This window comes from Euleptes europaea, chromosome 2 (assembly GCF_029931775.1).
Source record: "Euleptes europaea isolate rEulEur1 chromosome 2, rEulEur1.hap1, whole genome shotgun sequence".
In the NCBI taxonomy this organism is placed as follows: Eukaryota; Metazoa; Chordata; class Lepidosauria; order Squamata; family Sphaerodactylidae; genus Euleptes; species Euleptes europaea.
In genome coordinates this window covers 131,547,553-131,691,731 of record NC_079313.1, presented here as the reverse complement: position 1 = coordinate 131,691,731, position 144,179 = coordinate 131,547,553, and the positions used below count along the sequence as shown (strand labels likewise).

Here is a 144,179-nt window from a genome sequence, read left to right as displayed (position 1 = left end):
GAAGAGTACATTCTCCCTGTGAGAATGGCTACTCGTGAGTAAGTGTAGTAACTGCTAGAGGAGTCTAGCAAGCCTAGGGAACTTAGCTATGTAGGAAGTTTATTGTTTAACCCATGTACCCTATCCCTTGAGATTAGTTAGTAAAGAATTGATTTGATTAAGAAAACGACTCTGTGGTGTTTTTGTGTGTGACTGACCTTTATTGTCAATAAGCCAAAAACCAAGATCCATCAATCTGAGCGGTAGCAGATTAATTAAGTGAGTTACAGAATATAACAAGTGGTAGCAGAGACGGTTGAGGTTATAAATTGTTCTAAAGCCAGTTTAGGTTTGGAGCAAGGAACCTTTCGCTCCCTCTCAATCTCATTACGAAGTCCGAAATGAGACTCTGCTTTCCCCAGGGGTAGGGGATTTGGGAGAAGTGATTTCAAGCGAAGAAGAAGAGTTGGTTTTTGTATGCCGACTTTCTCCACCACTTCAGGAAGAATCAAACCGGCTTACGATCACCTTCCCTCCCCCTTCCCACAACAGACACCCTGTGAGGTAGGTGGGGCTGAGAGAGCTCGAAGAGAGCTGTGACTAGCCCGAGGTCACCCAGCTGGCTTCATGTGCAGGAGTGGGGAAACCAACCCGGTTCACCAGTTTCCCGTCCATTGCTCCTGTGGAGGAGTGGGGAATCCAACCCAGTTCTCTAGATCAGAGGCCACCGCTCCAAACCACTGCTCTTAACCACTACACCATGCTGGGAAATACCAAGTTGGGAAATACCTGGAGGTTTTTGGGGTAGAGCCTGAGGAGTAGGGTTGCCAACCTCCAGGTGGTGGCTGGAGATCTCTGGCTATTCCCCTAACTGCAGGTGTTTCATAATAAATCGTCTGGCATGAAATTTAGGTTAGTGAATGTGAATTAACATTCCTCATCTAGAGGACCACAACTTTGAGGTAAGAACATCGGCAATGCAATATATACACAGAGAAAATAAAAGTAGACCATCTAGTGTTCAGTGTGTGAATTCTGGTAATAAAAGACTTCCTAACACTGTAAGACGATGGTTTTTTTCATTTTCCTTGCTGCCAATGAATATATTGTGTGAATTTTGCAATCTTCTGATCTCTGTGTGTGTTTTGTTTCTGTGTTTTAATCTGGAATTTTAAATGTATGTTGCCGTGATCGAAATCGTAGGCCTGTAGAGTAAGAAAGAGGGGATGAGTTAGGGTTGCCAGCTTCACGTTGGGAAATACCTGGAGATTTTTGGGGCAGAGCCTGAGGAGTAGGGTTGCCAACCTTCAGGTGGTGGCTGGCGATTACAACTGATCTGCAGCTGATAGAGATCAGTTCACCTGGAGAAAAGGGCCACTTTGGCAAATGGACTCCATGGCATTGAAGTCCCTCCCCTCTCCAAACCCCGCTCTCTTCAAGCTGCGTCCCAAAAATCTCCAGTTATTTCCCAACCCAAAGCTGGCAGCCCTACTCCTCTTCTCCAGACTAAATATTCCCACTCCCTCAGCCTTTTTTCAAAGGGCTTCCTCTCCAGGCCCCTGATCACCCTCGTTGTTCTCCTCTGCACCCGCTCCATTCTGTCCACATCTTCATTCTCTGTATCCATATATTGTGCACAAGATGCCTGCCAATGAAACTAACACATACTTTTGAGACGAAATAGTCTCTAGTCCACAAAAGTGTCTGCACAATACATCTGCTAGGCGTTTAAGATGCAGCTGAGACTTTTTGTTGCATTGTTTTTCTGCTGCAGATTGACACGGGAACTTTTGACAATAATTCTTTTTTTCCCTTTTGGTGTCTGAAAGACTGCAAGAACTCACAATTCTATATTCGGTCCTGGCCGACTTCCCCTGGACACTGTGCCAGTTAACAGTGTGAGTGTCATCTGGTGAGAAGAGAAGAAAGTCTCTAGAGAAGGAAGAGGTACCTTGTCACCAATTATTATTCAAGCTTCGCTGTTTTTAAGTTGTGACCTTGGTTACAGGAAAGTTGAAGGAATGCTATTCCTGATGGTTATAGTTTGGCACAAAAGAATCCTTAGGTCTTGTCTGCATAAGGATTTGTACAGGTACTGATGGCTATGTGCAAATTTCGAATAATTTCTGGCAGGGTGTGAGCTTTCATGAGCCACAGCTCACTTCTTCAGATACAGCTACAGTGTGAGTCCATCTATCCTTAAATAGAGAAAAGTGAATTAGACGCAAACTGGCAATGTAAATGTCAAAAGCAAGTACATGACATTGGCAGGAGTGATTGGTGTAGGTGTGATATTTGTGGAGAAATTAGCATTGGTAAGGAAACAGGAATCCCAGATCTCTATACAATCCAGGACAATGCATAGTCTTAAATTTCATTATTGTAATTCAGAAGTCTCTCTTTCTAATCTCCCTTTGAAATCGCGTTGTAAGAGAACTGCTACTCTTAAATCAGCAACTGAATGTCCTGGAAGGTTAAATTGTTCCTCCACTGGTTTTTGAATATCGTGGTTTCTGATATCAGACTTAAATGTCCATTTAATCTTTGTTGCAGGGACTGACCTGTTTGTCCAATGTGGAGGGTGGAAGGGCATTGCTGGCAGGTGATGGCATAAATCACATTAGAAGGTGAACAGGAATATGAACCTGAGATCATATGGCTGACATTGCTGGGCCCAATGATGGTGTTGCTAGGAACTATATGAAAGCAAAGTTGGCATCTTGGTTTCTTGCAGGCCTTGGTACCGGACTCCATGCTACTGTTAAGTAGTTTATCATTGTGGGTGAGAAGTTGTTTTAGGTCAACAGGCTGTCTGTAAGCAAGAAAGGTCCCCCCACCCACCAATGCCTTAGCAAGGGAAGGGATACAATCCAGCATTGGTTGTAGATCGTTAATAATACATTGGACTGGCTTGAGTTGTGAGATGTACGTGAAGAAGTGAGCTGTGAAAGCTCATGAAAGCTCATAACCTGCCAGAAATCTTGTTAGTCTTTAAAGTGCTGCTGGACTCTTGCTTTTTTCTACTGCTACAGACAAACACGGTTCCCCATCGTGATCTATTGCTAGAATGATAATTGCATTTTATTTCCAGGTGCTTCCTGAGTGGATGTAATTTATCCCTTGTCCTTTTTTGTATCTAGAAAGAATGTGCAAAACCAATTTCAAATACTTGCCATCTGTAAAAGGAAACTTGTGCAAACAGATCCTGGCAACCAGGAAGGATACTTTACATTTAATAAATTCAGAATTTGGAAGACTCAGAACTGGGTAAATATTCATATTGGGATTGCACAGAATATTTGATAATTAAAGAGGGTGTTTTTCAGAGAAAGATGGCAGCATGGTTCACAATCCAGTTTGGCAGCAAGTCACCCTTGTTAAGGATAACTGCCTGTGGGAACTCACAGTCCATTCCTATGTACTTGGGAATAAGTTCCACTTAATTCAACGTGCCTTACTGTCAGGTAAGCATTTTGGGGGATTATACTCATGCAGATCAATCCAATGCAAATTTACTGGGAAGTGAATCCAATGGATGTCAACGACACGTACGGTAGTTCTTTTGCAACCCTTATTTGGATGGAGTTTTCTGGTCCTCTTACTTCTCTGTTCAGCCATGTTTTCCTATGTTTCCATTATACTCTTTTCAACTTTTAGGCTTGATAGGAGAAGAGGGTATCTTATTTTTATGATATACAAAGCTGTATTTGTTGATGCATTTTAAATGATGAGACTTAGTACAGTTTGCAAATGGGCCAGTGTTAGCACAGTCATGATTAGAGTTGTCAACCTCCAGGTGGTGGCTGGAGATCTCCTGCTATTACAACTGATCTCCAGGCGATAGAAATCAGTTCCCCTGGAGATAATGGCTGCTTTGGCAGTTGGACTCTCCGGCATTGAAGTCCCTTCCCTCTCCGAACCCCGCCCTACTCAGGTTCCGCCCCCAAAATCTTCAGGTATTTCCCAACCCCAAGCTGGCAACCCTAACAACAGGCACCTTGTGAGGTAGGTGGGGCTGAGAAAGTTCAGAGAGCACTGTGACAAGCCCAATGTCACCCAGCAGGCTTCATGTGGAGGAGTGGGGGGGAAACCAACCCGGTTCACCAGATTAGAGTCCACCACTCCGCCACTCTGGCTCTCTAGGGTCGTGTCTCAGTGGTAGAGCAAGTTCTTTGCCTTTAGAAGGCCGCACCTTCAGTATCTGACATCTCCAGGTAGTGTCTAAGTAAGCAAATGTTAGGATGTCCATGTGACACTCATATGTAGAGTCCATATGGAGCTCTTGCTCCACTTTCCCTTTCCAAACTGCAAAGTTTTGTTTTGACAGCAAGGCTGATTCTGTGAATTTAGGCAGATCGTTGTAAGGCTCCTGTCCTCTCCTCAGTTGAGACACCAGTTTGGTCCCTTTTCTTAGTCGTTCCTAAAGGGCACCCCCCCTTTGGAAAACCTAAAGGTGCAATGGGGATTTTCTTGACATAAGTTTCAGAGACCATTTATGTTTGGTAATTAGCAGCCCGTTCCAGGCTGAAGTGCCCCGCATATTTTTTTTTGAGAGAACCTTTAAAGTGACCTTTTTTATTTGCTCCCTCCCCGCCTTGAAGCATCCACTCAAGGAAGCATGAAGAATCACAGCAGAGGGTTAGCTATGCAAACTACGATTGCTAATGGCTATGCAAACGAAGGAGCAGGCGAGTGGGGGGTAGAATTTGTTTGACTTTCTCCTCTTGCATCGGGACCCTGAATAGGCATTTTAAAGATCGGATTTTAAAAAGGTGCTTTGAGCCAGCATCAAAATCAACTCTGCATAAATGGCCAAAAGTGCATCTGGCTGCCATATCCAGAGAACATTCCAGCACAAAGGCAGGATGGATGAGGCATTTACATACACCCCCCCAGCTCCAAGGCATACATAATACTCCAAGAGATACCTCATCATTACAATGTTAGCCATTTCCAGTCAAGCTATTGTTCAAACTGATACACTCAGGATCAAGAAGACAATTTAACCTTCATTTCAACCTCCAGTTTTTTAAAGATGCCCATCAATGATCTCACCTTGGAATGTCAGGTGTCCTTTCTACCCTTCCCGCTGAATTTTGGGGGTGGAGTGGTAAGCAGCAGTGCTGCAGTCAAATGCTCTGCTCACAACCTGAGTTCGATCCCAAGGGAAGTTGGTTTCAGGTAGCCGGCTCAAGGTTGACTCAGCCTTCCATCCTTCCGAGGTCGGTAAAATGAGTACCCAGCTTGCTGGGGGTAAAGTGTCGATGACTGGGGGAGGCAATGACAAACCACCCCATAAACATAGTCTGCCTAGTAAACGTCGGGATGTGACGCCAACCCATGGGTCAGGAATGTCTTGGTGCTTGCACAGGGGACTACCTTTAACCTTCAAACTGACGAGTCAAATTGAGACTTTATTTCTTGGACCAATCCTGATCCTGGGAAAGGCAGACCACAAACCAGACTACGGAATTACCCCTCCCCCATAAAGGGACTAGTTTAGGTCAGTGCAGTATGTGCTGGTATTCTTCAATTACCTGAACACCCCTGCAAGGGATTTGCATACTCTTCTCTATGGAATTTCTGCCTTATGGACTCCCTGCAATTCTCAGCTTATCACCCACCTTGGGTTAGAAATAGGGTTGCCGGCTCCGGGTTGGGAAATACCTGGAGACTTTTGGGGAGGAGCCTGAGGAGGGCAGGGTTTGGGAAGGGACTTCAATGCCATAGAGTCCAATTGCCAAAGCGGCCATTTTCTCCAGGGGAACTGATCTCTATAGGCTGGAGTACAAAATAAGCACTTCCTCTGGCAGATTATTTTGCGGACCGCAGGAATTCAATACGCCCAGCCAAGGCCTGGGAGAAGAAATCCATGTGGACAAGCCCCAAAACAGCCCTCTGTATCTGACCCGATGTGACTCTGGAATGCCATGCTGCTCTTGCACAAAATGTCTGTCATTGGATGGTGGCTGTGATTGGTAATGTCTTAGACTGCAATCCAGAGTGTGGGCATTCAAGTAAAAAGCTTATTTTGTACTCCCAGGTGCGTAGGAGGAAGCTTAGAAATGTGGCTGCAGTGTTCTCTAACGGATCAGAAAAAAAGACTGCTAATTGCTGAAATTAACTCCTACATAACCGTTCTTTTGCTTTCGTGCTTCTTAAATATGTAACCCAAATGTGGGCACTGCCTAAAAAAAAGAAAGGCACATCTACCACAGATTTCAAGTGGTTGAACAGTCTGTTTGCTCATGGTATTCTGATTGCAGTGGGGTAGCCATCTTGCAGCAAAACAAATGAAGGAGTCTTGAAGAGGACCTCGAAGGCCGCCACATTTATTGTAGCGCGAGTTTGATGCGCATGAGCTAGCAAAGCTTCCATTTTGGTGGGAATCTAGCCCCATCAACATTTCTTTGAGGCAATTTGTATGAAACTGGTATGAAAAGAACCATAACTATAGAAGTGGTTTGCCATTGCCTGGCTCTGCGTAGCAACCCTGGATTTCCTTGGTGGTCTCCCATCCAAATACTAACCAGGGCTGACCCTGTTTAGCTTCCAAATCTGATGAGATCAGTAGGGTTACCAGGTCCCTCTTCACCACAGGCGGGTGGTTTTTGGGGCGGAGCCTGAGGAGGGCAGAGTTTCAGGAGGGACTTTTCAGTAGAGTCCAATTGCCAAAGTATCCATTTTCTCCAGGTGAATTGATCTCTATTGGCTGGAGATCAGTTGTAATTGCAGGAGATCTCCAGCTAGTACCTGAAGGTTGGCAACCCTAGAGATCAGGTTTGTCTGGACTATCCAGGTCTGGGCGTTTTTATATTTAGTGGAGTAAAAAAATAAAAAAGGATGAGGGTCCAGTAGGCAGGGATAATGAAGCCCTCCATTCTTCTGGCTGGCAGTTTTATTATTATTATTGCTGTTATTTCACAGCTGACATATGGTGACCCTATAAGGTTTTCAAGGCAAGAGACATTCAGAGTTGGTTTGCCATTGCTTGCCTCTGTGTAGCAACCCCTGGGGCTTTCTTTGTGGTCTCCCAGCCAAATACTAACCAGGGATGACCGACCCTGCTTATCTCGTGGGGAGGGGCTGTGGCTCAGTGGTAGAGGATCTGCTCGGCATGCAGAAGGTCCCAGTTTCAATCCCCAGCATCTCCAGTTAAAGGGACCAAGCAAGTAGGTGATGTGAAAAACCCGTCTGAGACCCTGGAGAGCCGCTGCCGGTCTGAGTAGACAATACTCACTTTGATGGACCGGTGGTCTGAATCAGTATAAGGTAGCTTCATGTGTTCCTTTTGGGGAGGGGCTGTGGCTCAGTGGTTGAGCATCTGCTTGGCATGCAGAAGGTCCCAGGTTCAATCCCAACATCTCCAGTTAAAGGGACAAGGTGAGTAGGTGATGTGAAGGACTTCTGCCTGAGACCCTGGAGAGCCACCTGCTGCTGGTCTGAGTAGACAATACTGACTTCTATGGACCAAGGGTCTGGGTTCAGTATAAAGCAGCTTCATGTGTTCATCTGCTGAGGAGGACATACGCGTCCTAACTCCGCATGTGAACTAGCTACAGTGCAGTCCATGTTGAATCCTCACGAAAGAGAAAATTGAAACAGGAGATTACCAGATCCCTGTTTAGCAAAGGATTCACAGGAACTACGTACAAGCGTCCATAGCTAAGAATCACAGCTCTGATGGGATCGGGACAAGAACTGCATCTGCTGATCTCAAGAAGCTGCAAGGAACGAGTTGTTTGGACTCTTAAGTCTGATTCTAACTTGGACATTTATGTGTTATCGTTATCTGCTTTCCGAATAAGATTTATCCGTATAATTGAATATGCATTGACGCTGTGGGATTTTGACACGTTGACGCTTACACACGTTATTGTCAATTACATGTTATAACAAATTCAAGAAACGTTGACGCTTACACACGTTATTGTCAATTACACGTTATAACAAATTCAAGAATCTGATTGATTGCACCTTGTCAGTCCAGACTGCTGTTACTTCGCTCGAGACCTGATCTCCGGCTAGCCCGGTGGTTCCCATCCTTTTTTCCACTTGCGTACCCATTGCTAGCTCATTTCTATAAATTGTGCCCTTCCTATTACCAAAATGCTTGTAGTGAATATAGTTGCTGTTGTTTCAAATTTATATTTCCGCCATTCATTATTTATTTGCGTACCCCCTAAATGTTCCAGTTCGTACCCCAGGGGGTACACGTACCCCCAGGTTGGGATTCACTGGGCTAGCCGATGGCTCCTTTCCAAGCCGGAGGGAAGGCGCTTCCTCCTCCCGTCCAGAGGGGGCGCGCTGAGGCCAGCCCTCCCTCCTCCTCCCTCTCCCCCCCGGCCCACGGGCGGCAGCTTGCATAGCAACAGCGCTTCTCGCCGCGCTCTCTCTCTCTCTCTCTCTCTCTGTCCCCCTCCCGCCGCGCCTGCGCGAGAAGGGGCAGCGTGCGCGCGCACGCGAGACACAGAGAGAAGGCTAATCCCAGTCTCGCGCGCGCTGCTTCCCCGCCGCCATTTTGACGACGGGGTTCTTCTGCCCAGCATCGAGGCGGGCGGAGGCGGCGAGTCCCCCCTCCCTCCCTCCGCTCCTCCCGCCCGCCCAGCGTTGCTGAGAGGAACCGTGAAGAGGAGGAGGAAATGGCGGCGAAGACTCGGCTCGGCTGAGGCGACGGCAGCGGGGCGGTCCCCTCCCCCCCCCTTAAGCCTTTCCCCTGCCGGCTCGGCGCCGCCTTGCCTCTTCTGCGGTGAGTGAGGAGGACGAAGAGGAGGGCCGGCTGGGGGGCGGGGGTTGCCAACCTCTCGGCGGGGCCTGGAGACCTCCCGGGGTTCCTTTCCTGGAGGAAACGGCTGCCTTTTTTTGGGAGCCGGAGGGGGACGACGGCTCTGTGGTATCCTTCCCCCCCTCATGGGGACCGTCCCCACGACCTACGCTCCTCGGGTCCCCACCCTGAGGGCGGGTTGCAGCCCGGCCGAGAAGCGGGGGGGGGGGAAGGGCCGGCGGCGGTTGTTATGAGCGGGGGTTGAGGAAGGGCACGCTTTCGACGCCCTCCCTACCCCAACGGTAATCGGATGACGTCGGGAGGCGTCGTGACGTCACCGCGGCGGCCATTTCCCTTCCCCTCGGGTAGGCCTGGATAGGGGGTGGGTTTTTTTTGTCGGGGGGGGGGGGCGCAACTCGCCAAACGGCGGCTCGCGCATGGAGGCGGGCCAGGCGTGGCCGTGCCGGGGGCTTCTGGCGGCCTTCCCTGGAGGCCCTGGCAAACGCCGGGCGCTGGTTTCCGGGTAGGTCGCCCTTCACGTCCCCGCCCGCCAAAGTGCAAAGTGCATCCCGCTCTGGTACAAGAACTTAGCAAGACCCGAGTGGGCATGTCTTTGTGGATCAGGTGGAATGGAAACCGTCAGATGTATTTTTTTTTTTTAATGAGGGAATTCGTCAGAATCTAATTCTGCCTCTTATTGACGTGATGGAGACCGGTTCCGAGGGAGAGAAAATTAAATTCCTCTTAGGGGAGGGAGACTCTCGGCGATCTTTGCAAGAAGCCAAGTATTGCTCTGTAGCTATTGAAATTCGTTCGGAGAAGGGTATTGGTGATTTTAATTGATTTTAATCGTTACATGCCTTGTGAATATGGTGATTTTAATTGATATATAACTATCTGTATTTTGTATAGAGAGGATTTTATTTAATTATGTAATCGATTTTAACTGATAAGGTTTGTAGTTTGTCTGGCTATCGCCGTAATAATAAAATTATCATCATCATCATCATCCCGCTCTGGGGAAAGGGGTGGATTAAAATGCAACCCCCCTTTCGCGCCCCTCCGCGCCAAGTCCCGCCGCCCTTGCGGAGGGGCGCGAAAGGGGGGTTGCGTTTTGATCCGCCCCTTTCCCCAGAGCGGGAATGCGCTTTGCAGCTGGCTTTTACTGTGCGAAACGGCAAAACCCACTTGTAAACGACCGTCAAAGTGGATTGAAAGTGCGTTATTCACCATGTGCGAGAGCGCCCTTGGTTTGTCGGGCCGCCACCTTGGAATCCCTTCTCTCTCTGATGCGGATCTGTTCCGTGGTAGATTTGGTTGCCTGCCGCCCTGGTTTGTCTCTCTGAAGGCGCGCCAGCTTGGGAGGCTTTAAGAGGGGAGTGGACATGTTCATGGAGGAGAGGGCTATTCATGGCTGCTAGTCAAAATGGATACAAGTCATGATGCACACCTATTCTCTCCAGGATCAGAGGAACATGCCTATTATATCAGCGTTTGAGGAACACAGGCAGGATGCTGCCGCTGCAATCATCTTTTTTGTGGGCTTCCTAGAGCCACCTGGTTTTCTGCTGTGTGAACAGACTGCTGGACTTGATGGGCCTTGGTCTGATCCTGCATGGCCATTATGTTCTTATGGAGGAGAGGGCTATCCATGGCTACTAGTCAAAATGGATACGAGTCATGATGCATACCCATTCTCTGGGGATCAAAGGAGCAGGACTGTTATCTTAGGTGCTGTGGAGCACAGGCAGAATGGTGCTGCTGCAGTCGTCTTGTTTGTGGGCTTCCTGGAGGTACCTGGTTGGGCCACAGTGTGAAAAGACGGCTGGACTTGATGGACCTTGGTCTGATCCAGCAGGGCCTTTCTTATGTTCTTATGTGGTGATGGCTGCCAACTTGGAAGGCTTTAAGAGGGGAGTGGACATGTTCATGAAGGAGAGGGCTATCCATGGCTACTAGTCAAAATGGATACTAGTCATGAAGCATACCTGTTCTCTACAGTGTCAGAGGAGCATTCCTATTATATTAGATGCTGTGGAACGCAGGCAGGAAAATAATGCTACAGTTGTCTTGTTTGTGGGTTTCTTAGAGGCACATGGTTGGCCACTGTGTGAACTGACGGCTGGATTTAATAGGCTGTGGTCTGATCCAGCAAGGCTTTCTTGTCAATAGATTCTTATTGTCATGGTTGTTCTTACTAGCTAAATATTAGTGTCAAGAGTAATTGGCCCTTCACCTAATTCATGAAAATTAGGTGCCCATGGGAAAAATCACATCAGGCTTCTGTGTTAAATCACGCCATTTTGTAGGGGCGGGTGAAGGTTAAAACTCATTTTGGCACAAAAGGTGAATGATTAAGTAACAGACGTGTTGTTGTGAAAGGCATTGGACGATTCTGTGCAGCTTGAGGAAATGAAGGTCTGTTGGATGCATAAACGTTGTGAAAAGGAATAGGTTTCATAGAAAATGTTTGGGTAAGATTAAAATACTTTTATCAAATACATTTGGACAGTTTTTTAAAACCAGAAATTCCTAGTGAAGTCTTCTTGTATTCACTAGTATACATACATCTGTAAGGTTCCCCACACACTGTTTGCTTAATAATAGAAAAAGTGCCATCAGTACTGAGCAATATTTTGTAAGCAAAGCAAAAAGACTTTTAATGACCTTAAAATCGGTTATGTTCATTCCTTTCAAAATGTATTTCACATTTTCTGCATAACAAACTACTGCCATGATTATTTTGGGAGATAGATTCTGGATTTATTCCTTTGCCTTTTGAAAGATTTCATAAGATTTGCCCCACTTTGTAAGTAGGTGTCAATCTGGGGTTGGTCTCCCCGCCTTTTTTCCGTATGAGATACATACAGTATTTAAAACAGCATCATAAATTAAATTACAAGCTGGTTTTTAAAGCAGTGACTTGTGTTTGGCTGACCTTTTTCAGGAGTTTTGGGTTTATACGGCAATACTTGAAAGTGAAAACAGAAAAATTGTGATATGATTTTCCTAAGTGGAGCACTTCAACCAAAAGTGATATTGCTAGTAATGTTTGCATGATTAAAAGTAAGTGTATTGTCCATGATAGATACATGGAGAATTGTGTTATGGTAGTTCCAGTAGCCATGAATTTCCAGAATTGGGGGTCATTGAATGAAAGCAACCAGAAATCGAGGTAATGTTAAATTTAAGATTGTAATAGTGGATAGTGTTATTTCGAATAATTGTCATCTTGTTTGATCTAGTTTCTAGCTAATTTCAGAAATCCATCATGGTGACAATTTAGCTTCAGTTTGGAAGGTTAAAGAACGTTTAACAGGTTTTCTGTGTTGAGAACAATCCTGCTTTATCTACATAGCTTGGAAGGGAGACTGAAGAGTTCAGAAACATTAAATTAGTAACAAAAAAGTATGTTTTTTTAAAAAATTGATGTTATTAGTGGTAGTAAACTTGGAATGCTTCACTGAAAAATGTGCTTTAGAAAGACTTTAGCCTGAAAAGCCTATTACATAATTTGAAAGAAATCAGCAAGTAGATAATTTCTTTCTTGATTATAGAAGTAATAGAACAAGATGAATGTCATGCTATATTGTGAAGTATGGATACGTATCTTGGTTAAACCTGGAACAGCTTTATCTCAAAAAAAAACAACACAGAAAAATTCAAAATATTATAGATATGAATTATACCAGTTGTACTCTATGGCGAGAGGTTTGGCTCAGTGGAGGAGCCTCTGCTTGGCATGCAGAAGGACCCAGCTTCGATCCCCACCAATTCCAGTAAAAAGAATCTATCGGTAGGTGGTGTGGAAGACCTCTGCCTGAGACCCCGGAGAGCCACTGCCAGTCTAAGTAGACAATACTGACCTCAATGGACAGATGGTCTGATTCATTAAAGGCAGCTTCACATGTTGCCTTCTGCTGATGCTACTTTCTTTGCTTTCTTTCCTTTGAAATTGACAAAATGTGCTGCAGTGTAGAATAGAATCACAGAGTTGGAAGGATCCATTCAGGCCATCTAGTCCAACCCCCTGCTTAATGCAGGATCAGCCTAGAGCCGTGTTGGCGAACCTATGGCACGCGTGCCATTTCTGGCACGCGTCGCTCTTTCCGCCGGCACACCCGGCTTACCGCGGCTCAGCTGCTCCTCGCCCCTCCCTCGCTGAGCTGAGGCCGTGCCTTAGCTCTTCCTGCAAGTCGCTGGCCTTTCCGGCTCTGCCCCGCCCACCTCCACTGTAGCCTCCCGGGTGCCTCGTGGTTCCCAGGAGTTTTTTTGGTTCGAGGTAGGAGCTGCCTGCCTGCCTGTCGCCTCCGGAGGCCCTCCCACGCCCAGCAGCAGCAGCTCGGCTGCCCTTGGTGCTCACCGGCTACCTACTCGTGAGTCGCCTCCCTACTCGTGAGTCGCCTGCCCCACGGAGCGTGCTTGCGCCTCCCCGAGCCCTCCCACCAGGGCGTCCGCCTGCCGAGAGAGAGAGAGAGAGAGAGCTGCCGCAACGGTTTGAGTGGTAAAGCTCAAATGGCGGGGGGGGGGGGGGAAATCAGCCTCCGTTTGCATAGTCTGGGTTTTGTGGGGGGTGTCGTTTGCAGGGGGAGAGGGGTCTGCTTCAGCCAGAGGGGGTGGGGGGGTTTCAGCCTCCGTTTGCATAGTCTGGGTTTGGGGGGGGGTCGTTTGCTGGTGGAGTTTGCAGGGGGGAGAGGGAAGGGTCTGCTTCAGCAGGTCTGGTGAGGTGGCAGTTTGCCTGGGGAGGGGCCTGGTAGAGCATCTGCTTGGCATGCAGAAGGTCCCAGGTTCAATCCCAGCATCTCCGGCTAAAGGGACTAGGCAAGGAGGTGATGTGAAAGACTTCTGCCTGAAACCCTGAAGAGCTGCTGCCAGTCTGAGTAGAGTAGACAATACTGACAATACTGACTTAGATTTTTATTGGGTGCTTCAAAATGCATTCCATGACCTGCGTGAAACACTTGAGAAGATAGAAGGGATGCCAAAGGATAGCACAGTTAGTTCTGAAAACGAAATCCTTAAAGTGTGGAATTCTCTGCCAAATAATTTTAAGTCAATGAAAGCACTTGGGATTGCTTTCCTTACTTTGTTTGGATCGTCTTATGCTTGTGAGCAGCTGTTTTCAGCTTTGAATTATATCAAATCTGACACCAGTAACAGACTAACAGATGACCTGAGTGCAGCATGTGTTGCTCTCAAACTTACAAACTATGAGCCAAGGGTGGACAAATTATCAGCAAGCACACAACAAAAATCACATTAATTGTTCAAAAGCATGCCAAATGAAAACTTTTACCTTTCAATAAAAAGTTGTTTGTATCATTGAAAGCTCTGTTATTGTGTTTTTCTTTTAAGGCAAAAGATGTTAATGTATGTGTTGTTTTTTCTAAACTAAAACCTCAGTATTCAGGTTAAATTGCCGCATTGGCACTCGGCGATAAATAAGTGGGTTTTGGGTTGCAGTTTGGGCACTCGGTCTCTAAAAGGTTCGCCATCACTGGCCTAGAGCATCCCTGACAAGTCTTTGTCCAGCCTCTGCTTAAAGACTGCCAGTGAGGGGGAGCTCACCACCTCTCTAGGTGGCTGATTCCACTGTCAAACAACTCTAACTGTAAAAAATATTTCCCTAATATCCAGCCGGAACTTTTCCACCCACAATTTGAACCCATTATTTCCAAGTCCTATCCTCTGCTGCCAACAGGTACATCTCCCTGCTCTCCTCTAAGTGACAGCCCTTCAAATACTTAAAGAGAGCAATCATGTCTCCCCTCAACCTCCTCTTCTCCAGACTAAACATTTCCAAGTCGCTCAGCCTTTCCTCATAAGGCTTGGTCTCCAAGCCCCTGATCATTATTTGTTATTTATTTGGTTTTATGCCAAGGCCAGGCTCAGGGCGGCTCACATCACAGTAATCGTGCAATAGTTAAAAATACAATAAAACATAATAAAATCACAAGTAACATAAAATAATAATTTCCAGCCACATTAATATCCAGACTCGGGGGTCACACCGGTCTTATGTTACATCAATGGCATCAGGGTTTTCTTTCTAATTATGAGAAACGTAGAGAATAATATAACAGTAGTTCAGAGGACACTGAAGCATAACACGTGAATAAAGTTTTTTGAGAGAGCCATTTCCCAGAAATATAGAGCTAGTGCAGGATGGAGAGGGACCATGATAAATTCCATGTTATGACCAGTTTATGTGAACCCACTTTACAAATGTAAAAGTTAAAAGGCAAAACATAGCAATTTGATTTTACTGTCTTTATCAATTAAAACTGAACTACTTGTTCCACTGCAGTTTTGTGTTGTGATGAGATAATCTTTGAAGTCCATATGTCCCTTACCCTTCGTGGTTTCTTCTGCAGTTGATGGTAGGTTTCTGTTTAACATGCTTACTGGGATCATATTATATTGCGTGATAGGTTAAGAATTTGGCAGCATAAAGCCTGAATTTTGCAATAGTGAAGCTGTAAGGTTTTTAATCTCTTTGGTGATGTTTCCGTGAGAAAAGCCTCAAAATATTTCTGAAGAGACACTTGCTAGCAATAGGGCCTTGATGTATCACCATGTGTTATCCTGGCAGTTGTGCAATTTACCAACTATCCTACCTTCAAGAAATTCATCGTTGCTCCTTCTCTGGTATGCTGTACTTATGTTTTTCGTCTCTCCTTACACTTGTAGTTTGTAAGGCCCCTCCCCTCCTCTGAAAATGTACAACAGGCCCAGACAATTCTGCTAGTGAATTTTAACTAACATTTGAAGGCTGTGATCTCAAAAAATAAGGTTTAATCTTAAGAGATTTTTCTGGATATAGTTGTAGTTTAGTAGCGATCTATTTGAATTGATGTTTTATTAACTGTCAGACTTGTTTAAGAGATACGTAAAAATGATCAAAAGGCATTTCAGAACTTGCGCCTTGAAAGTCTTCAGAAGCAGAATTACTTTTACATTGATGGCTGGGACTTTTAAATATTTTTCTAGCCTTGGCCAATGATGCTGTCATGTAAAATTGAAGGCTTGGATGTATCATATCTAAGTTGATAGTCCAACTATTTTTTTGATGTTGTACTGCTCCAGATTTTACAATAATGTAGCCTTCAAAGAGTGGCCAGCTCATGCATACTAAAATTACATGCTCCTTCTTACTGAAGATGGAGATAAGGAGTAATGTAACAGTTAAGTGACGTCTTTCGTACCAGATATTTCTTAAATGGCTGACTGAGGTTGGAGGCTGTGACTTCAGGGGAAACACCGGTCAGCCAAGTTGGAGCTGAATGTTTGAAAGGCAAAGAAATATATATGTCTGGGAGTTGTCATGTTGCTTGCAGGGGAGAGGGTTGGAGTTTTGTAGCAGAGTTGAAACTGAGGTTTAAGGCAGCGTTTCATAGGCTATTTCTTTATTGACTATTTATATCCCACCTTTCTCCCCAGCGGGGACCCAAGCAGCTTACATCATTTTCCTCTCCTCTGCAATATTCTCAACAATCCTGTGAGGTAGGTTTGGCTGAAAGTGTGTTACTGGCCCAAGGTCACCCAGCAAGGTCATGGCAGCATGGGGATTCAATCCCGAGTCTCCCAGATCCTAGTCCAACATTCTAATCAATGCACCATGCTGGCTCTTCAGTTAATGGTTCATTTCGGCATAGCATGGATAGTACTCTTTCTTGTCATTTAATCTGGCCATAGGTCTCAATCACAGATTCCTCACTTTCTCCTTACTCTTCAAACAAGCACCAGTTGCAGATTCATTTTCTTATATTCTCTACATTCCTTAACACCTATGCTGCTAATTAAATGAAACAGCAGTGGAGTCTGATGCTGTGGCATGCAAAAATTACTCATTGCTGAGTCAGCACCTTCACCAAGCTTAGCCCTGATAAGGAGCCTAATATTTGACAATCCTGATTCATGTTTACTTCATAGGTAGCCTGCCAGATAGTGCTAGCCTTTCTCCTCCTCCATGATCATTCTCTGTAAGTAGATTGCGTAACTCACAGAACAGAAACACCGCAGTGTTTTAAATGGGATGTCTGGTGCATACAGGTGAAACCATAAGAAATGCATGGTGGTTGCATAACCATGTCCTTCGGCCAGAGGAGTAAAGCAGTCCCCTAATGGCCACATCAAACTGCCACCATGGGCACATGCAGCCTCTGCACTTTAGTTCTGGTAGTTTATTTATTATATTTTCTTCAGTGCCATTGTTAGCAACAGTTGATTGGGTGGCTTTCTTCAAGCCATAAGTGAAGCAGTACAGCACTCTTCGATGGGGTTTACTTTTAAGTAAATTCAGCCAACCTCATTGACACTAGTAATTGCTTTAGTTCCATTTTGAAGTAGCCAATGGGAAATTCAAATTAGCATCAGTCAAGTTGGAGTTTAAAGTGTTGTGCTAGAGAAATTGAATAAAATCATAGGAGAACTAAATGTTTAATAGCAGAGCATCAGACTGTTTCCCTGGCTTATTCTCCCATTGCCTTATTAAGGTTTAGGCTGACTGAAAAATAATAATCATTCTACAATAGAGTAGGCAGAGGGGAAGAAAGAGCAAGAGGAACAAAAGATGTCTAAAACTTGCAGTGTTCTCAGGAGGTTAAGCATTTCTACATAAGCTACTTAATTTGCCAGTTTTATTTTTTTTAAATGCATTGAATTACAAGCAGTAGGCTAATCTTGTTTATACTGAAGGTAGTCAAGTTGGAAAATAACTTGTGCATATTGGTGTAAACAATGGGCAGGAAAGTTTCCATTACACTATTCATACAACACTTTCCATTTCAAACAAATTCATTGCTTTATAAAAATTTCCAATTTATAAGTACAAAACCTGTCAAAAATTTGTAATTGAAATCTGAACTTGTGAAACATATCAGTAGAAAACCGTGGTATATTATGCATAGTTCTTTGGGTTTGCCAAAATCAGCAGTTTTCAGCAACTTAACATATCAAAACAAACCATGTAAGCGACATGTATGCTATAGAGTTATATCTTAAAATATTTAAATTATTCCAGTAAAATAATTTCTAAGTGAATTTGTGTATTTGAACCATATTAAATGTGATTTATAGTTTTTTCCCTTAATCAAATATTTCAGCTCAATTACTTCTCTCTGTTGGGAAATACTTAGAAATATTGTTTATTTACTTTTTTTATACCCCAGCTTTCTCTCCAGTGGGAATCCAAAGCGGCTTACATTGTTCTCTTTCATTTTATCCTCATAACACTTTGAGGCAGGTTAGGTCGAGAGTGTAGAGATTCAAACTTGGGTCTCCCTAGTCTAAATCTCTAGCTACTACTCTGTATTGGCTCTCAATATTAATAAAGCACATACAGTTCACATACTAGCTAGTATTTAACATTTTGTGCATGAAATGGATTGGATATGCGAAAGTGTATCCTTGCCAATTTAATTAGTGAAAATTTTCCAGAAAACCCACTTTGGTAGTAAATTGAGATGGCAGATGGAACCCAGAGAGGCACTATTCACTAAGAAGGTGTACTGTGCTGATTAAAATGAATAAAAGATGTTGCATGCGCACTTACACTACAATGGATCCGGTGGAAGGGATCTACCAGGCTGATGGTGGCCAGCGTTTACAATACATTCTCAGTCTACCAGTTTTACCAAGATAATTTAAAAAAATGATTTAATTAAGCAACTCAGTGTCTTTATTCACATTGAAAGTAATGTTCATGTAGTCTATAAGGGAATTAGTTTGGTTTTCCATCATTGGCATAATTCCTGTGCTTGCTCTGAAGAACAGATGCATAACCAAAAGCTGCAAACGAACTGGTTTAGATCAAAGTAGTAACATCAAAACTTTCTGGTCCCCCCCCCCCAAATTATTTGTACTCTATATTATCAGCTAAAAGCTCAGGAGATGGTTTACAGAAATGAAAGCAATAACACAATGTTACAAGAGTAAAAGCTAACAGGATAATATAAATAAATAAATTATGGCAAAAGCCAGAATAAAACAACCAGATACAACCTGTGAGATTGGGATCTCTCTTGTTTAAACAGAATAATATCAGTGTAAAAATAAAAAGCCACAGCGTAAAACAATTATACAATAAAACCTGAACAAAATGGAGAGAGCAAAAATACCAGTGCAGTGGCATACTGAAAGCAGAAGCAAACATAAAACAAGGGCTACTCTTTAAAAAGCACTTGAATTAAATAAAGAGGGTGAGATAATTGTGTCTGGAAATTCTCAGTGTGATTCTGTTTGTGATGGAAAAGCCCAGTGAAGCTTACTGGCAATGTCCTATGAAAGCAACAACTTGAGCAGTCGCCATATATGAAAAGATGCATACTTGGTGGGTAGCTTTCAGAAATAGCTTCATATGCCAAATTAAAAGTGACAGTATGTTTAAAGAACTCATTGGCGTTTTTGAGAAGAAACTGTTGGAAGACCAGTTGCAAGTGGAATGCGAAATTGCCCAGTAAATGGACAGAATAATTCACTATCAATGCATGGTTTAAAATAAAGCTACAGCAAGCGGTATTGCTTAAGCAGTAGTGGATTTAGCTTAGGAAGGAGCCATACATGGTGACAAACACTTGTCTCCATCTTTGTGACACTTCATTCTCTATTGATGTCACACTGTGGGTTGGATTGTATTGGCTCATACTCCCTTCCACCTCTAGCTCTGTTAGTCCAAGGTTTGATGTCTGTCATGCACCTCATAGCAGCGTTGGACAGGCTTTGAAAAGTGGTATAAGGCTTTCTGCCAGCGAGGCTTAGTAGTACTAAGGTACTCAAACTGCTTTGTTCTGTTGTGGTTAGAGTGTCAGACTAAGATCTGGGAGACTCATGTTTAAATCTCCATTCTGATATGAAAGCTTGCTGGGTGACCTTGAGCTAGTCAACCTAACCTACCTCACTGGGTTGATGTGAGGAGAAATGGAGGACAGAAGAATGATGTGTGTCCTTCTGGGTTCCCAATGGGGAGAAAGGTGGGAAGGAAGGAAGTAAATAGCTTGGAAATCAAAACTTGCCTCTAGGCTTGTAGTCTCTCATTTATTTAAACCATCTGTCCAATTAAGACCCTCAAGTCAAAGAACAGTTAAACATTAAAATCTACTTTAAAACAATACTTATATAATCAGTAATTAAAACAAATAGGAAGGAGGAATCAGTAAGGGAAACCTAAACGAAACTGCCCCTTACTGTTGTAAACATCAGACTGCACTGCAAGTTTTAATAATAGCTTTTTGGAAAGTATTTTCCTTTTCATTTTGAGTAAAAGAAAAGTGAATGTGACTCATTGTTACTTCTTGCCATAAATAACCAGCTGTCTGGTATGGCATAGTGGTTAGAGTGTTGGACTTGGGTCGACTGGATTCAACTCCTGCCATGGAAGCCTGCTGGGTGACCTTGGGCCCATCACAATCTCTCAGCTTACCCTATTCCCCACAAGGTGGTTGTTGGGACTGGGGAGGGGGGACCACACATTACATGAAAAGCCACTTTGGGTCCACAATGTGTAAGAAAAATGGAATATAAATAGTAATCTCTCACTGCCTCATATAATATTGGCTCACTTTCTATAGGGGGTGTCTTTCCCCCCCCCTCTGGATGCCCTTTTGTGGGGGAGGGGGAGCATGTGCTGCCAAAGCAGGCATGCCTTTATTTGGGAGAAAGAGGTAGAACCTAAAGGTTATGTCTGAGAACTGCTGGAAGATGATCCTGAGGGTGATGCTGGATCCCCCTTGACCAGGGTGGTAAGCTTGACAAGGAGGGGAACTAGCATCAAAAGTGCACTCAAGTACTAATGAATGGGGGCCTATACAGGCGATGAATGGGGGCCTATACAGAGAGGGGTTTTCATGTAGCTTAATATGTGAACCAGGTGCAACATCTTTTGGGAAGACTTTTGGGGGAGGGGTTCCAGGAGCATTTTCCCTAGAACATGTTGGGAGTGCAAAGTCATTTAATTAAATACTGTGAGTATGACAACTCTTCTTGCAAAGGTTGAGGTTCCCATAATAAGCAACTGTAAGAAGGTTTATTGAGGAGATAAAACTCCTGAGTAGTCTGGTTTTGATACAAATTAGGTTGATATGTAAAAACTAAAGCTTATCTATGTGGAATTTTCATTTACTTATTTACAGCAGCTTACAGAAAGCTAGTGGTGGTCATAGTTGTTTGACATCCCTTTTCTGGTGAAATTGAATAAAAAAGCAGAGGTTGAGGTCGCTGGTTTCAGAGAATATGCTTCAGATTTTTGTTTGCCATTTTGAATGATGTTGTCCCTTAAAATGGATGTTTGCCATTTCCAGATACTTAAAGTAATGCTGTTCAGAATGTTCCAGTCAGTGCCCACTTAATCCCATAAATATAAAAATGATTGTTGGTTCCAAACTAGGTACATTTAGAAGAAAACAGAATGTCAGCCTAAATAGTGTTGGATTTTGCATAGGCTCCTGTTAAGAGAAGCCTATATGTGGAATTGTTGACTGACGTCTCTCCTCATTCAACTCTTGAAGAATGTTTCAAAGTGTAAAAGTAACAGCAGTAACACTTTTTTTTTTACTGTACCACTAGAGGTAGGGATAGCATATTCCCTGTACATTTCATGTATGTAGCAAGCTAACACACTAGGGAGGTAAGAAAAGGTAAAGGTCTCCTGTGCAAGCAACGGGTCATTCCTGACCCATGGGGTGATGTCACATCCCGATGTTTACTAGGCAGACTATGTTTACGGGGTGGTTTGCCAATGCCTTCCCCAGACATCTTCCCTTTACCCCCAGCAAGCTGGGTACTTATTTTACCAACCTCAGAAGGATGGAAGGCTGAGTCAACCTTGAGCCGGCTACCTGAAACCGACTTCCATTGGGATCGAACTCAGGTCGTGAGCAGAGCTTGGACTGCAGTACTGCAGCTTACACTCTGTGCCACGGGACTCCTACACTAGGGAGAAGGGTAGGCTAAAACCCTTGTATTTGCCATGCGTGTTTTCTGTGTGCAGATACTTTCTAACAGGTGGGAACAATCAGCTACAATTTGAAAAGATACATTTCTGAAAAAGTTGTGCTCTGTGCTGTTTCTTCCCGTTTGAACTGGCCCCAAGGATAATATGTTGTGTGATGGACGGTGTTCTCTGTGATTTGTTTACTTGGAATAAGAATCGTAAATTCTGGTAATGAAATAATTCTTTATTTGTAATAGTAGATAGTTGAAAATTCAGCATGCTTGTGGGGAGTAAGGGGCTCTTGACCCACCTTTCCCTGTGAAGCAAGAGGGATGCTTATCTTTTGGAGATTGTTCTGTAGAGAGAAAAAATGTAGTGACATATGTGACCCATGTTGGTAAGAAAATGACTGAACATTCTGGGCATCCTATTTTGGGTGCATTGCTGACAGTTGCTTCAGCATTTCTCAGAAGTTTGAGCATGAAAATGAACATTAAATGCATTGCATTAAAGTTTGTTGAAATTTTTAGGCATTTTTGTTAATATCAAGAGAAATGTACCAGTACCATTTTTGAATAAAAGTATTACATACAATGTAGCTTTTTAATGTGCAGTATTTGACAAAATATAGGTGTATCTTTTGAGTACATCAAGAATTTCTATATTCATCTTACCAGAACTTGTCAAAAACATTGTAAACTACTGGTTAATTATGATCAGAAAAACTTAATATGCATCCAGCACTCAGTATATGCGATCTGTATTGGACACGTAGAAGAGGGAAACGTATACCCCAGTAATTATGGCATCAAAGCTGGCTTGAATCTTCCCAGTGGTTTTGTCTGTGGTATATATTTCAGATTTTGGATCTAGACTCCCATGCAGAAAAAAATCTTTTGAGGTCATGCATCGTAATATTACATAAGAGGTTATGTTTTTAACTATTGTCTGCTTCCTAGTGGACCCAGACATGGTCGTCACAAGTGCTGGGGTCTAGGAGATTTTCCATTAGATGTAGTAGAAATTATTGGTGTTTGTAATAGAAATGTGATGGATAACTTGTATGTAGTAGCCTTAAACTTGCAGTTGTCAGAGAGAGTTAGGTGGAATTGTCTGCTTTAGCCTTTTAAAGTAATAGTTCTGTGTGCACATCTGGCAGTGCTGAAATTTGAAAGTTTCAGCATTCTGCTTTGTACAAATGTAAAGGGCTCCAGGAGAGCCTATGGTTTCTCTGTTGGGGAAATGTTCATCTAGACCCAGTGGGGCTAACAGTGGTTCCCCTGGGACTGTTTCGGGTTAGGGAAAGAGGATGTCTGTGTGTGTCTTGGTTCTGCTCTGAATTTGGTTGGTGAGCACCTGGGAATTAAATTCTGAACTTAGAACTCATAGCACACATCTGAATGACGGGCCCCATGGTAGACACAACAGATTGTAACCTATGGATTGGCCCTTAGACTAAAAGATTTGCTGTAGTATAGGCTTTCATGGCCCTGACCTGGATAGTCCGATTTTGTCAGACCACTGAGGATTGCCAGTGCCTTATGCAGAGGCAGACAATGGCAAACTACTTCTGGATGTCTCTTCCCTTGAAAACCCAAGGGAGTCGCCATAAGTTGGCTGCGACTTGACAGAAAAAAATAATAACAAAAAACAGGCTTTCATGGGGTAGACCCCATTTTGTCAAATTCATAAAATGAATTCTTTGTCATGGTTTGTATTCAGAAAGGGGAATCTTTGGGTTCCTGTTAGGTGAGAAAGGCGGGGCATAAATGAAATAGAATGAAATATAGAGAATGAGAAAGCCAGCAGACTTATTAAGCTCCCATCTAATGCGACCGAATGTATTGATTTGAATTCCATTGAAGTTTCTTTGCTGAAGAATGCACTTTCTTGTCAGAAACAGTGTCCTGGCAGATTGAAACGTTCTTTCACGTTTGTTGAATGTTGCCGCTCTGTATATCAGTGTTTTATCTTTTGGTAGATGATTGTGTATATCATGCCGTATGATGGCCAGGTGAATGAACCCCTGATGGCATAGCTGATATTAGATCCTGTAATGGTGTTGCTTGAAGTGATATAGGGATAAGAGTGGGTATTTGGATTGTTGCAGGATCTAGTAGTCCCTGTAGTGATCTCTTATGTGTTTCACTGTTGCTGGTGAGTAATTGAGATTAAGGGACTATCTTCAAGCATTGAAAAGCCTGCCATTCCAAGGCCTATGAGAAAAGTATCCTTGTCCAGAGTGGGTTGTAATAATTAATGATACATTGTTGCAACGGAATAGCATGGCTTCCCACTGGAAATAAACTATAGTTTAATATTGATTCCAGCCAGGACCTGTCTACAAATAATTATCATGGCTACCAGCTGGGAAAGAAACCCTCTCTCAGGTCATGAGAAATAAATTATATAATTTTCTAAAATACAGACATTGGTACATATTTGTGCAGCCTCCGGTTTTGAATAAAGGTTTCAGTTTTAAATGATTGTTTTTATCATAGCAACCATTTAGTGTGTACTTTTATTTAAGAAGTATCTAATAAATGAATGAGCTGGTGGGTGAGAAGGCTGCTAAGTTCTAAACTTGGAGAATGAAAAAACCTGGGTACTGAAAGGTCGATAACTTGGCATCATGAAAATTTCTGTGGGAAGGGGCAGTATAACAGAAAAGGATCTGACCCTGGTGTTTTCTTGCCTGACACACAGAGCAGCTCCTCTGATAGTGATGGGCTGATTCCTATGGGAAATATTGGGTAGTGTAGTATGAACCACAGCATTCTGTATCAGCTGGAGTTTCCAAGTTCTCCTCAAGAGCAGACCCATGAAGAATGCATTACTATTACAATAATAAGCATTGGTACACAGAAGCAAAAAGCTGCATGAGAGTAGATTGTTTACAACTAGTAAGAGAAGTTCTTGATCACTCATATCTGCCACCAGTCTCACAGCTTCATTTTGAACCTGGTAGAGCTTCTGAGCAGTCTTCAATGACAGCCCCACATAGAGTGCCTTAAAGTAGTCTTAACATGAATGCCATCAGGGCACTGATTGACCAGATCCTGTTTCTCAAGGATCAAAGCTGACACATCAGCTATTGTTTATTTGACTTTTATTTGGCTTTTTTCCTGCTCTTTCCCAACAGTGTTGGGCTCAGAGTGGCTACATTTGGCTAAAAGTGTTATGTGCCATAAATGTGAGTTGCACCCTCTGACTCCTCAAGTTGAAAACTTGTTCCTTCAGGTGGAACTCTCAGAACACAGTAAAATTGTAATCCCTGAGTGACTGTATTACCAACTAACATCTTCTCAATCTGATCGGGACTGAGCTATCAGTTTTGGCCGTCATCCGGCCCATTACTTCCCTTAGACTATATTTAGGACATAACTAATTCATCTGACAAGGAGAAGTGGGAGGCATATAATGTGTGCTAATAGAAGTGCCTTTATAATACCCACAGCACAGAAGCTAGTGGGAGAACTGGAAAGACTGCCATATTGTGGGACTCCTGCAAATTGTGCTTTGGCTTTGGCCAACTTGATTGAGTCCATTGTGCTTATATTATGCATTACTTTAGAGCAGTGGTTCTCAACCTTTTTACAATTGCCAAGTAACCTGTGACCCTCGTCACATTTGCATAAATTTGCATAAATGACATTTTTAATAGGATAAAGAAAACATTTGTTTTTTGGGCAGTCCAGGGTATCTATATATATAATTTAAATTTTAAAGTTTAAAACAAACAAGCAAACGGTACTACCAACTGTTTCGCAGCGGCTGTGACTGTGTGGCGCGGCAACCTTTCCTGGCACGGAGGAAAGAGTGCCTCTGAGCATGTACTGCGTTCCTTGTCCTCCCCTCTCCCCAAAAACTCTTCCAACCAGGCCGGGGCTCTCGCGAGGAAACCCCCTCTCTTGTGACTGGGACACTGCTTGTGCACAGGACTGCAGTTATCCCTCAAAGCGGAGCTCCGTTTAATCACCTCACGAGAGCTAAGGGCCAGGAAAGAGCCGAGGGCCGTTTATCCCGCTTGGACTTCTCGTGCCTTTTTCTCCCCTCCGCCAGTCACTGCTCCTTCTGCGCCTCACTGAACCTGCGCGCTCGAGGGGGAAATCCCGAACTGCACATGCACCTCGACTCTCTCCCCCTTGGCCTTGCCAGAGCGGAACTGATGACTCAGGGCAGAGCGGAACTGATGACTCAGGGCAGAAAAGCGAAGCCACATTACAGACATGCGCACTTGGATTCCAGGCTGAAGCTCTCGCCCCACCCGAGCACGGCTAAAAGTAAAAACAATGTGGCTGTAGCGGCCTCAAGGGGGACCGCCCTCTTCTCCTCCGAGACCTGAACTGTCCGAGCCAGGGGAGCTTCCTCGGCCTCCCACACATCCTGCCGCATCATCCGCCCGGCGCAGGTGCAACCGCGCCCAGGGCTGGCCCGCCCGCCTCTCAGCTGGGCTACAGCTGGTGTGCGGTGGCACGCCGCCGCGTCTCTGCAGCCCGGCTCCTTTTGGCTGTCGGTCGGCCAGTTCCTCACCTCTCTGCTTGGGGTCTTCCCTGCCCTCGCGGACGGATCAGGGTTATAGGACGTCTGGGTTAGTCCTGGACAGCCCGGGATGGGGGCTGTCCCAGAACAGTGGCGGTGACCCCCCAGAAAACACTCCGCGACCCCCTTGGGGGTCCTGACCCCCAGGTTGAGAACCACTGCTTTAGAGGTTTGTGTGTTCCATACATAAATATCCAAATTTTCTGATGCCTAGTTTTGATCATATAAATTTAATATGATTGTGTGTGTTTTTTAAAGTGCTGGCTGGCTTAGTTTTGGTTTAGAATTGAATATTTTTTAAAAATCAAATAAGTAGAGTTCAGCCAATGTTTTTCCCTCTTCCTTCTGGCAGATCTTTTAAAATTGCATGATGTGTGATGAGCTGGAGATTCTTAACAGGGAGATTGCGAGGTTATTACAGAGCAACAGCATGGAAGAAAGCTCTTTAAACTCAGAATCTCTTCACCCATCAACCTCTGATTCCTGGGATGTAGTCACTGCTTCAGGCAATGAATCACAAGGCAGTTTAGTGAAGGTATTCACGTACCTGAATGTTGTTGCAGGGCTCTCAAAATCACCCCCTTGTATTTTCATTGTTTGACTTCATCTGCATAGCATTTATTTAGAAGGCCATCCTGGATAAATGTGAACCTGCCCCTATCCATATGCAGAATTTTGATATAAAGACTGGTACAACTCATAGAGAATTAGTGACCACCAATTCTGCATTTTAGCCTGAGGATGCTGCTTAAATTGCTTTAATTATATATTTCCCCATTAATAGTGTAAGAGCCCCATGGCGCAGAGTGGTAAGCTGCAGTACTGCTGTCAAAAGCTCTGCTCACGACCTGGGTTCGATCCCGACAGAAGTCGGGTTCAGGTAGCCGGCTCAAGGTTGATTCAGCCTTCCATCCTTCCGAGGTCGGTAAAATGAGTACCCAGCTTGCTGGGGGTAAAGTGTCGATGGACTGGGGAAGGCATTGGCAAACCACCCCATAAACAAAGTCTGCCTAGTAAACGTCAGGATGTGATGTCACCCCATGAGTCAGGAATGACCCGGTGCTTGCAAAAGGGGGCTACCTTTACCTTTTAAAGACAAATGATAAGCAGAGGTGATTTGCCATTGCCTTCCTCTGCATAACAACCCCAGTCTTCCTTGGTGGTCCCCCATCCAAGTACTAACTGTGGCTGGACCTGCTTAACTTCCACTTACTGAGAAGATTAGGCTTGGCTGGCTCCTTTGAACCAGTTAGAGAGTAGCAGTGTTTTTTAATGTGGCAAAACATTTGAAGGCACAAATACATAAAAGATAAGGTTATATGTAAAAAAATATGTATTTCTGTAATTGTGTAATGACATTGTCAGTAATTTTTTATAGAGTAGCATAGTTTGAGTTAATGTTTTCAGCGCTTAGCAAAATAACACTGACGTTGTATTTCAGGTTGCTGGTATGAAAGATGATGTTAGAATCTTCAGGCTTTTGATTTGTGGCAGTTGGGATTCGTCGGTTAAAGAACCGACTGGAATGTGGGTTAGTGATAAATGGGGAAAGAAACCTGCAGGAATAGCAGGATAAGGAAAGCTCGCAAACTCAAGAACAAATTCTGTTCTTTAAGGTCTTAAAAAATTGTCTACTAAACGTGGTTTTTATGGTTCGCTGGGGTGTTAATGGTACATATTTGTTTAATAAATGGTGGTTCTGTGATCCGCATAAAGACCAAAAAATAAATAAATCCAAAGGATTTTCTAACTGTGGTTCTGCTTGGTTTTTACAGAGGTGCCTAGTCTGATTCTCTTAAAGAAAACTGGTGGAGGAAAGAAGTTGTCAAGTGTAGCATTTAGAAACAGATAATGTGTTATGGGTTCTTCCACATTTATAATGAAATGAAATTACATTTAAAATTTCCATTTTAAAAATACTTACATGGGGATTTTAATGCTCTGAAATTTCTAATAGTTCGGTAATAGCATCATACCTGTAAACTCATTTTCCTGTAACAGGCAGCCCTATCAAGCGGAGCATTGATGGTTTTGGAGTCTTCTGAACGGCGTCGTGAAGATCCTTGTGCTTCTGACTTCCCCAGGGCAGCGAGTGTTGTAGGGATTATGCTGAGTGATTCTTCCTTTGGCTTGAGACGAACCACTGAAAAAATCCCAGCAACCTCTAACGCTGTTCCAGGTAAAAGCATCTGAGAAGGTATTGGAGACTCTTCTGTTTCGCTAAACTTCTGGATTCCTCGACTGTCCTCTTAACCTTTCTTCACCTGCCAAGGTAAATAGCTGCATTGGCGTGTTCATTACTCTCCTGATACATTGTGATCTCTTTCACACTAGTTTCTTTTTTCAACAAAAACTCTGTTGTAATTGTTAAGCCAGCCAAATCTACACCTCCTCTTACATTGCTCTTTAACATCGTGCCACTTGATCTGTGGAGCTTGCTCAAGGTCCAGAGGGATGGAATGAGGCAGAAATGGCTGGTTATAGAAACTCAAACTGAGTTTGGAGAGAGTAGAAAAAAATAGTGAGTTTTCTTAGAGCAAAGTGTCATACTAGGACATCATGTAATGTCGTTCTTGGGCCCTTGGCAGGATGTATCTTGCACTGACATCCTTTGAGTGAGGTGTATAGGGCTTAAAAGTTGTAAGGTCTAGCCTTTCTTTTGTAATCGGAGATTCCTTAGCTAAAAATGCTATTTGGCCAAAAAAAAAAAAAAATCTTCCTGGCCCTGTGTGACAAAGGTTCTGCCCCTTTCTGAAAAAACATCATTCCCCTTTAGGCTTGTTTTGGTGTGTTAGCAGAGCAGCTAACAGCCAATCAGGATCCTTGGGATGAAGGAGCCAGATGGGAGGGGGAAGTGAGAGAAAAAGCCGTCAGGCAGATAGAGTCTGAACCTTCAGAGAAAGAGAAACTGGGAGGAACCTGTCTCATAATTTGCCTCATATGTAAGCAGGCTAAACCTGCGAATGTGTGGGGATAGGGTTGGCCTCTCCAGAGTTTTAGCTGGGAAGGAACTTGTCTCAGGAGACTTTGGAAGTCTCCAAATCTGTCTTTTGTGATAGAGCAGGTAAGCTTGAGGAAGCGACTGAAGCTGTTTCAAACTCTCAGTTTCTGAGGGAAACTAGTAAAAGATTTGAGGTTTCTGAGAGGAGCTCACATTTACACTGAGAATTCTGAGGTTGAGGGAAGGCTAGTATTAACCTCAAGAATAAACACTTGGCAAATAACTGCTGTCTGTGGTGGTGTTACGTGCCATCAAGTCCCAGCTGACTTGGCGACCCCGTAGGGTTTTCAAGGCAAGAGACATTCGGAGGTGGTTTGCCATTGCTTGCCTCTGTGTGGGCTAAGAAAGTTCTGAGAGAACTGTGACTGGCCCAAGGTCACCCAGCTGGCTTCATGTGGAGGAGTGGGGAGTTGAACCTAGTTCTCCACATTAGAGTCCAACACTCTTAACTACTACACCATGCTGGCTCTCAACTCTCCTAGATTATCAACTGTAAACAGTTTCTATCCTCTTCTGAACCAGCTTGTCCCCCTATCTTTGGAAGTAAATAAACGTTTCTGTTCTTTTTTCTGTTTTTTTCATGGATGCTGGAACTTATTTTATTGGGAAGCCACCCGGGCTAAGTCTTTCAGATGGAGGGCTGGGGTCAAGGCCACACTAGTCGAACTGTACATCAAGCGATCTTTGTTTAAATGGCATTCCTATGACCCTGACCATCACACCCTGCAAACCCAATCAAGCAATTGTCTGGATTGTCTTGATTTGGCCTGGTTTAGAAAGCCAGACTGGAATCATGATGATAATTCATCTTCAAAGTTTGTAGCAGTTACTGGTTCAAACCTAGGGCTGCGTATCAAGAAGTCTATGTTTACTGGTATATGTTGACCTGTTTCAAGCTATATTTACAGTAGCATTTATCTGATTCAGTGTAGGTGGAACCTAGTATGAAAATGCATTAATATGTAGAAACACCCTCTTTTGATATTCACAGTTTATTGGAGGCCTATTTTTTCACTTACCTTTAATTCTGAAAATAGAGCAAAGTTGATAAATTTGGGTTTTGTGTGTGTTTTTCAGAAGTGAAATCTGGAACAGAAGAAGGGAGTTTGAAATCTGTGGCCCTAGCCGCTGAGTCTAATATGGAAAACTCTTCTTTTGGTATGTTACTTTTTTTCTTCTACAGGAAGTAGATAATTTATTGAATGCTTGTAGCCTATAATAGACAATTTTCATAGGTAATTTGGTTTTTAAAAATCCAAATACTGCTTTTTTAGAAAATAAATAATGATGCTTTTTTTTGGGTGTAATCCTTATTCAGTTCATGTGAACAGGTATGCACGTAGCCCCCTACGAACCTTGTATGTGGGCGGCAGTTAGACGCCTTCTGCTCCAGTCGTCTTGATCATCGCTGCCTGCTGCCCGCCATGAGGACTGGCAGTTGCCATGGTGTTGCTGTGATTGGTACAAGACAGCTGTGATTACACTGCCAGTTCCCTCTTGGCTTTATGGCATTCAGCCAAAAAGAGAACAGACATAGCAGCTGACATACTGCTGAGCTAAAGGAAGCACAATATACCATTACAGGGGCTGTAGGTGTACTCTGTGTTCATCCTGCCCTTAAAGGGCTAGTGGCCATTCGATTCAGAACACTGGAGAAGAGATGAACTCCATGATCAGTTCCCAGAAGTAAGGTTGTGCTTTCAAGAAAATGCTATAGATGGTTTTTGAGATGTCCGAGAGAGAAGACCTAGTTAGCATCAGATAGGACAGGTGAACGTAAGCATTGCAATTAGGGTTGTTTGCACTATAATCAGGTTAGTAGATATTTCAAAAAAATCTTGTATACCACACTTTGCGTTCCTTCAAGTTTTGCTCACGGGAAGAAAATAGTGAAAACAAATACTTAAAGCATGCAAATAATATGATTTCGCTTCAGCAGCTTTGGATGACAAAGGCGAGCAAAGCAATGAAGATGATCAAAAGACAGTTAAGCCCACCAGTAAAGAGTTCAAGAAGACGTGGGGTTTTCGGAGGACCACAATTGCAAAGCGTGAAGGCTTAGGGGACGCAGACATGGACGTTGCTGAGCAGCAGCCCTCTCCGCAGCAACAAAGCCTGGCTCTTAGGCGTAGTGGGCGACAGCCCAAACGCACGGAACGGGTCGAAGAATTTCTCACAACGGTGAGGCGCAGAGGAAGGAAGAACCTCCCTTCGGCTCTTGAGGACTTGAGTGAGCCAACATCCTGCCACGTGACTGACATTGAGACGGCTTCTGAAGGCAGCGTGGAAAGTTTGTCAGAGATAAAAACTGCCTCTCAGAAGCGCCGCTCCAAGGACAGCAAGGGCCAGTCAGCTCAGAAAGGCAAAAGCACAAAAGAAGAGGAGGAGGAGGAGGAGGAGGAGGACACATCCGACAGTGACAGTGATGGGTTAACATTGAAAGAACTGCAGAACCGTCTGAGGAAGAAACATGTTGAGCAAAAAGCTACAGCGCTAACTTTAAAAGAGCTGCAGAATCGCCTCAGGAGAAAGCAGCCCCCGCAAAGTGCCACTGATCAGGTTGACATCCAGGCCGGCAATCAGGTTAAGCCTGAAACGGCTGTAAAGCAAGATCCGGAAACTGCAGAGAACATTCAGGCTGGAGATCAGGTAGTTGTTGCTGAGGAAGTGGCTGAAGAGGTGGAGGTGAAGAAAGAACCTCCTGTACAGTCTGGCGATGAAGCTGAAGAATCCGTAAAGAGCAAGTCAGAATCTGAGGTTTATGATCCGAGTACTCTGTACTGTATCTGTCAGCAGCCTCATAATAACAGGTATTTACAGACGATATTTTTGCAGTGGGGGGTGGGGAAGGGAGTACAAATCAGACAAAACATTTATTTAGAGAAAAGTGTGGCTCTTAACAGAATCTTGAATGCCAAAGCGTAGATGTGCATTTGCTATATAAAGGGGGCGATAGTAATTTTTTTGCACCAGTTGACAAGGAGCATCACGAAGTGCGCTAGAGGTATCAGGGTCTGTTTTCATTGTAAAAAAACAGATGGGAAATAATTTTAATATCTCTGCTTTTAGCCTTTCATAAAAAAGTTTTATATAAGCTTGAAATAGTAAGGGCCACATAGAGGGGAAGGAGGGGATTGGATAACTAGAATGAAAAAGAAAAGTATATGGAACTTTCAAACTGTATTCTGTTGATGTATGTTTGTATTAAAAATTTTTTTAAATGCTTCTGCTTTGATATCGGGGGGGGGGGTACTTTCAAGTGTTTCATATCCCCGTCTCTGCTGTGCCCCCAGTCTGTGAGGTACAGAAGGCTTAAGAGTGCAAGGTGAGTTTAAACTAGTAGCTGCTGAGTATGTGGTCCGGGAAAAAGTATTCATGTGAAGGTGACTTCCTGAGGCACTGTGGAATGAATGGATGAGCCAGGAAGGCTGTGGGGCTGCAAAGAAGAGCCTGACTCCATGACTACACGTGAATGGCTTCACACTGGAGCAGGGGTCAAACAGGGATGAGAATGACCTTGAATCGTGGCATTAATGAAGAAATTTTGGGCATAGGATTCTGTCAAAAGGAGAAGACTGGATATTAAGGAAGCAACAGTTTTAGTCTGATTTGTAGATACAGGAAACAGTGGTACAAAAAAGTGATAGAACTCATTTGCAGGCTGTGTTCGAAGGCATTCATGCATCATTTTATAGATGCTTGCGCTGCTGTTAATTTCAAAATGCTTTTGCCAACACTTCAACGTTTTACTTCTTTAGGTTTATGATTTGCTGCGATAGATGTGAGGAATGGTTTCACGGGGACTGCGTGGGAATTTCAGAGGCCCGCGGGCGACTGTTGGAAAGGAATGGGGAGGACTACATCTGCCCAAATTGCACCATTCTTCAGGTGCAAGATGACCCAGCCACTGAAACACAGTCGCAAGAAACTGTGTTGGGGCGGTTAACAGAACTCACAAGCATAGGGACGGTTGAGCAAAAGTCAAGCGAGGACCAAGGCATCAAGGGTCGGATTGAAAAGGCTGCAAATCCAAGTGGGAAGAAAAAACTGAAAATATTTCAGCCGGTGAGTATTTTCTCCGTTTAAGTGTACAGTGGTGTTAGGTTTCCAGTGGGGTACATAAGGATTCTGCCTCAAAATTGAACGAGTGAAGCCGGTATTGTAGGTATACCTTTGTCTTTTGGAGGATGTTGGGCATTACATTTTAACAAGGCTCGGATCTTGCCATTTCAGCAGAGGGAATGAGTTTTTCACTTTCCGTTTTGCTAAAAAAAAAGTTCCTGTGTGTTTTTCTGCTCTGTCATTCTGCCTTAGTCCCTTGTCTCTTTCCCTTCGCCTTCTAAGTGACACTGGCTGGGGGGATAGGCTTAGAATCTTTAATTTTACCTCCTTTTAAATTTTACCTGTAATTTCTCCCCTGCACAATATGCATTTTTATATTATAAGAATAAGAACGGGAAAAGGTAAAAAATATTGGATTTGAAGCATGGGCAGTGCCAACGGAAGGCATTTGCAGATGTCTTCTTCTCCCTTCTCTTAACATCCCCCAGCGAGAAGAGTGAATTTGCTCCCCCCCCCCCATACACACAATATTAGGGCTCTCCACTAATACTGCAAGAGGGCAGGGGAGCAATTTGGCCCAGTTCCCCACTTTCATGGCAGCCTCCTCTCCCCTTGCATCATCTTTTCTCCATAAGGATTTTGCCCAGGGGTGTTGAATTCAATTGTTACGAGGGCCGGATATGACGTAAATGTCACCTGGTCGGGCCGGGCCATGCCTCACCAGCCCAGATCGAGATGGGGGGATGGGTGGCTGCCTCACGGGCCAGATAAGAGCTCTGAAGGGGCCGTCTCTGGCCCACGGGCCTTATGTTTGACACCCTTGATTTAGCCCTTGGCATTGGCCTGATTTAGCCATTGGCATTGAAAAAGCTGATCGGAAGTAGATTCCTCTGAAATGTGGTGTTGGAGGAGAGTGTTACGGATACCATGGACTGCCAAACAAATCAGTGGATTATAGATAAAATCAAGCCTGAACTGACCCTAGAAGCTAAAATGACTAAACTGAGGCTATCGTATTTTGGTCACATTATGAGAAGACAAGAGTCACTGGAAAAGACAATCATCCTAGGAAAAGTTGAGGGCAGCAGGAAAAGAGGAAGACCCAACAAGAGATGGATTGACTCAATAAAGGTAGCCACAGCCCTCAATTTGCAAGATATGAGCAAGGCTGCCAAAGATAGGACATTGATTCGGAAGCGACTTGACGGCACTTAACACACACATTGGCTTTTCAGGGGTCATGGAGGATGCTTCAGGGGAAAGCGGGGAAGACGGATGTTGCAAACTCCACCCATAATATGCACAGTCCTCTATATAAATTTTGAAACTCTAGTTCTAACTAGTAGTTAAACACAGTGTATCCACTAGTGTAGTCTTTATTAGTGTTAGCCAATAAGACAAATAACTTTTACACTTCTCTAATGCTTCATCTATTTTTTAGAAAGCCGGTCTTTTAATTATTTGCTCATCTCTACCCAGGCTTCTGTATGCAGAAGTCTGTTTCTTACAGAGCCCATTAGATATTAACAGGAAGTTCTGGCATTTATATTAAAGTAACTAATAGAACGTCAAAATCTAAACCCGAATGTTTTACAATTTACCTTGCATCTTATAAAACGAGTGAAAACTGACCAATAAGGAAGCTGGAGATATACAGATTTTTTCTCCCGTATTTGATTGGTAAACAGGTAACAGCTCCATATTCTAAAGCAGTGGTTCTCAACCTTTTTTGCTCTATCCCCCCCTTTCACCATTGTTCAGAATATAATTCCCCCCTTCCCAAGATAGTCTAACTCAAAAAAACAAACTACAATTTTACAGATTGTACATAATCTACAGGAAATAACACTTTGCTGCATAGTGATCCCAATCTCCCCCCCCCCCGCGGAACCCTAACCCCCCCGGGGAGAATTCCCCCCTTGTTGAGAACCCATGTTCTAAAGGAAAATTCTTTTGTAATAATAAATAAATAAATTTTATTTGTGGCTAGTATGCCAGGTAAAACAGAAACTGACCATACAGAGTAGATGTTTACAACCAAGGCCAACAAAATTAGGAATTGCCCAATTTTACAATTCCACAGATTAAGGATGTACATTAAGGTGATGTAGCTTCAGTGCTACTGCACAATATTTTGCAACCTGGATGGTAATTGGAAAGGTGTCTCCCAGCAGAAACCTTTTGGTCCATTCACCCTCATCACCAGAGCCCATTTCCTTAATCAAAGGGTCAAATAATATTGAAGTGGACTGACTTGTAGAGGGGACATCTAAAAAATACATGCACAATGGTTTCCAGCTGCCCTGTGTTACACGGGCAAAGTCTCTCCATCCTGGGGATCTTCTTAAATCACTCTTCTAATATGGCAGATGGTAGGGCTGCACATATGGCCAGTGTATAGGCTCTCCTATGTGTGTTCCTTTCCAGGGAGTATAAATATGCAGCTGGTGCTAGAATATACCTGGAATGTTCTTTTGTAGTAGATAAATAACAATAGTCTCAATTGCACTTTATCCTCTCACACTTCCTGTTCTTAATCTTGCTTGTACATAGTTCTTCCTTCCCCATTTTATTTTCATAACTAGATGTGTTGAGCAGGTTAGACTGAGAGTGACTGGCCTAATGTCACCACTGAACTTCATGGCAGAGCAGGCATTAGAACCTGAATCTCTCAGGCCTTAGTCCAACACTCACCACTACACCACATAATGACTTGAGTCCTATGAATGAGCTTTGTGTTTGGTAGTTCCTGCCGCAGAGAGCATTTCCTCTTCCTCTGAAACTTGCGTTTGCATAAGGTCAGTGGTTTTCAACGGGCCCTTATGAGACAATCTAGTGTGCGCAGAACTTGTTGCCTGCATTTTTTGACCGTCAGAGGTCGCCTCGCTCTCCCCATGCATTTTGCCTGTATTTTCTGGATTAGTGTTAAGCTAGCAACCAGAAAACGCGGGGGTGGGGGGGAGGCGACCTCTGATGGTGGGAAAATGCAAGCATGATCAAAGCCAAATACCTGAAGTAGTTAGCGGGTTGACCGCGAGGAAACAGCCATGCATAAATGGCCCAAGAGTAAAAGTAATCAGGAACTAATTTGAAATTTGCTAGACACAGCAAACATTTCAGTTGCTAATCCAGACACAAATGCAAACCTTGATCTAAGGGCTCGTAGCCCTTTTATTTTATTTAAAACATTTGTATCCCGCCTCTCCAACCATTGTATCAGTGGGACTGTCTCTCCTGGTATGCCCCGCAGAGAGAGTTACCTTCTGCAAACACCAACTTGCTGGTGGTCCCCGGCCTGAAGAGTGTCTGGCAGTCTTCAACCAGGGCCAGGGGTTTTTTGGCCCTAGCCCCGGCCTGGTGGAACTGTCTCTGCAATGGGACCAGGGCCCTGCGGGATATAACACAGTTCCGCAGGGTCTGTAAGACTGAGATGTTCCGCCAGGCCTACTGTTGAGGACAGCAATGGTTTTCCGACATAGCTGGCTTCCCTTCCTGTTCCCCTTTTTGCTTATTCTGGAAGATCTTAATAGCTATTCCAGGCCGTCAGGGGCCCCAGTGTGCTGGAAATAGAGTGCCATCTGTTTTCAAGTTAGAGATTGCTTGATTTTAACTGGGGTAATTTTGTTTTTATTGTATTTTATGGTGTTCTGTTGATGTTACCCGCCCTGAGTCTGGCTTCGGCTGGGAGTAAGGGCAGGATATAAGTCTAATAATAAATAAGTGAAATTACATTAGGCCCCTCAGTAATTTAAAAGGGATTAAAAGCAAACTTTAAAAATAGTGTACATATATATGTAAAGCAGCAATTGAAAACAAACAAGGAGGTTTGGTAAGGGAATGCCAGACAAAGCAGAGATGTTTTCACCCACTGGTGGAAGACAGTCTTTAGGAAGCAGGTGAAGGTGGTTTTATTTAGGACGGCATTTGGTTAAGTTTAGTTATCAGTTCTGGGTAGTGATTTTAAATTTTAGTTTTATGTTTCAATTTATTTTATTCTATATTTTTAATCTATATTTGTAAAACTGCCTTGAGCTCTATACGGGAAAAAAGGCTAATAAATGTATTAAATAAATGAACAAAAGGAATGGATGAATCTCCCTGGGGAAGGTATTCTATAATTTTGTTGCCTTGACTGAGAAGGTCTGTCTTGGGTTACTACCCATCGAGCCTCAGATAGCAGGAGCACCCAAAGCAGGGCCTTTGAAGATTGGGTAGGTTCATATAGAAGTAGGTGGTTCTTAAGGTATTCAGGTCCCAGGCCATATAGATCAGTACCAGAACCTTGAATTGGGGCCTGGAAACAGACTGGAAGCCAGTGCAGTTGGAACAAGACTGGAGCAATATAGTCCCTACGACCAGCTCGAGACAGGATTGAATTGTTACCTGAAGTAGTCGCTCCAATTTTTTTCTTTCTCAAAGAATTGTAATTTGCAGGGCATAGCTCTTTTCCTTTGTCTACACCAGAAGCTAGTTTAAAGCTAATCTGTGTGTGATGAACCCATGCTGATTTGTGGAATAACATTTCATGCGGGCAGTAATTTCATGTAAGGTTTTTGAACTATGCAGAAAGAGTTGTTACAGATGATGCACGAGGTCCCTATTGGTAGGTACCTCTCTGTCTTCTTGGAGGCCTTGTGTCATATATTACCTTATTTAGCCATGTAGATTACTTGCTTGAATACATGTTAATGTTGGTTTATGATCAGTTTATAACAAACCCATGAATTGGTTCTTTCAGAGAATCATTTGTTTGGTTTCTGTTATCACATCTACTACAAGAGCTTTTGAATCTCTGGAAAACATGCTGGCTTTTGGTTTCCTTACAGGTTTTACTATAATGGTGGAAGAAACATTGGGTTGCACCCCCCAAATCCCGACTTTCAGTGGTGGTGATTTCTTTTAGCACAAAGAACCTCAGGGGATACCTTCTTGCTCCTGAAGGTAGCCAGCCACTGCATTAAAAAATTTTTAACTTCTAGTTGAAGTTTCTTTAGAAGATTCGGGTGCGGGGAACAGAAAAGAGAGCAATGCAGAGCATGGTGTTACTGAGTTGCAGATGGAAATCTTGTGACAAATCTTGGAAATTCAAGCATGTGGAATCTGCTGGGTGTAATCACTTTGGATTCTGCATGTGCTTTGACTCTCCCTTCCCTCCTTAATATACTCCATAAAAATGTTCTAAAGCGCTTGGGCACAACCACTTTTTTTTAAGCGCCAAAGTGGGAGCAAGCTGTTAAGAGACAACATTTTTCAAAACATGACCGAATCTTGCCAGGTGGCCAAAATAACAAAGCTTGGTGTTCAGCACAGCCGTTTACACTTTCCCAGCATTGTAGAGTTTAAAATGATTTTCAACATTGAGACAACAAGGTAGACTTCCCCTGAATATGGAAGATCCACTGATTTAGCAATTGGTAATAATCTCTTTTCCTTTCTGTAAATGTATTAGGACAGCAAGGGAATAGCTTGTTGCTGGGCAGGATATCTCTGTGTGTCTGTGAGCTAGTAACTGGGGCAAGAGTCACAGAGGGTTACAGTAAACCATAACAAGAACTGGGTGAAACTGTTACTCTACTGCCGCCTCTATGTCTGTAGTGCTTATCAGCTTTACCCTGAATGTTGATGGGTTGTCACATCTTGAATTTGGATAAATATCTCTCCCTCAGTACAATCGGGACTCAGAGATTTCTGCCCATTAGGGCCTCTGAGTCAGCAGCTGCAAATAAACTGTTTTCTTGAAATAGCGATCTCAGGTCTCTCTCTCCCCCCACGAACCCCCGTTTACCACATCAACATCTCTGTCAACTTCTTGTGTTGTCTTTCAGGTAGTTGAAGAGCCTGAAGCAGCCAGTTGCATTGGGCCTGGCTGTTCTAACGTGGCTCAGCCAGGTTCTGTGTATTGTGGACACGAGTGCATTATCAAACACGCCACAGCCACCATGAAGTTAATGAGCGAAAGCAAAGAGCAGAAACCAAAAGAGAAGACAAGAGTGAAAGTCGAACGATTTGTTGCCCCGAAGCCTCAGCCTCTGGTAAGTCTACATGAGTTTGGAAGCAAATAGCTTTCTTCGTGCATAGAAGATGTTTTGGAAAAGTAAATTGTGCAATATGCTGGCACCCCGAAAGTTTCAAATCATTCTTCAAACTGGTCTGCAAACATTCTTGAAGAATGTCTCATATATGTACACTCACATGATTCATAGTAAGTAGCCACATTTCTCTAGTAACATTCTTAACCTTAATCCAAGCTTAATGCAGAAATGGTCATATCGATATCTGCCCTTCTTTACAAAACTAAATGTATACCATTTTACCAATATATTTGTTTGCTTAGCATTCTTATGAGCTGCAAGATTGCAGCCAGAAATAACTACACAGTCTGATGAAGCAAACCTCAATGCAAAACAAGAAATAACCGGAATCTTGTAACATCAATTAGTGTTTTCTGTGTTTTGATATCATATGGCAACACACAGCATCATTGGCAAGTGGTTATGCTCGCTTTTCTTGTAGTAACGAGATTCTAGCAACCTGATTGGTCAGCAGCGATCAGCTGACCCGGTACTGTGTGCACTCAACTACATACCGGCAGACCGCGGCATTGAGAGCATCTTCTATTGCAATCCTAAGCTTCTACCATTGCAATTATATTTACTGCCGGACGCATAGACACTTTCCTGGGGGATTCTAGTAATTAATGAATGTTGAACTATTGTTTAAGCACACATTTGTATTGAAAATCTTGCTAAACAAGTTCTATATTTATGCAGAATTGTAACTACCAAGTTCTTCTGTATATGTTGATGGTTATATGGTATTGCTAAGCAAACAAATATATTGGTAAAATAGTATACATTTAGTGTGTAGTGGCTGTGTACTGAGAGTTTTCCTTTGGATTTTAACTACCTGGTATCAGTACACCTCTTGATAATAGCTTCTTTACAAAACGGCAGAACTTCCCAAATAAGTGTCCATATCTTTGAGTACCAAGTACTGCCCCTTCTAGTAAGTAATGCAAAAATGGAACATTCTATTAAACCTCAGTATCTGAACTTAGAAAATAACCATATTCAGACTTTGGTAAATACAAAGATTCACTGTGTTCCATACACGGGACATAATGAAGCTGCCTTATACTGAATCAGTTCCTTGGTTCATCAAAGTCAGTATTGTCTACTCAGACTGGCAGTGGCTCTCCAGGGTCTCAGGCAGAGGTATTTCCCATCACCTACTTGCCTAGTCCCTTTAACTGGAGATGCCAGGGATTGGACCTGGCACCTTCTGCATGCCAAGCAGATGCTCTACCACTGAGCCACAGCCCCTCCCCCTAACTCCATGTTGGTGCACAGTGCCAGTGTGTCCAGAGTTCCATCTCTTGCATGAAGGCTCTAGCCCTGCTGTCACTGTGGTCATGAATAATGCACATTTGAATTTCAGGTGTCCTGCAGAGAGCCTCCAACTGAAACTCTGGCATATCTTGTGGGCAGTTAACGCTGAACCAGACAATTGCCTTCTTGTAGCATCGCAGTAACTGGAAGAAAACTCTTGGCTCTTCGGCAGGCTTTAGTGGACTTGTATTTTCCACGGAGCAAGCTTGAGTCGAATTTATAATAATAGTATTATTTAGCAATTTGGAATGTTCAAAGCTCTTCATATAAAAACAAACAAAAAGAGTGGTCCTTCTGGGTCCAGCCAGGGGTCCCTCTAATCCAGTGTCATGTTTCTAACATCGGACACCCAGAAGGAAGCTCACAAGCTGGACATGAAGATTGCAGCCCATCCTTGCCATTTCTTCCCCCTCCCCCAACCTGGTGTTCAGAAGTATACTGCCGTAGAATCATAAAGTTGGAAGGGACTACCAGGGTCATCTAGTCCAACCTCCTGCACAATGCAGGAAATTCACAACTTCCTCCCACACCCCCAGTGACCCCTACTCCATGCCCAGAAGATGGCAACCAAAAGCCTTCCAGAATCCCTGGCCAATCTGGTCTAGAGGAAAAATGCTTCCTGACCCCAAAGTGGCGATTGGTATTACTCTGGGCATGTAAGAAACGGCCACAAGAGCCAAGCACTGACACAACCCTTCCTGCTCTCCCTCTCATGATCTGCCTAAGTTCACAGAATCAGCATTGCTGACAGATGGCCATCTAGCATCTGCTTTAAAACCTCCAAAGGAGGAGAGCCCACCACCTCCCGAGGAAGCCTATTCCACTGAGGAACCTCTCTGTCAGAAAGCTTTTTCCTGATGTTTAGCTGGAAACCCTTTTGATTTAATTTCAACCCTTTGAACATGAAAGCTCGTTTTCGGTGATGGTACAGCCATTGCTATGGTTTGACTTTTAAAGAACTTTAGCCATTTCAGTAATCTTTAAATGAACATTGTAAGGTAGATCTGTATTATTCCCACATTGCTGGGGGCAGGTGGGTGGAACTGAGGCTAGGAGGTGGCAGCTGACCCAAGGCTACCTGTTCAGTTCATGGCAGAGGAGAGGTTTGGCCCAAGAACTTTGTGGTTCATAACTCATTCTCAGCTGCTGTTTAGTTCTCTCTGACCGGGATAGTTCTCTCTGACCGGGATATTTCATCTTGCATTTATGGGAAGTATTTGTCTATCCCTGCTGCACTGTAAATGGCAAACACACACATCTGAATGGAAAAGTCCTTAGGATTGTAGCTGAGTCATCGCACACAAATTCAGTTGAAATAGCTTTCTCTGATGGTGAGTCTTTTAAAAAAATAGCAAGAACAGGTCCTGTGTTTTTAGATGGCACAATGGTATTGTTATGGGCAGCATTAGTGTGCTGTTGGTCTTGGGATTCTAGACCAGCCCAGAAACGGGCATAATCAAGGTGCTGGTTTTTGCTCAGAGTGTGGAGGTTGGGCACTTGGTTCCCATTTTCAGAAATGCAGATCAATCATGGCTTCAAATCTAAACCCTGCTTTTGATGGATAAAAAGTCCCCAATTTCCCTTTCCCTTTTTATATGTAACAATACATTTTTAGTGTTCAGCTCTGTACTTTTGGTCCAGAGCAGTAAAACTTTGTTTCGTTGCATGAGATGTTTGTAGTACTTTGTAAATACTTGACCCAACATTATAATTGCAATGCTTAGTGATTCAGGTTCTGCTGATTACACAGGCAGGCACCAAACCTCCCTCCATGCTGAAGAGACCAGTTCCTGAAAAAAGAGAGATGGCCACAAAGAAGATGTTGGTGACTGCCTTTAAGACCGAAGCAAATACTCAGACAGTTGCTAAAGAGCCAGCCTCAGAAAGCAGCACTCCGTCCTGGGCAAGCGATCATAATTATAATGCAGTAAAGCCAGAAAGGACTCCTGCCATTTCATCATCACTGTTGTTCAAATGTATGTATCTCCTAGGGATCTTCCTCTGCAGTCATTTACCTTTTCCTTGGTCACCTTTCCCGCTTTTTGACTCTTGCAAAGTTAGAAGGGGCTTTTAAATATTCCCTCACCTCCTCCCCATCTTCAAAGATTGCACATGCTACCTCTCAAGCATTTTGAGGCTCATACATTTTATTGGCAACTTGGGATTTATTCACAGGTTGTGTATACAAATGACTTTTACAGGTGTATAAGAGCAGGCTAACTCATAGAATACGCTCCATAGTTAATATCTATATAGGTAAGTACTGTAGGTAATGATATCTACTCGTTTCCTAAGGTTATGTAATGTACAAAGTAACTGTTACACTCACTTTAATTTTGATCCCTTTCCACCTTTGCATTTGGGATTGGGGAGCGCCAACACACAAAGGTTTCCAGATGATTTTGAATAATTTACAAACACGCACAAACACACAGGGTTTAAAAAAGTTAAGGTAGTCCCCCTGTGCAAGCACTAGGTCATTACTGACCCATGGGGTGACGTCACATCCCGACGTTTCCTAGGCAGACTATGTTTATGGGGTGGTTTGCCATTGCCTTTCTCAGTCATCTACACTTTACCCCCCAGCAAGCTGGGTACTCATTTTACCGATCTCAGAAGGATGGAAGGCTGAGCCAACCTTGAGCCGGCTACCTGAAACTGACTCCCGTCGGGATCGAACTCAGGTAGTGAACAGAGCTGTTGACTGTAGTACTGCAGCTTACCACTCCGCGCCACGGGGCTCTTCCACAGGGTTTAGCTGTCAATTTTAGGGAATATATCCTCTTTCCAAGCAACTGGCTTAAGTATGAGGATGCTTGTTTTCTCTCTTTTTAAAAAATATGTTATAAGTTGTATGCCATGTAGGCAGTCATGGAGGCATATCACCTTATAATATTATAATTTTGCAGTATTTGAAGAAAAATCCTTGGCATCTTGTTAGCTTACAAAGGTAAGTAAATGCTTTGCAGTTTCAAAAGTCTTCGTTCTTGTAGGACTTTTTCACCGTTTCCACTTAAACAGTGTTCTAGTTTGTAAGATTTGCTTTTCCATATATTGCACAGTGGAAGGTAATTGATTTCTTGAACCTAATTTTAATTTTCTATCTGCAAGGCCTGATATAAGGCTCTGGGCAGGCATCCTTTAGAAAAGGTAAAACTCTTCTTACCACTAAAGTAACTTCACCAACTGTCCACAAAATTGCAAATGCTTATAACGATGAATACATCTTACATGACTGCGAGAAGATGGCTTTGGTGAACGTCTGGAGGAGTGGAGTTGCAAGGCTGATGAGAAACTACTGAGAACCCTTTTCTGCCCGCCTTCATTTTTTGGGTGTGGCACGCACACAAATGGATCTTGCAGGAGTGGGGGATGGGTGATTTATGGGGGGGGGGTCAGAACCTCCTCTGAAACATGTTAAAGGTCCAAATGCTTTGATTTAAAACCAGTGATAGTTTTCGCTGTCTGTTTCATTCACTCTCTGTCATCCATGCAAACATGATTAACAGTTATCTACCTATACATTTATTTCATTTATATCTCACTTTCGCCCCCAGAGGAGCTTACAACGTTGTTTTGCCCTCTGTTTTATCCTCACAACAACCCAGTGAGGTTTTTTTTAAAAAATGATATCTCGCTTCTGAGATGGCCCAGTGTATCAAAGCAACGTAATGCTTTCTTGATAAAAATGTTGGTAATTCTGTTTACACAGTAAGATCAAAAATACAACTGAATTAACTCGAGAAGAGTACATTTACTTACAAAACACATCAGTCGTATGATATCAGTTGTATGACCTGAAAAAAATGAACCAGGTAACTTATAGTTTACTTGGCAGGAAAAGAGACTGTCGAGAGAGTTGATTTCAACAATGTAATTTTCATATAAGCTGTATGTTAGCAGGTTTAACACCAAAACTAAGTGAACATTTTTCTAAAATACCCTAATTGGATAGGAGAGTGTTAAGATTGTTTTTGTTGCTTCTGCTGTTGTGCTTAAAAATGGACAATACTCAGTTCACTTTGCATTTAGTGAAGAGGTTTCAGCTTCTCAAGAAGGCACCGCCATCAAGGTAAGTCTTACGGATGTCTTGAATTTTTTTTGTATTGCTGCTAAAACTACTAAATATAAATTCTTAGATCTCCTATTTGAGTTCAGATCTGTGTTACTAAATTAACGGCTTAGTCCTGGTGCTCTGTGGGCCGTTGTGAGCGATCATCGTCTGAAGGCGTAGCGCTGGATCTGACACGTCCGTGGGATTCTCTTGTTCATGCCCCCTCTCTGACAGACCCAACAATATTGTAGAGTGGGGTAAACTCTACTGCCAAGGTGTTCTTATTTTGGATTAGACACATAGTACTATATTCTGAACCCCAATTGATTTTTGTATCTCTTTGATTTCTTCACAAGCGTCTAAAATGACTCCTTTCTTGGCTCGCTACCAGGGGTGGGTACCGACGGTGCAGAGCTGATGCAATAGTCCCTGCACTCTAGTTGCCTCCGTATCGTTGTTCATTTTCCTGAGAAATCTTTAGCTCCACTGTCATGTCAATGAGACGTTAGACTTATGGGCTGCACCAGGTCTCCCTTTCAAAAAGCATTTAAGTTATTCTAGAACGGCGCACAGTCTGATCCGCTCAGTTCTGCTGAGTTACTACAGGCTGCATCCTGTAGAATGCTTTGCGCTTGAAACCAACGCCAAGGATAATCCTATGCCCCTGGGAGACACTGAAATGGAAGAGAACAGGAGAATCTTGGGAGTGATGTGTAGTGCTCCGGGCAGAGCAGACTGTGGGAGGAGAATAAGCATAAAGACGGTTGTCCACAGACATCCAGTAAACAATGCGTAGGACTAGGGTTACAGAATTGGGAACAATGCAAAGAAACAAAAAAAACAAAAACATGAAGCCCCCTGTGTGATCAGCATAGGTGGCTGATCAGCTGGCTCTAAAAAGAGAAGCGGTAGCTTAGCACTATACCCTTTTGGAGTGGCCAACGACCTTGCTGTTCACTTCCCAATGTTATTTAATCACGAACTTAATTCTTTTTTTAAAAAGACGGCTTTAGGACAAGCTGGGCAATTGACAGGTCCGGATCTGGATCACCAATTTGCGGGGGCAGTATCTGTGTACATAAGAAAAGCAACTCGGTTCTGGTTTCCCCACCACTGCCAAGTGTTCCGGTCACTTCTTGTAATGGACCGGTGACTGCTCAACCATTCGAGTTTACATTTCTCTTTGAGATTGTATCCCACGGACTAGGGTTACAGAATTGGAAACAATGCAAAAAAAAAACCTGAGACATGACATACCATGACATAGAGGACAGTGTAGCGAAGGCAAAGTGACAGAGTAAGCATTGTGATAGGCTACCATCCTAATCCCTTATCAAAGCCACCTCCAGAGCTGTTCCATTATACTACAGTTTTAAACCCTTTGAAAGAAATGCCCTCCTAGAAATTTCTATTTTGCACATTTCTGTGAAATGAACCTTCCTGATCATCTCGGGCAAGCTGGCTGAGCCACCACAGATATACATATACGCTGGGTTCCCAGTTTAATCTGCATAACCAGCCTGTAAGGCAGAGATGATTTTCCTAGAGCTGGCCACCAAATTTGCTTCTTGAGCAATCTAGTTTCTCCACCACATTGCTTGCATTCATTTACTTAGCCTATAGTTAACAAGTGCATAAAGTCATACTTTACAGGAGTAGTGGGATGGAGAATGCCAAATTTCCAAATCTTAAAAGATGCTCCTGGATACGCAGTTTAAACAAATTCAGCCACTAAACCATGTTTCTGAGATCAGATATATCTGTAGTCTGTGTTAACATTTCAACTGCAGACTCTAAGGTAGATCATTAGTGATCTGGGCAGGATTCTATTTTATTTAAATCAGGGGTGTCAAACATAAGGCCGGAGGCCAAATCTGGCCCCTTGAGAGCTCTTATCAGGCCAGCCAAGGCAGCCACCCCACCCAGCCCGATCTGGGCTGGCGAGCCCAGCCCAACCAAGTGATGTCATATCCAGCCCTCATAACAACTTTCGATACCCCTGGTTTAGATACTATGTGATTCTTCAGTTATTTCATACATTCTTTCTCATCCCTGAGAAAGCTTTGGGACACACATAGTCAAAGGAGAGATGTGGCACAGAAAAATCCCAATAATTCTACAAAATGATTCAAAAGAGTACCAGAAATGTGTTACAAAACTAACCAGTTGTTTCTGAGAGTGAACATAGTGCCACCAACTGGACAGAGATAAAACTTATTAATTTCTCTTGTCCTGATGCTCTGTCTTGATTGAAAATCAGTATTTACTTTCAATATACCAAGTGTTTGCCCTATACAACAAAAGAGGAATTTAAAAGGTTACAGTATAAGCATTTGTTGTGCTTCTGACTGTAAAACATTGCTTACGTGTGGCTTTCCCCCAAGTAACATCTAGATGTATATGGGTAGTTGGGGAATGAAAATGTATTTGGTAGTAGAAAAATTAGACTGGTAAAAAAGATAATAAAATTAGAGGTAAGGATATTTATTTAAAACATTTTTATGCCTCCACCTAGAGAGCGTACTTAAGTTGGCGAAAATGAAACCGTTTGAACGTTAAAACAGCAGTGAAAATACTATATAAAATAATTTAATGAAAACATAAAACACATTTGTTATTCGATGATAGGAGTCCTCAGAAAGCATCTCAATTATTTTTTTCAACAGAAGCCAAAAAGTGCTATATAATGGCCAATGGTACCATGCAACTTCATTGTGTATATATCCTGAGTCAGGGCTAGTCTTCAAGGATAGGCCAGTAAGCTTTAAAATGCAGGGTACTTTTTGCATCACTACGTTGGCTTCAGAATTGACCACAGCAGCTCTGGGCTGATTTTGTGATGGTTTAAGCTACAAATGCTGATGATAAGCTTCTCTCCCCCCCCCCCCCCCAGACATACTTGTCATGATGTGGGTCCAGTTTTCTATTACACAAAGTAAAAATAATATTTGAAATTAGCTGGTGAGTAAATGAAGGAGCAAGAATGACATTTGTTCCCCCTTCCTAAAAAGCAGGTGGTGTTTCCTGAACACACCGTGCTTGCTCAGATGAGAATTTGCAAAGTGAGAAATATTAGTGCTGATAGTGGAACAGATAACTTCTCTGACCATATTCTTTGATAAGTCTGTCTTTTGTTCTTATCTGAGCAAAAATGTGTCGCATTCTAGAGCACTAGGACATTTTATCATGGAGTGGGTAGGGGGAAAAATAGTTGCGGCGGTGGGGGGGATAAGCAGAAATTCAGGCATAGTCCCGGTTAGAAAGACTGTTTTCTCACATAATTTACACTAGAAAAGAACAAGAGTTCAGTAGCACCTTATAGACTTAACAAAATTTCTGGCAGGGTGAGCTTTCATGAGTCACAGCTCACTTCCTTGACTCACGAAAGCTCTTATCCTGCCAGAAATTTTGTTAGTGTTTTAAGGTGCTATTGGACTTTTGTTCTTTTCTATCACAGACAAACACGGCCACCCATCATAGTTGACCCTCTCAGAGATGTTCTCAATGGGCCCCCTGTGTGAATAGAAACATGGGAATGTGTAGCCCTAGTACAGTTTGCCTGTACAGTCTGATTCCAACATGCTGCTTCATGTGAACCACCCCTTTATTAATCAGATTCTGTGTATGATGGAAGAGTGATTGCTACTTGGTATGATACTGGTCATATTTTTAATGAATATTTCCTTAAAATGTCTTGAGCATCTAATTAGAACTCTCTCCCCCTCCCCCAATAAAAAGGGTCATCTGTGCTGGTATTGCGCCTCTCCAGTCTCAGAGGCAATGGTGCACATCCTGACTGCTGGTGGCTCCTTGCTGTGCCCTAAAGCAGTGGACGGGAGCTGAAGATGCCCTCCATGGAGCTACGTTTTCAAGACCTCTCCACGAAGACTTAAGCAAGTGGGCTGCGTCGTATATTGCAGGAGAAGGTGTCTCAGATGCAGGGTCACCTGCTCATCTGGTGTGGGGTGGGAATGTTTCCTAGGCCTTCAGCGCTATGCTTCTCCTGTTGGATGCCCCGTTCACAATTGGTGCCATCTTGGATGACTCAGAGGAAGAAAAACAACTGAGGGGGAGGGCATTCTTACCTGCCCCCGCCAAGACGCGGTGGTCACGTCTCGATAAAAGTTCCTCGCGCAGCGCCTCACATCTATCCAGGTTCATGGCTGAACGTTATAGTTTTATCAGTCTGTATCACAAAGAGCATTTTTATCTCAGTCTCCTTTGCGAGGCTTAAAAGGGGGGTGGGTGGAAATTGCTTTGCAGAATACAAAGACGGGAACTTTCCCTTCAGCCAGAAACACACACAGTAATTGAGGCAGACTTTTAACATTTCTGTGAACCGAATGTTCAGGGCCACAAGAGGGTGGTGCCCTTCCAGGATATTCCTCTTCTAGGAGCTTCTGGTGCTCCGCAGTGTTGCGTGCATTTCCCAGCAGTGTCACCATGCCGCAGCAACACTTGAAGAGTTACAATTTATGGTAAGTAGTCTTGTGAAACGTCTACCACACCTGCATGTCTTTTACTACCTTTCAGCCATACAAAATGGGCTGACTTTCGTAGTTTCCAAACATTCTTCCTGCAAGAATTCAAGCCCATCTTTTGTGTTATGAAGATACAGGGCTTCAGTGTTCTTGTTGTTTTTTTTGGGCCCCAGGGGTCAGTCATTCCTGCAGGAATTCCCTTGCTTTCCAATTCGGTGAACATTTAATCTGCCACTGATTCCTTGAGGTTCAAAAATGAAAGAAGAAAAGCATATTATGGTGCAAAAAAGGTGGTGGAGCTGATTCCCATCACACCCCCATCTGATCTGACTGATGCCTTATTTAATTAGGCAGAATTGTAGTCCAAAGTGTTACAGGAGGTGTTAGTAAGATCTGCCGCCTAAGGGCTGCAGCATTGGTGCTGATCAGTTAGGCAGCCTTGCATTTCACTTTCTTAGTATAGCAAAGGCAAAGATGAACTGAGGGCAATAAATGTGCTTTGTGGTGAGGGTCGGGGGATGAGAACAACATTCTCGCCGCCGTGGAGTGCTAATTTCTCCCTTGAGACCAGCAGAAGTTGAAAATCAGGTCTGTGGAGGTTTCTCATCTGCTGCGTGACCTTACACTCCAAGCCCCCTCAGACAATGAACATACTGGCAAGACTCCCACAAACCACCGACTGCGAATTGATCTAACTAATGGTGCAAATCTTGAGGCCCTGCAGAAATTGATTCTTTAGAAAAATTTTAAGGGTATGTGACAGCCCCTTGTGCACCTTAGACAAGTTAGGAAAGCACCAAACCCATTTTCTCAACACGCTCTTCACTTAGAACAGTGGGCTTTTACTGCCCCATTCCAACCACTGAGGTGGTTACTGAGGATTTTCGTGAGCTCAAGCAGGTTGAAAAGGAGTTATGAACCTTGAAAAAGATATTGGTCTGAGATTCAGCTCCTGTTTTGCACCATGGTTGCCATCCCCAGGCTTCATTCCATGGTCTCCAATCTGCATGGGCAGCTGTGTACGAGAAGCTGTTTCATGGAGCAGGGTGATCTTTCTAACTGTATTGCCAGGTGTTGTGTGAATGTGCTGATGTGGTTGAAACACTCATTCCATGTGAATTCTCGTTCATACACAACCGTCCGAACAGTTTGAAGTTAGCATGATCAGTCACAGTGACAGCTCTGCCACAAAGGTAATGAGAACCATTCCTCGTTCCAATGAGAACAGGAGTGTCAAACAAGGCCCGAGGGCTGGATCCAGCCCCTTGAGAGCTCTGATCCGGCCAGCCGAGGTAGCCATCCCCACTCTTGATCTGGGTTGGCAAGACCTGGCCTGACCAAGGGACATATCTGGCCCTCGTAACAATTCAGTTTGACACCCCTGAACTAGAATGTTATTTTTAAAGTGGTATTGGTTACGTCTCAAGTAGAAAGCTTTGCCTTGTCCACAAACACCTGGCTTGTTATCTTTCCATTCAAACAAGACATCTGTATCTACTTGGAGACTTTTACTGTATAAAGTAATGAATTTGCATATTTTCCATGAGCCAAGTAAATAATTCAAGTGTATGATCTCAAGTCAGACTTAATTAGGCACATACAAGAGAGCTATTGAAACAGATTAAGTAACCCAACCACAGCGCACTGAAGGTGGGAAGTGGTTGTGCCTTTACAGGTTTGTAGTGAAGGATTTGTAATAAGAGACAAGAGTTGTGAAGAACCCCTTTAAGTCAGGCGTCCTGGACGCCTGTAGACTAAAACTTGTAGCAAACACTACTATTACATTTGAAATCATATTTGTAATCATGATGGCTTGAATTGTTAAACCAATTTTGGTAATCTCGGTATGGTGCTGGAACCAAGTTTGGGAATGTAGCTACAGTCTGCTAGTTGTTACTGCAGGGCTTGGATCATTACCTCTTAGGAATAGATATGCCACTCTCTAGAAATGAGGGAGACCTGGTCTCCATGTGAAGATTTCTCCAAAAGGCTGAAACCATCTCAGCACTCTAGAAGGTGGGCATAACATTCGGGAGCCCTGCATATTGTATGTTGGTTCTTGCCACTCCATAACTTTGCTAGGCTACAGCTTACAGTAACGCCAGGCATTTGGCTTTATATTTGGCACTCCAGAGCAAAACCACAGTAACATATTCCATAGCAATGAAAGTCCAATTGCTATCCACAATGAGGTTATTTGTGTATATGGTAGCATTTAAGAGCAGTGGTTTGGACTGGTGGACTCTGATCTGGAGAACCGGGTTTGGTTCCCCACTCCACATGAGCGGCGAAGGCTAATTGGTGAACTGGATTTGTTTCCACACGCCTACAAATGAAGCCAGCTGGGTGGCCTTGGGCTAGTCACAGCTCTCTCAGCCCCACCTCCCTCAGGGTGTCTTTGTGGGAAAGGGAAGGTGATTGTAAGCCAGTTTGATTCTCCCTTTAGTGGTAGAGAAAGTCGGCATATAAAAACCAACTCTTTTTCGTCTAGCACCATGGAATGTTTGGCCCATCGTTATTGGACGGTATGATACTGTTGGCATCAACTATAGAAAAAGGCTGTCAATGCAGAGTTATTGGGCTGTGTTTGAGGAAAGGGGTGGTTTCATGGTGGTTTTGTTCATGGTCAAAAGCCATGAACTCTGGGGATATTGTGGGCCTTGTTAGGAAAATTCTCTGTAACAGAGCTAAGGAATCTGCTAATGGCTGACTCTGAAAGAGTGATGATCATGTAGACTTTAATTCGGGCTGTGCAATTTGACAGAATTTCATGATGCCACGAAATAGAAATTATAGATGAGTGCTGCTGGCTGTAGGGGAAAAAAAATCCCAGTGGGGAAATCTTGGAAAGGGGACTCTCCAGCCTTGTGTGCTTAATTGAATGCCTGCCGGCAGACTGTAAGGAATTGGAAAGAAATTTTCCATTGACAACCCATGGACTGATGAATGTTATGGGGAGACATATTTGCGCAGATAAAATTAAATGTTCTAAAAAGGGTCAGATTTTCAAAAGTTTAGTTAAAAAAAAAACACCTGCATATTGAACCATTAATCAAGCAGTAATTGCAATGTAACATAGAGCTTTTTGTAAAGAAAAATAACTTTGGACCAACTGACAATGTAAAAGGGTTTTTCTCGCGAAAGAAAAAAGGAAAACAAAAATGCTAAAAAGGATTGATCTTTGTAAAATTCTCTAGCAATTTAGGAGACATTGGATTGGATCAAGTGGAAAAGGTTTCCTTCAGCAGAATGGGACTTTTTCATCTTGCTGCTGCTCCTGGGAGACTGGGCAGTTGGGGGAGAGGGGGTTACCCTTCTATTACTGGAAATGTACTGACGGATCCCCTTAGTTTTGTGGAACTGAAGTCCAAGCATGCTGTAATCTGCATGCTTAATCTTGTAATGTGCATTATTGTAATCAATGAATCCATGTTGATTGAAAAGTAATAGGCTAAGGACTGCGCGTAAAGTATATTTCTATGATTGGTGGTGGCGGAAAGCGCTATCAAGTTGCAGCTGACTTAGTGCAACCCTGTAGGGGTTTTGAGGCAGGATACTGACAGAGGTGGTTTGCCCTTGCTTCCTTTGCACAGTGACCCTGGAATTCCTTCATGGTCTCCCCTCCAAATACTAACCAGGGCCAACCCTGCTTAGCTTCTGAGATCGGGCTAGCCTGGGCCATCCAGGACAGGGCACTTCGATTACTTCTATGACTGGGCTGCTTGAATGCCACCTTACGCCCTGCAGAGCACAGACTCATCTAAGACTGCGTTCACTTTGCTCAACTACTTCAATTGAAGTACCATGCAAGATTTCGTCATGCACTTTATTCTGCTTGGTTTCAGATTTCTGCAATCCTAATCCTATTACATTGCTTATTGCATGTCTCATTCTGCTGACTTGCACTGTGTAATTCACCTTGAAAAAGTGAAAAAGGTGGACTGTGAATAATGTACGTTAAAAAAAATAGACATGAAACTTGGGGGAACTGGCCAGTATCCAACCACACAACCACATGAAGATTTAAAGGCATTTACGTTTTCCTAAGAAGAGCAGCAATTTCTGCTTTTTCCCCACCCCCCAACTGTGGAACTTCACTTTGTACCACATGCTATTCCTGGGATAGGGGGGTGTCTACTGATCAGAAGATTCATTGGAATTGGCAGAAATCTCTGCCCTCTCTCGAGGAATCCTAAGTGCCCTTAAATCTTTGGAACTGCGTGGCTAGTTACAAGCCACTTTACAATCCTGATTACTCTACAGTCCCAAATGTAAAGGGGAGCATTATGCAACATGTGTATAAGGAATATAAAATCATACCACTTTTGGTCTTGTGCCTTAAGCAACCTAGCCCTTCCTGAAACTTGGGGTATTTAAAACCTTCAAATATCTCTCGACCACATAGCTAAACAGCAGAAATCCATGAGCTCTTACTGCTTGTGAAGTGGAATAGGAGCACAACGGATTCCCTTTCTGTGAGAAAATGTGAACAAGGGACAGCAAGCAAAGAGCTACTTTCCCCCAAAGTTTTCAGTTTCGAAGTTCATGCTTTTCCAGGCACAGAGTTCTCATGTGGTGGGAAACGACCTGCAGCTCTGTTCCACCCTCACTCCGCCAATGAGGGATGCTAATGCTATCCAAACACAGCACTGTTATTGTAGCATGCCAGTGCATACAACTTGTGAAAGCTGATGGTTGGTAGAAGCTGTTCAGCTTGCCATACAGAAGTATGGAAAATGACTTCCTACCTAAGAACCGTTAACCCTTCAACCTCCAGTTGAGTGCAATCCATGGCAATGGCCTCTCCCACTAAGAACCTGCTGGCACACTGGCTTGGAAAAGAATTATCTGAAGCATCCACAAATTAAGAAGGGGCTTGAGTCCACACTTGCACCAACACTATGGAGAGATTATCTAGGTTGGGATGACCAAGCAAGGGGACATATCTTCGGTCCTAGCCTGGCTCCTGAGTGTAGTTACAACTTGGCCAACTTCTCATGTCTGATGAAGGGAGCTTTGACTCTCAAAAGCTTATACCCTGAAACTCTTGTTGGTTTCTGAGGCGCTGCTGGGCCCAAATCTAACTGTTCTACTGCAGACTGTTCTACTACCCTTTGAAGCTTGGCCATACCCATCTAGAGTGCGGGTGTTTGGGACTGTATCAACAGAAGTATAGTGTCCAGATCACGCAAAGTGATGGTATCGCTTTACTCTGCTCTGGTTAGACGTCACCTAGAGTACTGTGTCACCTAGAGTACAATTTAAGAAAGATGTAGAGAAGTTGGAACATGTCCAGAGGAGGGCAACAAAGATGGTGAGGGGTCTGGAGACCAAGTCCTATGAGGAAAGGTTGAAGGAGCTGGGTAGGTTTAGCCTGAAGAGGAGAAGGCTGAGAAGTGATATGATGACCATCTTCAAGTATTTGAAGGGCTGTCATATAGAGGATGGTGCCGAGTTGTGTTCTGTTGCGCAAGAAGGTCGGACCAGAACCAACTGGTTGAAATTAAATCAAAAGAGTTTCCGTCTAGACATCAGGAAGAATTTTCTAACAGAGCAGTTCCTCAGTGGGACAGGCTTCCTCAGGAGGTGGTAAGCTCTCCTTTCCTGGAGGTTTTTAAGCTGAGGTTAGATGGCCATCTGTCAGCAATGCTGATTCTATGTCCTTAGGCAGATGATGAGAGGGAGGACATCTTGGCCATCTTCTGGGCATGGAGTACGGGTCACTGGGTGTGTGTGGGGGGAGGTAGTTGTGAATTTCCTGCATTGTGCAGGGGGTTGGACTAGATGACCCTGGTAGTCCCTTCCAACTCTATGATTCTATGACTGGTTGCCCATAAGGTTAGCAAACCTAAGGTGCGCATGTAGGATTTCACATCCAGGCTCCTAAGCAGAGCATGTAGCACCTCTTCATTAGCAGCAACTCCTGGTGCTGGAGGTCCTGAATCCTCCTGCCTATGCTGTTCGGCAGCTATGGCTGTATTCTCAAAGGGACAAATAGAGACACGCACAACTAACACATGTAATGCTAAACAACTTTGAATCAATTACACAAGCCGTGGCTGAGATTTGTACTAGTATGTGTAGCAGCCTTAAGACTTTTTTCATTGTAATTTTTGCTTAGTTTTATTACATGTTCTGCTCCAGCCTGTTTTCACTTACGTCACAGACCCTAGACCAAAGTGTCCAGCTTGCACAGCCGAGGCTCAAGCAGACGTTCCTGCTACTCCTGGACTGGGAGCAGGAAGACCTGCAGGACTGGCTACGCAAACGGCATGGCCTGCACCCCCAGGCTACTTGTGTTGTTGCTGGCTGCTCAACTCGGTAGAACCTGGTCGAAATCACACTATGTGCAGGGAACTGAAGAAAAGCTGTGCACTGTGCTAGCGAGATACTATTCCATTCTTTAGGTTTGAGGTGCGGCACCTTTGCATGAGGGTCTGGCCACCACTAAATAAAAACGCAAACACTAAAGTTCTGAAAACAAATGCTGGTGTCAGTAGAGGAGATTAAATGATTGGAAGGCCTGGAGTTGCTATTTTTATGAGGCTACATGCGACGGAAAGTTGCTCGGCCTCGATGTGGTGTGACTTTCCAAGAACAGGGTAATTCCTTTAGGAGAATGTCAAGTTTGCTACCACCTTGAAATCTTTTCATTGTTGTGGCTCGTTTCCAAGGGAAAACATCGGCTAATGAGCACTAAAGGGAGTTCCGGGGAGAAATCTGAAAACAAAAGATCAATCAAAATAACACAGCAGCCTGCAAGCTCTCAAGTGCTCCGGTTTCAAGTTTTTTATCCGGGTGGCTCCAGGCTTTGACTGATTTAATGTTGGTTGGAGAAGCTTATCCTGGAGTGGAAGAGCTGTTTGGAAAGACTGTGCAGGGTTAATTAGCGCTGAGCAATCCTTTGTGCTTCTGCCTAGTGGGAGGCCGGCTGCTGTGCATCAAACCGCTTCCAGCACAGATGGGAGTTGCTTGGCCCTTTTATTTTTGCTGGACCTGTCTTAAGTTACTGTGCCCAGGCCTGGTAATTTGTCAGCTTGCGCGTAGAAGTCAAAGGTGTGAATATATCCAGGTAAATACTTTCCTCTTCCCCTCCCCGCATTGTCCAGAGATGGAGAGGAGTGTAGTTTGTGTGCAGATGCTGCCTAATGACCTGATCTGTGGGGGCTTTGGGGAGGAGGGGTTCAACGCTGGCTGGGATGGAACGACATCTGCTGTGGTTGCTTTTTCTGCTCACCTGCTCTGTGCTGCCGGGCGCCTCCTTCCTATCCCCATCCCCCACCCCTTGCCCCCCACCCCTGCTTCCTGAATGGGAGCATAACAATCCTGGAAGCAGTAAAAGACCCCCATTATTCTTTTTGGGTTTTTAAAAAAACGTATGCATGTTCCCTGGAGATACAGCCTATTTGTTTTCCTTTGCCCTGTTATTGTCCAAGCCACAAGTGCGTGTGCGTGAACACCAGTACACTCAGGTCTCTTGCTGCGGTGAGGCACAAGGAAGGAAAGGAGGAAAGACCAAGCTGAACACAAGAACTGCAGCAGCCCCTGGAGAGCCAGCGTGGTGGTGTGGTTAAGAGCGGTGGTTTGGAGTGGTGGATTCTAATCTGGTGAACCGGGTTTGTTTCCCCACTCCTGCACATGAAGCCAGCTGGGTGGCCTTGGGCTAGTCGCAGCTGTCTTAGAGCTCTCTCAGCCTCACCTACCTCACAGGCTGACTGTTGTGGGGAGGGGAAGGTGATCGTAAGCTGGTTTGATTCTCCCTTAAGTGATAGAGAAAGTCGGCATATAAAAACCAATTCCTCTTCTTCTCTGTCTTCTACTCCTTATTTTATCCTCTTGGACTTAATGCTCCACTGTCAACATCCTGCTTTAGCATTTTGTCCCCTAAGTGGGCTGCTTGGTGATGCTGGAGCCCCTCCTTTTGGAAGCGTTTAGTGTTTGTGTGTTTCCTGAAATGATGGAACTCTGGGCTGTTGATGTATTTTTAGAACCTGACACATTTGCCTTTGAGAAACTTGTGTAGGTGTGGGGGAAAGCTCTTTTTCCAAATCTTCAAGGCGTCTGTTTCACAAAAACTCCAGTGAAACTCCTTGCATCCCTGTGGCAGTAGTATGTGCGAAAAAGGTCTAGGGGCCTTAGTAGATCGAACACTGAACATGAGTCAGCCGTGTGATGTGGTAGCTAAATAGGCAAATGCGATTTTAGGCTGTATCAACAGAAGTATAGTGTCCAGATCATGTGAAGTGATGGTATTGCTTTAGTCTGCTCTGATTAGACCTCACTTAGAGTATTGTGTTCAGTTTTGGGCGCTACAATTTAAGAAGTAGACAAGCTGGAACGTGTCCAGAGGAGGGCAGTGAAGATGGTGAGGGGGTCTGGAGACCAAGTCCTATGAGGAAAGGTTGAAGGAGCTGTTTATGTTTAGCCAGGAGAGGAGGCGACTGAGAGGTGATATGATAATCATCTTCAAGTACTTGAAGGGCTGTTCTGATTGCCACTTTGGGGTCAGGAATCAATTTTCCTCCAGGCCAGATTGGCCAGACATCCTGGAGGGATTATTTCTTTTTGCCATCTTCAGGCCATGGATTAGGGGTCACTGGGTGTGTGTGGGGGAGGTAGTTGTAAATTCCTGCATTATGCAGGGGGTTGGACTAGATGACCTTGGTGGTCCCTTCCAAAATTAGGATTCCATGGATACCCAGGTGCTGCACATTAATATGTGCGGTGTGTTGTTTTTGAAGACTGCTGTATAGTTGGGATCTGCTGTTGATGATGGCACAGAGGTGGTTAGGAACTGTGACAACCAAGTGAACTACCACAATTTTTTCTTGTTTGCAGGAAACTCTACAGTATGCTGTCACCGAGTGTGGGCTTCAGATTTATTCATGACAGGTTGTTTACATGGGCAGTTATCTAGAGATTAGCACACACACGAGAGGAGCCTTTGATCCCAAATTGCTTTTTCCCCAGTGCTTCAAACTTTGACTTATTATTTGATGGTGTAAACAAATGTAAGCCTGACCTAACTTCAGGATTTGAAATTACAGGAGAAAGGTCTGGTTTTGTCTCTGGTTATTTTTTTCATGGTAGTTCTGAAACCGTTGGACTACTTAAATGCAAAAGAAGTATCAGGGTATAACTAAGCAATCAACTGTAATTAAAGGAGTCAGTAGCAAAGAATGTACCCAGCCACATGAAATGCATTATCCATTTTCTGGCACCGGCTGGGAAGGAAACATTGCAGCTCTCAGAGGATCTTCTTCCTGAATTCGACCCAAACAGAAGTTGGTTTCAGGTAGCCTGCTCAAGGTTGACTCAGCCTTCCATCCTTCCGAGGTCGGTAAAATGAGTACCCAGCTTGCTGGGGGTAAAGAGAAGATGGCTGGGGAAGGCACTGGCAAATCACCTCGTAAACAAAGTCTACCTAGGAAATGTCGGGATGTGACGTCACCCCATGGGTCAGGAATGACCCGGTGCTTGCACAGGGGACCTTTACCTTTACCTTTAGTAAAGCAAGTAGCAAGCGACTTCTGAAAATTATCTGTTTTCATTCATGCAACCATTTATATTGCACTGCATGTTTATAACTTGCACAACTTAGTAGAAAACAGCAAGAGGTCAGTAGCACCTTGAAGACTTAACAAAATTTCTGGCAGGGTCTGAGTTTTCATGAGTCACAACTCCTTCCTCGTGATCTACAACTTAGTCAATCAATTTGTGCTGAAGCAGAGTAGTGCCTTCATTAAGATCCGGTGTGAGAATACGGACAGACTGACCACTGCAAATTTTATCATATTGTCCGCTCAGCTTCACACCTATCCTTTTTGCAACAGTAGGGACAAGAAACTTGTAATTATGCAATTAAATTTCCTAAAGAAGGTCACACGGTGGTGGGGGAACACAGAGCATTAGAGAGTGCTTGCAGAAGATAAAAAGCTATCACCTGGGACTCCAATGGGCCAAGTAGCCAGCATGGTGTAGTGGTTAAAAGCAGTGGTTTGGAGCGGTGGACTCTGATCTGGAGAACCAGGTTTGATTTCCCACTCCACATGAGTGGCGGAGGCTAATCTGGTGAACTGGATTTGTCTCCCCACTCCTACACTTGAAGCCAGCTGGGTGACCTTGGGCTAGTCACAGCTCTCTCAGCCTCACCTACCTCACAGGGTGTCTGTTGTGGGGAGGGGAAGGGGATTGTAAGCCGGTTTGATTCTTCCTTTAGTGGTAGAGAAAGTTGGCATATAAAAACCCAACCCTTCTTCTATAATTGGCTGTAAGGGTGAAGACTGGGAAGAACAATGCCAGTGTCAAAAAGCAAGGCCTTAGTATGGAGAGATTCACTCCCATGGACAGCCGCATTCCCAGTTGCCATCAACAAAGAGCCCAATTCGCTTCCATCCCTGGGATGATGTTGGCACCTCAAGAAGGCTTGCAGCCAGCAGAACCACTTGCCCAACTACACATCCCTCCACACAAGGACCTCGCCCACTTTCATGAAATATGGGGCAGGTGCCACACTGGCATGACATCACTGGCTCTCCTGAACACTTGTTACCTACAGAGCCATGTGTGGCTTCCAAGTCGCCCAGTATCACTGGCTTAGTGGATCCTGAGTAGCCTTGTGATGGACACATTGTAAGCTGATTAGGCTTACTGAGACAAGTGTGTGTGTTTTAAATCTCCTCAACCTATTGCTTGACCTCTAAGCTTCAATGGAACTAAGCAAAAATACTTTGGGAACCTAAATATTAAGGATTATAGGGCTATCCGTGGCTATTAGTCAAAAGGAATACTAGTCATGATGCATACCTATTCTCTCCAGCATACCTATTATATTAGGTACTTTGGAACACAGGCAGGATAATACTGCTGCAGTCGTCTTGTTTGTGGGCTTCCTAGAGGCACCTGGTTGGCCACTGTGTGAACTGCTGGACTTGATGGACCTTGGTCTGATCCAGCATGGCCTTATGTTCTTATGATTATGCTATGATAAATACCTGAAAATGATTGTATCTTGAACTACTTGCTTCTGACATTATGGTCTGTTTTGTCTATATCAAACAACAATAATTATTCCTATGAATTTAGGGGTTGTAGATGATCACTCCAATGGTGAACATTTTTGAGATTCAATTATGTGTGTCAGGTGTTTGCACGTCTAGTGACTTGATTATAGCTAATTACTATGTTGGCCTGTAGGTGTTTAGAATGGGCTGCAAGGGCGGCTGTTGCTAGCTCAGCATCAACAGTCTGTTGTGCTGACCTTTGGCACCGCTACTGCCGCAGAGTTGGCATGGTGACAACAGCTACTGCCGTCAGAGGGCCGAGCGCTGTTGTCAAGCAGTTCTGTTGTGTGGCAGAGAAATGTGTTGAGAGGAGGGAGTGGCAATAATCCCAGGGCAACCTGGCTGGTGATGTCAGGGAATGGGTCTGTGCTGCTGCAGTTGTAACAGCCATCGCCTGGCGCGTATCCAGTGTTAGCACCTGCTGTTTTGTATTGTTCAGAATGTGACAGGAATGCAATGTGGGACTGTTTCTTTCTGCCACAGCCCTGGTTGTATCAGGAAAAGAAAGTATGCCAGGTACTTGCTGGCGACCTTTTATCATTAGGTTGTAGGATGTTGCCAATTACAGTATTGTCAATTACTGTGTTGCCAATTACTGCCAATTGGATGTTGCCAATTACTGTGGCTTGGTTTGTAGAGCCTCTGCTTGGCATGCAGAAGGTCCCAGGTTCAATCCCCTGCATCTCCAGTTAAAGGGACTAGACAAGTAGGTGATGCGAAAGACCCTTGCCTGAGACCCTGGAGAGCCGCTGCTGGTCTGAGTAGACAATACTGACCTTGATGGACCAGAGTATAAGGCATCTTCATGTGTATATGACAGTCCTCACGTGAGGACAACCCACTATGGCCCTGCCTCAGAGACATACATCTACAGTTTAAAGGGAAAATGTGTTTGACATATTTGACACCTTAACCTGGGTAGTCCAGGCTAGCCCAGTCTCATCAGATCTCTGAAACGAAGCAGGGTTGGCCCTGGTCAGTATTTGGATGGGAGACCAGCAAGGACGTCCAGGGTTGCTACGCAGAGGCAGGCCATGGCAAACCACCTCTGGATGTTGCTTGCCTTGAAAACTACAGGGTCACCATAACTCGGCTGCGACTTGACGGCAAAAACCAAACAAAACTGCTTGACATAATATTTGACATTTTGAGAGAGACAGAAGATGAGTAAGAAGTGAATAAGCAGGAAGCCAAACTGCTCTGTTGGATTTTGTGGGTTTAAAGAGTCAGGAGAGTTACAATTAATTTATCTTACTCTGGATTGTGGCGCCTAGTAGTGTGTCATTTCCAAGGGGATTTCTGCAGATTAAACCCTTTTTGCTATAGCATTTGGATTTCCTCCTTTACATCACATGCTTTTCGTTACTAAACAAAAACTTCACACAAATTAAATAGATGAACATAAATAATACATTATTTCCATACATGGCTCCAAAAGTATTTCAATACGTATTTGCATAAATTTAATGGAAAGCACTTCTGGGGTAAAGTTTGTAGTATGTAAGAAATACATGGGGCATATAGCAGTGCTGTTGGGCACTGGATATTCTTAATGTAGCTAAATTTCTTGTCTTCCATTTTGCTTTGACACACCCACAAATTCATATAGCTGCCTACTTAGTTTGGCTCTGTAATAAGATGATATAGGTTTTAACAGTAACTACTAGTTGCATGGAGTTCAGCTCAGGTCTGTTGTCACCAAGGTGGTAAACCTGTGTGTATAGAGTCAGAGGCTAGGTGGAGGGTCATGATTGAATGCTGTTCCATACAAAAATAACTCATTCCTACATGCATAAAATGTCAGGAAAAGGCAAGTTTAGGAATCTGTTCCCTGGCACCTAATTTTCTAGATGGAGAAGATGTTTTGGGATGAAGGAGCATCAAATCGTGTGAGTGACCCCCCCAACTGCAGTCTGCAATTGCTTCTGATTCTGAATACCACATTTAAATACTTGTTACGATAAATAGGTTGCAGGTATGAGTTAGAAATGCTCAGTAAGTAAAATAGATAGCAAACTAAGCCATATTTTAGGGTGCAACCTTAAGTATTTCTGATAAGCGCATAAAGCAGAGGGATACGACACCCTGTTCTTTGTTTTGTTTTGCATTTATTTGGTGCTCTGCTTCCGGGCACTTTCCCCAGAAAGCACAGTGCCTCTCTGCTCTCAAAAGTTCCACAGTTGGTCAAGTCAGATTTCTTACACTGGGTGAAAACGCATGGTCGCTTTATCCTCCTTTAATCCCTGTTTTAACCAGGATCGAACACACATTAAGCGAAACGCATGCGTCTGATCCTGGCTGAAACAGGGATTAAAGGAGGATAAAGTGGCATGCGTTTTCAGCCAATGTCTTCCCAGCCAACTGTCCCTGCTCTGTTCCACTGTGAAACCTTACCCTCCCTCCTTCTTTGGCAAATGCGAACTCCCTAGAGAGCTTCTTTGTGTTTTGAAGGTGTATGAAACAAACCATGTGGCACCAATCACATGATGTTTCTGGTGAAACATTACTGAGAGACGCAGAACAGAGTTAACGTCCAATACTATTCTGAGTCATTCCAGTTTATCTTTTACTGTTTCATGGTTTTTATGTAACACTGGTAATTCAGCATATTTTGATATGAGATGAGTCAACGTTCAGAGTTTGTGTAGAGTAGAAGGTATGTGTTTCTCCCCTCTACAATTAGGTGTAATATGCATGTATGGCTGAGGGTTGGATGCGACTGTGTGGAATAAATAAAACATACATATTTCTAGCTAGAGAGAGGTGTAAAGAATGATACAGCTTAATTTTATCCAGGGGTCTCTGTATTTATGCTCATTGGTTTCTATTTTATGTTGACATATACTCACGTGTGCAATCTTTGAAGATGGATTTAGTTCTGTTTTGAAAAACATGGAAGATTCATACATGAAATTACCTCCCCCACACTATAAATTTCTGTTAGTAAACATTGGGCACAAAAGATGATCACAATGGGACTTGATGGAGTCTTGTTCTCCCTCCTTCCCCCAAACCTAGATATAGTGCAGTGAACATGAGGGGAAATGAAAGCTCCGACTGCATCTTGTTCGCTTCCATCCAGCTGCCCCGCTCCCTGCCTTGCCCAATGATCATGTGCTAAAAGAATGCATCTTTCCATATTGTTGTAAGAACAATGCATACAGCTCATAAATAGTGTTACCAGCTCTGGGTTGGGAAATACCTGGAGAAGTTGGGGGTTGAGCCTGAGGAGGGTGAGGTTTGAGGAGGGGAGGGACTTCAATGCCATAGAGTCCAATTGCCAAAGTGGCCATTTTCTCCAGGTGAACTGCTCTCTATCGACTGGAGATCAGTTGTAATAGCAGTAGATATCCAGCTAGTACCTGGAGGCTGGAAACCTTACTCATAAATGAGTGCAAATTCAGAAACCCCGTTGTGATGTTTATCATTGTGGAAATGATCTAATTAAAGCTGAGCTTCCTTCCATTTCTCTGATTTTATTAGGAAAGTACATACCCAGCCTTCGCTGGATCCATTCCAGTTATGGTCGACTCTAAAAGTTTGGTCTTTGTGGTTGCCCCAAAGTAGGAACCTGTGTTCATGTTGATGTGTTTTGTTCTTTTAACAGCACAAAAAGAAGAACGGAAGAATGAGGATAGACCAGTAGAACCTTCAACAGCATCAAAGAAAATCATTGTTTCTGCTTCTTCAGCTGAGAGACAGATGTCTTCCCAAACTAAAAATCTGCCTCAAAAGAAGCCCCCTGCATTTACTAGCTCTTCGCTAACTAAGCACCCTATTAAGTATTCTGCCGCCGGCTTCAAAGGGGTCATACCAAAGAAATCCTCGTCGTCAGCTGGTTCACCTGCATCCAGCACAGCGGCATCTTCTAGGCCTTCACCTCTGTCCTATGGTACATCCTCTATTCCTAGAAAAACACTTGCATCTTCTAGCATGGGTGGAGGATCTAGGAAGCCCATGATGTCTTCTGCTTCTCCGTCTGTGACATCTGCAGCACAAGCCAAATCTGCAGCAAGTGCTGGTCAGTCACAACCTAACTCCCAAATTCGACAAAATATACGGAGATCCCTCAAGGAGATTTTGTGGAAAAGGTAGGAACCAAGTGCTCTCGGCAACATATTTTAGGATACTTGTTGGTTTGCATTGCTGCCTGAATAGTGATATGGAGTCATCAGCTTTGGCAACTTTTATGTAAAGTGTATGATGTGTTTAATGTTAAAATTTAAACAAACCTCAAAGGTGGTTACTATACAAGAAAGTACAGCTTCATTCTAATTAGCAATCTATTCAACTCTGCATTGTAGACTTCTAGAAAGGTTGACTGGCATGGAAGAGATATGAGACATATATCCAGAGAATTCCATATATTTGTTGAACTAAAATCAATGAAAGCATGTAATTTCAATGGGACTTCAAAAAATGTATGCCTTTGCAAATTTTCTTTAGCTTTAGGAGCCAGCCTGAAAATTAGGATCCAGACTGAATTGTCTAGCTTTGTATTTTAATAACCATCTTTTCTCATTATTGTCACCACGAAACCAAATCCTAAACTCTTCGCAGTTTCTTCTAATTTTATTAAAGCTATGATAAAATTGTGGTAGCGCATAAATAAATGTGGATTAACCCTGGCTGTTGTCAACACAACGAAAAGCTAATCTCTGCCCCAACCATCGAAGCTAGTATAAAAAGCAACTGGTTGAGAAATGATCTCCCACCATTAAAATGTTGTAAAGTCAACATATAAGCAAGCAGTGAAAACAACACATGCATGCATTTTATGCCCTACAACAAAACATGTTCTGATGTGAAATTATCAGTAGGCTTTGTACATTTGCAGAGGATGTCAGAGAGACTACAATAAAATAATTGCTGAAAATACTAGGAGCCACAGTGGAACAACTAGCCACCCTGGCACCTGAGATTTGTTGAGCCCTGACTGAACTTTCTCTGACTTGTGCCTCACATCTTCCACACTTAGGGTTGCCAGGTCCCTCTTCACTACCAGCGGGTTTTAGGGCAGAGCCTGAGGAGGGCAGGGTTTGGGGAGGGGAGGGACTTCAATGCCATAGAGTCCAGTTGCCAAAGTGGCCATTTTCTCCAGGTGAACTGATCTCTATTGGCTGGAGATCAGTTATAATAGCAGGAGGTCTCCAGCTGGTACCTGGAGATTGGCAACCCTATCCACACTGCCCTTTTAGGAGTTTGGCTTTTGTCCTTGCAGAAGGGTTTTAGGGTGCCAGAGGGAGAGGGGAGACAAATGATGTGTCCCATGCCGGAAGTGCATTGAGATTTGCAACATGACGATGTTGTAAGACAGCAGCCACATGACAAGTCACATTCCCAAACTTTGTGGTTGGAGCACTTCTTCCTGTTTTGGCTCTTTTAGCTCATCGTAGAACTTTGGCTGCTGTGCTGTACATGGGCAGAACTGACGAACATTGTGGAGGGATATGGCAGCTGTGGGAAGTGGGAATTGAAATCATAAGTAAAACTCCTTGAGATTAGTGTATTGTTTGCGATGGTGCATGGAACTATTCACAGAAGTCTCCATGCATTTATATTAAGGCATATACAAATGCTGTCATTGCTGAATTTTTTTCTCTCCTTTTGACAGAGTAAATGATAGTGATGATCTGGTCATGACAGAGAGTGAAGTGGGAAAGATTGCACTGAATATTGAAAAGGAAATGTTTAACTTGTTCCAAGCTACAGACAACCGATATAAGAGCAAATACCGCAGCATTATGTTCAACCTCAAGGATCCCAAAAATCAGGTTTGTGTGCATGAAAGTAAGTGGGGGAGGAGCATCGGTTGCCAGTTTTATTGAGTTGCAAGCAGACTTTGATTTGACGGCACCCTTTAATATAAATGACTGCACGTTGCTTAGGAAGTCTTTGGTAGAAGCAAATTGTTAACCAGGGTTCTTTTCCCTTCAGAATTTCTAGAGATATCTCAGTGGCTTTGTCTCTTCTATATAAAGCATCACAAATGGTTCAAGAATATTTTATGAATCTTGCAATTTACAAGAAAATGTGCTCATCTTTGAATGTTTCATTTTTGGTTAGCATTAAGATCCTTTAGAATGAATTCATAAAGGAGACGTCACTATTCACTTACCTGTTAGAAGATGTTTGCGAGTTTTGTAAGCAGGAGCTCATATTCTGATGATTGTAGATTCCCTCTCTCTCTCTTCAGGGCCTTTTCCATCGTGTTCTTCGAGAAGACATTGCTCTGTCAAAGCTAGTGAGAATGAAGCCAGAAGAACTTGCATCCAGAGAGCTGTCTTTGTGGAAAGAAAAACCAGCCAGATCAGTAAGTAATAAAATTCTGTGGTTCGTGCTAAGTAAGGATTGTTAACGGGTTAACCAGTTTTGGGGGGGTCTCTCTTTTGTAGTGCTACGTGTGGACTTCTTTTGCCAATGTATATTGCATGACCTACAAAGATTACTTAACAACATTTCAGTAATAAAATTTTAAATGAAAATGAAGCTTTACAACAAATCAGCCTAAATATTACAGCATTGTGATTCTGTGATCTGGCTAGCTTTCTCCTTAGTGGTTCAGGTAGAGTATCCCTTATCACAGAATCATAGAGTTGGAAGGGACCACCAGGGTCATCTAGTCCAGCCCTCTGCCCAATGCAGGAAATTCCGAACTACCTCCCCTCACACACACACACCCAGTGACCCGTACTTCATGCCCAGAAGATGGCCAAGGTGCCCTCCCTCTCATGATCTGCCTAAGGTCATAGAATCAGCATTGCTGACAGATGGCCATCGAGCCTCTTAAAAACCTCCAGGGAGGGAGAGCTTACCACCTCCCATATCTGGACTGATCAAAAAAATGGACCCTTTGAGCTGGCAGGCAGGCAGATCCATGCTGCCTGCTTTCAATCTTTCCTCTCACCTAAAAAAAATTAAATACAGTGTACTCTGCATCCTAAATGCTTGCCATTGTTAGTTTGTTTGTTGGTGCTCTTGTTTAATAGCTGATATAGGTATTCTTTGCTTTCTGATGGTTCAGTCTGCACAAAATTATTAAAAATATTGTTTAAAGTTACATTCAGGTTATGTATATAAAACATAAATGAATTTGGGTCCCATCCTTAAGATATCTAATTATGTATATGCAAGAATTCCAAAATATTACAATATATGGAAAGATCCGAAATACAGACCACTTCTGGACCCGAGCAGTCCGGATAAGGGATACTCAGCCTGTAACTGGTTTGATAACTGGATACAGAGTATTGATTAAAAATTGGCCCATATTTATTATATGAATTTTCTGACTTTCATAGATAATGACACCTAGACGTAAATCTAATGAAAGCAAAAAATCAACAGTAAAGCAAGAACCCATCCCAGATGTTAACATGGAAGATTCCCCACCAGTATCTGACTCTGATGTAAGTATAAATCTTTCGATCTGTACATTAGTTACCTGCCTGGTTCACCAAAGATTAAGTGGATACTTGTTAGTAAAGGGGAAAAGACTATGTAGTGTAAATTATGTTCGGATTGCCTCCCAGCTTTTATCTTTTAAATTGATGTCAATTGAAAAAAATAGATATAGGAATTTGTTAATTTGGATACATTAAACGAATGAAAACACACACACACACACACACACACACCAGGTAATTGTCTGAGTCTATGCATTCATTTTTAGGAGCAGCAAGAGTCCGATCGAGCAGCTCCTGAGAAAAGCACTGCGCCTCTTTTGGACAATTTCAGCAGTATGTTGAAGGACACAACGAGTCAGCACCGAGCCCATCTTTTTGACCTGAACTGTAAAATCTGTACAGGTATGTACTTGTAATAATAGTGCTGCTTTGAGTACCCCACATGGTAGGAAGGAGGGAAGAAATGTAAATGAAATAAAATGAAGTCAGCTTTCCTCTGCATGCAAGCCCAAGTCTGGTCAGGGTCTTGAAATATAAAGGGCCAGTTCAGTGACATCGGTGGAAAGAATTGTACACAACTCATTGCGTTTGTAGTGGCATCTACACAATTCAAACAGTGCACTGATCAGCGAAGGATCTGGTGACCTTATTTGAATGAATTTGTAAAAATAAAGAAGAAAAGTTGGTTTTTATATGCTGACTTTCTCTACCACTTAAGGAAGAATCAAACCAGCTTAGAATCACCTTCCCTTCCCCTCCCCACAACAGACACTCTGTGAGGTAGATGCGGTTGAGAGAGTGTGACTAGCCCAAGGTTACCTAGCTGGCTTCATGTGTCGGAGTGGGGAAACAAATCCAGTACACCAGAGTAACCTCCGCCGCTCATGTGGAGGAATTGGGAATCAAACCCGGTTCTCCAAATCAGAGTCCACTGCTCCAAACCACTGCTCTTAACCACTACACCACGCTGGCTTTCACTGCAGGAAAATAAAGTTCTCTTGTCTTCTGAAAAATAGCATACCACCTTAGTGGTCCTATGAGGGCAGAAAGATGGGATAAAATCTTGTTAATAAATAAAAAATAAAATGTCTCTCACTTCTGCCATACTTGAGAAAACAGTTAATTCATATGGCATTTCCACAGCTTTCAGGGTTATCTCGATTTTCTCACAATGTCTATAAGCTGTATCACACTCATTCTAGTTTTACAGAGTGCTCCAAGCACAGTACCCTGTCCATCAGCCCTCACCTGCTCACTGTGATGTTACTTAATCATGTCGTTGAATACACAGGTCAGATGTCAGTATCAGATGAAGAACTATCTGCAAAGAAACCAAAATTTTCATCTTCATCTGCCAAGAAGGTGGAGCCAAAGATAGAAACAAAGGCAAAATCTGAAAGCTTGACTCAAGTGGAGGATATGGACATTGACCAAGATGATTCAGACGATGCTTCGGAACCCATTACTGGATCTGCTGCCGAAGCAGTCCCTCAGCCAAGCTTAGAAAGAGCTTATGTCCCTTTAACTCAAGCGCAAAATAGCTTGGAATCTTCTGTAGCAAACGAGAGCGCTCTCTATCCCGCCTCTTACGCTGGTGGAGTCATCACCACTGTAACAGTCTCCGGCAAGGATCCGAGGACAGCAATGAGCACCTCGTTAGCCTCTGTCTCTGCGGGGACTTCTGCATCGCTTTCCCTGCCTGCCCCAGAGAAAAGTTCTCTCAGCGAAAGTAAAGCAGACGTTTCACGGTCGGTTTCGCAACCTCCAAAGTCAATCCTGACAAAGCCATCCTCCTCCTCGGATCCAAGATACTTGGCAGTTCCATCGCTAAACGTTGGGTATGTATGTGTTATTTAAACTATAGAAAAGAGCAAGAGTCCAGTAGCACCTTAAAGACTAACAAAATTTCTGGCAGGGTATGAGCTTTTGTGAAAGCCCATACCCAGCTAGAGATTTTGTTATTTAAGGTGCTGGTGGACTCTTGCTCTTTTCTACTGCTATTGACAGACTTAACATGGCTACCCATCGTGATCTATTTAAACTATACTTATTTAAACTGTATTTAAAAGCTTGGCTTCCAGTGTGTTGAATACATGAACACATGAAGCTGCCTTATACTGAACCGGACCATTGGGTCCATCGAAGTCAGTATTGTCTACTCAGACCGGCAGCGGCTCTCCAAGGTCTCAGGCAGAAGATCTTTCACATCACCTACTTGCCTAGTCCCTTTAACTGGAGATGCTGGGGACTGAACCTGGAACCTTCTGCATGCCAAGCAGATGTTCTACCACTGAGCCACGGCCCTTCCCCGAAGTTGTGTTGCAATTACATTGAGCTGAACAGCATCTCTTAGAATTTCATTGAATCTTACAGTAGCAGCACAGTGAAATATAATATTAGTGCAGTCACAGTGCTTTCCTCTGTGGTGAATTTGCCATCCTCGGTAGTACGCACACAGTGTGACCAAGACACCACCCAGACTCACCCAAAGCAGGATCCTGACCTGAGTCTCCTTCACATCTGGTTCTCTCCCTTATACAAGAGGAGCCACCACAACTCTTTAACAACTGAATTCTTAACAGTAGTGGAACTTATATATCTGGGTCAGTGAATTCTATATTGTTGTGACCATTAAACATGGTTGCATATGTAATTATAGTTGTGAGTCGTTGTTTTTTTTCCACTGAAAAATCTACTTTGCTCTTGGTTGTAGGAAGATTTCCCACCTGACCAGTTTTTTCCCCTTGGCTTTCTGCTTTTCAGTATTTCAGAGCCACGGTCCCCTCAGGAAGGAGACACTTCCCAGTTTCTCTCACGCATCAGCACCATTTGGAAAGGCTTCATCAACATGCAGAGTGTGGCCAAGTTTGTCACCAAAGCATATCCTGTTTCTGGGACCTTTGACTACCTCAGTGAGGTTAGACTTTGATGTCCTTATGTGTTTGTGTGTGAACTACATTTGAAATTACTTTTTTATTAAATACTTTTAGAAATGGTGTAAAAAATACTTCCGAACTAAAAGCCAGTTCATTAGCATGAAAGCTAAACTAAAAAAATAAGATGCTTGGAATTAATTTTAGCATTTGAGTTAAAATGAACCAGTCTCCCTGGCAGGGATATTAAAATTAATAGTACAGGCAACTAGGGCCAGCGTGGTGATTAAGAGCGGCGGACTCTAATCTGGAGGACCAGGTTCGATTCCCCACTCCTCCACATGAAGCGTGCTGGGCGACCTTGGGCCAGTCACAGTTCTCTCCGAACTCTTCTCAGCCCTGGCAGAGGCAGGCAATGGCAAACCACCTCCGAATGTCTCTTGCCTTGGAAACCCTACAGGGTTGCCATAAGTCAGCTGTGACTTGACCACAGTAGAGGCACCTGCTGCTAAATTAATAAAGGGGGAATTGAATGTTGCTACTGAATGTAGCTTATCTTGCTAAAGTAATATAGCCATTAATTTAGAAGAGAAAGAGAGACTCACTCATTCCTTAGTAATGGGCGCACTCCTCATTCACCGTCAGTAGAAGTGGCAAGAGTTAGCCACCCTTGACTGTTGCAATGGAGCTTTGAGGATGACATTTTAATTATTTTATTTTCATTTATGTTGTTTATCGTCCACCTTCCTCTCTGAGACTCAAGATTGATTACATAATGTAATTCAGTGCAATAAATGGGATGAGGAGAAAGCTAATAAACAATTTAATAAGGCTAGGATTGTAGAAATCGCAAACAAGGCATAAGTATAAAACACGTAATGTTAACGTATTGGGTATGTTGCCTTGAGTATTGTATAGAAAAGCAATTCTTATATTCTAAAACCAATAAAATGTTATTGATTGGCAATAAGTAAAGTAGTGCTAATCATCCCGATGGTACTATGCACTTAATACTCCCATGCAATATTTTTCATTTTTAGGGCTTCACATTTAGTTACCACACACTAAATCATTATGGAATATATTACCTCTTCCCCTGCCTCCCCTGTTCCATTGTGAAATATTTCCAGAGCCATAACATTAGGAGGGATCTGTAGAAACTCACTTCATTTAATTATTACTTAAACAATCATTTCAAGTACTCTTGCTTTGTGGATTAAAACTGTAGGAAGGACTGTCCATATTGCAAATTGCTTTCACACAATAATCACTGTTTATTTTTATTTTTTAATCTGTATTGATGAGGAAAGTTTCCTTTGGGAGGGAGGGATAGGAGAACAGCTGAAATCTTCCTTACCTTCATCCAGGAGCGCAAATCAACATTTTAGTTGGTAGCCAAGAGCATATAGCACACACTGTCTTTTAAGCATCCTCATATTGCTTGGGGTTTTAAGTCAGAACCAGCATTTTGAAGTGTGTCTGGAAATTTATTGGCAGAAGTAAAACTTTCAGCCCTGACCTGGATGGCACAGGCTAGCCTGATCTCATCAGATCTCAGAAGCTAAGAAGGGTCGGTCCTGGTTAGTTCTTGGATGGGAGACCACCATGGAAGTCCAGGGTCGCTATGCAGAGGGAGGAAAACCCCCTCTGTTAGCCTCTTGCCTTGAAAACCCTACAGGGTTGCCATAAGTTGGCTGCGACTTGACGGCACTTAAACACACAAAACTTGCAAAACTGGCAAGATATGTACGTGGCAAATAGGTTCCAACTCTTCTGCATGAGAGGAACAAAAGGGTTCAAAATGATTCTTGGTTTATAATCATCTGTACCAAGATACTCTAGGTCAGATGTTACTTTCTACTTTGGTAGAGGAGAGAATGGCTATTTACAAGCTTGAGACCGGTTTACTTTTGGTACTGAAATTAATATTTTATTAAACCCAGAGTCTGAGGATCCATGGGTTTGAAGGATCAGTAAGAGGATAGTTTTCTGCTAGATGCTAAGATGTGAAAGGAGAGTGTGGAAAGAACTATGAACGCTGGCTGTAAAAAAATAACAATATAGTTTCTACTTGCATTTTGGCAGTCTCATTCTGTTCACTGGGAGCTGGAAGAGGGACAGGATAACTGGCCCTCAGATTATGTTCCCCCACCCCCCTCACATCGCCATGTAATGCTTCTTACTTAGGATTTACCAGATACCATTCACATTGGAGGGAGGATCTCGCCGAAGACAGTGTGGGATTACATTGGCAAACTTAAATCGTCTGTGTCAAAGGTACTCATTTAAAAGTCACGTCTGGTAATGATAAATGAATTTCTACTTTATTTGAAATAATTACGGGCTCCAACTAGCTCTGCTAATGTGAGGGTGGGAGGAGGTTTGATGCTGCAGCATGACAGAGCAAAGTGGGGGGGTGTACTCTTAACAAACTGAAAATGACCTCTTTGTCATTCCACCCCCAATTAGCTCTTTGGATTCCATTGGAAGGCTTTAAAAGGGGAGTGGACATGTTCATGGAGGAGAGGGCTATCCATGGCTACTAGTCAAAATGGATACTAGTCCTGATGCATACCTATTCTCTCCAGGGTCAGAGGAGCATGCCTATTATATTAGGTGCTTTGGAACGCAGGCAGGATAATGCTGCCGCAGTCATCTTGTTTGTGGGCTTCCTAGAGGCACCTGGTTGGCTACTGTGTGAACAAGACTGCTGGATGGACTTTGATCTGATCCAGCATGGCCTTTCTTATGTTCTTATCTAATCATTTGAATCTAAAATCTTTTAAGGCAAGTGACAGACCACAACTGGCTGCCCCTTCCATTCTATAGATACTCTTATCCTCTTCCAGGCGTATTCTGCTGATTTTACACAGTATAAATAATCCCTGGTTGACAGTGAGCAAACCCAGTAAGAAATCTGAGAAAATCTGTGCTTTGCACTAACAATAGAACTTCTGTTGGCAGGAGCTCCTAAGAAACATTGTATTGCATGTGTTTGAGAACAAGCTAAATGTGTCATAAAACTATATTGGTAATGTAATTTCATATTACTTTGACAGTTTTGATTAAGGAGATAGCTATCAAAATTCTAGAACTGTTCTTTCCCATACATGAAGTGCATTAACATCATTGCAACAAGAATGTTGACAGAGTTCAGGTTGCAGACTTCCCTGTTTTGAAGTAACTTGGTTCAATGCCAACATGAACTGAGACCTGTTCACACTGGGGCAGCCAGCCCACCCCACCTGCAGTCCTGTCATTTCCCCACCACCTGTTTCCTTCCTCTTTATTTAACTGGCAGTGGTAGCAACAAAGTCTTCTTACCCTTTGATTCCCTGCGGAATGCCCAGAACTACATTGCTATGGCATCATCCCAGGTGCGGGGAGTCTGGGAAACGCAATTCTCTAGGGGTTGTGATTCCATGTCAGACTTGAACTCTGGAGAACAGTATTTCCCAGTGGCTCTTTGTGCCTTGGCTGCTGCTGTTGTAGCATTTTTGGTTCCTGGTTGCTTTTTGTGATGGTTTGCAGGGAGGGCTCTTGGAGGTGAGCTGTGGGGAGGTTCCACCCACTTTAACAAAATGTCATCCTTCTACTAGCAATAGGTCAGCATTTTTCCTTTATATTTTTTTGTATTGTAGGAACTATGCTTGATTCGTTTCCATCCTGCAACAGAAGAAGAGGAGGTCGCCTACATTTCTCTGTACTCCTATTTTAGCAGTCGTGGTCGATTTGGTGTTGTAGCTAATAACAACAGACATGTCAAGGACCTCTATCTGATTCCTCTCAGTGCTAAGGATCCTATTCCACCCAAACTTTTGCCCTTTGAGGGACCAGGTAAGCGATGAATTATAGGAAACCCAGAAATACATCCAGCCTGCTAAGTTACAACTGCAAGTTTTACATTAGTCATCCGCGGCATTTAGCCATACATAACACATACCTTAGTTAAATGCACTCAGAAAAGAAACGTTTTAACGTACAAACAAGTTTTGGTAACATGGCTGCAATAATTTAACTGTCTCCCAGAGCTGGGGAGCACTTTCCTTTTACAGGCTTGCAAATCGATTGAGTATATCATAGGGAGACTTAAAATATTGCAGCACAATATTCCATGTTTTTGAGAAGCAAAGGTAGGCACCATCCCCAAATACTGGCAAGCATGACAATCCACAAAATACCACTCAGGCTGGAAGGAAAGGTTTGTATGTTGGTTTCCAAACTGTCATGAATGCCTAACCTCGTTCAAATGTGGACAAGATCTCCGGATTTAGTCACTTTCATCTCACCACAGTATGGGAGCCAGGAGAGAGAATATCCAAGGCCTACTCTCGGTGTCTCCCGAGGAAGAATCCTGGAAGAAAGTAATATCCAAGCAGATGCATAGATACATCAGGTTTATGAACACCACAACCACACTCAGTATGTTTGCCTTCACATACAAATGCTAACATCTTCTTAAATACATATTTGTGCACATGTGTTGAATGTGTGTGTAAGAGAAGAGAGAGGTGGGATTAACCCGTGCATTCATCCCCTTGATCATATTTTTTTTTCTTACTGGCTGAAGTGCTGAATGACAAACAGAAAGGCCTGAATCTCAAAGAATGACTCTTCCTTATCCAAAGTTAATGCAATGCACCATATTAGTACCAGGCACATCGGGATGCCTACATTTTCCCTTTGTACTAAGTGACTGGTATCAGCAAAAGCCTCCTCTTAAATTTTTGGGTTTTTTTGGTCTGGGACATCTAAAGGTAAGTGTGGTGCGGTATAGCTTTTAAGCAGCTGACATGGTGAGGATTCCAGGAACTGAGCCAGGCAGCACTGAGATATTATTCTTTAAATGCTTAACGCAGTCGCCGTCCCTAAACGTTCAGCGCAAGAAAAATACTGAATCATCATAACATGTTCATGGGCTTCATTAAAAACAATGGATGAGTTGTGTTCAGTTGAATTCTTAGATGGGTACTGTTATCCTTTTCAGCTCCCACATTCCAGTCTCAGCAGTTGAAAGTAGTTGTGTGTGCTTTTTAAACCATCCTTATAGTTGCTTTCTACAGTTCGGGACATGAAGGAGTGCCTAAACGTATAGAGTGGCATCCAAAGCAACCAGGAGCTTCCACAGCCCCACTCCCTTTGCCACGTGTTCCCACGTCTCCAACTAAAAAGCTGCTTCTAGAAGTAGGAAGGTCCTCCAAGGCAACGTCTAGGGTACCTCAAAGAGTTGCAGTTTTTAGTTACTATATTTCTGTTAACGCTTTTCCTCGTCGTCCCATAGTGGCCTGATAGTAAAACAAGTAAATTACAATGAGCTGGAATACATTAGGACCCTCACATAATGAAACAACGTTAAAACCAAGTCAGAGAAGAGCCCGCAAACTGATGCAGGTGTAAACTGCTGCCTAAACTGGAGAGAAGAGGCAGCCCTTCCTTCATCTAGTAAACCCTGGTGCACGTGCAGAAGAGCGTAGCAGTGTCCGTGAGACTAAAAGTACAAGAACCTACTTTTGCAAAGCCTCTCTGCTTAGCAGTGACACTTACTTACTGTAGTTGACCAGGCAGATGGCTACCAACAGTTACGATGGCCTAATTGAATCCAAGCTGTCAGGCTCTGCAAGGTCTAAAATGAATGTGTGCCCTGTACCTGCGTTTGAGGCTCCGCTTTGTGATATCCTATATTTATAAAAGCTTCATGGAGACCTGAGATTCCAGAGAAGAACAAAATCAGTCAGAAGAGTGTGTGCTTCCAGACAACACAACAATCCAAAGTTCTTGCCTTAGTTCATACGCAGGGCCTTTTTCAGATTTAAATTTTAATCGTGTTGGGGTTTTTTGTTTTTTTTCTGTAACATGTGAGACCCAAATGGCTTCTTATGCAAGCAGAAGGCAACATTTGGGCGGGGGCACTACAGGGGGTTGGGAAGTGGGAAGGTTGTGTTCTGCTTGCAGTTCTTAAGGTCCAACCTTAGGTAACTTTATATTCTGCTTTTGAATTTCTGCTCGACACATTGCCCCTGTGAAGAGAGAACCTTGGTGAAGAGAGAGCCTTGGTATCAGTATTATATTTTTTTCAAGGAGATTTGTCTTTCATTACTGATCTTGTTAGAGCTTCTGAACAACCCAAACATCCCCAGTATACGGTTTGAAAACTGGCAAGGTAATGGTGTGCAAATTGGGTCAAGATGTCTATAGACAAAACAATGCTGAAATGATTTCATTAGACTGCGTATGTGTCTCTGATCTGCTGCACTTTCTTAAAAAGGTAAAGGTCCCCTGTGCAAGCACCGGGTCATTCCTGACCCATGGGGTGACGTCACATCCCGACATTTCCAAGGCAGACTTTGTTCACGGGGTGGTTTGCCAGTGCCTTCCCCAGTCATCTTCCCTTTACCCCCAGCAAGCTGGGTACTCCTTTTACCGACCTCGGAAGGATGGAAGGCTGAGTCACCCTTGAGCCGGCTACCTGAAACCAACTTCCGTTGGGATCGAACTCAGGTCGTGAGCAGAGCTTCAACTGCAATACTGCAGCTTACCACTCTGCTCCACGGGGCACTTTCTTAGCTAATATAATTTCCCGTCCTTTGTTTATTTCCAAAAAGTCTATAAACTATAGACGTGCAACAGGAAAAATCGTTTTTTCAGATCTGGATTTCATGGAGGGAATAATTATCAGTATTCTGGATTACTCCAGTCTCCAATACTGGTTCAGTACTTGGATTCAGGTTTTTCTCCAAAATTATTTGGGTCCCTTATTCTCTATGGAAGAATCCTTTGAAAGAGGGTGGAGGGGCAGTGACACCAAAATTGCAGCAGAGCTGATGCTGCCTGCCCACTAAAGAATGCCAAAGTTTCAAGTATATTGGACCAAGTAGTCCAGTTCTGTGGGCCCTGAAACAAGATGCCCCCAGCCGTCCTCCATTGTGTCCGATGGGAAAAAATGCCTTGGTTTCTCCAGGGCAAAAAATAGCCAAACACACAAGAGCAAGCAGCCACTGGCCAAAAGCTTTCCAATGCAAACCGAACCAACATCAAACCGGAGAATCCCAGCAGAACGTCAGACCAGTGTGGCAAGCCCAACACATCCAATGTCAAACCAGAGAATCCAAGCCAAACAAACTGAAGCAGGGGATGCTGTTGCAAGCCCAGCAGCATCAGTGTCAAACCATAGAAGCCAAGCAGAATCCGGGGCCAGTGTGGCAGCACCACTAACAGAACCAATGTAAATCAGGAGAATTCCAACAGAAGCAACCTGGCCAGTTCCCCTTAATATGAAATCCCAATTTGCCTGTGAGAACTGCTTCCCTGTTGCCTGGGAACCTGCAAAAAGAAAAGAAAAAAGTTTGGTGTTTTAAAACTCTAGCCCTGGATATTCCCAAATATTTCCAGGAATATTTGGGATTGGGATACCAGAATTGACCAGGATTCTCTAATGTGTATCCTGATCTGGAATATATACCCTCAAAAACCTGATGTGTTTTTGGGGTATATTTTTTTAGGCTGGCTAAATCCAAGCAAACATCCCTAGTATAAACAATTAAGAGTGGATTCAGATGTTTAGGGAATGCAGGTGGTGTGCCAACTCAAGCTTTCTCAAAGAAAATGCTCCTTTTAGATCATTCTGGATTAGGGGAGGCAGCAGGGGGACACTACCTGAAAGTATGGTTTATGATGTATATTCTAAATTTATAGTCCCATAAGACTGTATAAGGAACCCCACTGAATATCTTAGTACAGGGTGTTCTGCAGTTCACAAAAAGGTTTCTTCAGTAATCTCCTCCCCTGAAATTTACTTCTTACCAGAGAAGATGAAATTACAGCATAATTTTATGAAAGATGCATGGATTTACAGCATAGACCAAACAAGATCCATGATTAGTATTTTGAAGACCTTAGACATACTACATTTCCAATTCTAAACTTGTCTATTTGTTCAAGTTTGTGTTCATTCACTAATTTTAGTTATAATATGCAGAAAACAAATAGAATCTTAGAGAGACAGCTATCTCCCGTTATTTCTGTATGTAAACGTGGGAAAAGGCATAAAACAAGATTCATATTTCTCAACTTGTGTTAAATGGAATTTACTGCTTTCATTACATAATCTCAATAAAAGTAATTGATACAAAGTGGTTATTGTGTCTTTCAATTTTAATATTTTGTAATCATACTACTATTTTGTAATGCTACTAGTCTGTGAAATGTCTGATTTAAAAAAGAGATTTGGTAAGGTACTAGAAATTTTTATCTCACAGACTACTCCACTTCAGAATTGGTTCTGGATTTTAGGTTATTGCTCAACCTAAAAGCTTGGGAATCAATTCCTAAATAGGAGGATATCTCAAACTTTAAAAGTACCATTTATCACAATACTTTTAGAATGGGGTCCACAAAGTACTTCAGAAAGAAAGGAAATGAGTTGCCTTTTATGAAGAGTGGTGGTGGGTTTGATGGCTGTGACATACCTTGTGGTGGCAGTAGACATCTGAGCTGGGATGCATCCCCTGAAGTCTCCATCTGTACTTGGATCAGTGGGCCAGTCTGCCATAGAGCTGACGTCCTTTTTGCAAGAGAATATCTCGATTGGTATCAAAACCAAGAAAAGGGAAAAGGACACACCATTGTAACATGGCTGAAACATTTGAATAAAGTTGTGATTCAATCATTCAACTTCTGATGAAAGGAGTCTTGGTTGGGTTAGCTGTGTTTGTCAGTAGTCAGGAATGGAAATGAGGGAAAGGGACTGGAATTACTGTTAATAGCCCTCTCTGACAGATTCTGCAGTGAAATATCTTCTGTACCTACAGAGATGATAAATCACACTTCATTCACCCATCATTATCACATGTTTATGTTTATATTAGTTGGCCCTACATTAACGTTTGGCCTTGTATCTCTCTTTTGGCTGTTTCTACTCAGTTAATCTCCCATATTTTCTTTCTCCATTGTGGAGGAGTGCTGGGAGAGGATAGCGTGGAATCTGCAGGTATACAATCTTCTGCTAACCACCACTGTCACCAAAAATCTTGCACTGGTAGCATTGATATTTATTCACTTTCCATAATTTTAAACATTTATCTGGGATATAATGAACTTCCTATTGTTAGTCTTCATCCACGAATCGTGGCTGGCTTTCAGGAGTCAGCATGTTTTCAGCCTCAGTAATCATGAAATCATTGGTGGTGGTATAAGAGTGGATATCTTCAAAATTTATTTATTTTATTCATACCCTCCGTTTCTCCCCAGCAGGGACCCAAAGCGGCTTACATTGTTCTCCTCTCCTCCAGTTTATCGTCACAACAACCCTGTGAGGTAGATTAGGACGAGAGCAGGTGACTGTTTGTAGTCCTGTTTGTGGGCTTCCTAAAGACACCTGGTTGGCCACTGTGTGAACAGATTGCTGGACTTGATGGACCTTGGTCTGATCCAGCATTGCCTTTCTTATGACTGGCCTAAGGTCATCTAGCCAGCTTTCATGGCTGTGTGGGGATTCAAACCCAAGTCTCCTAGATCCTGGTCAGACACACTAGAACCTCGCTGGCTCTCCAGAACTTTCCATGCATATATCAACTTAGACAAATGTTTGGCAGCTCAGACTCAGTATTCTTAGATAACTGCTATCTCTACATCCATAGCTTCCCTGCTTAACAAAACAAAACACCACCACTTTTCCCGTTTGTTAGTGAGAAGAGGTCTTCTCACATAAGCATCACCTGCCCCTCTGGAAACCATTGCATACATTTATATGCATCAGTATTTCTTAAGTGACTTACCTGTTCCAGATGGTATGGCCCCTCATCCAAACTGCTTTTCTCATTCCCCTCAAAAGCAAGTGTAACCGACATTGTCAGTTAAGTAGCTGGCAGTCACTGGCCATGCTATGAGCAGCTCAGCTTTCTAAGCCGATGAGGGCCAGTACTGACAGAATTGCTAAGGTATGCCAAAGTGAATGGAATTGGTGTAATGGGTTAGACTGAGGGTTGGAAGCAAAGCCACCAAAATGGTCCTGCTGCTCAATGAATATCAGTAGTATTGTCACTACTTTATTTCCCGCCCTTCTATGAAATCTGCTTTTATATCTAGATCTAGCATTAAAATATTTGGAGAGCTACAGCCTTTTAAAGGTTTATAGAAGAGAGAACTTGAAAGCATAGCCACAGTTCCTATGTAAATCCTCAATATTTTGGTTTTGAGGGAGGCAATTTATAAAAATCTGTGGGTCTCTGTCTCCAAAGAGAAATATCTTTAGACACATTACAATTGCTTTAAGCTGAAATAAAAATCTCAGATTTCTATTCAGAAAAATACAAGCAGAACAAATGCTTACATAACCAGTGGTTTAAAAGAAGAACTTATCAGCTCCAATCCTCCTTTATCAATCTGTTTCTACCAAAATTTGTTTCTGAACCAAAATTCCAATTTAATTTGGCTTCTGCAAGTGGAAATAGTTTGATGGTAGTTGAAGTTGAAGCTAACTTCTCAAGCCCCTTGGGTGTGTATGTATCAGCATTGCAGAGGGTGCTATACAGTTCATAAAACCAACATAGTCTGCTCAGAGCATTAGAGCTGCAATTCTGCACACTGGCCATTGAAATCTCAGTAACTTTGGCAGATGAAGAGAACACTGGAGAAAGAGTAGACCTTAACAGATGAGTTTTTAAAATGGGGGAATGGAAAAGGGATGAGGTTCAACTGAGAGTAATCTGTGAACGAAAGTATGACAGTACAGAGGTCAATGCAAGTATTTTCCTTAAGTGGTTTGGGGGATCCAAATGTATCAAGCATTTTTAGAGGCACATTAGATGCCATTGCTAGAAGTGTAATGATTAAAGAGTGACTCCTTCCAGAAACTGAAGTTGCACTAAAGGCAAAATCTGATCCATGAGAAATAATGTGAAGTAACAATTTATTAGATGGCCCAGCAGATAATTTGCTCAGAACAGTACAAAGGAGGCGAGTTGTAGCTTTGTTTGACATCACAATAAGTTTATTTGATTTTTTTCAAAAGCAACTTTGAAATGGGAAGGTGGTAGTCCCATGAGCGCCCACATTAATGGCTGTGTGAACCCTGGGCTGAATGGTGCTTTCCTCTAACACAAGGAGCCTTCCCCTGACTTCCAGCTTGAGAGCCTCTCGCTTCTGGTGAAGATTCCTTGCACCTCTGCTAGCACCACCATGGGATCCCAGCAATTAAGTTTACATCCTACAATGATCCCTATAGTGCAGTTCTGAAGCATTTTGTCTAAAGAGTACTTCGTTTCATCCAGCAGTTGTTTTTAGGACCTTATTCAGCAGATTCTCTAAACATGTTAAATTACAGGTGTGTAATTATACTTTCGACTGCAATATAAATAAGCTCATTTACAGGGGACACGCAATACAATGTTTTCCTGTCCAATACATTCAAGACAAAGTTGATAAAAAGAGAAATTAGGAGTAAAGACAGTGTGTAAATGGAAACCACTGAAATGTTGATGTTTGCCCCATGTTTAGTTAAAAGGAGACACGTGGGGAATTAAAAGAGAAGTGACTAGAAACAAAATCAAAACAATCCATTAATTATTGAAATGTGGTATACTAGCAATGTATACTGGAAGGATGAGTTAGATCAGTGAGCTTACAGGTTTTGAAAAGCAGAATTTTGTTTACAAATTTAGAGGTCTGACCTGTAGAATTTAGCATTTTTCCTGACTGTCTACCAACATTAGAATAAACTTTATTTTAACTAGAAAGTTTATTAAATAGATTTTTGCTCTTCAGAATTAGAATATCCTTTGTACTCATAATTTGTTGATTCTGCAAAAAAACAATTATCTGATTATTGAAATATGGCAGCTAGTATAGCATAGTGAAAATGATCTGGGAACCAGGCTGTCACCAGCGTGATGTAGTGGTTAAGAGCAGTGGTTTGGAGCGGTGGACTCTGATCTGGAGAACCAGGTTTGATTCCCCATTCCTCCACATGAGTGGCGGAGGCTAACCTGGTGAACCGGGTTGGTTCCTACCTATCTCAAAGAGTGTCTGTTGTGGGGAGGGGAAGGAGATTGTAAGCCAGTTTGAGTCTCCCTTAAATGGCAGAGAAAGTCGGCATATAAAAACCAACATCTTCTTAAATCTCATGTAGGCCAACAAACTTACTAGGTGACCTTAAACAAGCCACTTTCTCCTTGATATGAGGTCCCTCTTCTGCAATATGCAGATAATCCTGGTTTACCATACTATTAGAGTTACTTTGGTAACCCCATAGAAGCCCCTCCCCAAACCTTGCCCTTCTCAGGCTCCACCCCAAAATCTCCAGGCATTTCTCTACCTGGAGCTGGCAACCCTACTCTGCACCACTGAGTCCCATCTGTAATGCCTTTGATCCGTTTCTTCTTTCAAGAAACTGAATAATAATGTTTGTTCACATCATTCCTCTTCCATAAGGTTGCTATGCAATGCTCTATTAATTATCAATAGGTTAGATCCTACCACTGCATTCTGTTAGCAGTGGGGTCTTCCTCCAGTAAAAAGGAGTACCTGCTGATGCATGAGGCTCTTTGGAAGAACTTCTTGTCTGGGTGGAGGGATCCTTATATGCACCACTCCCCAGGGAACAAAGTGTAGGAGCCAGTTGACCATCTCTTCCAGAAAGACTGTTGTTACAAGCTTCAACCATATTTGTTTCCAGTATTTTCTGTAGTTCTTTGTTAAACAGACTACTCCTGGTGGTTATAATTGTATCCTTATTAAACTGAATGAAATATGTGAAGATTGCTCACCTCCTGTTATGGCTGTCAGTTCTGCAATGTAAATGTAGCATTCACAGTAACTCTGCAAGTTTCTTTACAAGGTTGATGGATTGCCATTCTGTATGGCTAAATGTGGTGCCTTCCATGGAGATAGGTCACAATGGGTAGCTGTGTTAGTCTGTCACTAGCAGTAGAAAAGAGCAAGAGTCCAGGAGCACTACTTTGTTAGTCTTTAAGGTGCTACTGGACTCTTGCTCTTTTCTATTGCTAGTGACAGACTAACACCCATTGTGATCTATTCACAGAAATGTTTAAGGAAAATACACTAATGGAAGTTGGGCACATTTTTTTATTGAGCGGTGGCATGTTTTCTGGTTTTTATCTCCAAATTATTATTTATTTTAATAATAAGATATAACCTTTCATACTGACATGAATATTTTCATTGTATCAGAATAGTTATATTTGTTAGACTTTCAGTAGCAAACTGTTTTTAGTATGAATGAATGAATTTCGAATATGGATTGTTTTCATGTCACAGTTTTTGCCGATATTTGCCAATTACAGTAGCTCTACTTAGTGCTAAAACTACTAAACTGTATCACTAGTTTAAGCTTAAATTTAAAAATCTTACATGGAATCTTCTTTTGTCTTGCAGGTCTTGAATCGACACGTCCAAACTTAATTCTTGGATTAGTGATTTGTCAGAAAGCCAAGCGTCCTGCAACTGTGTTGGAATCTGAAAAGGTAGACGAAAAACGAAGCAGAATTCAGTTACAGGATGAGACAGAAGTATCTACATATCCTAAAGGCACTTCACTTTCTCAGCAAGAGAAGAAATCTCCAAAATTCTCCCTGTATTCTGCAGATACAGTTGTCAGTACAACACCACCTGGCTCTCCACCACCTCCACCCCCAGCTCCTCCTTCGGAACAGTCTTCAATAGTAACACCTGCTATGCTAAAAATATTATCATCAGTTAAAATGGGAAGCTCAACCACTGCCACATCATCAAACGTTTCATTGCCGGGAACTAACACAACGACCCCATCTTCTTCAGCTCCCTCCTCTTCAAAATCATCCACACCTCTTGATCACATCCTGCAAACGCTGTTTGGAAAAAAGAAATCCTTTGACTCTGTAACCAAGGACTCTGAAACGACTCAGATGTCTAAGACTGAAGCTCAAACAAGTATTGAAGAAGGGCTGCCGACTGTTCCTTTACTGGATCCCATTGTGCAGCAGTTTGGGCAGATGTCAAAAGATAAAGCTATTGAAGAGGAGGAAGACGACAGACCTTATGATCCCGAGGAAGAGTACGGCCCAGAGAGAGCTTTCGCAATGCAGAGTGGCGAAACTGGACTTGAAAAACAACGTGAAGCTTCAGAGCAAGAAGATGAAGCCTACGATCCCGAAGATGAAACCATCTTAGAAGAGGCAAAAGTTACTGTTGAAGACTTACCCAACAGAATGTATTCGGAGTCTAAAAGCAACTCTTTGGCAACATCTGCTCCGTTTGTCCCTGATATATCTGCTCCAACAACTTTGGTAGAACAGCAGAAAATGTTAGAAGAATTAAACAAACAAATAGAGGAGCAGAAAAGGCAACTGGAAGAACAAGAGGAAGCTCTTAGACAGCAAAGAGCAGCTGTTGGTGTATCGTTGGCTTGTTTTTCCGTCTCTGAAGCGTTACTGTCGCCTCCTCCAAAGTCAGCCATAGCAAAAATTGAGTTATTTCAAAACGAAAAACCGACTACTGAAAAATCAGAATTGATCACTTCCTTAAGTCAGACCCAACTGTTAAGTCAGGGAAGTGATCCCAGACAAAGTAGAGATCCCCGACAAGCTCGAAGGATCATAACTGAGGGTAATGAAAATACTGACTCTAATTTAAAGACACAAACGATTCAGGGAGAATCCTCCACGCGGGACATGATTTTACCCAGCTATTCAGGTCCGCCACAAACATTATTTAACAAAGATGATAAAACATTGATGTCTGTTACGCAGCCTGGTCATAGTGAAACCTGGATAATGGGTGAAAAAGGTTCTGCATTGCCTGAACAAGATGTACCTACTATCAAGTTTGAAAATCCCCCACAAGTTCACCAGGAAACCATAAATAAACCAGCTGGTGAAGCATCCGTAACTGCACCCCCTCGTAAAGTACTGCTACCCACACCTCCCAATCCATGTTTCCTGCCTAGTTTCTCTGCACCTAATGATGGTCAGAATGTAAGTTGGTCTAATGTGTCTCAGGACAGTAGTGCAGCAGGGGTAGGAAGAGATTCTTTTTCAGGCGCTGGGGTCACACCCCAGGAAAAAGTTCCTGGTCACTTTGAAGCAGAAAGGGGCCCCTCTTCATTGCAATACGACGGCCAAAGAAATCCTCAGTCTTGCCACTTTTTTGAACAGGCGGGAGCTCCAGCAGTTCAAAGTGAGGAAGAAAGAGGTGGAGCCCCGTTTGCTTCTCTTGGGCAGAAAGGTGTTCCTCCTTCACTAATGTGTGGTGCTCCTGATTTCCATGGACAGAGGGGCCCACCACCACCGTTTCCTGAAGGGCATAATCCTCCCCCAAACAACGATGGACAGAGGGGGCCTCCACCAAACAGGTTTGGAGCGCCAAGAGCACCTATCCCTTCATTATTTTCTGCACAACATGGACCGCCGCCTCTCTTTGGTGATAACAGGGGCCCTTCACCATCATTTCCTGGAGGTCCAAGAGAAATGGCACCCTCTCAGTTTGAAGAGCATAGGGAGCCTCACATTGAACACAAGGAATTTCCAGATTCCCAGTATCATGAGATGACTGGACCGCCTGGGAAATTTGAAGGCCCTGAGCCGCCCCAGTTTATGGGGAATAGAGGACCTTCACCTTTTACTTTTGGGGGTCAAAGAAGGCCTCCTCCAACTCAATTTAAAGGACAAAGAGGGGGCCCACCAAATCAGTTTGCAGGGCCAAGAGGTCCACCGCCTAATCACTTTGGGGGTTCAAGGGGTCCTCCTCCAAGTAAATTTGAAGGGCAAAGAGGACCTGCTCCAGGTCACATGCCAGGACCAAGGGGACTCTTACCGGCACCATTTGAAGAACGGAGAGGGAGCCCACCACCCAGATTTCCAAGCCAGAGAGGCCCAGCCCCACATCAGTTTGGACCAAGGGGAGGCGCACCTGGTCCATTTCCAGAACAAAATGAACCTCCCCCCAAAAGACATAATTTTCAAGGGCAGACACAGCAAGGTGTGAAACCAGCCCCAAGACCACTTTTGGATCTTCCAAGTCATCCACCACAGCATAGGAAAGAGTGGGATGAATCTGGGCCACCTGCCTCCCACTCTAATACTTCAGGACAGGGATCTGATTCTGAAGCCCAGTGGCCGGCATCTGATTTTCGAGATGGCCGAAGTAATGAGTATAGATCTCAGACTTTTGAAGGGCGGCAGAGAGAGAGATTTGAGGGCGGTAATAAGGAGAAAATGTTAGAGCAGCCTGATGTCCAGCAGTCTGATAATCGCCCAAACAGAGGAACTGATGACAGACGACGAGACCGTGATCATAATCGGCCGTGGGAAAGAGACCACGGCAGAAACTGGAATAGAGGCAGGGAGAGGAATTGGGAGAGACACAGAGAAAAAGACTGGGATAAGAACAGAGACAGAAACTATAACAAAGACAGAGAAAGGGAGTCCGAGCGAGGTAAAGACTGGGAACGAAATAGAGAGAGAGTCAGAACCAGAGAAGGAGATTCTTACCGAAGACGAGACCGATCAAGAAGCAGGGACCGGGATTATGACAGATACAGGGACAGAGAAGCTCGAAGCAGAGAAAAAGACCGCGAAAGGGATAGGGACCGTGACAAAGAGAGAACCAGCGATCGCAAGGACCGCAGTAAAAGTAAAGAATGTGACAGAGACTCCAAGCCAGAAATACAAACAGGTGGTCAAAGGCCATCACATTCAGAAACTCTTCCTCCTTCCAATAAGACATAGTAAGGGAATGACCACTCAATAATGAGTCACTCAGAAAAACAGTAAGAATTGACTGTGGACTCTTTGTATATATTGTATATTTTGCAAGAAAAATACTTTGGTAAAGCCTGTTTCACAAAAACAGAACATTTTTGAACAATTGTAAAATGCAGCAGATATTAGGCAGGTACTTGCTGGATTAGCTACATAATGCTTTCTTACAAAATTCAATGGGCAAAATCCTTCTCTGTGTTGGTGTAATGCCAGTCTGTTGAGGGCTTCCTGTAGGGCTTAACTGGAGCCCTGGTTTCCCCATTTAGCCCTCGTGTACAAGTGTTGTGTGCACAGGCAATCAGGACTTCTCACTGCTTCTCGAGGGGGGGAAAGCAAGTATCTGTTGAGCCTTATGGGGATCCCTCCATGTACAGATTTGATGCCCACGCAAGGAAGGATCACGCCTGTAGTACTTGTGAAAAGTTGCTTTTTCCTACTTCCTTTACCTTAAAAATTTCCATTTATGGATAATAAAAATGGAAATGTCTTCAAAGAGCACATTGCTTTTTAAGGATATAAAGTTATGTTTTCTAATAACTTGAACTGTAATTTTATGAGAATTTAAGCAAGATCTTAGAAGCCATATCTTTACACCTCCATTAGGTAGTATTTTTGTTTTTGTTTCAAATTGTTCCTATGTACAAGAGAGCCCAATATTCCTGTCTTGAGTGTATCTAATTATGGATGGATTTTTGTGTATTTAAGAAGCTATTGCTGAGGAGCAGTGTTATTTCTCATTTGTAACTGGCAGAATATTTGAACAGGAAATGTTAAGCTTCTAAGTTCACTATCTTCCTTTTTATATGCGGGCATTTTGACTTACAGACATAATTTAGAGTTCAGACAAGAGGTTGAATATTTCTAAATAAACAACTACTTTTCATGTGAATAAAAGGTTTTAAATGTTGCATTTTTAAAAAAAATATAATTAATGAAAATGAATGAAATCTATATATAATGCAACTAAGCTTTTGAAACATATTTACTGGAAAATGTTTTATAAATTATTGAACTGATTGACAAAAGAGAAACAGTTTGTCGGGTACAATATTTCTACTGATGTGGAGCTGAATGTTATACTTCAGAAGTTAAGCAATTCGGCTTTCCCTGTAAATTTCAGTCATTAGGGATTAAGATTAAAAATATTATTTGTCATAAATTAAAATATCAATACACATTCCAGCCAAAGATAAGCACTTTTAGGTCCCACTGATTTAAGTGGGAGTGAGATTTAAGCATACTTTTAAAAGTCCTATTGGCATTAATATAATCTAAATGTGCTTAACTTTGCAATGTGCCCTCAGTTATATTCTTGTCAAAAAAAAGTCACAATTATTTTGATATTTAAAGTAAATATTTGAGCAAAGGTTGGAGTGGTAAAGCAATTGCTAATAGCTCAGAACTTTAAAAAGGACAGCTTTTCACATGAAATGCAGTATACTGTTTTCTTGTATTGTTCAAGTTCATAGTTCTAAACTGTGCATAGAAAAAAAATCAGTTAAACTGGGTTTGTACATTTACAGTTGGGCAGTTACTTTGATATTTTCATTAAAAAACTCAAATGTAAAATTAGATTCTTAACATTTGCATTTTGAAGTCTGCATTACAATTAGCACGACTCCACAAATAAATTACTACGGATTTACACTTTACATTGGTACATCTTAGTCTTTAAACATCAAGGACATAATTGCATTAAAATGGCCTGTATGCAAAAGGTTAAAGATGATATCAAGGTGTTTCTAATTTAGGCATACATTTAAGTATGCAAAAATCAAGTGTTTGTTTAAGTTTACCTGACAGAATTCCGTAAATTGTATTTTATATTTCAGAATATCACTGTACATTAAATGTGGGACTTTGTAGGGTTTTTTTGTTTTGTTTTGTTACTGTTACTCAAATAAAAATCTACAGAAAGTCTTTCTATAAAATTATCATATAAATCAGTTCTAACAGATAATCCCTTACTCTAATTTTTCACTTTTTGGGGAAGGCACAACAGACCAGAAGACAACTTGCAGAATAAGAGTTTCATTCAAAGTCTTTTTACAAGCAGATACTATTGACCATTTTATTTAATATTTGCCAAACAATCTGGTATTAAAGTAAGCTTGCAAGAAAGAAAGAAAAAAGTGTGTGATTTTTAATGCAGTCTGAAAGTGGAGGTCATCCCACAGTCATCTGAGCATTGCACAATGGGCCCAGATCAGGATTTAGCCTGCAGTTCTAGAAAGCCATGTGCATATGTACTATGTAGCAAGCACACTTGCAGCTTGAATAGGCAAACTTAACTTTAAATTGAAATGTGCCTTTGACCTTTCGGCTGTCTGAACAACTTAAATAGAAACATAAGATGATACCCCTGGCTTTGTGAACACAGCTTTTTATGACAGGGGCCTTAATAGGGTTGCCAGCCTCCAGGTGGGACCTGGGGATCCCCTGGAATTAGGGCTTATCTCCAGACTACAAATATCAGGTCCCTGGAAAAAAGGATGCTTTAGAGGGTGGGATTTGAGGCACTTTACCCCACTGAAGTCCCTGTCCTAGGATTGCCCTGTCCCGGTACTAGCTGGAGATCTCCTATTACAACTGATCTCCAGCCAATAGAGATCAGTTCACCTGGAGAAAATGGCTGCTTTGGCAATTGGACTCTATGGCATTGAAGTCCCTCCCCTCCCTGAACCCCGCCCTCCTCAGGCTCCACCCCAAAAACGTCCCACCAGTGGCGAAGAGGGACCTGGCAACCCTTTGTCATCCCCAGGCTCTATCCCCAAATCTCCAGTAGCTTCCCAACTTAGACGTGGCAACTGGTGGCCGAGGGGGATCCGGCAACCCTAGATCTTAATCCAATATGCGAATAGTTGAAAGATACCGATTTTTTTTTAATTAAAAAGGCTGACAAAGTCATCACAGACTGAGAATAATCCTACATTCTGCATACATGTTAGATTGGTCAACATTCAGACTGCATTTAGTTTCAACATTCAGACTGCATTTAGTTTCTGCATGTGTACACATGCTCTTTGGCTACTCCATCACAATCCCTGCAAAGTTGGCCCCCAAAGTGGGAGACGCTTCAAAGCATTATTCCAATGAACCAGATAGGCCTCCAGCTACAAGGAGAAATTGGAAGCAAAATGGTCAAGGAACTTCTGCACTGCCTATAATGTTGACATTCAGCACATAGCTTAAGATACCTCACTTTCTAGAAATGCTTGAAAAGGAGTCATATACACCCACACACATACAATTTTTCAGGTATTACAAAATGCTTAATATACATGTACATCAGATGTTCTCAAAATGTAGTAACCTTGAAAGTCCTCTAGATTTTTAAAATTTTGTGGCACCCCTAAGCCCTATTAAGGCTTCTGTTCTTTTCCATCTCCAATCCCCAAAACAATACAGTGAGGCCCTTATCAGCTGCAAGAAATTTCCTTATTGGTAGTTAAAAACTTCTAGATAGAGGCCTACTGAGGAATGGGCATGAAAGACATCTACAACTTCTCATATAAGTAGAAAAAGACTACCACCACATGAAATCAGAAATGATACTCATGAAAACTGTCACTGTCTATTGTCTATGGATGCAGAATGCATGAATAGAAGCAACAGCAACTCACTGAGTTCCTATCCTTCAAAAATTGGGATTCTGACTCCTTCCTTGAGGTGGAGAGTCCCTGACCCCATTCCTAGAAACACAGAAGGCTCTGTTTTCATGTCAGTCAGGCAGGTGTGAGGAGGGCTCACCCTTTGTCCTTACAAAGGACCTGGGCCCCTCCAGGAGTAACCTCAGGGTGTCCCCAGTTGAAGAAACACTGGTCCACGGGGGTACAACGTTCACCTCACAACAGCTAGCATGCTGGCGCATAGTTAACCAAACTACATGGGATGGAATTTGGGCTGTGAGCATCCTGTTGCCTATTTGCATGTTTGAACTTAGGACAGGGCATTCCCGCCAGCAGCCAATAATGTGAATCTGTGATTGCAGAAGGTAAACTGAAGTTAATATAACAGCAAGAGGTTTGAAGGTCCTTTTTCATTAAATGGGAAAAATTAAAGATTAACAATATATAAATAAGTCACTACTAACAGGTTGGTACAGTTTAGCATGCTTTTTATAAGCCATCCCCCCACACACACTCCGCTCATCTAGCCTAACATACTGTATGGGTTCACTGTACCATCTACCACACTGCATTTTCTTCAGAGGACCCTTTAGAACTTGCTTTCCCCTTGCATCTTCCAGTAGGTGGTGATGTTACTCCTTCTGATGGCTATGATTCTTCTTAATTTAGGAGAAAGGCAGCAGGCTTTTAAAACCTTGAACGGTTCAGGAAAGTGAATGTGGGAAGAAATTTGAAGGCTTTATAGAGAAAAGGAGGAGTCCTCCAATTCTATGGATTGGCATCAAATTTAAGAGGACAGGTGGAATAGCTCCTTGTATGCACTCTTAGGAGCCAGAATGGGGCACAAGATGTTAACAAATTTCAATGTTTTTATACAAAAAAATGAAATCAATGAGTCTTGTGACTTCAGAAATACGTGACTTGGTAGAAATTGGCTCTCTGTAGGCTAGCTCATACCCTACCAGAAAATATTTTTGCTACTCTTTAAGGTGCTACTGGACTCTTGCCCTTTTCTACTATGAAAAAGGGGAGTATTTATTTTCTGGAAATTTGCAGTAAGGAATTATAGACCCATTACATAGAAGCCCTTGCAGAAAAAAAATGTTCATGTGCAGGATATTTAAAAGCACGTTTGTCTTTTGCACGGGCAGGAGCGAGAAGGGGAAGAGAAAAAGAATGGTTTCTTAGGAGCAAGCATGGCGAGCCTGAGCCAGGCGGCCCAGGAGACGGCGGAAGATTGACAGGTGCGGCGTGCGGAACCGTTGACGCCGCCGCGGTGGGCGGAGCCCTGCCGACGCCGCGCGCGCGCTCTCTCCCTCTCTCCCCCCCCCCAGCGCGCGGTTTTGTCCGTTGGGGGAGTTGGGAGGGGGCGTGGCCCTGGCGCGCGCCGGAGCCCTTGGGGGCAGTTTGGGGCGGGGGAAGGGGCGGGGCTTTCCTCCCGGGCCAGCCTCCCGTTGGTTGCTAGGGAGGCCCTAGTTACCTGCCTGGGTGATGCTTTGGGGCCTAACCTGAGAAGGGGCTGGGTGGGTACCACTGGGGCTTTTCCAGTGGGAAGGGGACCCGCGCCTTCCCCACGCTGCCCCCCTCCCCGAGAGCGGGGAGCAGAAAGGTGCTGAGTTCATGCCCCATCTACCAGGCAGGGGGATGACATTGGGTTGAGGGGCTCGCTCCCCGCCCCTCCTGGAGATGTTGCAGGAGGTTGCTTGCCTGCCCCTCTGTTTTTAAATGGGGACATCCCACCTTGGGTGGGCTAGTGTGCAGTCCTTTTATATTACCAGGCGGCTTTCCATTGTTAGGCTCTGGCATTCAAAGTATGCACGCCCTGCCTTTTTAAACTAGGACCCCCCCACCAATCCAGATTTCTTTGTGTTGCGTGTGATTCCTTTTGTTTTGCTTGCTTGCTTGTTTGTTTTTGAGCAAAAGATTAGGTGTTTTTGGCCGTTTTTACTGGGTGGCTTTCAACTTGAGATATTTTTAACGTTAAGAACTTTTGGGCGCTGTTAGCTGTTTGCTTGGGCTGTGCAAAACGTTCTTGACAGCTGACCCGGGAATGTTCATGCTGTTTTTTTCCCCTGGGGGTGCCTAGGTGAAGGAGGGGGCGATCAACTTCCATTTTGTGCAAAATAATCAGTTCTTCTCTGTTATGGTTAATCCTTGATTACCGCTGTAATTGCGCATCATCGAGCAGGTGACGTTTTTCTGTTTGTGTGTTCACATTGTCCAAAGGCTCTGTGGCTCTAGTATCTTTCAGAATCATGTCAGGCTCAACCCCCAAGGAGCCTCAAGCTCCAAACCCCCTGGGAGCAGTCGCCAATGCAGTCCCTACTGCTGCCGAAGGCCCAACTGATTCCTCCTTTGGTGAGCAAAACCTTAGCTTCACCACCACAGACCTCAGCCTGGTGGAGATGACAGAAATAGAATATACACAACTCCAGCATATACTCTATTCCCATATGGAGGCGCAAGCGAATGAAAATGAATCAGAAAACAGGTTAAATTTGAACTGCTTCTCAGCCAACAACCCCTTGAACAACCCACAATACCTGTCGTCATGTAATACCAGTCAAGGTAGCAGTTCATCAAACAGCTCTGGCAACCAGTCGTTATACCCCATTATCTGCCAGTCTGGTTTGGCTTCTGACAGCAGTTTCATGGGTCCCAATCAGTGCCTTGGACACATTGACTTCCAGGAGCTGAGAATGATGTTGCTGAGTGAGTCTAACCTTCCTCTCAACCCATCTGAAAAAACACCTAATGGTGGTAGTTCGGTAGATGCTACTGGGCAGAGTTTAGTGAAAGGTAAATATACTGAACACGCGAGTGGAATAAACAAGGAAAATTTGGAAAATTCAGCACCAGGTCCTGAATCCAGAGCCAAATCTGCAGTCCGTGTTCGATTGGAAGACAGGTTCAACAGTATCCAGACTGAAAGTCCCAGGGGTCAAGAATCACAGGAAACTGGAGTAGCCATTAACAAGTGTGTTGCATTTATATTTCTTTCACAGTATAGTTTTAATCATTTCTATTGCCCACTGTCAATTGACCCTTAGAAACAGGGAGCATAGGAAAGTTCTATGTTCTACATAATTAAAATTGAGTTGGTTAGCCATTTGATGTACATGCAGTGGGAAACAATCTCTCATTCTCATTCATACCTTAGGTTGCTTAAAGTGGAGTTCAGTTGGGTTAAGTGTGAATTAATTTGTGTTATTTTAACTGCCAGACGTAAATTTATTGTGTGTCCCCGGCTTGCTGGGGAGGGTGGGATATAAGATTAATAAAATAAAAATGAATAAATAAAAAGGTATTTAAGCTAATTACAGGATTAAAATATGGGCTTTGGATGTTCCTTGAGGCAATTGGACCAGCCTGTTTCCCCTTACCTCCTGTTCTATCACAGTTATGTTAGTCTGATTTCCATAGCATGTGCTTTATGCACTTTGTCAGAATTGCCTTTCAAAATCTGTCATGTGTTAACAAGATCATTAAAATCCACATGCAGGTGGAACCAGCGTTGGTTAAGTGTCAGACTAGGACCTGGGAAATCCAGGTTCGAATCCCCACTCATGCCATGGAAGCTTGCTGGGTGACCTTGTGCCAGTCACACACCTTCAGCCTAACCTACCACACAGGGTTGTTGTGAGGATAAAATAGAGGAGAGGAGAATTATATAAGCCGCTTTGAGTCCCCATTAGGGTGAAAGGCAGGCTATAAAGTAAGTAAATGAATCAGTGGCAACATTCTAACTAGATCATTTATTAGATCAATTTGATTCAATTTATTTAAGGAAGTCTGTTCAGCAGTTTGGCTTTTAGTCACATAACAGGTAATAAAATGATTGATACATATAGAGACTATATATTATTAGAACAAGACTGTAGAACTGAAACTACATTCGTAGTGTCCTGATATTACAAAGACTACCCAGCGTCTTGTCTGCATATGGATCCAATGAAACCCATTTGCCATAAAATGCAGGATGTTGCACTTTCCAGTCTAAAAACGTGGTGCCCGTCTTATGTGAGACAGATCCATTAAGTTGTGCTCTCAGTTGCATATTTGTTACAAATTATTGCTACTGTGTAGCACAGCTCTAGATTTTTTTAAACCCTTCATCTGAAAGACTTCCTGTACACATCCTTAAGGGCCAATCATACTGTATGGGCTTCCTGCCCTGAAAAACCTCCAGACAAAGACAACATTCAACAATAGCCATACAGATTAGTTTTGGATTACACACATTAACAGATCACTTCAGGATACAATGGTTCCATATTAACATACCATACCCTCATTAGCACATTATCTTGATACTTACAGGACAATACTTTTGCAGGACAATACTCAGCTCAAACCCAACCCCTTTCTGACTATATATTACTCTTCCTACACCCTTGACACTGAGAGACACTGTCCTTCAGTGTTACTACTCTGAAGATGCCTGCCACAGTTGCTGGCGAAACGTCAGGAAAGAAAATTCCAAGACCACGGTTACACAGCCCGGATAACCTACAAGAACCAATACTGTATGGGCTTCCTGCCAATCTTAGGCTCAACAGGGAGCTGCAGCCAATCCTGACTCTCTGATGAGCGTTACCATATGATACATATGTTCCCTAACACAGGGTTTGATCCGGCCAGCCTTTTCACTCAATATCAAACAAACCCCCTCTTTATTACGGCCTGTAACCTAGCCCAGTTATGTCCCATGATCCCCAACAAAGCCTTTTGGGTAGTCAAAGGAGACCTCCTCCTTTTTTCACCCACAGAAAAGCCTTTGGATCCAACCCATATGGTTGTTTCATTCATACATTATATTTTTGCATATAAACCAAGAGAATATTAAATGCATGTCTAGAAATATAGAGTGGGACCCTATGGATATTTCCCTTCAGCTGGCATTCCCCTGTGACCCCTGAGATATCAATGCCAGTCTAAAGGGGAATGGCCTAGGTGCCAGGGGGCAGTCTGAAAATAGATCTGGCTGTTATATTATCAGGTTTTTATCCCATCTTTGCTCAGAGGAGGTCAAGATACCCTACACCCTTCCCAACCCATGTTAGCATCACAACAATCCTGTGAGAAGGTTAAGCTGGGAGACAGTGATTGGTCCAGGATTACCCAGTGAACTTCATGGCAGAATGAGGATTTGAACTCCAGTTTCTGTGGTTGTAGTCCACTCTTCAACCACACGATACCATACATTATACCATTCTATACGTTATACCATACCATGTGTGTGTGTTAAGTGCCGTCAAGTCGCCTCCGACTCATGGTGACCCTATGAATGATAGTCCTCCAAAATGTCCTATCGTTGACAGCTTTGCTCAGATCTTGCAAATTGAAGGCTGTGGCTTCCTTTATTGAGTCAACCCATCTCTTGTTGGGCCTTCCTCTTTTCCTGCTTTCCTCAACTTTTCCTAGTATGACTGTCTTTTCCAGTGACTCTTGTCGTCTCATGACGTGACCAAAATACGATAGCCTCAGTTTAGTCATTTTAGCTTCTAGGGTCAGTTCAGGCTTGATTTGATCTATAACCCACTGATTTGTTTTTTTGGCAGTCCACAGAATCTGTAACACTCTCCTCCAACACCACATTTCAAAGGAATCTATTTTCTTCCTATCAGCTTTCTTCACTGTCCAGTTTTCACACCCATACATAGTAATAGGGAATACGATGGCATGAATTAATGTAGTCTTGGTGGCCAGTGACACATCCTTACACTTCAAAATATTTTCTAGCTCCTTTATGGCTGCCCTTTCCAGTCTCAATCTCCTTCTGATTTCTTGGCTGCAGTCTCCCTTTTGGTTGATACCAAACCATACACATTATAAAATATTAGCTCTGTTAACCTAGACTGTGCCATTGGTGTGCAAAGTTTATTAATTACACGCATACAGTTGCAGTTTGCATAGGATTAACTAGGGCTGTGGTAGCTGAAATTATTTGTGTTTGGTGCCAGTGATATTTCAAAGCCCTGCCCTATGTCACGGCTTTCCACAGTGCCTTTTAGCCTGCTCTGTGTTGTAATACTGCTTGATTCTATGCCTCACTGTAACATCAGGGACTGGTTTACATTGCTACAAGTTGTGTCATTGTATTAGGACAGTGGTGGCTGTGTAGCTCTCTGACCGCTTTTTTGTTAGCACACTGACCCATAGAATGAATTTTACTGTGACATTAGTAAAAATATTGGTCCAGCTTTTCCCCTAGAACAGGGGTCGGCAAACTCATTAGTCAAAAGAGCCAAATATCAACAGTACAACGATTGAGATTTCTTTTGAGAGCCAAATTTCTTAAACTTAAACTATATAGGTAGGTACACTGTTTATTAACTTAATAAACTTTAATTAAAGTTTTAAGTCTTAATTAAACTATAAGTACACTGAATAAAACTTGATATCATACTTAATAGTGATCTTATTTATTGATAAAAATTTAATTGTAAGTCCCTGCCATTTCCCCCTCCCCGTCTGGAGTCCTCGTCTGGAGGCCTGGTCTACCGCCATAGAAGCCTATTGGTAGACCTTGCCTCCAGCTGAGTCCCTTTGGGAGGCCAGGTCTACCCATTGGCTTTCTTGGCAGTAGACCTGGCCTCCGGAGGCCCATAGAAGCCAATTGGTAGACCTGGCCTCTGAAGGGGGACTTTTTCCCCTCCTCAGAGTCCAGGTCTACCACCAAGAAAGCCAGTGGGTAGACATAGCCTCCCAATGGGACTCAGCCAGAGGCCAGGTCTACCAAAGGAAGCCCGCCCTGCCCAACAGCTGATAGGTGGGCGGGGGGGGGGGGGCAGGAACCGCCGAGCCGCCTGCCCAGCAATCGCGCGGCTAGAGGGGAGGGGAGGATTTAGCCTCCCAACCATTGAGGGCAAGGGAAAGGGGGACCTGGCCATTCTCCACGGCGGCGGGGGGGGGGGGGAGAGACAGCGCACCCGCTCGCCTGCTCTCTCGCTCTTGCTCTCTCTCTTTCTCTCTCAGGCGCGCCGGCTCCGCAGCCCGGCTGCCGGCGCGAGCGGGCGCGAGAGCAGGGGCTCCGAACCAAGTGTGGAGAGCCGCACTCAATGGGCCAAAGAGCCGCATGCGGCTCGGGAGCCGCAGTTTGCAGACCCCTGCCCTAGAAAGCAATTAAATCTAAACACAGAATAATCAAATATAACCACAACTGTCCTGAGCCTTGAGGAAAGGTGGTATTGATTTTTTTAAATATGTAAATTTTATGTACACACACACACACACGCACACGCACACACAAACTTCCTTTTATTTAGTTTCTGAGATTTTAGTCCATCTTGCAACATGATTTTAAGGTTAATTTTATAAGAGCCGGAGGAAAAGCTGGGAATAATAGGATATGTCTCACGTGGAGATATGTTGTGCACCCATGTGCTAAAAAATTTTTTTTCTAGGCAAATAGTAACATTTTGGGCCTTTGAGATTGTTACAGCTCTCTTTAGCAGCTAAGAAAAGATGCAATTAAGCATGATAATCTAGATAGAAGCATATATCGTTTTGTTTAAACGTGCAATCAGATGTGTGTTTGATGTGAGCTAAATTCTGGATGTAGTCTGAAGGGATTGCTGGTATAAAAGATTGCACAACAAATATGGGCTTTGAAATCCAATTGTTTCAAACAACCGCCCTTGTGTTATTGATTTCCCCCCACATAGTTTAGTAACTCTCATTCGCCATCCTTCCGAAGTGATGGGTGTTCCTCTTCACCAGCAGCAGAATAAATGTACCACGTTAGTGAAAAATAAGACTGCTGCTACAACTGCGACGGCATTGCAATTTACATGCCCGCTGTTTAACCCAAATGCTGCGTCTCCTGCAACTGTAAATGCAAATCATTTACAACAACAGGTTGGTAATTTTTTTAAATAAAAGATTGTTCTTTGTTTGTTTTATGGCTCTGTAATAACTAATCTTGTGAAGATTAACTTTATACAGGAATGTGTAAAGTAAGGGCAGTTCTATTAGAACTCTCTCAGCCCATGCTAGGGTTGCCAACCTCCAGGTACTAGCTGGAGATTTCCTGCTATTACAACTGATCTCCAGATGATAGTGATCAGTTCCCCTGGAGAAAATGTCCGCATTGGCAATTGGACTCTATGGCATTGAAGTTCCTCCCTTCCCCAAGCCCCACTCTCTTCTGGCTCCGCCCCAAAAATCTCCAGGTATTTCCCAACTCGGAGCTGGCAACCGTAGCCCACACTGAGGCAGGCAATGGCAAACCACCTCTGAATGTATCTTGCTTGAAAACCCTATGGCAAGGGTGTCAAACTCAATAGTTATGAAAGCCGGATATGATATAAATGTCACTTGGTTGGGCTGGGCCATGCCTCGCCAGCCCAGACTGAGAGTGGGTGTGTGTGGCTATCTCGGCTGGCTCGTGGGCTGGATAAGAGCTCTCAAGGGGCCGGATCTGGCTCGTGGGCCTTATGTTTGACACCCCTGCCCTACGGGGTTGCAATAAGTCAGCTGACTTGACAGCACTTTCCACCACCACCATAAAGTAAGGGAGGACCCACGTGCTTCAGTGTAATTCTGTGACTGTTTTTGTAGACATTTTTGTCTTTTACAGAAGGAAGCAGATGGAGTTAAAATTTAAAGGGAAAAATCAGCAGGGGGAAAGGTGATCTCTCTCTTTCCTCTCATGCTGTTTTCCCACTGAAAATTGCCACCTTAAAGCTGTTTTTACCCTCTTACTAGTATAAACGTGTATCTGTTAAATGGCATGTAAAAGGCAGAGCAGTTTTCAGAAGAAAAATACAATGAGCGGAAAGGGTTTGAAAAATCACCTCCATTTTAAGACTGTTTACAGAGCTTTTGTTTTCTTGAGTGTCTGTTAACTTTCTTTTATCTGTCTGGACTTTAGAGATATATTTTAGCTTTGATCCTCAAACCAGAGGTGGCAGTCAAGGTGATATGCATAAACATGGTTCTAGCAGCTGCATTGTTGTTTAACCACATGTTACCAAAAAAATAAAAATAAAAAATTGGTGAGCACACTAAATTTAGGCCTAACATCCTAAAGCCTTTAAAGTGCAATCCTAAAAATACTTTCCTGGGAGTAAACCTCATTGATTAAACCTGGGTGGGATTCTGAGTAGACCTGCTTAGGATTGCTTTCCCGGATTCCAAGTTGAAAGACATTACAAAATGGTGGCTGATTGAAATTTAATTTGGGCTACCGAGGACAATCTATACAATATATTACAAAATTGTCTAAGTTAATACAGAGAACGTTAAATGATGCATAGTTTGGTGTATAGCCAGCCTTGCGCATTGTGACCTTGAGAAAGTAGGAATTTAAAAGTCCAAAATTACCAGCAATTCAAAAAACATACCAGCAAATAATTTCTGCCCAAATGGACTAAAAACCAGAGACCTCTCTCTGATTTTTTAAAAGCCCACTCACATGTAATGTGCAGGGAATTTCAGAATGGCACATAAGTGGCTAGACGAAGGCCATTAGATGATGGAGAAACTTAACAAAAGCAGTCTGGTAAAATGTTAGCTTGTTGGGCTTTAGGACAAGTGCTGATTAAGTCCTGGGGCTGGCAATGCTCCTGGTGAGTCACCCTTCTTCCATAATGTCCCCTCCCAGCCAATACATCAAAGGCTTTTCACAAAGACACTGTAAGGGTACAACTAGATGTTACAACCTCATGTTTTCCTGGTAATGCTAATGTGGGAACAGGAGGAGGCATTTGCAGAAGGGAATTGGGAGCTCAATCCTTCTCCTACCCTTGATTTCTCTGTGCAGATATTTGAAACTGGAAGTAAGCCTGACCCTAGTCAGGTATGGGATTTGCAGGAAAGAATCAGTGAGTATGGAAGGAGTTAAGCTGTCTTCCTGTCTACCAGTTCCCATTATCAGCAAAAAGAGGTTGGGGAACAATGGTTAAGGGCTGAGCCCTATGAGGAAAGACTGAGGGAGTTGGGAATGTTTAGTCTGGGGAAGAGGAGGTTAAAGGGACATGATTGCTCTCTTTAAGGGCAGGGAGCTGTTCCTGTTGGCAGCAGAGGATAGGACTCGCAATTATGGGTTTAAATTGCGGGCAGAAAGGTACCTGGCTGGATATTAGGAAAATTTGTTTGACATTGGAATCGGCTGCCTAGGGAGGTGGTGAGCTCCCCCTCACTGGCGGTGTTTAAGCAGAGGCTGGACAAACACTTGTCAGGGATGCTCTAGGCCAGTGGTGGTGAACCTATGGCACGCGTGCCAGAGGGAGAACTCAGAGCCCTCCCTGTGGGCACGCGCGCTGTCGCCCCAGCACAGAGTTCGCCTGAGTTTGTTACTAGAAAGCCAGAGGGACGCGGTGCCAGGCTGCTCCCCTTCCCCTCTCCACGTGCACCTGAGGGCATTTCTCACATCACCCGCCCCTCTGCCTAGCAGCCCAATGGGAGCTCTTCCTCCCTCCCCTGTCACATGGGGCAGGGTGGCTCACATGTGGCGTGAGGGTGTGGCGCGGACGGCAGCCTGTTGAGTCTGTGGCGAAGGTGATTCCCGTGGTGGGGTTGGAGAGGAGCTAGGTTGGAGGGGAGCGTAGCTCACAGAGTGGCATAGCTGGAGGGGAGCAGAGCGCTCAGGCCACAGCGCGGGCTTTGTGGCACCTCCCACCTTTCAGTGAAATCTCCTACTAAAACCTCAGTATTCAGGTTAAATTGCCGTGTTGGCACTTTGCGATAAATAAGTGGGTTTTGGGTTGCAGTTTCGGCACTCGGTCTCTAAAAGGTTCGCCATCACAGCTCTAGGCTGATCCTGCATTGAGTAGGGGGTTGGACTAGGTGGCCTGTATGGCCCCTTCCAACTCTATGATTCACATGTGTCCCTCATGTGGACCATTTAAAGAGACGTTCTGGGGTTCCATGGTGAAAACTTCATTTGGATTGGGAGTGTGGCATGCAGGTAGAAGGGGTCAGGCTTTTCCCTCCATATTGTTTTCCCGAGCTGAAACAGCCCTGTGGGAACTGCTATTTGCCGGTACACCTGATGGGTACACCTAAATTTCCTCAACAAGGCAAAGAGTGGCTCCCCAGGGCCATTTCAAGTGGGGACAACAGTGCGGGGGAAAGGCTCAAACCCTTTCTCTCTGTGTGCTGAGATCCTGATCTGAATTGGGCCCACCAGTGCCAGGATATTCCCAGCAAGGAACTCACAGCACACCTCCCATTGAAAGTCCTTGAGATGGTTGTTAATTCAGAAGACATGGAGGGTACAAGGACTTTGCAGTGTGTGAGTCAGTCTCTTAAAGCTCCAGCACTTTCCCTCTGCTCTAAAGGAAAGTAACTGTGGAAAGTAACTTGAGCTTTCCATTGTTGAAGAAAAGGGGAGCATTGCCAATTTTAGTCACAAATCAGGTTTTGCTTAAAACTGGTGCTTTGTTTCTTTTAGATCGCTGGAACATCTGTTTTGGATGCTCCTAAGCATCAGGACCTTGGCTTGCCTCGAGCTTTTTCTATCTGTTACCAGCAGGAGATTGAAGCAACAAAACAGACCGTCGGGCCTAGAAATAAGGCTCTTCCTGAACACGTCTGGATTAAAGTAGGAGGCAAGTTGCCAAATTTTGGCTCGCTTTCTTTCATTTGCCATCACTTTACCACAATTAATTCTGCTTTCTGCAAAGATGCATTTGTAAAAGCAGGGTAATCCCCACTGTCATGCTTCTTTTTAAACATACGTTTCTTAAAATATTATCCAGAAAGCATTTGAAACAATTTAGTTCCATCAGAGGCTGCAAGGAAATGGGTGACATGGGAAAGCTTCTTATTTCTTAGATAATTCTTTGAGAAACTTCAATAGGTATCTGTATATAATAGTTATACAAGGTAGGAAGAGCTCCACTTGTAAGATGCTTTGCATACTCTTAAAGAAAACAGCAGATAACAACACATAGTTCCTTAGAGAGCCAGTGTGGTGTAGTGGTTAAGAGCGGTGGTTTGGAGTGGTGAAGTCTGATCTGGAGAACCAGGTTTGATTCCCCACTCCTCCACATGAGTGGCGGAGGCTAATCTGGTGAATTGGATTTGTTTCCCCCCTTCTACACACGAAGCCAGCTGGGTGACCTTGGGCAAGTCACAGCTCTCTCAGCCTCACCCACCTCACAGGGTGTCTGTTGTGGGAAGGGGAAGGGAAGGTGATTGTAAGCCAGTTTGAGTCTCTACCTTAAGTGGTAGAGAAAGTCGGCATATAAAAACCAACTCTTCTTCTCTTCTTCTTCTTCTCTTCTTACACTAAAAGAAATTACTTTGAACAGTGCCATGCTGCATTTTCTTATTCTCTAGAAGCTGGGTTGCCAAACTCCAGGTACTTACCTCAAAAAGGGTGGTAACAGAATTTTTTCCCCTCTAGGCCAGCCCTGGAGGTTGGGAACTGGAATTCCCCCCCCCTCAGGTTCATCCAGGAGGGTAGTTACCACAGAACTTGTAACTTTGATGTTGTAACTTGATTAAGATTATAATAGGTTGTTTTTGTTAAAACTCCAAGTACTAGCTGGAGATCTACTGCTATTACAACTGATCTCCAGCTGATAGAGATCAGTTCACCTGGAGAAAATGGCCGCTTTGGCCATTAGACTCTATGGCATTGAAGTCCCTCCCCTCCCCAAACCCTGCCCTCCTCAGGCTCCGCCCAAAAAACCTCCCGCTGGTGGCAAAAAGGGACCTGGCAACCCTATCTAGAAGTGTAATCCTGGTTATTTGGCAGTGTCTCTCTGAGCGGGGGGTGGGTGGGGGGCAGCCTGAATGCCTCCTCTTGGCACTTTTCATGCTATTTTATCTGAGCTTTAGTGGGAACTGGGGCTGTGAGGTTTTAGGATACTGAAGTAACTCTACATAGGGTTGCACTGTTAGTCAACTAAACCTCAGGTTGTCAATCAGTAGGGGCCAGTCTATATAGTGAGGGTAATTTTGGGTTGGTATTGAAGAAGAAGAGTTGGTTTTTATATGCGGAATTTCTCTACCACTTAAGGGAGAATCAAACCAGCTTACAATCACCTTCCCTTCCCCACAACAGAAACCCTGTGAGGTAGGTGGGTCTGAGAGAGTTCCAAGAGAGCTGTGACTAGCCCAAGGTCTCCCAGCTGGCTTCATGAGGAGGAGTGGGGAAACAAATCCAGTTCACCAGATTAACCTCCGCTGCTCATGTGGAGGAGTGGGGAATCAAACCCGGTTCTCCAGATCAGAGTCCACCACTCCTAACCACTGCTCTTGACCACTACACCATGCTGAGGGGAGGGAGAGAAGGCAGCATGGTATAGCCTTATCTCATCAGATCTGGGAAGCTAAGCGGGGTCAGTATTTGGAAGGGAGACCACCAAGGAAGACTCTGCAGAGGAAGGCAATGGCAAACCATCTCTGCTTCTCGCTTGCCTTGAAAGCCCCTTGCTGGGGTTGCCATAAGTCGGCTGTGACTTGATGGTACTTTACACATATGTTGGGGCTGAGAGTAAAAGGCGCAGTTGTTTATTTTAAGGCTATTGTCAAGTATGTGGTACTATCAAGGAAAATATTGAAGATATTTTTTCCTTCCAACAATGAGAGGCCCTTTCTGTTTTTCTGTATGTAAAATACTATTTCCCCCCCCCCTCTTGTTATTCAAAGGCGAGGCTTTATGTAAGCAAACAATAAACAAAAGGAGCCGGAGTAGAATACATACACTGGACGCAAGCACAGTGCGCAAACCTCTCGGTGACATTCAAAATGTGTGCGACAGCCAAAGCACCAGCCTGGCACAGGGCACTTGGCAAGCAGCACAGCCAACCTCAAGTGCCTCCGTGCAAAATGGAAGCCAAGGCGGTGTCTCTCAGCGCCGGGAGAGGCATAACCGAATGGAACGAGACAGAAGGTAATCTCAACAGGTGGCCTTTGGGCTCCAAGCCTCTTCTCTATGTCGTTTGGTGCTGGTTTGCATGCCGCAATGTTATGTTTTGCTTAAAGTTTCCACAATAAGATTGCATCGATTTATTTATATATTATTTCAGTCAGAGGGAACTTCTGTTCTAAGACCCCAATATAATCACTCAATAGTTTCCATTGTAAATATAAACTATGTCTATCAGAACATGGTGGCATGTAAACATTAGCCAAAATTAGAACACTTCTACTAAAAACAATCTTACAGGCTTGGATATTAGCATTACACTCTGGCAGGGGCATTATATGCAAATTTAGGAGTGAAGAAATAAGAAAGGCTAAACCAGCTTGGTAGCGCCCCCTTGGGTTTGATTTAAAAGCTGGTATGCAATAAGCTTTATATCCCTCTAACGCTAAGGGAGCTACAGACCAAGTCTCCTGTAAAAGGATTATGTCAGATTTCTTAAGGAATTCTAAAAATTCATAGTCCTTAACCTTATTTCTCCATCCTGCTATATTCCAGGAGAGAAGTTTAACAGCTGTGGGGGCAGGCTTCCTGGTGAGTCAATCGGCCTTGGAGGTTTGCTCTAGGCTAGGGAGTTAATGGCATCCTTTGAGTCAGTTGGTCCTTTTTATAAATCTATATGAAGCTTGTGACATGGAGCTGGAGATCCGCAGATTAATGTCATCTCCCGATGAGCCCCAGTATCATCTTCAGAACAATGTCCAACCGGAGGCTCCTGGCTTATCTCTAGCAGTTCTTGTGCCCAAGATTTCGGGGCTGGTGACTCAAGCAGATTTTTATTGATGCAGACATTAAAAAGGACATTTGAGTCGCGATCGCAGTCCACACAGCCTGCGGCCAGGGTAGATGATGGCGCCGTAATCCCTTCTGTGACTCCTGTATATCAGTCATTATTGGAACTATGCATTCATCCTGCCCACCTTCCTTGTCTTCTAGCAGGTGACTTTAATGCTAGACTGGGCAGCGATGTCTCAGTACTGGCCAGAAAGCTGGGGCTTAACCACAGGGAACTGCCATTACCTTTTTTTCTATTTATATACTATGTTTATGTACCACCCTTCTGATAATACACTCAGGACAGTATACAGTGTAAAATAATACCTTATAGGCCACTTCCACGTGAAGTAGTATGAAAATGTGCCCTAGCAACAGCATCAAGAAGCAAGGAAGAGGGCGGGAACTGCCTAAGGTCATAGAATCAGCATTGCTGTCAGATGGCCATCTAGCCTCTGCTTAAAAACCTCCAGGGAAATAGAGCTCACCACCTCTTGAGGAAGCCTGTTCCACTGAGGAACCGCTCTAACTGTTCTTCCTAATGTCTAGATGGAAACTCTTTTGATTTACCAATACTTCTCTATTCTTGTACTACTTCCACCACCACCAGGAGACCCACCTCTAACGTTCAGTCTTTTCAGGACTACTTTGTCATGCCGGAAGCCTTTGCTCTGTTGGGCAATCTCCATGCCCTCAAGCAGTGCCAAGTTCCCAAGGGAAAGCCGTTGGGTTCATTGTCCTCTGGATGAGAGCGTATAGGAAACTCAAGGGGCTTTTGTAATACTTGCTTTATGTATGCATACCAATATGCAAGCAGCAGACAGGTAGAACTAAACAATCAGCAGACCCGCCCCCCCCTACTGTATATCACATTCTCAGAGAGCAACCTGCACCCAACATGCCCCAACTCAGGGCTCTATCTGCTTTAAGGGAAAAACAAAACAAACGAACAAACCTACTAGCTCCTGTTTTTCACTTGTAAGCCTGGCAGGCAAATTGTCTGTTCAGGAAAACATCCATAGCCATTAAAAATGTTAATAATCTTTCAGAGCCAGTGTGGTGTAGTGGTTAAGAGTGGTGGTTTGAAGTGGTGGACTCTGATATGGAGAACTGGGTTTGATTCCCCATTCCTCCATATGAGCGGCAGAGGCTCATCTGGTGAACTGGATTTGTTTCCCCACTCCTACACATGAAGCCAGCTGGGTGACCTTAGGCTAGTCACACTTTCTCAGCCCCACCTACCTCACAGGGTGTCTGTTGTGGGGAGGGGAAGGGAAGGTGATTGTAAGCTGGTTTGAGTCTTCCTTAAGTGGTAGAGAAAATCGGCATATAAAAACCAACTCTTCTCCTTCTCCTTTTCTTGAGATCCTGGAAGCTTCGGGGAGGGGCTGTGGCTCTGTGGGAGAGCATCTGCTTGATATGTAGAAGGTCCCAGGTTCAATCCCCGACGTCTCCAGTTAAAGGAACTAGGCAAGCAGCTGATGTGAAAGACCTCTGCCTGAGATCCTGGAGAGCCGCTGCTGGTCTGAGTAGACAATACTGACATCGATGGACCAAGGGTCTGATACAGTATAAGGCAGCTTCATGTGTTCATGTGTTCTCCTTCTCCTCCTCCTCCTCCATCAGAACCTGGATTCTAGGCAGGCATGCCCTATGAGAAAACCATAGTAATAGATATATTCACAGTAATCCGGACACAGCAAAATCCATGTAATGCCATTGATTAACATCACAATGACACACAACTGTCTGCAAGCTTTTGTGTTCTCCAGATGTCTGGATGCTGAATCCCTTATGAAAAAGGCAGGTTAAAAGTGCAATAAATAAGTCGATTTAAGGTGGGGGAGGAGGAGATGTTTCTGGGTCCCTGAGGCCCCTTGACTATATTCCGTGCAGAATGATCCACACATTTCAATGGCAGTCTCCAACTGAAAATATAAAACCAGCAGGTTATTCACATGCCTCCTTAACACACAGCTCCCTTAAAAGGCCGAGAGCAGAGGAAAAACATGCCAGTCCTTATAGTAACAATACTTGCAATGAATTTTAGATGATGTACTAGGTAAAGAGATAATGGAAGTCAGTCTTTCAAGTGGTTATATTTCCCCAGTAGAATTTTCTGAAAACGATTCTTTCTTTCTGAAGAAAATTCTGATTCCCACTAGGTTAGTAACATTATCATTTCTTTTATCAACAAACAGTAGTTATTTATACTGTGCCATTAATTACCCTGATACTTTACAGAGTAACATAAAAGCAAAACATTTCCTACCCAAAGGAATTTATAATGTGATAGGAGTGAACGGGGGGAGGAGATACAAAGATAACAAGTGGAGACAGAAGGGAGGGTAAATGTAAGAAAAATGCAATGGAATATTACTTAGGCTTTGTTGCGGTTGTTGTGTGTGAGGCTGAGGGATCATGCTAAAGGCTTTGTGAGGAAAGTGGCTATCAAAGAGGAGGGTGAAGTTGGTTCCCAGTTCGTTCCCTATTCCCAGTTCCTTATTCACATTTCCTAATTCCTTCCACTTGGGAGCAGCTGGCACAAGAACCAGACTTTGGACCAGGACCCAGAATGTGCCCTCTCGAAGGTCACAGTCCCCTGAATGTGGTGAAAGCATATGGGCCGCCTAAACTCCCGGACTGGACCTGGCAACCTGATATGCAGGCACCCGACTACTGCTCCAAGCCGCACGCCCGTCCCAAACTCTACTGGACGGCCGCTGCGCGCTCCATGGAAACTGACTCAGCCGCTCCTGCAAGCTCCGTGCAGCCAGCAGCTAGGAAACAGAAGCAAGGGCAACCTCCAGCGAACCTGAGAGACTCCAAGTTCCTGTGCAAACTCTGTTCCAGCCGCAGCCATGTCGTGGAAAGCAGACAGTCACGTAGTCAGTGCCAACACCCCCCTTTCCCATTGCAACATCAGCAGCCTAATGGGCAATCAGCAGCGATCCTGATATCAGCGATAAGTCGTTCCTTCAGCTATGCAGCAGCGATCCCCAGACGTTTGCAGAGATTGCGCCTATTGTTCCAGAACATTAATCACTTCAGCAGAGATCTCCCAGTTCCTCCCGGGTTGCAAAAGCCATTGGAATCAGAATAGATTTCCAAATTCTCACCATCCCCACCCCGGTAGCCACAGATTAATCCCTTCGTCACCTTTTGTCACAAAGGTGGGAACCTAGGAGGGGTACATCCCCTCTCCCCGCCCCCAGAAAAACAGTATATCTGGGGTGCCCCCAGCCCATAATGTTACTTTAGGTCTTTCCTGACATCTTTTCCGTTACTCTGTTGGTTTGGTTTAGCACAGCCTGACCACGCTCCCTCCCGCCTTGCTGGCCAAGTCTACGGGAACCCCTTGCCCCCGCCTTTGCTCCTAATTTCTTCTGTCTTAGTCTACGTGAACTTGGACAACACCTCTTCAAGAACAGTAAATATCACCCCATCAACGATCCCTGTCCCGTTGGCATCTGTGCTTGTACTACTCTCTTTGGATTTCTTAGATTTCTCTGTATGTGTGTATGCATCACTGATTTGAAAGAAAACAACATAAACTCTCTTAATTCGGAATCCTTTGCTTCTATATTTAAAGGTCACAGTTACCGGCTCTGATATACAAAGGTTGCTCCTGCTTTATAAATATTGTAGTTTGCCATCTTGCTTGCTAATTCCCCGAGTTAAAGAGCAATTTGGTTAACAGTGGGGGTGTATTATATGTGGTGATCCAGTCCTTATTTTGGGGTGCAGAGCTTTTAAATTGTCCTCAATATTATTCAGGAACTAGGAAATGTGAATAAGGAACTGGGAATAGGGAACAAACTGGGAACTGGGAACCAACTTCAGCCTCCTCTATCAAGGAGGGGTTTAAAGGGAGAGGCAAAGATGGTACCTTATATCTGTTCTTGGATTCAGCCTTGTAGGAGGGAATAATTAACCAGTTGTAAGGTAAGTGAGGCTTACTGAAAGACCATCAAGTTGTGCCCTTCCAAGATCTTAATCAAACGTTAGTTGCCCTGTTGTTACACTGAATTAAGAAATGTTTTGAAAAGAACTGCAGTTTCAGGTGCTAGCTCTGAGCTCGTTGCTTGTGATCCTAGGCGCAGAATCCGGATTTGTTGCGATGAACTGAATCTTCTGGTCCCCTTCTGCACGTCAGATACCGACAAGGCAACAACTTTACAATGGACAACGGCATTTCTAAAATACATTCAAGAAAGGCACGGAGATTCCCTGAAAAAGGTCACTGTTCCAAATAAATTTACATTTAAAAAAACAAACCCTGCATTACAATGTGAACATTACAAGCCATAAAGAAATTAATCATGCTAGATACATTTGTTGAACTTGTACTTAGTTTCACACAGGAGCAGAGTTTTTCGCCTTGCATGCAGGACATTTCCCCGCGGTCGCCCCACCGACTGCTTCGGGGCTTCCTTTTGATTATGCATGCCTTTTCCGCCCATCGGAGGTCGCCTTGCTCTCCCCGCCCGTTAGGGTTGCCAGGTCCCTCTTCGCTACCGGCGGGAGGTTTTTGGGGCAGAGCCTGAGAAGGGCGGGGTTTGGAGAGGGGAGGGGCTTCAATGCCATAGAGTCCAATTGCCGAAGCAGCCATTTTCTCCAGGTGAACTGATGTCTATCAGCTGGAGATCAGTTGTAATAGCAGGAGATGTACAGCTAGTACCTGGCAGTTGGCAACCCTACCGCCCTTTTTGCCTGCATTTTCCAGATTCTGGCTAATACAGCATGTGGAAACACATCGGGGATTTTTGCATGGTAATTAGCAGCGTGTTCCAGGCTGAATTGCCCCGCATATTTTTTTGAATTTTGCACACTGAACCATCATTCTAGAAGTGACAGCGAAGTCCGCGTATACCTGCTTCGCATTACAAAAGAGCCCATTTAACGCGACCTGTGGTGTTTGCCGTGAAGAATCCTCCTCAAGGAACAATGCATAACAACAGAGGCGTGTTAGCTATGCATATGCTAATGACTATGCAAACAGGAACAAAGGAGCAGGCAAGTGGGGGGAGTGGAACTTCTCCTTTTGCGTCGGGACCGTGAAAAGACATTTTTAAAGTCGCATTTTTAAAAAGAGCTTTGACTGAGCATCAAAATTGACCATGCAAAAATGGCCATTGCTTCTTCAGTGGGCACTGTGTTGAAATAATAGTACAAGTTCTGCTGTCCATACGTATAGTGCTGAACCTAGCTCAGCCACATCTGTTAAATGTTTTTGTATACCAGTAGTGCTGTCCTTCCCAGGCACAGCACAGCCATGCTTCTATTTATCATCTTATAATAGATAATTTCTTAAACCTGGAGCTAAGAACACCAGCACAACAAATGCTCCCGTACGGAAGCGTGTCTATAATGATTTGTTAAAACAGGAAATCTGTGCCCTCAGAAGCCGTGTAATGGACATGCTAGGTCTACTGCAGCACAGACTTTATTTATAGCTCCCCCCTTACAAAGGGGTTGCATATAGATAGGCAATGTCTCGCAACTGTGATAGATTGTTAATATTATAAATTGCAGTTATTCTGAACAGATGTGGTTTTCAAAAAACGAATGTGCTTGTTGATACTCTACAGATACTGAGGCCCAGGGGGAGGCATAATTCCAGGCTAGAAGGAAATGAGATTGTGTTAGCAAACAGGGAGCTCCATGTAAGATCTGCCTAATAAATTAACATCCTGGCTTAGAGTAGCATGCACAGAAATAATTGTTGGAGGAAAGTGCTACTGTTAGCAGATCCAACCCACTGATCTATCTGCCACCATTGTTATAAGGATTATGGAGATAATTCTGGTGACTCCATTGACCTTATTTATTTTTAATTTATTTTCAACATTTTGGAAATATTGGTTTCTGTACTACCACTCTACTCAGCAGGGTATGATGCCTTCCTCCTGGCTAAGGAGACATCATCCAATTTAAATGACTCACGCTCTATATGTTCACCAGCCACCTTATTTACTTCAGTGGAAGGGGCAGCTCTTTAGCGGTGTAGTGGTCTGGAGCGGTGGATTTTAATCTGGAGAACCGTGTTTGATTCCCCACTCCCCTACATGAGTGGCGGAGGCTAATCTGGTAAACTGGATTTGTTTCCCTACTCCTACACATGAAGCCTGCTGGGTGACCTTGGCCTAGTCACAGTTCTCTCTGAGCGCTCTCATCCCCACTTACCTCACAAGGTGTCTGTTGCAGGGAGAGAAAGGGAAGGAGATTGTAAGACGGTTTGATTCTCCTTAAAAGGTAGAGAAAGTCGGCATATAAAAACCAAATCTACTTCTTCTTTATTACTGGAGCTGCCCCCAGCTTCCTTGAAATAGAAAAGGTAGTTGTAGTGGAGGTCCATATGTTTATCAAAGTGCTCTACCTGTAAAAGGTTACTGGGACAAAGTATTTCTAGTTTGATGGGTAACTTTGTACACAGAGTTTTCTTAAGGTTTGCTCCTCTGTAATTCAGTATTGTAATTATTCTGTGTGGTTGATTTTTTTTTAGGAATTTGAGACTGTGTTCTGTGGTAAAACAGGCAGAAGACTAAAATTAACAAGATCAGATTCAATAGGAACATGCCCAGCACAGGAGATTGCCCAGAATGGTACGTCCATGGAGATTAAATAATTAGCACTCCATATTCAGTTGTTACTTGACAGTGTGAACACACAAGAGTTTGTACAAGCTTCTGTTTCCAAATTCACTTGATGGATTTTTTTCATGACTTAATACATCTTGAAAAACATGTCAACATTGAAGAAACACACACACTATTCAAAACAGAAAGGAAAAATTTACCGACCTTTATTTATCAGTGCTGCCCTCAAGATGGGCCTTGCACAAGAGACAACAGCCACAGGCACACAAATCTTCTCAACCCTCCTCTTCTGCATTTTGTTTAAAAAAATTGTTTTCCAAACAAAAGAATTCAGGTGAATTATCGAACATCAGCTTTCTTTTCCGCCTTGAATACATTAATGCAAGTAATTATTAGACTGTGTCACAACAACGATTTGCTGTTGGAAGGAGAAATTTGAATGATAGAAAAATTGGTAACTTGTATATAGTAGCTCAGATTTGCCTTCCTTTTCCAAACGTTTGTCTCTGTAAAACTGCAACATATAGAAAAGGCTGCTGACTGTGTGTTAGAAATACAAGTACTCTTTAAAATATGTTTTGCACTCTCTCTGCCCATTTGCAGTACAGGATACAGTTAAGGAAGTATCTCCTGTCCAAACAGCCATTGAAATGAATGAATTACAGCTGTGAGCCAATCCATTCTTTTCAGTGGGACTTTCCTAACAAGAAATTCCCAGGGGATTAGATGAGATGTGTTATCTTTTTTTTAGTGCAAGAGCGGCATTTTGTAAACAGAACATGATTTTTAAATGCAACAGGATATTTATTTTGTTTTTAAGGCTAATATTAGCCACACTTGTTAAGAAAACTGAAGTATTTTGAGAAATAGTATATTTATTGCATTGAAAGTGGCTTTATTGATGTATCAAAACAGATGATGCTAGTAGGTATTTCTTGTACAGTACTCTTCCCAAAATAAATATTGTTTAAATCACGGATATTCACTCGTGTGTAGCACCTTTATTTCCAGCCAGTAGGGAAAAATAAGGATTGGCAAAACAGGCCTTGAGGCCTCTTATAATAGACAGGTACAACATCTCCCCCCACCCCACAAAAAAGGAGTTTATTTTTACAATGCATATGGAAATTTTGGATAGTGTTAGTCTCCTGTGACGGAAGGGTCTTTTACAAATACTGTGCAAAGAGGGTGTACAGTGATTACGGAATATTTTTCCTTACAATATGCAAATGTACAAAATTGTCCCCTGTAAAGTAGATATGTACACACCTTGTACCTGCAATTGAGTCAACTGGGAAAAAATGATTATCTAAAAGGCCACACGGCAAGCATGATGTGCACAGGAAGGCTTCGCTGTGCCCCCTCCCACTTCCTGTGCAGTTGAGACAAGCCCACAGCGGCCTCCGCCATGGCCGGAGCTGCTGCTAAAACAAAATCCTGTGGGGGAAAAAATCATAGTGCGTGGACCCAAAAGGGACCCATTCAGATTGTGTCTGGAGTATCAACATTCAGGACAAATGGTTACACTTGCATGACGTTCATTTAATTCACTACTTTTACATTTATTGGCTCTGATCCAGCCGGGGCATGCACGCATAGCTGACAAAGACACGGGAGCTCAAGCAAGTGCTATGTGTGCGCTTCTTGGCCTATTCTAGCAGCAGGGGCTGTGTTCATGTAGCCCTAACCCAGGCGCAGACAACCTTTTCTGACTGAAGTGCCCCCACCAATGCAGTCTCTACCTGTGCAGATGCTAGTTTGCTGGCAAATTAAAAGGGGCATGAGGGTTGTACTCAGGGTTTTGGGTCTAAAAATAAGTAAAGAGGGTCTGGTACTCATTTGTAAGGTTGCACCAATTCCCCCCCCCCCTTGGTTGTACTGGACCAGACATGCTTGGAGCAAGCCAAGACCCAGTGGGGCTGCCATCATCCCTGGGATTTCCTTTGGGCTCAGCTGGTGGCTGTGCAGGTCTGGTCAGACAATAATGGGCATCAGCCATGCCCGTTGCCTTCTCCGGGACCACTGGCTCTAGTGCGGCTGATAGAGCCTCAGTTGCTCAGGTGGGATCCCAGGTGCCAAACAGAATGGTCTGGTGTGCCGCTATCAGGGCGTATGATGGGGGCTGCCTGCTCTTGCCCAGGTTACTGATTACCTGTCTGGGATTACGCACGTGTCGCTTGGCCTGGACTACGTTCGAACATCCCCAGCTGCCACTAGTATTTGGTTGCATCAGAGCTTGCTGTTAACATCTATTAGCGCAGGATCAAAGTGCCACAAATATTGCCATGAAACAGTAGCCTAGGTAAGGGGATGATCTTAAAAGCAAAGTGGGCATGTTCAGGAACATCAGGGCATCTCTTCAGGGGGCAAGTGAGATCTTCTGGAATGCTGAGAAGGAAGGGGACATTCGACTTTGGATAAATTTCCACTGGATGCTTTCCTGTTTCACAGAATTAAATTGTAGCATCAAGGACTCCACTCTAGTCACTTTTGCCAGAGCACCATCTTGCCATTTTCACTCGTAGGATATTGCTGTCTTCTTGTTATCACTGATTCACTTAAATATCCAGTTCCCTTTTCCCACTTCTTTTTAAATGCAGCTTTATGACTTTTTGGATTTCCCTCCACCTGCGAGAGCGGCTCCCATGCAGGCGGATGTATCACAGACTCCTGGAGTTCCCTGAACCCCGATAGCACCTGGTCTTCCAGGATCACCTGGCAATCCGGGTTCACCGAAAGCACCATCTCGACCATCTTTACTCGTTCCGGGCACACCTGGGGGTCCTTGAAAAACAGGGTTTAAAAAGATTCGGTATAAAATACTGCACTATAAATAGTTACTTATGAAAATAGCCAAACCCCTGTTCACACAAAATGGGAACCACACATATCAAGAGGGTTCATGTGTCATGCACAGTACAATCTCTATTGACCCAAAAATCATAATGGCCATTTATGCAGGGCTGTTTCCCTCACGGCCACCCCGCCACCGGCTCCGGTGCTTTGTTTTGATTATGCATGCCTTTCCCAACCATCAGAGGTCACCTCGCTCTCCCCGCGCATTTCCGCGGGTCTTGCCAGTGTTTTCCGGATGCTGTTTTAGCCAGAATCCGCAAAACACAGGCAAAATGTGTGGAAATACGCGGGGAGAGCGAGGCATGCAAATTATAAATGAAGCACTGGAGCAGTCGGAGGGGGTGTCGCGGGGAAACACTCCTGCAGATATGGCCAATGACTGAACAGGACTAGAGTTTAATTGCATTGCTCTATGATCCTTGGTTTTACTAATCTGTAAAACTGCCCCTTTGGGAAGGATTTATGGCCAAAATAAAGGAAGATACATGAATGAAAATGTTTCCTTTTTATGATTGTGGAGGAGGGTTCTCCCCCCCCCCCAAACCTTCTCCCATTCCACATTGAACCTCTGCATGTTTGAGATGATTCTCAGCCATGTTCTCAGTTCACGAGACTAGTGCTGGCCAGGACTGTTGGTTTTACTATCAGACTTGAACATGAACATGCAGCTGCCTTATACTGAATCAGACCCTTGGTCCACCAAAGTCAGTATTGTCTACTCAGACTGGCAGCAGCTCTCCAGGGTCTCAGGCAGAGGTCTTTCAGATCACCTACTTGCCTAGCCCCTTTAACTGGAGATGCCGGGGATTGAACCTCGGACCTTCTGTATATCAATCAGATGCTCTACCACCGAGCCATGGCCCCTCTCCTAAAGCATATTGACTTCACATGAAGCTGCCTTATACTGAATCAAACCCTTGGTCCATCAAAGTCAGTATGGTCTACTCAGACGGGCAGCGGCTCTCCAGGGTCTCGGGCAGAGGTCTATTCACATCACCTACTTGCCTAGTCTTTTTAAGGGGAGATGCCAGGGATTGAACCTGGCACCTTCTGTATGCCAAGCCAGATACCACAGCCCCTCCCAGATAGCCACAGCCCCTCCCCGATAACTGTAAACTGATAGAATGTCCTAGCACATACCCAGCAGTTTCCTGTTGTTGGGAAAGATTGACAGGTGGTGAATAAGCTGTCTTTCAAGGAAATGTGTCTTTTTATTGAGGAACCTTGATAATCTTTTACAGAATCTCAGGACCCTCTGGGGTACAACTTGAACTACCTCTCCATAGTAAAAAGAAGTGGGGGACCCATAAGTACTTCCAGGGACTGTTTCATTCTCTGCCCCATATGCCCCTCCCCATACTATTTCCTCTTTACCTCCAACTGGAATCCCCCATAGCCTCTCCCCTTTTTCTGCTTCCTTTTCACCCACCCACCAACCTACCTTCATCTGCCCCCCACAGTCCTCAGATTTCCCTCCTTTTCTCCTCCAACAGACTCTTCCCTTCTCACCTTGTTTTGTTTGTCCCCTTCAAGTTCTATGTCTTCTGTCTGCTTCCTTCCTTTTATCTTTTTTACCCCCCCCCCCCACTTTTGACTGACAGAAATCAAAGCTTGGCAGGCTCAGCAATATTGTCGTGGTTGCTCGCAATCCCCTAAATGGCCACCAAAATCTCAGAAGATAGTCACACAATATCTCAGTGGGCATTCATCTCTTAAAGCTACAGACATTGCTTCTATTATTTTAGGGTTTTTAAAAAACCCAGTGTATTATTTTTTTTAGATTTTTCTATAAACTTTCTCTGGATTTGTAGGAAAATCCCATTTGTCCCTGGCCCTTTTTGATGCACACTCTGAAGTCTTTTTTAGAATTAGATATTATGACTTTCTGCCAATTTACCTTGAGGTCCTTGATCCCCATCGGGTCCATCAATACCTTTACCGATGGCACCTTTGTCTCCTCTCTCACCAGAATCACCTACAATGCCATAACAAAAGGTTAGTCTGTCAGCAAGGAATGGGAAACTGTTGCAGACAAAGCAGCTTTGTGGATTAATCAGGTTACTCAATTTGAACCCTAGCTGTAGGACACACATCCACATCGTGACTCAATCCTTTTGTATTCATTTGAAAATTGTTATCCCCACTTTCCAGTTAACAAAGCCTTAAGACTCAGTGCTTGTTCTGCTGCAAGATTTATCTATCCCCTTGGAGAATATTTCACTTATTGCTAACTGCATATTCATGGGACTCAGAATGGATTTGCTATTAACACTGCTACAGTCCAAATCTCATTACTGAGATAAAAATTAAAGTTTTTGGTTTCCTAATAGTGTCAAGTTTCAGTGCTGACTGGGATTGGCTGTGTGGGTGTAAAGTGGATGTGGTTTGTCCTTGCTTGAATCTGCGCACTGCCCCTGGACTTCCTTGGTGGCCTCCCATCCAAGTACCAACCAGGACTGACCCTGCTTAGCTTCCAAGATCTGAAGAAATAAAGCTAGCCTGGGTCATCCAGGGTGGGGAGAAGATACAGAACGTCTACTCAGCCCCAGTATCTGTACATTTGGGGGAAAGAAGGCAGATGCCCAGTGTGGTATAGTGGTTAAGAGCAGCAGACTCTAATCTGGAGAACCGGGTTTGATTCCCTGCTCCTGAAGCCTGCTGGGTGAACTTGGGCTAGTCACAGTTCTCTCCAGACTCTCTCAGTCCCACCTACCTCACAAGGTGTCTGTTGTGGGGAGAGGAAGGGAAGGGGATTGTAAGCCAGTTTGATTTTCCAGCCCAGTTCCCCAGATTAGAGTCCACCACTCCTAACCACTACACCACAGAAGAAGAGTTGGTTTTTATATGCCGACTTGCTCTACCCTTTAAGGGAGACTCAAACCGGCTTACACTCACCTTCCTTTCCCCTCCCCTCCACAGACACCTGTGAGGTAGGTGGGGCTGAGAGAGCGTGACTGGCCCAAGGTCACCCAGCTGGCTTCATATGTAAGAGTGGAGAAACAAATCCAGTTCACCAGACTAGCCTCCGCCGCTCATGTGGAGGAGTGGGGAATCAAACCTGGTTCTCCAGATCAGAGGCCACTGCTCCAAACCATTGCTCTTAACCACTACACCACAGTGGCTCTAGCCAGATAAACAGTAGCCTAGATATAGTTCTGGGTCTGCTTCAGATGAAAATTGGACTCACCTCGAGGACCAGGGTCTCCCAAGTCACCTGGTGGCCCTCTGTACCCAGGTGGACCACGAGCCCCAGGATGCCCAACACTTCCAGTTTTCCCGGGGGGACCTGGGGGACCGACAGGCCCCGGCCGACCCGTGAGCCCAGGAGCCAAGGGCTTTCTCAAATTAGCAGCTAACTGGGCAATTTGCTCTGAAGATAAAACAGAAAAGGCAAGTTAGATTTGTTTTCCTGTATGAATCGACGAATCACTAATCTAGCTTTTGTTTTGTTTTTTGCCGTCAAGACGCAGGTGACTTATGGCGACCCCATAGGGTTTTCAGGGCAAGAGACAACCAGAGGTACTTTGCCATTGCCTGCCTCTGCGTAGCAACTCTGGACTTTCTTGATAGTCTCCCATCCATTACTAACCCTGCTTAGCTTCTGAGATCTGGCAAGCCTGGGCTATCCAAGTTAGGGCAATCTAGGTGGACCGCCAAAACCCCCCAAATAAGTGGGTTCTAGATCAAATCAAATAGTAGGAGCCCCGTGGTGCAGAGTGGTAAGCTGCAGCACTGCAGTCCAAAGCTTTGCTCACGACCTGAGAGTTCGATCCCGACGGAAGTCAGGTTCAGGTAGCCGGCTCAAGGCTGACTCAGCCTTCCATCCTTCCGAGGTAGGTCAACTGAGTACCCAGCTTGCCGGGGTAAAGGGAAGATGACTGGGGAAGGCACTGGCAATCCACCCCATAAACAAAGTCTGCCTAGAAAATGTCGGGATGTGATATCACCCCATGGGTCAAGAATGACCCGGTGCTTGCACAGGGGACCTTTACCTTTACCTTTTAGATCAAATCAAGCCTGAACTGTCTCTAGAAGTAAAAATTACTAAACTGAGGCTATTGTACATTGGTCACATTATGAGAAGAGTCACTGGAAAAGACAATAATGCTAGGAAAAGTCAAAGGCAGCAGGAAAAGAGGAAGACCCAACATGGGATGGAATGACTCAATCAAGGAAATGGATCGATGGGGTCTGTTGCAGATCCAGAAAGTAGAACCGCCACAGAGAGGCCAACATTCCCCCCCCTCCCCACCGCCTGCACTTACCGCTGATCATTCCACCGCAGAGTTCTCTGATGTGCTGCTCGCTGGCTTCTTTCCCCTGAAATTAAGCAAAGAAATCTTGACAAAAACAGTCTTCTTGTTATCTTCTTGCTATTTTTGCGGGTAGCAAGCCATCCTCTTAGGAGAAGCATTCCTCATTCTCTCTCTCACACACACAGAAGAGAATGCCTCTTCTAAGATAAGGTCTGCAATTCATCAAGAAAAAGCAATTCAAAGGGAGAATCCAGCAGGAAGCTGCTGAATTAGAATTGACAGCCCATTCCTGAGCTGAGCGGGCAAAAGTCATTTGGAGGCACACAGGGCCTGCACTGGCATCCGCACCACTTGCGCTGGTGCCTGGGCCACTTGCGCCACCGTGACCAGCATGGGGATAGGCTGTGGCTCAGTAGTAGAGCATCTGCTTGGCATGCAGAAGGTCCCAGGTTCAATCCCTGGCATCTCCAGTTAAAGGGACCAGGCAGGTAGGTGATGTGAAAGACCCCTGCCTGAGACCTTGGAGAGCCGCTGCCGGTCTGAGAAGACAATACTGACTTTGATGGACCAAGGGTCAGATTCAGTATAAGGCAGCTTCATGTGTTCATGTGTTGGGGCGCAGCCTTCCAGCATTGCCAAAGCAGCACGGCCCTGGGACGCCAGTGCGGCCTCCCGCTGGCCTCAAGACAGCACACATCTGTGCACCATCATCCCGGGGGGCATTCCTGGGGAGTTCCAGGGGCAGAGCTGCCTTTAGGTGGCCCCTAACCCCCTTTCAGGCCAGGAACGTCCCCCTTGCCCTTAGTTGCACTTAACGCCACCTTTTTAAGTGGCGGAGCAGTTCCACAGGGCTTGCAAGTAAGGGCAGCTTTCTGCCTTCGGGTGGGGCGGGGCGGCTGCACAGCCTCCAGCCACCAGCGCAGCCCCTCCCTTCAGGAATGAGCTGCCTGTCAGAAAACCCCTCACCATTGAATTAGGATTCAACAGGGATTTAGGGCTCCTCAAGCACTACAGGTAATAAATTAGTTCAGTAGGATACCCTTATTTATCTATTAGTATCGTTGTGGATGTTCGCCGGTATTTCTCCATTTGAGCTTTGAATAGAAGCACCACCAAGTGCATCTCTCTGCTTTTCATTGCCTTTTGACCTATTCACTCCTCCCCCCTGCTGTGTTTGTGTGTGAGTGCACACACACACACACACAACACATGACTCCTGAAACAGCCTAACATGACTAGAAGAAGAGTTGGTTTTTATATGCCGACTTTCTCTACCACTTAAGGGAGAATCAAACTGGCTTACAATCACCTTCCCTTCCCCTCCCCACAACAGACACCCTATGAGGTAGGTGGGGTTGAGATAGTTCAGAGAGAACTGTGACTAGTCCAAGGTCACCCAGCTGGCTTCATGGAGTGGGGCAACAAATCCAGTTCACCAGATTAGCCTCCGCCGCTCATGTGGAGGAGTGGGGAATCAAACCTGGTTCTCCAGATCAGAGTCCACCGCTCCAAACCAACACTCTTAACCACTACACCACGCTGTAGTGGATTTTACTACTTCTCTAGAACATGCAGTAAAGGAAACAACTTAAACTTAATTGGGAAAAATCTGGCCAGTCAAATCTAATGGGATTGCACTGGAGACGTGCGGGTGACTTACTGGAGGACCAGGTTTTCCGGTGATGCCAGGCACTCCTTGTTCTCCTTGCAAACCCATCTTGCCTGGATGTCCTGGGATTCCTGGCACACCAGAGGTCCCATTGGGGCCTTGGACTCCTTTGGGACCGAGCTCACCCCTATTTCCGGACTACAGAAACAGCAAAAGGAGACAGATTTACAGCCAAGACGCTCAGTACCCTCGTCATTTCAAGTACTTGAAGGGTTGTCATATAGAGGAGGGTGCCGAGTTGTTTTCCGTTGCCCCAGAAGGTTGGACCAGAACCAACGGGTTGAAATTAAAACAAAAGAGTTTCCATCTAGACATTAGGAAGAATTTTCTAACAGTTAGAGTGGTTCCTCAGCGGAACAGGCTTCCTTGGGAGGTGGTGAGCTTTCCTTCCCTGGAGGTTTTTAAGAAGAGGCTAGATGGCCATCTGTCAGCACTGCTGATTCTATGACCTTAAACAGATCGTGAGAGGGAAGGCATCTTTGCCATCTTCTGGGCATGTAGTAGGGGTCACTGGGGGTGTGGGGGGGTAGTTATGAATTTCCTGCATTGTGCAGAGGGTTGGACTAGATGACCCTAGTCCCTTCCAACTCTATGATTCTATGAGGCACCGTTCTTGTTATTTTCTCTGTCTTCCAACAGCTTCGTTCTCATGGGGTGTTAGCAGAGTTTGAGTTATAGTTATGGCATACATGTGAGTCCCTTCAGAAGGCCTGGTAGTCTTATTTTGTTCCATCGATTCACTAGCTCATGTGCTCTTGGAATGTTGTTTCTATGAGGATCTTAGAGCACGATATCTCTCTCCTCTTTTAATAGATAAATCTAATGCCTCGGTGGCTGATATAATGCCTTTTATTAAGTGGTAGGGATCCTAAGGCTACACTGGCAGCGGCAAAATTTATCTCAGTCCTTATATTCCCCAAACAATAGATTTAAAACTATGCTGCTCAAGATCAATCGATCAAAGAGCTTCTAAGGGATAAAGGAAAGGTACAGTGAATTCCTAAGGAGAGTTACTCCAGTCTAAGCCCATTGAAATGAATGGGCCTAGACTGGAGTAACTCTCCTTTGGAATGCACTGGTAGTCTTATTTTGTCACAAGCCTTTGTACCTTAAGCTTCTGGGATAGGTGTTACCTATGGTCTTCTGCTGGATAGATTTCACTGGGGTTTCACTGAATTCTAAGACTTTGCTGAAGACATCTAGAGATCTTTTGGTGAAAGGTCAGGGCACACATTTGGAAAACTACATAATACAGGGAATGGTCCACTTGCACGTGGGGGTTCTCTTCCATTGGGGGTCCTTGTGCCCCACCCCAGGAATCTTTCCAAGATCAAAGCACCCTCCGAAACAATATCCCCTGAGTTGACATGATAGAGGTGTGATGTTCCACTGCTATAAAATTATGCATGGTTTGGAGAGAGTGGACAGGGAGAAGTTTTTTGCCCTCTCCCATAATACTAGAACGCAGGGTCATCTGTTGAAGCTGGAGGGTGACAGATTCAAAACAGATAAAAGGAAGTATTTCTTCACACAACGCATAGTTAAATTGTGGAACTCCCTGCCCCAGGATGCGGTGATGGCTGCCAGCTTGGAGGGCTTTAAGAGGGGAGTGGACATGTTCATGGAGGAAAGGGGTATTCATGGCTACTAGTTAAAATGGATACTAGTCATGATGCATACCTATTCTCTCCAGGATCAGAGGAGCAGGCCTATTATATTGGGTGTGGTGGAATACAGGCAGGATGGTGCTGCTGCAAACGTCTTGCTTGTGGGCTTCATAGAGGCACCTGGTGTGAACAGACTGCTGGACTTGATGGGCCTTGGTCTGATCAAGCATGGCCTTTCTTATGTTCTTATGGGGTTGCCAGCTCTGGGAAATTCCTGGAGATTTTGGGGGTGGATCTTGGAGAGGGGTTTGGGGACAGGAGGGGCTTCGGCAGTTTATAACGCCACAGAGACCAACTTCCAAGGCAGCCATTTTCTCCAGGGGGACTCCACTCTGTCGCCTGGAGACCAGTTGTAATCCCGGGAGATGTCCAGCCACCACGTGGCCATGGGCAACCGTAGAGGTGAGTAATACTAGGATAACACATGCCGCCTGGTTTCCATTGTGATTTGGGAAATCCGCCCATTTCCATCTGATCTGGATGGAGCTAACATTGCTCCAAGAAGCAACTTGCCTTCCCCAAAAACAATATGGTGGCCAGTCACAATTGGTAATGCATGGTGTAGACTTGGAAACACAAGGGAACTGCTGCACGTAGGGTTGCCAGGTCCCTCTTCACCACCAGTGGGAGGTTTTTGGGATGGAGCCTGAGGAGGGAGGGGTTTGGGGAGGGGAGGGACTTCAATGCCATAGAGTCCAATTGCCAAAGCAGCCATTTTCTCCAGGGGAACTGATCTCTATTGGCTGGAGATCAGTTGTAATAGCAAGAGATCTCCAGCTAGTACCTGGAGGTTGGCAACCCTAGCTGCATGCTATTGATGCTATACCTTGAAGGAATCTTTAAGCAATGAGAATCTTATGGTACCTTTGTGAAACTAGTTGAAGCGTGAACAGACTAAGGAGGAATGGATAGTGAGAAAAAAGGAGCCTATAGCAAGGATAGGAGAGCAATGTCCCCATTTTAAGCATACCCTCAACAGTATTTTAAGAACATTACAGTAAAATATGATAAGATAGAGTAGAAGCTGTGTTATTTAATATGTGGAACTTACCTCTCCCTTTTGCCCAGGGCCCCCGAAAGGACCCTGTAGGTGAAAAAAGAGGAGGAAAAAGGCAAATTTCAGTAATGGAATGAGACCGCTGCTAAGTTTTTCATACCTTTGGGATCATTCTATTTATAGTTATTGGGTGGGGCCGTGGCTCAGCGATAGAGCATCTGCTTGGCATCCAGAAGGTCCCAGATTCAATCCCCTGCATCTCCAGTTAAAGGGACCAGGCAAATAGGTGATGCGAAAGACCTTTGCCTGAGACCCTGGAGAGCCGCTGCCAGTCAGAATAGACAATACTGACTTTGGTGGACCGAGGGTCTGGTTCAGTGTAAGGCAGCTTCATGTGTTCATGTGATTGGGCATCTATGTTTCACTGAAAACCTCTTGTTTCAACCCCATAACTCGGAGATCCTCTACGAGGTTTATGTTCTGAGGAAATGGGGTTAAGAATTGTGGGCCAATAGAACTGGATGCAAAGAGCGCCGTTTGCTAGATGTCAGGACTAAGCAAGGTCAAAGCCTTGGATTTGTACATGAGTGTTGGCCAGAGTTATAGATGTCCCTACGGCTGCTGGAAGGGTGAAGGACAGGGATAACCGAGGTGGAAAGTCGGATTGTTGGGTGGAAGTGCAGCGCCATTCCGGCTCTTCTGAACGTGAGAGTGAAAGAAGAGCTCTGCTGCTAGTGGTGGTTGGAGAAAAATAAAGAAAAACATTGCTGCTGTGCTCTGCGCTGGGATCTCACTTCTGGGTACAACCCCAAAGTGACAATGTCGCTCTAGGAATCAACGGAAGAAAAAAAGGGTTTTTTTTTTGAGAAACTCAAAAGGAGAAACTCAAACTAAAAGTTAGAGGAAACCAAAGGGGTTGAGCTGAACACTATCCACAATAACAAAAAATACATTTGCAAACATTTCTGTGGAATCTCAGCATGTGAAGCACCGTTCTACACTTAATGCCACCTACCAGTTCTCCTTTGTCCCCGGGTAGGCCGTCAGCTCCTGCAATGCCCTGGAAGTGAAAACCAAGATCTCAAGCTGCGTTTTCTTTCTCGATCACATCCACTCCCAGCCCTCGTTTGGGGAGACTTCTGGGTATCCCTATGGTGTGCTGAACGTGAAGAACTCTTACCTCCCCCCTTCAGATTTGAGCCTAAGAGCTCCGAACAAGCTCTTTTTAAGATGAAAAACACATCGGGCAAAAATTAAAGAACCATCCCAAGAGCTGCTGTAGACCTGCCGTTGTCTTGCTGTATAAGCATAATGAACACTGATATTCATGTAATATTACAGAGTTCTAAACATTTTACAAATCAAGCCTGAAAGGTAGATCAAATTTAAGAGATGTTTAAGCGCAAGTAACAATTCGGAAGGTTCATTTAAACCCTACAGTTCAAAGGTCCAGTCTTTTTCCTATGCCTGCCATTATACACTTGCTTTTTGTGTACATGCAGGGGGAGGAAGAGAATTATGCTCTGAACAAGGAGGAGGAGGAGGAGGGGAGGAGGAGGAAGAGGAGGAGGAGGAGGAAGAAGAGGAAGAAGAAGAAGAAGAAGAGGCTGAGAGAGCTCTAAGAGAGCTGTGAGTAGCCCAAGGTCACCCAGCTGGCCTTATGTGCAGGAATGGGGAAACCAACCCGGTTCACCAGATTAGCCTCTGCAGCTCATGTGGAGGAGTGGGGAATCGAACCCCAGTTCTCCAGATTAGAGTCCATTGCTCCAAACCACCACTCATAACCACTTCACCACGCTGGCTCTCTCTCTTAGGAGCATTTCTTTTTTAAATGTTTTAATATTAAAACATTGAACCTTTTCAGTTCAAATCAATCAAAACAGAAAGAAAACACACTGCAGAACATAAACCCTTCTCAACTAAATTGTCTTCTTTACATAATCATAAGCAATAATACCCTTGTTTAAACTATGCAATTCCCAGAAAACAAACATGCCAAATGTTGCAATTTCAATTAGAAAGGGTTAATGCCAGCATTCACTGTTTTTCGCATGAGGTTTTCCCAACACTGAGTACATTTCTCCAAACACTCTGAAATAAGTGAAGATTTGTCATTGCCAGTCTTTAAACTTGAACTATTGAGGGATCTTTCCGGATGGAAGAGCCTGCCTATATTAGGGAGAGCTGGACTATGTGACTTTCTCATAGGGCTCCCAACTCTGGGTTGGGAAATTACTGGCCATTTGGGGGTAGAGACTGGGGGGATGGAGTTTGGGAGGGGAGGGACCTCAGCAGGATGTCAGGCCATAGAGTCCACCCGCCAAAGCACCCATTTAGTCCAAGGGAACTGATTGTTGTAGTTTTGTGAGCAGTTGTAATTCCGGGAGATTTCCAGGCTCCACCTAGAGTTAGCAAGGAAGGGAGGGAGGGAGAGAAGAAGAAGAGTTGGTTTTTATATACCGACTTTTTCTACCACTTAAGGGAGACTCAAACAGGCTTACAATCACCTCCTCTTCCCCTCTCCACAATAGACACCCTGTGAGGTAGGTGGGGCTGAGAATGTGTGACTAGCCCATGGTCACCCAGCTGGCTTCGTGTGTAGACGTGGGGAAACAAGTCCAGTTCACCAGATTAGCCTCCGCCGCTCATGTGGAGGAGTGGAGAATCAAACCCGGTTCTCCAGATCAGACTCCACCGCTCCAAACCACCTCTCTTAACCACAGAAAGAAAGAAAGAAAGAAAGAAAGAAAGAAAGAAAGAAAGAAAGAAAGAAAGAAAGAAAGAAAGAAAGAAAGAAAGAAAGAAAGAAAGAAAGAAAGAAAGAAAAGGCTAGCCAAAATGGCTTTAAACTCGTCAAAGATCCATCCAATTAATGAAAATATTTTCAGAAGGGGATAATGAGATAACTTATAAAGTCACCAAAAATGCAAGGATAGGTATTAAGCATAGAAGCACTTGGTCTAATTCTGATAAGGGAAGTGTAATATAAATATTTAACTTTATTGTAAACATTTTTATCCTAAACAGTGTTATATGAACAGATGTATTGCTATATTTTATTTTTTAAATCATGTTAATTCTTTTTAATATTTGATTTGCTGGTCATTGACCATAATAAGATAGATAGATAGATAGATAGATAGATAGATAGATAGATAGATAGATAGATAGATAGATAGATAGATAGATAGATAGATAGACAGATAGACAGAAAGCTAAGTTAGTTAGATGTGCATAGATTTTTTTCCTCCCGTTGTTAAACAAACTATAAAACAAGGAACTTGGCTGCTTTTAAGAGTATCCAAGGACTATTTGGTGACTGGTTAATTATGATGCAATTTTGTTCCACTGTTAGTCTTGTATCAAGAGATGTTTTTCTTAGCTGCTGAACCACTGTTGTGTGTGCATAGGATCCTAGGTGTTACATTTCTATCAGAGCAGCCTTTACCCTTTTAAACCCAAAGAGGGCGGTTGGTTTGGTATGTGCAAAGGACGCAGCAATACGGAAAATGATTCCCGCTGAGATAAGGATTTCCTGTGTCAAAGGGTTGTAAAAATGCCCTCTTTGCTATGTTTAAGGATTATGTAGAAGCCAGTTGGGGCAACAAATCATCCCAGAAGTCCTTCAGCTTGGCCTCTGCTGTAAATAGGAGCTTGGCTTTTCTTGTTTCTACATCTTTCAATGGTTCTGGGAACAGGTCTAAGGACCCTGAAGCCAAAAATCACATCAGTGTAATACCTCTATTAGGACCAATACAAATGACTCATAATAGTGTGCAAGCTTATGAATTCCTCAGAATTCTTCATCAGGCCAGGGGGGTTACCAAATAAAATAGGGGGGAAAGCAGATTTTAAGCAGATGTTAAAACCTCCTCATGTCAGCATATGGTGGATTTTCTGACAGTAAAAGAAGATTCAGGTTACCGGCTGTTGCATGCCAGGGGACATAAAAGCAAGAGGTAATAAAACAATTAAACTCCATAACAACAATTGTCCTCCTGCAATTCCCCAAACAAAGGACTCTTTCCCATTCTCAATTTTCGTCTACTCCTTCTTTCTTGTGCACATTTGTTTTGCTCTCTCTAGTGGTCAATTCGATATTACATCATTGTATGTCTTGCATAGGATGGCCAGGGAAATATGCCGGACATACAGCAGTGTAATATCCAATCAACCATTAAAGGGAGCAAAACACAGTGGACCTGTGTATCTCCTCAGTTATCTACCCTATTATCTGAAAAGCCCCGCTTTTATGCGCTGCTTTTTCTCTACCTTAAAGGAGTCTCAAAGCACCTTACAATCACCTTCCCTTCCCCTCCCCACAACAGACATTGTGAAGAAGGTGGGACTGAGAGTTCAGAGAGAACAGTGACTAGCCCAAGGTCACCCAGCAGGCTTCATGTGGAGGAGTGGGGAAACCAAGCCAGTTCACCAGATTAGCAGCCGCCACTCCTGTGGAGGAATGGGGAATCAAACCCGGTTCTCCAGATTAGATTCCACTGCTCTTAACCCCTACACCACACTGGCTCTAATGTTAGCTGACAGTTGTAATGACGTTGAGGGTGTGTTATTAAGGACATGACAAACTGAAAGCTTAACTTACCTGGTTACCTTTGGGACCAGAAACTCCACCAGGGCCCTGGAACAAAAAGAAATTATAACAAATTACCCAAGAGGGAAAAAAATGTTTAAGGTAAACATGTTATATATTAACTAGACATATCAAACTACCTTCTACCATTGGCCAGTCAACGTCAGTCTTGTTTAGTCTTGGCTGGCGATGGGTCTTCTGGATCTCAGGCCGAGGTCTTTCACATCGCCTACTCCCTAATCCTTTTAACTAGAGCCATTGGGGATTGAACCTGGGACCTTCTGCATGTTCTTCCACTGAGCCACCACCCCTCCCCATTAACCCCCCCTAGCCAAATATTGTATACATGACTCTCTAGAGATTCTTCCCAGCCTTTCTGTCCTAGATCCTTTCAACAGAATGTGACAGAGACAGAAGACATTCTGCACACCAACCATGTGTTTTACCACAGAGCAATGGAGATGACCTTCTGGTATAGCCAAGGTTTTCTCCTTTGTAGGCAATGGTGCCTAGAAGATGTGAGCTAACGGCTATTAGCTACTGGACATGTGAAGGGAATTAGTTTCAAATATAGCCAGCAAAGGAGAAAAGAGTCTGGGTTTTTGCACCTACCTGGTAAAAGGGGAAAAGGGCTGTAAAAGCATGCACCTTACTTCTGGAGGAACTGATACTGGTTTGAAGATTAGCCTGCTCTTCCTGGGGACTTGACCAACTCAACTTCCGTATTTGTAAAAACAAATCAAGATCAATTGGAGGAAAAAAGGAGGCCTTATATAAAAGTTGGAGGAGCTTGATTACAGCCATAAACAATAATGACAATTCAACCTTCTGGCGGATTGTAAATTCTTCAAGCAATGGCTATGTCAAAGTCCCTGCCTGTATTCCTTCATTGGTCTGGGTAGCCTACTAAGAATCTTTTCTCCTATACTTTGGATAGTCAAGGCACTATATCTGTGGCACCTTCTGTTCTGTTGAATTCTTGGCTGGATGTGTCTCCAGATGAAATCAAACCGCTCATTTGACTGTCTAAGTTCAGGAAAAGCCCCACACTCCGATCTAATTCCCTATGAACTTTTCAAAGTGAACAGTCAATGGTGGGCTGACATTCTTGCTCCTGTCTTTTCACAAATTAACACATCAGGAGCCATTCCTAAATCATGGAGACATACCATAATTGTCCCATAATTCACAGTGGGTAGCCGTGTTAGTCTGTCTGCAGTAGTAGAAAAGGGCAAGAGTCCAGTAGCACCTTAAAGACTAACAAAAATATTTTCTGGTATAATTGTCCCAGTCTTTAAAAAGGGTCAGCGCTCTGACCCAAGTGGTTATCGTCTTGCTTAGGCAAACGGTATTTATTATTATAGAAAACAAAACAAGATTTTACAAAAAGCATGTTAAGGCAGGGGTGTCGAACTCAACTGTTAAGAGGGCCGGATATGACATAAATGTCCTTGGTCAAGCCAGGCCATGCCTTGCCAGCCAAGATCGAGAGTGCGGGGGGGCTGCCTCGGCAGGCTCGTGGGCCGGATAAGAGCTCTCAAGGGGCCAGATCTGGCCCCCGGGCCTTATGTTTGACACCCCTGTGTTAAGGTCTACCACATTCTTTCATCATAAGGAAACTGACCCTCTAGTGTCTGCTCCAAGAATCTCTACTGCTTCTAGTAACTGGAAAGCCATGAATACTCTGAGACCGTGAATAATAGGAGGAAGACCAACATGCAGAATTTGAGTGTAGTCATTCATCAAACATCCATCAAAAGCAAAATTTTAAGCAAAGGAAGTATATCTTCACACAACGCATAGTGAAACTGTGGAACTCCCTGCCCCAGAAAGTGGTGATGGCTGCTAACTTGGAAAGCTTTAAGAGGTAGTAGACATGTTCATGGAGGAGAAAGCTATCCATGGCTACTAGTCAAAATGAATGCTAGTCATGATGCATACCTATTCTCTCCAGGATCAGAGGAGCATGCCTATTATATTAGGTGCAGTGGAACACAGGCAGGATGGTGCTGCTGCAGTCATCTTGTTTGTGGACTTCCTAGAGGCACCTGGTTGGCCATTGTGTGAACAGACTGCTGGACTTGATGGACCTGGGTCTGATCCAGCAGGGCCTTTCTTATGATCTTACGTAGAGTTATGCTCCTCTAATCCACTGAAATGAACAGACTTAGAAAGATTTAACTTTGCTTAGGACGGCACTATACAAAAATTGGAACTATAAAGTTTCATCAGCTAAGACGGTGGGCATTTAAAAAGTACAGGATAGAAATAAATCCAAATTATTTATCTGTTTCTTCTGACATGAACAAGTGATCAATGCAACATCTCTCCTCCTCTTTTGAGGTAGTTGACACTTTTTTTATTTTTCTCTGTAAGTCATTTAAAGATGCAATCCTGACCACGTTTACTTGAGAGTAAGCCCCACTGAAATCAACGGGTCTTATTTCCAAATAGACAGCAATTGGATTGAACTGCTTGGATTATTAGGTAATAAAATACCCCAGATTCATTTGGATTCATTGTTCTGTGGAAATACACATTTGCCCAGTTCATTTAAATTAAGGGATGTTCTGCCACACACCCCTACGCAATAACTCTTACTTATTAAATGCTAAATCCCAGAAGCAAACCGTGACTTATTCACTGGCTGCTCTTCTGTTTGACTGGCTTGATGTCGTAAATACAATTAAAGTCTCTCTTTGTTTCCTAAGAACTTTGGTACATCGCAGGCCTCGTACAAAGCAATAAATCAAGAGATGTACTCATGTGGAATGATGACGCTCTGAGTTGCAGGAAAGAGCTTCAGAATTAATGTGAGTAGGCAGAACTTGCTTCACACGTACTGCGAGCTGATTTTTGTACACCTTTCCTGCTCAACCATCAATGGAGGACCTATTCAAATGTGCTGAAAATGTACTGGGTATTATTCTTAAGTGTAAGGATGTGTCACTGGCAACCAAGATCAGGTTAATCCATGCCATCGTATTCCCTATTACTATGTATGGGTGTGAAAGCTGGACAATGAAGAAAGCTGATAGGAAGAAAGTAGGTTCCTTTGAAATGTGGGTTGGAGGAGAGTGATACGGATACCCTGGACCGCCAAAAAAACAAATCAGTGGGTTTTAGATCAAATCAAGCCTGAACTGACCCTAGAAGCTAAAACGACTAAACTGAGGCTGTCGTATTTTGGACACATTATGAGAAAAGTCACTGGAAAAGACAATCAATGCCAGGAAAAGTGGAAGGCAGCAGGAAAAGAGGAAGATCCAAGAAGAGATGGATTGACTCAATAAAGGAAGCCACGGCCCTCAATTTGCAAGATCTGAGCAAGGCTGTTAAGGAGAGGACAGTTTGGAGGACATTGATTCATAGGGTCGCCATGAGTCAGAAGGGCACTTAACACACACACACACACACACACACACACATTCTTTCCCCCCTGATGAAGTCAGCACCATTTTGCAGAAGAGTAACTTTAACAAAGGCTGTTTTCTTACCCGCTCACCATAGCCTCCACGGATTCCAGTAGGACCTGGTAAACCAGGCTCTCCGCTAGCACCTTTACGACCCTGGAAAAAAAGAGGCATTTTACCACGAGACAGACTTAGGGTTGCCAGTTACTCACTGGGGGAGGGAGATCTCCAGTCCCTATCTCCCATTGTCTACTGTTGCTCTGGCGGCCAGCAGGAGAAAAATAAAGTAAAAATCACTGTGGGTGTGATGGAGCTTCGTTGGGTTGGGGCTGGGGGGCGAAGATCGGTGTGATGAGGTTCCTTCCAGGTTTACCCCGGAAGCGCTGGCATTGCACGGGATGCTCTAGCACATTACTCCAAAAACTGTATGGAAACCATAGAGGTTTTTTTGGTGGTGGTGGGGAAGAGTGCCAGATCATCGCCAGCACTTCCGGGGTACCCGGAAGTGACGGCATTGCACCGTGCACACACTGAGTGCATGGATCACTGCTCCCCCCTGAGCTGGCCTACTTCTACCCGCCGGCCAGCTGAGGGATGGCGGGCAGCCTGATGAGTTGGCGGGAAATTGCCCACCACCACCAGGCAGATGGGAACCCTACCTATATTGATGGATCCCACCTAACCTTATTTATTGGAGCAGGTCACATTCGGATGATCATGCAAGCCACTGTCGGTTTAATGAAAATCTGGTTCCATGTGACATCCAGACCAAGCTGGTGGGCATGTATTGGGTGAAGCCTGTTTACACTCACCAGTCAGATTTCTGAAGGTGTCGTGTTGGGTGCGTTACGCCCATGATGGAGCAAAGTTTGATCCCACCATGGTCTTAAGTTGTTGTCACTGTTATTTAACTCACCTGGAATCCTCTCACGCCTGGTGGTCCCGCTGGGCCTTGTAGACCAAGTGCTCCCTGCAGGAAAGAGAACAAAGAACATGGATTTAGCAGGGATCTGTCCTTACGACTTCTTAAAAGGCAAATGCAATATTGGGCTGCATCAACAGAAGTATGGTGTCCAGATCACGCAAAGTGATGGTATCCCTTTACTCTGCTCTGGTTAGACCTCACCTAGAGTATTGTGTTCAGTTTGGGGCACCGCAATTTAAGAAGGATTTAGACAAGCTGGCACGTGTCCAGAGGAGGGCAACAAAGATGGTGAGGGGTCTGGAGACCAAGTCCTATGAGGAAAGGTTGAAGGAGCTGGGTATGTTTAGCCTGAAGAGAAGACTGAGAGGTGATATGAGAACCATCTTCAAGTACTTGAAGGGCTGTCACATAGAGGATGGTGCCGAGTGGTTTTCTGTTGCCCCAGAAGGTCGGACCAGAACCAACGGGTTGAAATTAAATCAAAAGAGTTTCCATCTAGACATTAGGAAGGATTTTCTAACAGTTAGAGCGGTTCATCAGTGGAACAGGCTTCCTCGGGAGGTGGTAAGCTCTCCTTCCCTGGAGGATTTTAAGCAGAGGCTAGATGGCCATCTATCAGCAATGCTGATTCTGTGACCTTAAGCAGCTCATGAGAAGGAGGGCATCTTGGCCATCTTCTGGGCATGTTGTAGGGGTCACTGAAGGTGTGTGTGTGGGGGGTTGTTTGTGAATTTCCTGCATTGTGAAGGGGGTTGGACTAGATGACCCTGGTGGTCCCTTCCAACTCTATGATTCTATGATTCTTTGCTCCTGGTGGTCTGTTTTGTAGGGCTAGGAAATGGATGCTGGATACAGCATTGCCAATCTTCAAAACATATAGGGCTGCCAACTCCTGGTAGGGAAATTCCTGGAGATTTGGAAGTGGAGCCCGGGGAATGCAGGGTTTGGGGGAGGGACCACAGCAGGGTATATTGGCACAGCTTCCTCCCTCCAGCGGGGTATAATGCCATAGCACCCATCCTTCATAATAATTTTCTCCAGGAGAACTGATCTGTCTCATCTGGAGGTCAGCTATTATTCCGGGAGCTCTTCAGGCCCCACGTGGAAGTTGGCAATCCTAAAAGAACATGTTAAACTACGGTCTCAACGGTTTGGGTTCCTAGGTTCACAGATCTCATTCCATTTCCCATTCGGATGGGTTCCCTCCAGCAACTCAGCTGCTAAGTAGCTTCTCAACACAGAGAGAGCTGCAAGGAAGACATAATAGTATTAGCCCCCGACTCTCTCTTGCTTCTCAATTTTATGCCGCGGTTTACAACACTCCATTTCCCTCCTCTAATGTTTTCTTCGCCGGATAGATTTAAATATTTTAAAAGGCTCCCACACTGACATTTCTGCATCGCTTCAGGCAATTGCAGCATTGTTCGGCCGGATTGCCTTTCGCTTCCGCAGTGTCACAGCAGCAGTTCTAACAACAGGAACACATCTAAAATAAACAGCATTCCAAAGTGACTCCATCGAAACCAAGCCTCTGGCCAGTCTAGCTGTGCCGTGCAGCCTCCAGTGTCCTCAAGAACGTGGACAACACTTGGATAAAAAGAACAATATTGTCACATGAAGTCGCCTTAGTCTGAATCAGTCCACTGGTCCATCGATCTCAGTATTGTCTAGTCACACTGGCAGCGACTCTCCAAGTTCTTAGGGCAGAGGCCTTTGATATCTCCTATGACCTGATCCTTTGAACTAGAGTACGGTTCCACCCCACAAACCTCCAGGAATTTCTCAAACTGGAGCTGGCAAACCGAGCCCATCAGTATATGAGGACCCCCGAACGGGGCAAACTACGGCACTTTCAGATCAGGAAAATGGTGGTGAGTTATTCCCATTGTTAGGGCTGCCAGGTGCCCTCTCTCCTCTGGAGGGAGGGTATGGGGCTGTGGTCGGGATTGTGCATGTGCGTGCATGTCACTTCCGGTTTACAACCGGAAGTGACGTGCTCGCACATGCACAATCCCGATCGCAGCCACATAGCCTCCCGCGGGCAAACGTGCACACGCACACCGACGCGCATGCGCATCACTTCCGTCCGCCTCGCGAGGGGCCTTTCCCTCTTAGTTTGAGTGGTAAAGCGGCTCTTTACCACTCAAACTAAGAGGAAAAGCCCCTTGCGAGGTGGCCCTTCCAGTTGTAAACCGGAAGTGACGCGCATGCGCGTCAGCATGCATGTGCACATTTGCCTGCCGACCCTCAGGTGGTTGGCGGGCAGAGGGGTGAATTGCCAGGGGTTTGTGTTGGGTCTTAGATAGCGAGATTCGTTACATGTCAGACAGTCAAAGGGTTAATTAGCCAAATGGTCAGGAAGAGCAGATCGCCATTGCTTCCATGTCATATGGTCACGTAGGCAAAGTAATCTGCATTTTACTGCTTTGGTATATCCTTTGTTTGAAAGAGAAACTGTAGCCCAGTTACTTGTAAGTTACCAACCTGCAAGCATGGAGGAGCACATTCTCCTTGTGAGAATGGCTACTCGTGAGTAAGCGTAGTAACTGCTAAAGGAGTTTAGCAAGTCTAGGAAACTTAGAGATGTAGGATGTTTATTGTTTAATCCATGTACCCTACCCTTGAGATTAGTTAGTAAAGAATTGATTTGATTAAGAAAACGACTCTGTGGTATTTTTGTGTGTGACTAACCTTTATTATCAATAAGCCAAAACCAAGATTCATCGCCCTGAATGGTAGCAGATTAATTAAGTGAGTTTCAGATCCTAACAAGTGGTATCAGAGTGGATGGTTTATTCTTGGCTATTGATATAAAGTCACACAGAACAATTTTTGATTTTTGAATCGTGTCCCATCGGGGAACTGAGGAATACAAAGGACCTTACAGACGCCTGAGGGAATTCCTGTAAAGAAGCCGAGCAGCCGAGTCTGTGGGGACGACAGGAAAACTCAACCCTCACGCCTGTGAACTGGAGGAGGAGAGCGACAAGCTGCAAGAATGGGAGAGGACGCGAACCGGGCAGCCACGCCAGTAACATCGAGCACAAACGCAGGAGCCGTGAGTGTAAATGGGAAAGGGATCCAATCAGTAATAATTCCCCACATAAGTCAGTCATCCTTCCCAATATGGAAAAGATCTGTCGAATTAGCATTTAAGGCACTGGGGATTAAACACGTACTAAATGAAGATCCCCCAGATGAGACTGACAGAGATAAGTTTAATGCCTTTGATAAAGCTGATGCCCAGGGGATGTGCCTTCTGGTGGGAGCAATATCACCAACAGAATCATCCATCATTTTAAATAGTAATTCAACGAAAGATATGATGAAAGCACTAAATGAAAAGTATGGTGTTTTGTCCAGAGGTCAGAGGATGAGCCTCAAGGCGAATCTACTCTCATATAAGATGCCTGAAAATGTAACTCTCTTACAACATTTAAAGCATATGCAAGATTTGGAATCAGAGGTGAAATTTGCAGGAGGGGAAGTGAGCTCAGAAGATTTTTTAACAATATTCATTGCCAGTCTCCACCCACGCTTTAATGCAGAGAAGCGAAACCTGCTAGCCAGAGAGGATTTAACCCTTAATAAGCTGATCACAGCCTTGAAAGAATTTGAAACAGACAGAGCACGCGAAAATGAACTGTCTAATGGAATACAGGTATTGCATGTGCATGAGAAAAAGTTCCAATGTTTCACCTGTCGCAAATTTGGCCATAAATCGTATCAATGCAAGCAGAGGGAATCAAAAGGGGGAAAACCCCCCTCTCCGGGGGAAAAGCCCGCGAATTTTAGACAAAGACCAGATTCAGCCACAACAGGAAGTCAAGGCTATAGCAAGCCCAAGAGACCAGATCAGATCGCTACGCTTTTGCTAAAAGATCAATCAACTCACATTTTACCAATAAAAGATGACCCAAAGCGTGTACAAAAATTGCTTTTAGATTCAGGGTCAAGTAACCATACATGTGGGATCATGGAAGCCTTTGATTATTTGGAACCATGCGCTGAAACATTCATAATGGCCAATGGGGAGAGACAAATATGCACCCAGAAAGGACAAATTTCTGTTTCTATCCAGTCTCTCTGTGGAAATGTAATGGGCTTAAGATTACAGAATGTACTTTATATGCAAAAATCTGAACATTGTTTACTGTCTGTGAAAAGGCTAGCAAATGCTAAGTTCCAAGTGACAATAAATGAGAACGGTTGCTATTTGTTTGATTCTCAAGCAAGGGAATATGAAGTTTTGTCAGAAGGTTCTCATTACTACTTGGAGAACGTTGCAGACCAGATTGTGGATTATACTGAGGACAGTGTTAATTCTGATGAACTGTATCAGTGTGAGAAAGACGATGGACTTTGTGCAAAGGAAAATACTGTTGTTGATGAGAAGGAATGCTTTGTTGACTGCAATAAGGAGATTAAAGGTTTAAATACTGAGAAATGTAAACATGAGAATTGCGTGTACTTCTGGCATTTGAAATTGAAACACAGAAATATGGAGTCTGTGAGGCAGCAACTACATGAGTTTGGCTTGCCAGTAAAGGACTGTGTGAAGAGTTATAAGCAATGTGAAATTTGTATTGAAGCATCAGAGCATGTGCAGAGTGATTCAACAGAACCTCTAGCGCCATCTACTGATGAAGGAAATGTTAGCATCTCGGGAGACAAAAGGGGAAAGGAAATTTCCATTGTAAACGAGATGAATGCAACTGAGTCTGAAAGAATGAGTGATGCAAAGGTTGGAAGAAGGGAAACCGAGCCGGTTACATCCTCAGCATGGGAGCTTAGGCCGCCTGGTGCAGCAAAGTGTCTACAGGATACAGCATCAGAAGAGGGAAGTCCTGAAGCTGATGGAGATGTAAAGGTTTCAACCACCTTAAACCATTCTGAAGTGAAAAGTAACTTCTCAAGCTGGGAGAACAAAGAGCAAAAGTTTCTCAGTGGGGAGAAGAAATCACTGCAACAACTTACAGCGATAAACATTCTTTTAAACATTGCCACTTCAAAGAAAATGACAGTGATGATGTTTACTGTTACAGATAGCCAAAAGCTTACTTCACAACTACAGAAGCAAGGCTTCAAAAGGGGAAATAAAGAGAAATGTCTACTCAGCAGAAAGGAAAATGGCCTATTGCAATACATTTTAATAATAATGGACAATGTTTTAATTTGCTGTGATACTGAGTCAAATGCAAAGAAAATTGCTGAACAACTGGAGAAATCAGCAGGATCCAAACTCTTTGAAGAAAGACACTGTTTTGATATGGAAAGAGACAAAATACTGGAATTTCTCAAGCAAAGAAAAGTGCAAGAACGCAAGTCAAGCAAGACAAGGAAGAAATCTTCAACTCAAGATTAACTCAGTGAAAGACAAGAAACAAAGGAGACTTATTGATATGATATGATGTGTTAATAAATGTGATGAATTATGTTTGCATGTCTGAATGTAACTGAACCTCGAAAAGGGGATTTGTTGGGTCTTAGATAGCGAGATTCGTTACATGTCAGACAGTCAAAGGGTTAATTAGCCAAATGGTCAGGAAGAGCAGATCGCCATTGCTTCCATGTCATATGGTCACGTAGGCAAAGTAATCTGCATTTTACTGCTTTGGTATATCCTTTGTTTGAAAGAGAAACTGTAGCCCAGTTACTTGTAAGTTACCAACCTGCAAGCATGGAGGAGCACATTCTCCTTGTGAGAATGGCTACTCGTGAGTAAGCGTAGTAACTGCTAAAGGAGTTTAGCAAGTCTAGGAAACTTAGAGATGTAGGATGTTTATTGTTTAATCCATGTACCCTACCCTTGAGATTAGTTAGTAAAGAATTGATTTGATTAAGAAAACGACTCTGTGGTATTTTTGTGTGTGACTAACCTTTATTATCAATAAGCCAAAACCAAGATTCATCGCCCTGAATGGTAGCAGATTAATTAAGTGAGTTTCAGATCCTAACAGTTTGCCCACCACCACCGGGCACCTGGCAACCCTACCCATTGTACAGACGGCAAACTGAGGGAGGAGAAATACAAATGCAAAATCTCAGAAGAGCACAAGGAATGAGAAGGGAGAACAAACAACAAATTAAATTTTGTTGCGGAGGGAGTCGTGTCTTGACTGGAAAAATGGCTCAACAGAACCATTTCCCCTTTTCTCATTCAACAGTCACAAAACTTTCCTGGTTCTTGTTCTCTTGTCAGTCTCCAGTTAGCACTCATCCCCCACCCCCAGATCTGCTACAAAATCTGGCAACACTAAATAATAAGAGGACAAAACAGAGGGGGAAAATTTTTCCTTTCTGTTTTGTCCAGTTATTTTATTTTTATGCACAAAATAATAATACATTATTTTCTTCCCCTTGCAAATGTTAGCACACCAGACAGCACTATGTTGTATTTGGTCTCGCGCCAGCTAGTCCTGTGCATCTACGAGAAATCAACTTAGATGCTGGGTGAGCTTTCTGATTTAAAAAAAGCCAAAAGAAGAAACAGAAATGAGATACAAAAGACAACCACACAAAACCCCAAGACGGCCAATGCTGCCTGCTGTGAACAAATTGCTGGAAAGTGCTTATGAGCTGCAAGAAGAAAATAAACATTTATCTAAGAATGAAAATGGCTTCTTTTTCAAATCACATTGGGAGGAAAAAGGAGCCCAGGTGTGGGTATAGCTTTAGGGCTAGGGTTGCCAGCTCCAGGTTGGGAAATGCCCGGAGATTTTGAGGGTGGAGCCTTTGGTTGGGTATAGGGTTGCCACGTCCCTCTTCACCACCAGTGGGAGATTTTGGGGGCGGAGCCTAAGGAGGGCAGGGTTTGGGGGGGGGAAGGGACTTCAATGCCATAGAGTTCAATTGCCAAAGCGGCCATTTTTCTCCAGGTGATCTGATCTCTATTGGCTGGAGATCAGTTGAATGAGCAGGAGATCTCCTGCTACTACCTGGCAGTTTAAGATAACTTAATGTAAACAATGGATCTATGCTGTATTAACCACAGTTATACCAAACTGGCAGTTGGCAACCCTAGTTGGGTATAATGCCATAGATGCCACCTTCCAAAGTGGCTATTTTCTCCAGGGGAACTGATCTCTATTGCCTGGAGATCAGTTGTAATCCCAGATCTCTAGCTACCCAGAAGTGACGCCATCAGGCTGGGCGATGGTGTAGCATTCACCTCAAACTCAAAAGTTGTAGAGTTTTCAACAAATGCTAGATTGTCACCCTGGTGTAATGATGTCACTTCCAGTTCATGCAGGAAATGAGGTAATGGTGTGGCTCCCCACCCCATGTTCTTCTGCTGGTTGCTAACCTAGGTTCATACAGAGATATAACCTAAAACCACCCCCCCCCCAAAAGGGTTGGATTAAGAATCCTGGAAACTACATTTAACAAGTAGTTCTGCTCTAAGTATCCAACTTCATAAGTCTGGGGTCATAAAATTGGTTCTGGGACAGAGTTCAGATCAAGCTCGAAATTCCTAAATCCAGGCCCCAAAGCTTTAAGAAGAAGAAGAAGAGTTGGTTATTATATGCCAACTTTCTCTACCACTTAAGGAAAAATCAAACCAGTTTACAATCACCTTCCCTTCCCCTCCCCACAACAGACACCCTGTGAGGTAGGTGGGGCTGAGAGAGCTCTTAATATAACCGTGACTAACCCAAGGTCACCCAGCTGGCTTCATGTGTAGGGGTGGGGAAACCAACTCGGTTCAGCCGATTAGCCTCCGCCGCTCAAGTGGAGGAGTGGGGAATCAAACCCAGTTCTCCAGATCAGAGTCCACCGCTCCAAACCACCGCTCTTAACCACTGCACCACGCTGGCTTTAAGATGGTTCTTGCCCCGCACGTGGGCTGTAACATTTGGCTGGATACTTACAGAAGATCCCCTCGGACCAGGATCGCCTCTCTCCCCGGCAATACCGCGTTCTCCCTAGGAAGAATGATACGAAGTCATTGTGCTGGAATTGAAAACAGGGCACTGTCTTCAGGCCAGCAGCCCTGCACAGGTACTGCATGGAAAGCATCTCAAACAGCTCGAGCCGGTTTTCATCCACCTGATCTCGCTGACGCGGGCCCCGAGGCACAACGCCCTGCAAGCTTCTCCTGCATAAGTGACATCAGAGTGAACGGGAATCGCACCTTGTGCAAGTCCCAGTTCTCTTTGGCATGGTTTCCATGGGCAAAGTCCCTAGTGGGCTGCCCCCTTGCTCTTCTCTGCCATGTAGAAGGGAGAACATAAGCTGTTTTTCCTCTGATATACCTAACGACTGCATCCATTTTCATCTGTAACGCACCAAACTGCTAGCAGCCAGTGATTCTAGATACTTTGCATAAATTTAAAGTATTGGGATGGTTTCTTCTGCCGCTAGTCCAACAGATTAATGGGATCCAACTCATTCATTCAAGGATCTGTAGGGCATGGTGGGTTATTCCCAAACTATTTGCCACAGGCACCCTGATATGAAGAAGAAAAGTTGATTTTTATATGCCGATTTTCTCTACCTTTTAAGGAGAATTAAACCAGCTTACCATCACCTTCCCTTCCCCTCCCCACAACAGACACCTTGTGAGGCAGATGAGGCTGAGAGAGATCTAAGAGAACTGTGACTAGCCCAAGGTCACCCAGCTGGCTTCATGTGGAGGAATGGGGAATCAAATCCGGTTCTCCAGATTAGAGTCCGCTGCTCATGTGGAGGAGTGGGGAATCAAACCCAGTTCTCCACATTAGAGTCCACTGCTCATAAACACTACACCACGCTGGATCTATGAACTATATCACATGGATGGTTTAGGATTGGTCATACCTTATTTGATTTTTGATCCACATCAGATCCCTGCCAGGCAAACTATCCTGTGCCAATGAGCGTTGCCCAAGTCTAGCCAAGAAGGTGGTTGAACAGAGAATTCAGCTGGGGTCCACCCAAATCCCACATTCGGTCCACAGAACCACAGGGGCCCCAGGTTCCGTGGAGGGGGAAGCAAGTTTAGTCTCTTTGCAATCCTACATCTAATAGAAACTTGTGTCTAGGGTCGTTTATGCACGGGAGTTTTACCTGGAGTTCGATGCTCGCTCGACCCACTTTTCCATTGTGAATCCAAAATTTGCTATGCTCCCGCAAAGTCACCAAGCTCAAATCCAGAAGCTTTCCCCAACCTTGAAAATGCTGCTTTGTAATTGGCTGTAGTGCTTACTGTGAGAAAAACATCCAGCTCCCCTCTCCCTCTGGCAGAAACCCAAGTGCTGTTTTACAAAACAATTTCAAACATTGGTGCTCTTTAAAAGGAATGGGGGGATCTAAGTGTCATTTTAAAACCCTTTCTTAATGTCTGCTCAGAAAGAACTCTGGGTGGAGACAAAAATCAGGAAGCATTTGTGTCCCCACCACTTGAAACACTGCTTTGTAATTGGCTATAGTGCATTCTGTGAGAAAAACGTCAAACCCCCCCCCAACTCCCCTGTTGCGCGCTTTGGCTTATGCATGGACTGATCTCAGAAGAGATCGAATAATTGCACTAATAGAGGAACGGGAAGTACTGGGATTTGTGAGGGCTGGCTGTGAGGTCATCTCTAATGGACAGAAAACTCATGCATAACTACAAGGAGCAACAGTCAGACCTGGGGCGAACTTGAGTGAAAGTACCCATGCATAAATGACCTAGAACTTCATAAGAGTGGCTAATTCATCTCCCATCTGCATAGTACCACCCCGTCGTTTGCATAGCCCTGTCCTAGATGCCATTTATTGATCATGCTAGAGGACTCCAAAGCTGATCCTTATATAAGAGAAAACCTGCTGGAGAATGGCAAGTTGAGAATGTTGTAAGCAGCTTTGGTTTCCCATTAGATAGGAATGTGGGGTATTGTGAGGGTTCCCAACCTTCCTGTGCAAACTCCATAAAACCACTTGCTCAGACTATCATGCAGAAACAAGGAGTAAAGTAAATCAGTCCATCAAAATACTTCAAAAGGGCAGGCATGGAGATACGTACAGGTATACCTGGCTCCCCTGAAGGCCCAGACTCTCCCATCTCCCCTGGACTGCCCTACAGGAAAAAAAAGAAATAAATGTGAGCTGGGCATTTCTATAAGATGATCATTTCTTTTAAAAATCAACACACTGGCCCAGATAAGAAGTAATGGGTTAGACCCGACCGATCCACTAAGAACATAAGAAAAACCCTGCTGGATCAGACCAAGGTCCCTCAAGTCCAGCAGTCTGTTCACACAGTGGCCAACCAGGTGCCTCTAGGAAGCCCACAAGCAAGACAACTGCAGCAGCACCATCCTGCCTGTGTTCCACAGCACTTAATATATTCTGCATGCTCCTCTGATCCTGGAGAGAACAGGTATGCATCATGACTACTAGTATCCATTTTGACTAGTAGCCATGAGTAGCCCTCTCCTTCCACTTGCAGTAGATCATTCCTCTGGATCATGGAGCTTTCCCCTGATCTCCTTGCACCAGAGGAAAGCCTTTCTGTTCCTGAAACAGATCAGCGGGATCCAACCCAGAGCTATTTTCTCCGTCGAGCTGACAAATGCGGACAACGGTGTGGAGAGAATGAAAGCCGCTGTCACTATATTACCACTGGGCAACTCTAGGTGGCCACACAGGACAACAGTTTATGGCAAACATTCTTGCCCAGTCTGAAGAAAGCTTCTCTCCATAGCGTCAATATTTGGGCTTGAAGCTGCCTAAGTTCCATTAAATAAGAGGATTTACTTACTAGTTGACCCTTTTCGCCTTTCAGTCCTGCTCTCCCAGGTAGTCCCTGAGGGGGAGAAAGTGCCATCAGTATCAGAAAATATGGAGTCAGCAGAGAATGACATTCATTCATTCATTATTGTTCTTATATGCCACTCTATTTCCTGTCTGTTTTTCATAACTTCCTAATTCTCTGTCTACGTAGCCCCATCTTCTCACCTGCAGAGGTTCTGAGGTCCCACTTGGAGATGGTCCTCTGCTCCTTTGGCAGGTCCACGGTGGGGTAATTCTGTTGCAGATGTGACTTCTTTGGGAAACGTGGGGTACATATGTCACAATACCAAAAATGGGCTAGCTCTCTCACTTGAAGAAGTATCCTACTTTTTAAAAATCCGGTGGTGTAGGTCTTTCTCTTCCCATGAAGGAAGGTTAGCCATCAGTTTGTGGCCTATATCTCAGTCCTCTAGAACTCAATGAAACAGACAGATATCTCTGGATGAGAGTTGTCCTTAACTTATAGGAGGACTGAGATGAGAATTCCTCTGTCAGCATGCCTTAGTACCGCTTTAGTGGAAATTAAGAACACTTTGTGTCTTTGTTCAGATTTTCGTGGAAAGAATACTCACGGGCAATCCATTTGGCCCTTTTTCCCCAGGAGCGCCAAAGCGAGCTGCATCTCCCTGTGGACAGCAAGATTGGAAATTATAAGATTTGAAATTTGCCAGCAAGGGGAACGGAGCTTTATGAAAAAGGTCAGTGACTTCAATGGTACTCAACATTTGAGCTTATGATGGTGGTGGAAAGTGCCATTAAGTCGCAGCTGACTTATGGCAACCCCATAGGGTTTTCAAGGCAAGAGACATTCAGAGGTGGTTTGCCTCTGCGTAGTAACCCTGGACTTCCTTGGTCTCCCATCCAACTACTAACC

The 144,179-nt window shown here is 43.9% G+C and overlaps 2 protein-coding genes across 2 annotated transcripts; both read left to right on the top strand.

The window, feature by feature from the left end:
• Positions 1–26,580: 26,580 nt before the first annotated feature.
• Positions 26,581–87,298, top strand: DIDO1 (death inducer-obliterator 1). Its single transcript, XM_056844497.1, has 18 exons — positions 26,581–26,748; positions 28,215–28,392; positions 30,292–30,372; positions 31,154–32,024; positions 32,973–33,279; positions 39,102–39,308; positions 42,415–42,640; positions 44,565–44,567; positions 63,870–64,353; positions 65,877–66,036; positions 66,459–66,575; positions 67,564–67,671; positions 67,935–68,070; positions 68,960–69,506; positions 70,432–70,585; positions 72,729–72,818; positions 74,183–74,378; positions 83,931–87,298. Exons 1-18 carry the CDS (start codon positions 26,581–26,583, stop codon positions 87,257–87,259), a joined length of 7,362 nt encoding a protein of 2,453 aa, XP_056700475.1. The 3' UTR covers positions 87,260–87,298.
• A 5,962-nt stretch (positions 87,299–93,260) lies between these two features.
• Positions 93,261–112,205, top strand: TCFL5 (transcription factor like 5). The gene is made up of 6 exons (XM_056845447.1): positions 93,261–93,898; positions 98,589–98,781; positions 102,320–102,476; positions 104,527–104,770; positions 109,675–109,816; positions 112,083–112,205. Exons 1-6 carry the CDS (start codon positions 93,327–93,329, stop codon positions 112,203–112,205), a joined length of 1,431 nt encoding a protein of 476 aa, XP_056701425.1. The 5' UTR covers positions 93,261–93,326.
• The last annotated feature ends 31,974 nt before the right edge of the window (positions 112,206–144,179 follow it).

Excerpts from the sequence above, each read along its gene's own strand:
- DIDO1 (XM_056844497.1), top strand. The coding sequence starts at position 26,581 with ATGATGTGTGATGAGCTGGAGATTCTTAACAGGGAGATTGCGAGGTTA. Across the intron at positions 33,280-39,101 it reads AACTGAAAATATTTCAGCCG|GTAGTTGAAGAGCCTGAAGC; the intron begins GTGAGTATTTTC and ends GTTGTCTTTCAG. Across the intron at positions 72,819-74,182 it reads TTAAATCGTCTGTGTCAAAG|GAACTATGCTTGATTCGTTT; the intron begins GTACTCATTTAA and ends TTTGTATTGTAG.
- TCFL5 (XM_056845447.1), top strand. The coding sequence starts at position 93,327 with ATGACAGAAATAGAATATACACAACTCCAGCATATACTCTATTCCCAT. Across the intron at positions 98,782-102,319 it reads CAAATCATTTACAACAACAG|ATCGCTGGAACATCTGTTTT; the intron begins GTTGGTAATTTT and ends TGTTTCTTTTAG. Across the intron at positions 104,771-109,674 it reads CGAATGGAACGAGACAGAAG|GCGCAGAATCCGGATTTGTT; the intron begins GTAATCTCAACA and ends TTGTGATCCTAG.